This window comes from Alexandromys fortis, unplaced genomic scaffold (assembly GCF_014885135.2).
Source record: "Alexandromys fortis isolate MF-2015 unplaced genomic scaffold, M_Fortis_MF-2015_v1.1 scaffold_59, whole genome shotgun sequence".
NCBI lineage: Eukaryota > Metazoa > Chordata > Mammalia > Rodentia > Cricetidae > Alexandromys > Alexandromys fortis.
In genome coordinates this window covers 8,238,354-8,381,888 of record NW_026067943.1, presented here as the reverse complement: position 1 = coordinate 8,381,888, position 143,535 = coordinate 8,238,354, and the positions used below count along the sequence as shown (strand labels likewise).

Genomic DNA, 143,535 nt, shown 5'->3' with positions numbered 1-143,535 from the left:
CAGTGAGGGAAACAGATATCCTGTGTGGATAAAGGGCTTATTTGGCCCCTCAGGCTGCACGGCCCAGGCCTAGGAGACTCTCCTAACCTAGGGTGATGGACTAGAAACTTTGACCTGAAGTCAGAGAACTGTTAGAGAGGCCACAGGTGATGTATCGTCCCCAAAATACAGACTTTACCTACACAAGGTAAAGTTGTTCACCCGCTGTTTTTTATCAAATTCCTAAATGAATCTGTGATCCTGAACCGACTGGAACAAACATGTTGGGTGCTGATAAACAGCCTCTGACTGACCTGGAGAGGAGGGATCCTTATACCTGCTCTAGGTCCTGCCACGTGGCCCAGTAGCTGCTGAGAAGAGCTGGCTTTGGTCACCATCCCGCCTCCGTTCTCCCCATCCTGGGTTTCCAGTGAGAATTATGATGAGCTTGGAAAGAGCTGAGGAAAGCCATAGCAGAGAGCAGAGCCATAGAGAAGAAGAAACACAATGGCCAATAATTGGGCTCCTTGGATAACCCATCTGTGAGAAATGGAGTTTATTTATGCTCTGTGGTAATTCGATTCCCCTCATCAGAACCTCACTTTATTCCAGAAAGAACTCCAAGAGTCCTGAAAATGTGAGAAACAGGAGCATTCTGTCATTCTGTTTCCTGATGCTGTGACAAGTACCCGGTTGCTCAACCTGTGTTAAAAAAAAAAAAAAAAGTTGACTGACCGTTTTGGAGGCTTCAGTCTGTGATCATCAGGCCTGAGCTTTGGGTTTGTAGCAGCTTTGGAATGTTACAGTTGAGAAAGAAGCACACCTAAGGGCCTCAGAAGGAAACAAGTAGAAAAAAAGAAAGAAAGAAAGAAAGAAAGAAAGAAAGAAAGAAAGAAAGAAAGAAAGAAAGAAAGAAAGAAAGAAAGAAAGAAAGAAAGAAAGAAAGAAAGAAGGAAGGAAGGAAGGAAGGAAGGAAGGAAGGAAGGAAGGAAGGAAGGAAGAAAGAAAGAAAGAAAGAAAGAAAGAAAGAAAGAAAGAAAGAAGGAAGGAAGGAAGGAAGGAAGGAAGGAAGGAAGAAAGAAAGAAAGAAAGAAAGAAAGAAAGAAAGAAAGAAAGAAAGACCAAGATTCTAATACCCACCTCAAGGGCATGGTTTCCCATAACTTCTTCTCACTAGGCCCCACCTCCTGAAGGATCCACCACTTCCCAAGAGTACTGAGGCTGGGAACTGAGCTTTTATGCCATGGCCTTTGGATGACATTTAGGATTCAAGCTGTAGGAAGTACAGCTCAAATGTAAGATCAAACAGTCTAGAGGGAGCTGGAGTGTACAGGTCATGACTGCCACGTGGGTCTGTCAGGGCGAAAAGCCAAGACTCACGCTTTTTACCTTGGTGTCTACAAGATTCGCAATGATGCATTAACTTGGGAAAAATACAACCCTTGACAGGACATCCACAGGAAGGTGCCATGTGGTCTAAGGGATGACACCACTGCCATCTACAGTGGGCATCATACTGTTCTTTCTCCCGATGACTCCTGTGTGTGCTGCTGGCTCACCAAGGGAGGAGGAGGAGACCAAGGGAGCATGTTTGGGGATGAAGAACAACAGAATTCTGTTTGGGTGGTGAATTTGGGACCAGGACTGAAGTAGGGATATTGGGGGGGGGGGAGAAAGAGAGAGAGAGAGAGAGAGACTCTATCCCCACATAGCCATCTCCTATTCTTTTGCTTTGGAGTTGGATAATTCTGTTTGACAGGCAGATGGCCGTTCTTTCTGCTAGAAGATAGCATCGCTGTATCTGTAAACCCGAGCACAGAACAGGAAGGAACCCATTGTGGAACCAAGGGTCTAAGGAATGTAGAGGCACAAGAGTTCTTACGTTAAAGCCTAGTTTCTCCCTGGAAAAGCTTTGGAAACACTGTGGTGACCACATACGTAGCCCTCCCACTCCCAACAGCACCCATCCAAGTTTCCAGGGACCTCCCAGCCTCCCTGCCACAAGGCTTGTGCAGAGCCTTTAAGAACTGCCTGTCCTTGTCACTGATTGAGCCTCCTTCTCCCTCCAGCGCCTGGTGTCCATGAACATGCCTCTGAACAGCGATGGGACAGTCATGTTCAATGCTACCCTGTTTGCCCTGGTCAGGACAGCCCTGAGGATCAAAACAGAAGGTAACAGCTCTCGTGGACCACTGGGAGGAGGGTGCGTAGGAAGGTCTAGCATCTCCACCAGGAAGATGCTCCTGCCTACACAGCATCAGAGCAGAATAACATCAAGAGCCTGCACACTGACTCTCCAAGAGGTGCACCACCATGCTTACATCTTCTTTGGTTCCTAAATGTCCCCCTTGCCATAGCTTATTCATTTTGAACTTTTCTTTTCCACCAAACCCTAGAAATTGCCGTGGTAACCTCCTGAAGACTGAAGGTTTAATGCAAAACACTGAAGAGATGGTTGTTACGCAGAGCAGGACCAAGCCCCATACTGATGGAGTTGTATTAGCAACAGGCCTGTCTCCCAAACATTCAAATCTCTTCTGAAATTAAAAGAACCTATGTTAGAAAGGTGACAGTGACAAGCAGTGACTGTGGTAAATAGAGGTCATTGCCTGCAATTGCTAAAGGTTACAATCCTACATGAGCTAAGCTACTACTTAGATGGTAACCCCTCAGACGGCATACAACAGAGGGCCAAGAGCTGCCCTTTGGGTTAGAAGCAGTCCTGTTGAAGGCATCTCTTGTCATCTCACTGATAAGTACTTTGAACTGCTCTGGGATAGGCTGTGTGTACACACCTCCAAAGATGCTGCTGGGTACCTAAGACCCAGATTAGGTACCTCGTAAGAGTGAGCAAAGGCCTCAGAATCGTGAGATGCTCTGAAGGCTACATTGAAGCATTGAGTGCATCTATGACTCCACATGTCTGAGAGAGAGCATGAGAACCTGCATTTGGAGATAGCTGCATACACGTCTCATGTATGAACTAGAGATCGACACCACCAGTGCAACCTGAGGGCCCCAGGCTTCCGGCCAGGGTCCTGGGTACAGTGGAAGGGCACTGGGCATCTCATACAACAGGACACAGCATTGTGTAACTACTTACTGCCTCGATTCGGTTTCCATATTGTGAAATAATGAAAGGTGGTGACACCTGGCATTTATTTCACAGGGTCACTCAGAGAGGTGGCTTCTTTAGTTGTACTTTTCCAGAGAGTAACAGACATGAGGGAACCAAAAACCAATCCTGCAAGATACAAGTCAAGATAATGAGCCAAACTTTAATAAAGAAAAATAGATCAAATTTTCCTGGTAAATTAAAAAAAGCATAGGCAAAAAAAAATCCATTAGTGGTTAGTGCAAAACTTCATTCTGGGGGTAGATATAGATAGGCCTGTTGCTGATGAGAGAATCCAATACATGCTTAATGCACACATGTATATAACAGACAAAACTGGAAGTATGTCTGCTGATAAATTAATACTGAATATCACTGTGTAGTGGAACATTCTTCTTTAAGCTCTGATCTTTCCAGATTTTCTACAGTAAATATTACTTCCTTTCAATTCCCAGGGAAGGATTTCCTTTTCCAAGGAGAAAAGACCGAATGCCTGCTAGAAGGAGTATGTTGTGATACTTAAGACTTGAGAGAGACTAATACTGTGGGTTTTGGCTCCAGGAAGGAATAAAAAGGATATGTGCATAGCAGCCAAGATTTAGTGATGCTGAAGATGCGCTGCACAGGCAAACCAGATCTCGATGAAATAATGCCAGTACCTGAAGGGTTGCCAAACACTCAACCACAGATAACCACTGTTAGCAAATGGGGATGCCTGAGGGAGAAGCCAGCCAGTGGGACATACAGTTAATTAAGAATTAAAGAAAAGCACTTAAACATAAAGACTCTTGGGAATATCTGCCAAGGGCATGTAATACTCTAGTATTCAAGAATGAACCTTCATCCAAAACAGGCCCTTTATGAACTTGTTCCATAAGACCGGGAGTCAACACCACAGTCAGACAAGAGATGGGAGAAAACATCAGCATTTATAGAGATAAGACAGATCAGTCTTCACTCACCCATCAGGCAGTTATAAGAAGTGGAAGTAATTAAAAAAATTAACATGTACCCTGAGAACCAGAAACCTTATCCCAAGCCAGGTATCACTGAAGGAAGTAGGTATTAGAGTTTGGAATGTAGCTCAGTGGTAGAGCAGGTGCCTAACATGCACAAGGCCCAAGACTCAGACCCCAGCGCCAAAAACAGAACAATAAAAATAAAACATTTACAATATGAAACAATTATTGGTGAAATTCCAGTCACATTGAGTTGTTAAGAAAATGAAGGAAAGCCTAAAAATGTGTAGGATCCTTTGGAAGATATATTTGTTCCTTAGGTCTAACTAAATGATCACCAGCTTGATTCCCCTCACAATTTAAGAGAGGAACCACCCAAACTAAGGTGTTGACAGGCTGGTTCTTTCCAGAGGCCTTGAGGGAGAATGGGCTCCATGTCTCTCTGGCTTCAGGTGGTCTCAGGTACCTGGCTCCATCCCTTAGTCTCTGCCACCCTCTTCACAGTATGACCTAGTATGACCTAGTATGACCTAGTCCATTTCTTAATTTGTTGTTCCCTTGAACATAGATTAAGCTCCATTCTACTTCCTGGTGCTATTTTTCTCCTCAGATTGTACATTTTGCATTTTCACTTTCTGAGCTTGCTCCTTTTCATTATAAATCTTCATTAGAGCTAACACTAATAACCTTACAACAGAGTCTGTACTAGGCTGTTTTGAGATTTCTTCTCCCAAGGAAATTAATCCAAAATTCTTCAGTTTAGTTGCAGGCACTTTTTGGACAAGGGTGAAAAGCAGTCACATTATTCACCAAAATTCCACAAGAACAATCTCTAGCCAATACACTAAAATTCTCCTCGGAACCTCCTAAGCCCGGCCCCACAGTTCCTCGGACCTTATTCAGCGCCATGGTCTTTCATGCTCCTACTAGTATGGCCTATAAAGTGGCACTTTAAGCATTCAACTGCTTTTCTAGCCTGCAGTCCCAAGGTCTATGTTCCTTTAAACAAAAGTGTGGTCAGGTCTGTCACAACAACACCCTACTCCCCGTACCGACTTCCATCTTAGGGTTTCGGTTGCTGTGAAGAGATACCATGACCACAGCATCTCTTACAAAGAAAACATTTAATTGAGGTGATGGCTTACAGTTTCAGACGTTTAATCCATTAGCACCACGGCAGGGAGCATGGCAGCTAGGAGTATGACTACGTGCAGGCAGACGCGGTGCTGGAGAAGGAGCTGAGAGTCATCTTGATCTGAAGACAGCAGGAAGTGAACCAAGTGTCCACACAGAGGAGACCTCAAAATCCACCCCACACACTGACACACTTCCTCCAACAAGGCCACACCTACTAATAGTGCCAACTCCCTATGAGCTTACGAGGGCCAATTACATTCAAACTACCACACTAGATAAATTCACATTTTGAGTTTTCAGGTAGACGTGAGTTTCGGGGTGCTCCTTTCAACCCAATACAGAAGATAAGTTCACTTGCATATTGTTATAGTCAGGATTCTTTCACTGCGTGTGTCAGAAACCAAGTCCAGGATGGCATGGCAGGACATGCCTGTAATCCCAGCATTTGGAAGCCCAACACAGGAAGATTATGAGTTTGAGGCAAATTGCGGATCCATAATAAGCTCTTGTTTCAGAAAACAAACAAAAAAAGGAGCTATGAATGATCTTTAGTGAAGGGAACCAATGTTGGAATGGCCAGGAGGTGTTCTGGCTTCAGCTGCAGTCTGAATTTGGTGCTCAGCATGTTCAGGAGCCATCATTTAAGCAGAGGCAGTCCTCATGAGTGCCTCTGCTTGCTCACACACACCAGTCCATGGCTGGGTTTGAACTCAGGCAGTCTGACCCCATAGCTCACATTGTTCGCCATCAGCTCCTATATGATAGATGTTACTGCCAGCCATATCCTCTTCCCAGTGCTATGCAACAAACCCCATAAACTCCACAGCTCTGAAGAACACCCAGTTACTAATTCACAGTTCTGTCAGAAATCCAGATATGGAGAAGTAGGGTGCTCTACTCAGGGACTGTCAAAACCAAACTAGGTACACTAGTTAAACCAGGAGAAGGTATCACTGCTAAGCCCATTCAGACTGTGGCTGAAATCCTCCCACTTCTGTTGGTGTGCAGTCCCTCCACGGATTACACAGTGCGTGCACACTGGTAGCAAGGGGCAGGTATCATTGGGAGAACCCTGGAATCCTATCAAGCACATCTCCTCTTATGATTACTTTTTAACTTTGCATGTCCCAGGCAGCATGCATCAATCCAAACTGCCAGAGCATAGGTCTTCAGGTCTCTGCCTCCACTGTTAGTTTTTTCTACTTCCTCCCCTGGGAGATTCAGCAGAGATCCTCTGGACACATGGGTGCCCCTGTGTTGTGTATGTGTGGGGCAGGAGTGGATCATCCTTCCATCAAAACATCTCTGTTTCCTGCAACTGCACAAGGAGGTTGTCATAGTTAGGGTTTACTGTTGCTGTGAAGAGATGCCAGGACCACAGCAACTCTTAGAAAGGAAGCATTTAATTGAGGGTGGCTCACTTACAGTTTCAGAGGTTCAGTTCATTATGGTCATGAAGGGGAGCATGGTGGCGTGCAGATAGACTTGGCGCCGAAGCTGAGAGTGCTATATAGTGCAGGCAACAGGAAGTAGACTGACTGTCACACTGAGTGAAGCTTGAGAAAAAGACCTCAAAGCCCACCCCCTCACTGACACACTTCCTCCAACAAGACCACACCTACTCCAATAAGGCCATGCCTCCTATTCGTGCCACTGTCTCTGGGGCTATTTTCTTTCAAACCACCTTATTCCACTCCCTGTCCCCCAAAGGCTGATAGCTATATCATAATGCAAAAATGTATTCAGTCCAACTTCAAAATTCCCCATAGTCTATAACAGTCTCAAACTTATTTCAAAGTCCAAAGTCTCTTCTGGGAAGCATGACAATCTCTTAACTGTAATCACTTGTAAAATTCAAACTCAAATATCAGATCACATTCTTCCAACATATAATGCCACAGGATATGCATTACCATTTCAAAACACAGGGAAGGGAGCATAGCAGGAAATACTGGACCAAAGCAAGACCGAAAAACAGCTGTGAAAACTCCAACTCTGCATCTCCATGTGTGATGTCAGCACTCTTCAGATCTCCAACTCCATTCAGCTTTGTTGACTGCAACACACTTCTTTCTCTTGGGCTGGTTCCACTCCCTGTGATCAGCTCTCTTTGTCAGGTATCCCAAGACTCTGGTATCCCCAACATCTTGGGTTCTCCAAGGCAATCCAGGCTTCAACTTCACAGCTTCTGTCTATGGCCTCCCTACTAGGCCTCCATTCAGGGACACCCCTGACACATTCCTGGCCTCAGTGGCTTTCTTTGGGTGCAGAGGCAAATTCCATAACCCATTTCTTCTATCCTTAATGCTAAAGCCAGATCCATGTGGCCAAAGTTGCCAAGTTCTGCTGCTTACTGGAGCTAAAACATGGCCCCCATGTTAAACTACATCTTCACCAGCTTTCTGTTTTCCTTCACTGCCTAAGCTTGGCTGTCCTTGAACTTGCTGTTTAGACCAGGCTGGTCTCAAACTCAGAGATCCACCAGCCTCTGCCTTCTCAGTACTGGTATTAAAGGTTTACACCAACACCCATGGCTCTAAACTTTCATTTATTCCATTCCACAAGTTGGGAACTTATCTGGGTAGGATCTTGTCCTGAGTACACCACTCCCTTTATTTCATTTCTCAATCCATTTATCTCCTTGAACAAAGGATTTAGGTCCATTCCTCTTCCTGATGCTCTTTAGCTCCTCAGAATTTACATTTTGTAATTTACCCTGTTCAGCTTGCTCCTTTTCATTATAAATATTCTTTAGAGTTGCCACTAAAAACCACACAACAGAGTTTATACTAGGCTGTTTTAAGATTTCTCCTATTATGGTAATTAATCCAAAACTCTTCACTTTAATCTCAGGGAGATTATTTGGACAAGGGCAAAAGGGAGCTACTCTCTCCACCAAAATATCACAAGAACAATTTCCAGACAATATACTAAAAGTCTTCTCTGGAGCCTCTTGCGCCAGCTTTTGACATTTCAAACTATTGTCTTTCATGCTCTTACTAGTATGTCCAAGTAAACAGTGCTTACAGCATTCTGCTGCTTGCCTGACCCAGAGTTCCAAAGTCCTCATTCCTCCATACAAAAGCATGGTCAGGCTTAGCACAGCAATTCCCCACTTTTGGTACCAACTTCTGTCTTAGGGTTTACTATTGCTGTGAAGAGACACCATGACCATGACAACTCTTATAAAGGATACATTTAATCGAGAGTGGCTCATTTACAGTGTCAGAGGTTCAATCCATTAGGGTCATGAAAGGGAGCATGGTGGCATGCAGGCAGATGTGGTGCTGAAGCTGAGAATGCTACATCTTGCAGGCAACAGGAAGTCAACTGACTGACACACTGAGTGAAGCTTGAGAAAAAGATTTCAAAGCCCATCCCCAAAGTGACACACTTCCTCCAACAGGACCACACCTACTTCAATAAGGCCATACCTCCTAATAGTGCCACTCCCTTTGGGTCACCACAGAGGTCATTGAAAATGTCAGCCTCAGGGTCAGCCTTGATGCTGCCCTGCAGTGCAAACGGATCAGAGCTGAAACATGAGTGTCTGCAGGCACTGTCAGACTCTTCAGCACTAAGCAGGAGGGAACACAGCTGGGGACTGGGGATGGGCTCTGAGCTGTCTTACAGTGGAGTAGGAAATGAAAGAGAATAGCGTTGGACAAGACATAAGAGGAAGGTCACAGGAAAGGAAGTAAGTAAAGAGATCTGGGAAGGGAAAATGGAAGGAACTAGAAAATAGGAAGATTGGGGAGCAGAATGTGATGAGTCAAGGTGACTTGTGGGGCTTCCTAGTGCAGTCGGGAGCAAGGGTGTTTTCAGTCTACACTTCCTTCTATCAGGAAACCTAGAACAAGCCAATGAGGAGCTGCGGGCCATCATCAAGAAAATCTGGAAGAGGACCAGCATGAAGCTGTTGGACCAGGTGGTGCCCCCTGCAGGTGGTGAGTGTTCCCTGCATTTCCAGACCAGGGCTACTCTAGCCCAGCCTGTAGGGCTTCTCCACCTTCTCTAGCTATGCCAGCTTTGGCAGTGCAGACAGCCCTTGAGACTTCCATGCTTGAGTCCTCCGTGCTTCTGGATCCTTCTTTCTCTGGACCATTCCATGGACTCAGAGGCCCTACTTGGTTGTTATGTCCTACACAAGCTTGGATGTAAACTATCCCGTTAGAAACCTGCTGTAATGCCACATTCACCCTGGGAACAGGCAAGCCCTTCCATGCTTAGGAATTTGGCAGAACTTTCGTGGGAACTCTACCATATATGGGTATAGATTTATCCATAAACCACTGGGCTGACTGCTCTAGAGTTGCTCTAGAGTTCTGGAAGGAAAATTGCCTGAGACTCATCCCATCTTTTTAAAAGCTCTTTTTTTTCCCTAGAGTAGCATTTCTCATGCCTGTCAGGCCACAAGCCTCCTTCCATAGCAAGTACTTCACACCATCTCTCCTGCAATCCCAAGTCAAATTCATAGGTACCCTGCCTGCACTTGTAATTCCCACAGCACTAGTAGAATGCTTTAAAATGAGGTGGTTTAAAAGAAAATGCATTCACTGTAGAGATGCCTGGTACACCCATACAGAAAGCTATAATACTGATGAGACCCTCACACTGAACAGGAGTAACTGTTGAACGTGAGCAAGACAGCACTGAATACTGTCAACACTTTACATGTGTCGTTTACATCCTATTAACATGTTAGTTGAGCCTACAGATTCCGGAAACATCCTTTGGAGGTGAGACTTCCTGTTTGAGACTCCGTCCAAAGGGGAAGGCAGGGTGTGCTAGGAGTCAGCCTGTGTCACCTAATGCTTTGCTGCTTCATCTTTATGACGTTCACTCCAGGAAATGATGTTCGTAGAAGCTATGTGGGTTTCCCAGTGGGTACAGTGTAGACTCAGGCATCCGACTCAGGCCTGAGCAAACACAGGACTCCCAAGTTCATTCCCAAATCCCTCGTCAGGGATCTCCAGGGTTTTCCAGGTGTGGAAATGAGACCCTGCCCTGTGGTAAGCCCAGAGCTTCTGTAGAGTCGGCTACTCTAAAGGACAGTGAGGACAGGAAAGCCATTGCAGGTCCTAAGGCCCAGGCCAACCATCTGTTCTTCTCACACAGAGCAGGAAAGTAGATGAAGGGACCACTTGATTTCCATGAAATACTCCCCCTGAGGACTTTCCTAACATTTAGCTCATTCCTAAGATCAAGACCATGTCATGTGTAGTCTTGTGTGCCCAGCCCAGCATGGACACATGGTCTAAGCCAGCGAGTTGGCTGGAAGGGAAATTGCCAACCTTAAAGGAAGACTCCCCTGCCACTAGCCCATCTCACCCAATTAGAATTGTGTTGGCAATTAGGAGACTGGTCATTTGGTGGTAAGTGGGATCAAACAAGACTTAGTAATGTCCATTCAAGATGGTAGGAAAAGCAAAGTGGGAAGTAACCTTGATAATAACCTTCCTTTTCTGTGAGGGGGAAAATGAGACAAAAACAGCCAGGCATAGACATCAGCATACACTTCTGGTCTCAGCTACTCAGGAGGGAATAAGTCATTTGATCCCAGGAATTGAAGGCCACTTGGACAAGATGGGGAGATCTTGTCTTAATTAAAAAGGAAGAGGGGAAAGAAGGATTGTAGGAGCCAGAGGGGTAAGGGCACCACAAGAACACGGCCCACAGAATCAGCTAAGCAGGGCCACAGGGACTCACAGACTGAAGCCTGCATGGGTCTGAATCAGGTCCTCCACGTATATTTATGATTGTGTGGCTTGGTGTTCTTGCTGGACTCCTAACAGTGTAAGCAGGGCTGTCTCTGACTCTTTCGCCTGCTCCTGGGACCCTTTTACTCCTACTGGGTTGCCTCATCCAACTTTAATATGAGGGGATGTTCTTAGTCTTATTGTAACCTATTATGTTATGTTCAGTTGATATCCCTGGGAGGCCTTCCCTTTTCTGAAGGGAAATGGAGGCATGGATCTAGCAGACAGGGGATGAGGGCTAGGGCCTAGGAGGAGTAGAGGGAGGGGAAATTGAGGTTGAGATGTAATATATGAGAGAAGAAAATATTTTTGAAAAAAGAGGATATGAACATGCTTGCTTATTTCTGGAAAAGCACTCAAGAAACTGGTGGCGTGACAAGCTGTCAAGAGGTGGTAAGCAAGCAGGCAGGGATGTGGGGAGTTTTCAGCCATATGCCTCTTTACATGTTTGCTTTTGCACTAAGAAATTGAAGCAAATATGTTAGAGAAGCTTTCGGTGCTGCAAACAATCAAGGAGTTCTGGCAGAATCGCTCATCCTCTTCTCTCTGTGTGTCTTAGATGATGAGGTCACAGTCGGCAAGTTCTATGCCACCTTCCTGATCCAAGAGTACTTCCGAAAATTCAAGAAGCGAAAAGAGCAGGGGCTGGTGGGCAAGCCTTCTCAGAGGAACGCACTGTCCCTGCAGGTGAGGGGATGAAGGGAGGTACCCACACTCAGGGCTTGGTCACCTCCCTTTGACCCTAGCCAGAGTCCAAGTCTTGCCCAGCTACCTAGAGGCCAGGTCCCATCCCAAGAAAGCTTGTGAGCTCTCTAAACCTCCCTGAAAGTGGTGATGAAAAGGCAATCTTCCCCTTATGCATCCTTGCCCACATCCTTCCCTCAACCGTCCTGCCAGCCTTCCCAGCCCCCAGTCCTCTTAGCCCTCTGCTCCTGAGTCAGCAGATTCTTGGTAGTCTGTAATATGCCTTCATTCCTCCTAGGTAGAGGAATAGGTTCTTCTGCTCTAGCGTGGTTGGGTGAGGTGGGGATGGGGGTCCAGAGAAGCCCGTCTCCTAGTGTGGGTGCCCAGCTGCCTGGCAGAGAAACAGAGAGGCAGGGACTTGTGGAGGAGCAACAGGGTCCTGGCTGACTAAAGATTGGTGAAAAGGACCTGGGTCTTCACATGTCCCTCTGGATTCCAGGCTGGCTTGCGCACATTGCATGACATTGGGCCCGAGATCCGACGGGCCATCTCTGGGGATCTCACCGCTGAGGAAGAGTTGGACAAGGCTATGAAGGAGGCTGTGTCCGCTGCCTCCGAAGACGACATCTTCAGGGTAAGTGCCATGACTAGTGTCTTCACGAAGTTCAGTTATGGAGAAAAGGTGTGCTAACTTGGTGTTTGCCAGATCTTTCTGAGGGGTGCCACGTCCTTCCTAGTCAGCTGTCTCCCGATTCCCTGCCTTCTTTCCAAGCCAACTCCATGCCATGACTTCCTCCTAGGACACAGCAGCTCAAAATATGGCCAACTCTCAGAGAACAGAGGATGTCTGCTTCTGTAAAGACATTTTCTGGGAGAAGTTTCTCATCAGATGGTGTGGAGTAGGAACTCTGGGTTTCTTATAATCTGAAAATCTATTTTATTCACCACTATTTGAATATTTGGCCTGCCTAAATAAAAATACAAACTTTTGACTTTTCTTGGAGAGAAGAAATCAGATTAAGTGGCTGTGTTAGGTGTGGGTTCCTAGGCACAGCTGGACAGCTGTGGTTGCCTTGTTAAGATGGAGCATGTGATCTCCAAGCCACAGAGTCCCCTCCAGGCCTCGAGGCCTCTTGCTTTTTCCCTGCAGTAACATTAGGGCAGTGCAAAAATTCACACACTGCTGGGCCATGAACCCATGGTCTCCCATCCGACTCCCTCCCTTCTAGTTCCTGCCAATCTCAGTTCCCAGGTATGGCTCCCGAGGACCTTCAGATACCACATTAGACAAGCCTTGCCAACCACTATTCCCCAGACCCCTTGCTCCAGGACAAAGAAGGAATATTGGAGAAAAATACTTGTTGCTGATTTTGAATCTCAAAGAACCCTTACAGGAAAGGAAGCCGTGATATAATCAATACAGTAAAGTCTTCCCTCTTAGTTTCAACTTGCCCGATACAGCTTGTCACTCCACAAACCAGTTGTGTTTCCACTAAAACAATCTGGTTCACCTCTTCCGTTCCTTCTTCCCACCCCTCAGCACCCACAGCGAGCTCCACCAAGCTAAGCAGCTGGTTTCTGTGAAGGACACTCATCTTAGACCTGTCCTTGAAACCCAGCCTCAGTCTCTGGTGTTCCCTTAGGAACAGACTTCCAGGGAGGCTTCTAGACCAGCAACCTCTTGCCTGCCCAGGCCCATGAGGGAATTCATATCATGGTGTTACATGTAGAGGGAACTGTGGAACCTTGAGCATCTAAGTCCTCCCTCTCCCATGTGCCCAGAGTGTGTGCCTCTTTTGGAGGGCAAGATGACTTCCTGCAGTCTGTGCTTCTTAGAAGGGGTGAGGGAGGGAGGAGAGAGAGAATGCGGAGAAGCCTTCTCCACCTACTCCTCTCTCTTGTCTACAGAGGGCTGGAGGCCTGTTTGGCAACCACGTCAGCTACTATCAGAGCGACAGCAGAAGCAACTTTCCCCAGACCTTCACGACCCAGCGCCCGCTGCACATCAACAAGACGGGAAACAGCCAGGGCGACACGGAGTCGCCATCCCATGAGAAACTGGTGGACTCCACTTTCACCCCCAGCAGCTACTCATCCACAGGCTCCAATGCCAACATCAACAACGCCAACAACACTGCCCTGGGTCGCTTCCCCCACCCCACTGGCTACTCCAGCACGGTCAGCACTGTGGAGGGCCATGGGCCTCCCTTGTCCCCTGCTGTCCGGGTACAGGAGGCAGCTTGGAAGCTCAGCTCTAAGAGGTAAGCAGGGGGTTAGGCCTGGGCATGAGGCTTCACTCGCCCTAGCCAGATCACACCAGGAAAGACAGACTTAGATCCCTCTGCCTTCTGCGCAGCCACCAATCTCTGGTGGAGACTGCTGCTCTGAACTAGAGCTGGTTGGGGCCAGCTTGTCACCCCCCATCCGCTCCTGCTTACACACGGCAATGACAATGATGACGTTACTCTGTTTCCCAGATGTCTTCTGAGATGCCACACCTCTGACAGTCCTTTCCCCCTCATCCCTCCTCGGCATGTTGACCTGTGACCGCCCCCACAACGTGTGACTTGGGCCTGTGCAACAAACCAGCCCCTGCCCTTTCCCAGGTCCCTAAGCCTGGCTTTTCATCTAGATGAGATTGGGCAATATATCCACCTCTAAAGCTTAAGGAAGCAGGACATGGCTGCAGCAGGTCCACTCTTTACCTGCTCCATCGGCTGTAGGCTCCTGAGCCAGGATGGGAGAGGACACCCTCTGCACCTTCTTCATCACCCTTACCTAGCTGCCCTTCCAGCCTACCAGTTCACAGTATGACTGTCCTTTCCCTTGCCTTCTGGCTTAGAATATAATCAAGAATTTCGGGCATCTCTTCAAACCCCAAGTGTCCTGATCTGCTACCCACAGAGCAGCATACCTGCTCGCTGGTTTTCACACCATCCCATTTCTAGGTGGCTACATACAAGTCTCCATGGCCCATGCATTTGAATGGTTATTGCCATGACATCCATCCTACCTGGTATATACTCTGGGACACTAGCTGCTCTAGCCACCCAACAACATTGCAGGCTCACCCTTGGACCCAGGAGATCTCTACACACAGGGAGTGTGTGCTCCTCTGACGGTTGGCTCCACCTAGGGCATTATTAAGATGAAGCAGTTGTCCCATGCCTGTTCTTGTGGCCCCACCCTTTTCTGCAACGCCACTTCTGTCCCACCTTTGAGGATTCAGTCCTAGTACCAGCTCTTCCCTCCTATGCCTTGCAAAAACCTCTAACTTTTTTAAATTATTTTTAATTGAGCTATATATTTTTCTCTGCTCCTCTCCCTTCCTCCCCCCTCTTCTTCTACCCTCTCCCATGGTCCCTATGCCCCCCATTTACTCAGGAGGTCTTGTCTTTTTCTACTTCCCATTTACCTTAGATCCAAGTATGTCTCTCTTATGGTCCTCATTGTTGTCTAGGTTCTCTGAGATTGTGAATTGTAGGCTGGTTTTTCTTTGCTTTATGTCTAAAAGCCACGTATGAGTGAGTACATATGATATTTGTCTTTCTGGGTATGGGTTACCTCACTCAATATGATGTTTTCTAGATTTATCCATTTGCCCACAAATTTCAAGATGTCATTTTTTTTCTGCTGTGTAGTACTCCATTGTGTAAATGTACCACATTTTCCTTATCCATTCTTCAACTGAGGTGCATTTAGGTTGTTTCCAGGTTCTGAATATGACAAACAAAGTTGCTATGAACATAGTTGAGCACATGTCTTGTGGCATGACTGAACATACTTTGGGTATATACCCAAAAGTGGTATTACTTGGTCTTGAGGAAGGTTGTTTCCTAATTTTCTGAGAAATCATCATACTGAAATCCAAAGGGGCTGTACTAGCTTGCACTCCCACCAGCAATGCAGGAGTGTTCCCTTTACCCCACAACCTCTCCAGCATAAGTTGTCATCAGTGTTTTTGAACTTGGCCATTCTTACAGGTGTAAGATGGAATCTCAGAGTTGTTTTGATTTGCATTTCTCTGATGACTAAGGATGTTGAGCATTTTCTTAAGTGTATTTCAGCCATTTTAGATTCCTCTGTTGAGAGTTCTCTGTTTAGGTCTGTACTCCATTTTTTAGTGGATTATTTGTTCTTTTGATGACCAACTTCTTGAGTTCTTTGTATATTTTGGAGATCAGGCTTCTGTCTGATGTGGGGTTAGTGAAGATCTTTTCCCATTCTACAGACTGCCATTTTGTCTTGTTGACCATGTCTTTTGCTTTACAGAAACTTCTCAGTTTCAGGAAGTCCCATTCATTAATTGTTTCTCTCAGTGTCTGTGCTACTGGGGTTATATTTAGCAAGTATATATACTTGCTCTCCTGTGCCAATATGTTCAAGTGTACTTCCCACTTTCTCTTCTGTGAGATTCAGTGTGGTTGGTTTTATGTTGAAGTCTTTGATACGTTTGGACTTGAGTTTTGTACATAGCAATAGATACGGCTCTATTTTCATTCTTCTACATGTTGATATCCAGTTATGCCAGCATCATTTTTTGAATATGCTTTCTTTTTCCATTTTATATTTGACAATATTTTATATTGTCAAAAATCAAGAGTTCGTAGGTATTTGGGTTGATATCTGGGTCATCAATTTGGTTCTGTTGGTCCTTCTGTCTACTTTTCTGGCAATATCAGGCTATTTTGAGTACTATAGCTCTGAAGTAGAGTTTGAAGTTTGGGATTGTGATGCCTCTAGAAGTTCCTTTATAGGATTGTTTTGGCTATTCTGGGTTTTTTTTTTTTGCTTTTCTTTATGAAGTTGAGTACTGTTCTTTGGAACTTCTAACTTTTTTAAACTTTGATTTTATCTAGTTTTTTCTTTGACAGTTTCACACACATCTATAACATTTCCATCACACTCTCCCCTCCATCACTCTCTCTTATCTCTTTCCACTCCCACCGGTCTCCTTCCTGCTTTCCTGCCTTTCTTTTTTATGTAGCCCGCTGAGTTTACCTGGGCTTGCTTGGATAAGAGCGGGTGAAAGATCACATACTGAGGGTTACCCATTCTCCTCCCCCAGCCAATAGCTCCTCATGGAGGGGTCTGGCCTCCTGAGCCCTGACCCCTCGGCGATGGCATGTTGATAGACCCAGGCTTGTGCAAAGGCAGCAAACAGTGGAATCCTTCAGCTTCCTACCCATTCTCCCCTCAGAAGGAGTGATGCAGATGTCTTGTTTAGGACTGAGCTGTGAACAGTAAATGATTCTCAGCACTCACCTATGAGTCCCTGCTGCTCATGGGCTAAAAGAAGCGTCTCTGACCGAGACTGAACAGAGCACTAATATAAATACTTAGAAGGCATTTTGACAGCGTGTCTGTGTAGTAAACAACAGTAGGTTCCCATAGGCCTAGGGCCCTGACATGCCGGGTCCATGAGAAGAGAGCTACAGAAAAGTACTGAACCACACCCAGGGAGAGGAAGAGCACTTGACCAGAGTTGGAGAAGAAATGCCCGAATGGGCAGGAGGACCTGTCCTAAAAGCAACAGCATTCTATTCAAAGTCACATCCAAATGTGGCAGGTTCTTTAGCTCAGGAAATAGCCAGGCTCAGTACAGCCTCGGGCTTATTCTGCCTGCGTAGAGCAAGCCCTCTATGTGAAGTTTCTTCCCCATGCCTTCACTTCAGAGTCAGAACAAAGGCACACTGAATACGATCCAGGGACTTACCGGTTTCAAACAGTCACCTAAAGGCTCAGCTGTCCACAGCCCTGTGATAATTGCACAGTCCAGGACTCTGCTTCAAAACCAAGCCTTCCCCACTTCTGTCTTTGTGCATGTTCAGGGTTGTGTAGGGGTACATGCGCTCATGTGTGTGTGTGTGTGTGTTTAGAGGCCAGAGGTTGATGTCAGATTGACGTCCTCAATTACAGTCCACTGAGACAGGATCTCTCACTGAACTTGGAGCTCACCCGCTCAGCTAGTTGTGCCCTCTGCTTCTCCAGGCAGGAGCTAGGCTGGCATTCAGATCCTCGTGCTGTGTGACAATCAGTCCACTGACCAGGCCTCCGCTCAGGCAGGGCATGTGTTAGTCTAGTGTCATCAAGGAGTAAACTGAGGCACGGGGTGAGCTAAAGGTCTTGGGCCTAAGAGTAAGTGAGCTAAGGCAGAATTCAGACCTCCCTGACTCTCCCACACAGCCCCGACACAGCTTGTGGCATCTACGGCTCTGTGGCTTCATCAGAAGCCGTGGGACTGTATCTCTGCCTGTGCCCAGGGTCATCCTCCTTGACGAGGAAGAGGCAGGGGGACTGGAAGATGCTGATGCCTTTCTCCACTCTGGATGTTGCAGGTGCCACTCCCGAGAGAGCCAGGGGGCCTCGGTGAGTCAAGAGATGTTCCCCGATGAGACCTGCAGCGTGAGGATGAGTGAGGACACCGAGTACTGCAGCGAGCCCAGCCTGCTCACCACAGATATGTAAGCCTTCTGCCCGGGTGACCCAAAGTGTGGGAAAGGGTGGGGGCTCGGGAGCAGTGCTGAGACCCCTCCTCTGGGACAGACAGTGGCGTATCAGTAACACCTTCCCTCTGCAGTTTGAGTGGTCTCACTGCAGAACACTTCCAGGAAGCCTTCTCAATATTGTTCTTAAACTGTGAGATCAAGTTATAGGTGTATTTCTTAGTCTGAGTCAGTAGACATATATGATGCTTAAATAAACTTGTTCTGGAATAGCTTCTTTTAAGTCTGCCCAGAAAAGGCACAATTGGCATACCTCTTGGGAAAATTTTGCTTCCATCTAGATCTACTGGGTGACTGTAGTACCCATCTGGTGAGAAGGACCAGTGCTTTTTGTTTGTTTGTTTGTTTTGGTTTGGTTTTGGTTATTTTGAGACAGGGTTTTTCTGTGTAGCCCTGGCCATCCTGAAACTTGACTCTGTAGACCAGGCTGGCCTCTAACTCTCACAAAGATCCACCTGCCTCTGCCTCCCGAGTACTGGGATTAAAGGCGTGCACCACCACCGCCTGGCTAGGACCAGTGCTCTTAAGAATTGGATCAGCATATATTTTATGAATGCCTAGAAAAAAGGACCTCAAAGATGCCAAACACAAAGTAATGTAAAAAGATGGAGCGTTCATGCCGTACTGTCCATGTCTGCTGAACTGGCACAGTGCACCCCAGAAATACTGTCTATTACACAGCCGTCAGCAGACTACTGTGTAAGGAAGTGGGCATTAACTCCTAGACATAGTCATCCCACGTTCTCTACATATATCAGATGGTCACACCATGCCTCATAAATATGCAGTTAATCATAATTGATACAAATAAATAAAATAGAAGATCAGCAGAAGACAACAGAAAGGTACTGCAAGAGTAAATATTGTTCATGATGCATGTGCTTAAGTATGTGCCTCTCTAGGCTCCTTGTGAAACTTTTAGGTCTACTGCACACACCCTTCACATTCCTGAAAGTGCTTTGGTATGCACCAGCTTCTTGGGCCCTTAAAGTTAAGAAAGGCCTGGATGGAGAGATTCCTATTCTTACTGCATGCTTACCTAACTCTGAAAAGGCCAGCTTCAAATCCGGGAGATTTTACTGACTAGTTAGGAAGCTAAGAAAAGGAAGAAAATGTGGACCTTTCTAACCAACTGCCCACAGAGTAGTACCAATGCCAAGGGGCACAGACATCTGAACAAACCCAGAAGCAGTGTAGCTGGTGTTGTGTAGCAGACCAAGCAGAAGTCAGATCTGCAAGAATGGGGACAACTGAGTAAGAAGAAAATGTACTGGGGAGGGCTTATCTAGCTGGGAATGGACGCAAGGCTTGGGGCAGCATAAGAATATGAGATCCTCATGTCCCAAACTCCCCTGCACAGATATATGTTCTTGGAATCACTGTGCTTGGTTGCAGGGGTGGAGTCAGGAAGCAGGCTGCACAGTGTCAGCCTTCAAGCCTAGCTCAGTGGTAGGATGCTTTCATGGCATGCTTATGGTCCTGTGTTCCATCCTCAGCGTTACAAGAAAAGAAAAAAAGTAAACTTAAGAAAAGAGTATTAGCGGTGGCAGTCTATGATCTAATCTACACCACTGGGGGCTGGAATGTAACTGTGCTTCTCACACGGAAGACTGAGCGACTTCAGTGGGTGATGGCCAACAGTCACTGAAAAAAATAATACCGACTACAGTAACAGAGAAATTGAGTCAGAGAGTGGCTTGCAAAAAGTGCAGGGTCTCACATGGCTAGGGATGTCTGATACCGGGGATAGGTATGATATAGTTTTCATTATGAGGCACCATCAAAAAACTTGGAAGTCCTCAACTAGAGGCCCTGGGCAGTTGTTCTCAGAGACCCATGGGTAGCCATCCCTTTGAGATTCGCCTAGACTCTTGGAGAACATGAATATTGACATTATGATTCATAACAGTAGCAAAATTATAATCATGAAGTAGCAATGAGAATAATTTTGTGGTTGAGGGTCACCACAACCTGAGGAGCTGTATTAAAGAGTCACCGCATTAGGAAGGTTGAGAACCACTGTCTTAATTGCTGCTACTGTCCTGCTATCTGCAGACTGGATGATTACAGGATCACTACAGACTGTGACTTATGTGCTTTTGACAGTGAAGAGATAGTCACACAGAGAAGAACTGGAGAGGTGGGGGAATCTTGGGGCAGCATCAAGAGTTACCAAAGTGAACAGCATAGAACTACTATGTAAAGACAGGCAAGCATCTAAGGTACTTCTGAGAGAATGCGCTAGGCCTAGAATTCTTCTTCCTACCTACTTCTCTATAACCAAGAGATCCTCCACTGGCTGAAACTAGAAATGCAAAGCTCAGTGTGAGAGTACTTGTCTAGCATGCACGAGGCCTGCAATTCCAGCCCTCAGCCCACAGGAAAACAATAAACAAAAAATCAACCACAAGGCTCCTGCACAGCATATGTATCAAGAGCTGGGACATCCCCCCGCTCCCCCGCCGCAACATGCAGGCCTGTTAAACAACTACAGTGCCGAAGTGCAGACACAAGTCTCTTAGCACGCCTTGCTACCTGCTCCCCACACCTGTAGTATAGGCACACACATGGACATTGCCTTCACTAAGCAAAATGGAAACTTCTTCTGGGGAGAGCAGCTGTCCTGATGGGTGGCGCCCCTCAGCCTTCAGGAGCCAGCGCTAAGGGTTCTCTGTTCCAGTCTCTCCTACCAGGATGATGAAAACCGGCAGCTGACGTCCCCAGAGGAGGACAAGAGGGAGGTGCAGCAGTCTCCGAAGAGGAGTTTCCTCCGCTCTGCCTCTCTAGGTAAATTCACGGACTGCCCTGTAGATGCAGACAGCCGTCGCCTCCAGGGTGGCAATGGTCAGGCACCAGGGACAACTGAGAAACTGAGCCCACTGAGGCAGCCTCTAGAGATGGGCTGGTAAATGTACACGCTGACAAGATGGTATGGCAGGCTTTCTTGGACCACCAGCCCCCAAATCATGACACAGAAACTTATTAATTGTGAAAGCTCTGCCTTAGGTTAGGCTTATTTCTAACTAGCTCTTATAACTTTAATTAACTCATTTATATTAATCTACATTTTGCCTGTGAACTTTTTACCCCTCTTCCATCTTGTACCTCCTCTTTTCTCTTCATGTCCTCTGGTGTCTCTCGCGTACCTAGATTCATCTCCTCCTCTTTTTTCTCTCCGAGGAAGTCCTGCCTAACTTCTTCCTTCCTAGTTATTGGCCATTTAGCTCTTTATTAAACCAATCAGAAGGCACCTTGGCAAAGACACATCTTCACAGTGTACAAAAAGATTCCACAGAAAGATAGTTCTCCAAAGACATAGTTTGTTGGAATAGGACCTAGACGTTGACTACTCAGATGCCTCAGAGATAAACTGAGGCCAAAAAAAAAAAAAAAAAAAAAAAAAAAAAAAAAAAAAAAAAAAAAAAAAAAAAAAGCTTGAGACAGATAACACTAGCCCTCGCACCTCACCTGAGAATGAGTCTCTCTCGGTCAGCTTTCTATCACTGCAGGCAAACACCTGACATGATCAGCTTAAAAATAAGAAAGACAATTTTGAGCTCACGGTTTTGGAAGTTTGACTCATTACTTTTGGGCCTGTGGCAAGGTGGAGCATCATGATGGAAAATGTGCCTTTTGCTTCCTGGCCAGGAATATAATGGAGGGAAAGAGATCAGCGTCCCATGATCTCTCTCAAAGACACATCATCAAAGGTGGAAAACCTCCCATGAGGCTCCTCCTTTCAGTTGTACCAAACTGGGGACTAAGCCTTTAAGACATGACGCTTGCTAGATGTTGTAGATCTAAAGTGTGGCGGAGCTGTCATAGGCCGGTGCCATCACCCATGCCCTGATTCTAGTTCTTTATCCACTTTTGCAGGTCGAAGGGCCTCCTTCCATCTGGAATGTCTGAAGCGACAAAAGGATCAAGGGGGAGACATCTCTCAGAAGACAGCCTTGCCCTTGCATCTGGTTCACCATCAGGTATTAACACCTGTGGACAGGCCACACGCCTTACCCTCCCCTAGGATGATGGGGGGGTCCCAGAACCCCTGTCTCCCCTTCTCAGGTCTCTGTGAATCCGCTCCCCTGGGGAAGGCCATCCACTGCTCTGCAGATACCACAGTCTGTGACGTCTCTGTGAGATCTTGGCAAGGGTTCCTTTCATATTGTAACCACAAGCTCCAGGGCTCGCCAGCTTTCTCCTTACAGTGCGCAGATATCCCTCCCCGACACACTGCCTTTCGCTGCACACGCCGAAGCAGAGACAGTCAGACCTGGGGTTTGATGGGACCTGGGAGCTGAGCGCCACAGCCATCTGTCTACCCACCGTAGTGCAGAGATGATGGCAGCACCCGCCAGCAGCACAGTTAAGAGTAGGGGCAAGCTGGGCATGGTGGTCGCGCTAATCACAGCACTCCAAGAGACTAAGGCAAGAGGAGGTAGGGGATGGTCTCGAAGGAGGCTAATTAATGAAGTCTACGCTAGCGTGGCACAGCTGAGAAAGTGAAAACACAGTGTCACACTCGCTCTTGGTGACATAGAACAAGTAGGAACTTCAGGCTACAGTCAGTACATTACCTGCAGCAAATGGGGACCCAAACCTGAGCCCTCCCCCCATTGTAATTACAAACTCCCTTTGGGGCCTGTGCTGTCTGTGTGTGTGTGTGTGTACACGTGTGCATGTGCTTGTGTTTGTGTGTGTATGCTTGCACTTGTGTATACACGTGTGTACATGTGTATCTCTGTTAGTACATGTGTGCATGTGTATATGTGTGTGGTAACATGCTCACAAATGTATTTTATAAACTGCTCCAACTTCGTCTCAAAGCCAAAGCACTGTCTAAATAGGGATATTGTCATGAACTTCCCAACATCATGAACATAGCTTTATGCTTCCATTAGATTTCCAGGTCCCCAGAAGCTCGGAACCCTCGTAAGCTGGGGAGAGGGAAGAAAAGGAGGATGGAGGGACACTATGTGTTCTATTTAGAAAGATTTCTCCAAGTTGGTTTTGTCCATCTGTCCTTGTGCCCACGGGCAGGAAATGAGGTTTCTCTCTGTATCCCTGTGCCACCTCCAATCCGTTCTCTCTGTTCCCACCACAGAGCGTCATTCTTTTTAACAGACATATCACCTCTGAACAGTAGACACTGCTGGGAGTCACAGTGGCAGCGGGAAAGCAGGGTCACCCTCAGGATTCTCGGGAGCATTTGGGGAGAGAGAAAGCAGACACGGGAATCATTAATCGTGGTGCAGTCGGCTGTTAAGCAGGAGTGGAAACACTCCGCTTGAGATTGACGGGCGTTATCAATGGGCCTATCTCATTGTAAAAGTTAAAATAATGACTACCGGTTTTGTCTAGTCCTTTATGATGGCCTTATCACGCTTGGCTTCACACTGGCCATTAGGCCGATGCATAGAGGCGGGCCCTGGTAAACTCTGGCTCTATGGAGAACGCCTCATCATTGCCCTCTCTGCCCTAACGAGAAAGCCAGAGTGACTATATCCAGAGACTGTGGATGGCAGAGCCACGCTAAACAGCGGATGATACTGGTTATACTTAATTGCAAGGTCCTGAAGCTAGAGGGAAATGCCACTGTGTTAGAAAGAAATGCTCATTAAAATATCTCTGGATATTATTGAACCTCACACCAGGTCTCAGTGAGGTAGACAGGACTTGGACTTTGAGAATTCTAGGCAGGACCCACTGGAAAAAGATTCGCTTCAAAGTTACTCAGAAGGCAGAGGACTGAACCCTCCTGGTAACTCCTTGTCTTATGTCCACAGGCATTGGCAGTGGCAGGTTTGAGCCCGCTCCTGCAGAGAAGCCATCCTCCTACCAAGTTCCCCAGGCCATGTCCCACACCCCCTGTCACTCCAGGCAGCAGGGGCAGGCCTCTCCAGCCTATCCCCACCCTACGGCTGGAGGGGGCTGAGTCCAGCGAGAAACTCAACAGCAGCTTCCCGTCCATCCACTGCAGCTCCTGGTCTGATGAGACCACTGCCTGTAGTGGGGGCAGCAGCATGGCCCGGAGAGCCCGGCCGGTCTCCCTCACTGTGCCCAGCCCAGCTGGAGCTCCAGGGAGACAGTTCCATGGCAGCGCCAGCAGCCTGGTGGAAGCGGTATGTGAATTCAAGGTCCTGGGGAGGGAGAGGCCCCAGAAAACAAGAGACTTTTGTACAGGGAAGGAAGCCTGGCTCCTTCCCAAGTTGACTGGGTGTCAAATGGGTAAACTAGAAAAATGCTGAAGGAAGCCTGACCTGCAGAAAATTGCAACCATGACTATACAAGAGGATAGCGTTGGGCGTGGTGGACAGGGAGAAAGCCCTTAGTAAAGCATGGACCAGTGAACCCTAGGAGAGGTTCTACTGCCTCCCAGTGTTCACGTGTACTGGAGCATGTTCCTACAAAGAGGGCCAGACTTCTCTTTGCGCAACCCGGACTGCTCAGAACAACGTCCCAGCACTTTGGAAACTTGCCAAAGGAAGCTGGCCTTTTCAGGGCTTCCCGTGGCCAAGTTTAAGATGGCGCTTTCCCTCCTTGGCTTCTGTTCCTCCTTTAGAGAGATTTTACTGTCCCAATTTCTCTGCCTCTGAGGAGCATCTGTTCCAACCCTAGCACCACATTTATGGGCCTTTGACAAGCTGAAACAGACTTCAATGAGTGTGGCAAGGTCCTTAGAAACCATCTCCTAGGAGAACTGGTGGAGGGGAGACCTTGCCGACACGGCTTTCCCCACTAAGAGGGCTGTAAAGGAGCTAACCTCCATCACTGGACATGCCAAGCAGAGGCTGCATCTGTCCTGTGGTCACATGGACCTGGGAGTGGAGTGCAATCAAGTAACCTTGGTTCTTCCAATTCAGAAACACTAATTCTTGAACTTGATTGTCCTCGGTCCATCTCAAAAATCTCTGAGAGTTTTCCTAGGTGTGGAGCCTGTAGGTGTAGTGAAACATCTGGAGAAATGGGTTTCGGCTCTCATGATTTCCCACTGTGCTGGTGAAGACAAACAGGTTCAAAATTAGCACGGTGTGGCCGGAACAGGCAGGGTCGCAGTAGAAAACTCAGGCAAGGTGAGGAGAGAGTGACTCGGGCAGAGGAGGAGCAACAAGAGCCTGGGAGAAAAAGAGACGGCCCTCGCTGCCGCATTCTACCCCTTGGCTCAGAGATTTAGTGACCTTCCTTCTAGCTAGTCACTGAAGCAGCTGGCAGGAAGGGTGGACACATGTTGGTCACCTGCAGCCCTTGCAAACAAAAACTGAGCATGTGTCCTCTTCAAGGAGTCCTGGAGCATGCGTCCTACAAGGGCAGCCCTGGAGAGGCAGACAGGTGGGGGCAGTGGCTAGCACCAAATAAAAGTGAAGGCTTCTTGGAAGGGGCAACATGAAGGATGTCTTGGGGGGCAGAGAGGAGAAAAGAAAGGGCAGGCTAAGATCTGCCTGTGGGAAAACAGAGTCCACAGCCCCTCTGCCAGTTTCTCCGTTGGTGATAGGCTATCCTCCAACCTAAAGCTCTCTCCTCCGATCTATCTGTGCATGCCCGCTTCCTTCGGTCCATACTACATCTCTACTTTCCTGTGAGTGCTCCTCTTAGTACACAAATACAGACACACAAACATGCATGCACACCCCACACACATGCACGCTTATGTACACGTTCGCACCTGCATGCGTACATCCATCTATACGTACATACCCACATGCACATGTTATGTACACACAGATGCTCTTCCTCACAGCAGCCTGTGACTTCACCCTTCCGGAGCTTGGAACTCTAGTGACCACGCCCCTCTTCTGTCTTCTTCTTCTTTTTAGGTCTTGATTTCAGAAGGATTGGGACAGTTTGCTCAAGATCCCAAGTTCATCGAGGTCACCACCCAGGAGCTGGCTGACGCCTGTGACATGACAATAGAGGAGATGGAGAACGCCGCAGACAACATCCTCAGTGGGGGCGCCCAGCAGAGCCCCAACGGCACCCTCTTACCTTTTGTGAACTGCAGGGACCCAGGGCAGGACAGGGCTGTGGTCCCGGAGGACGAAAGCTGCGCATATGCCCTGGGGCGAGGCCGGAGCGAGGAGGCGCTCCCGGACAGCAGGGCCTACGTCAGCAACCTGTAGTCCGCAGGACTGACCAGACGCGGGTGTTTTTTTATTCGTTTCAATGTTCCTAATGGGTTCGTTTCAGAAGTGCCTCACTGTTCTCGTGACCTGGAGGTAACCGGAACAGCGTCTTCATTCACTGCTGTCGGGACAAGCCTCAGAGCTGGGCGGTGTGCGGAGTCGGCTTGTCAGGGGAGAAGGCCAAGGCCGTGGTGCAGGACTCCAGCACCTTCCCGCGGCAGCACCGCCCAAAGGACCCCACCCCCCTAACCAAAAGGGTGTTTTCCCTTGCTTGTATAAACAGTCATTTGCACATGTTCTGTCTGAGCCTGGCGGTCTCGATGGAGCAGGGACCCAGAGATCTAAGGCGGGAGTAGGCCAGTGCCCCAAGTAGGGGAGGTGGCTATAAGGTTCCAGTAATGCAGGTTTGGTCCCTTCAGGGACCCGTCCCCTGCAGGAGTAGACGCAGGTGACCGGAGCTGGTGCAGACCGCACCACCACCGCCCTCAGCTAGCCAGGCCAGGGGGCGCAGGCTGCTGCTCGGTGATCTTGGTTTCACGGTTTGACGGTTCTTGTTAGCATGTTTCGGTTTTCTGAGTTTGGGTTTCTTTATTATTTTGTATTTGTTGTGCTTTCCCACGGGGAAGGGAGGAAGAAGAGCGTTTACAGTTGCGCAGCCTCACTCACCGTTTCCACATTTGCGTTATTTAAGTCGGATTTGTTTTATTATATTCTTCAAATGGTGCGGTTTCCCCCACCCCTCTTTTTCCGAAACCATGGAGCGAGGGCTCAATAGCACCACAGGAAAGTTTACCTGCTCTGTGTATGCCCAATAATTTGTTATAATTTCCTTAAGTAACAGCACCTTCCTCCCCCTTTCTTTCCGGTTTAGTTGACAGTCACAATCTGCAGGTAACAGGGCTGTTAGATAAAGTGTTGCGTGCCTGAGCGGTTGAACTGGGCTCCTTTCTAAGCTGGGTGTATGGACAGGTTCAAGAGAGAGGATGTATGAGCATCTGTGTGTCACACGTGTGTCCATAGTGGGTCGTCTGTGTGTGTATGTGTGTGTGTGTGTGTGCACCCACACGGTGCGTGCGCACCCTCTCCACCCCGTCCTCTCCACCCCACACAAAAGTCCATAGATCCCCGTTCCGGTTTGACTGCAGGGAGTTCTGAATCTGGGGCTATTCGAAAGCAAAAACAAATCACTGTCTCCGCTTCTGCTTCTGAAACGAGAATCGGTAACTGCATTTCCTGTCCCACGAGATATGCAAAAGCAATGCAATAATATCCATTTTAAAATACGATTGTGAGTTGTGTCGGCATTAAAATTCTATTTTAAAAAACACAAAATTTAAGGGAAAAAACTCAAGAAGACATTTTGCTTCGATATATTCTGTGTAATGTTTTATTGCATTGATAATGTTTCTGTTGAAGAAACTGTTATACTTGAATTCAGGTCAGTTTCAGTATTTTTCAAATATTTTTTTAAAAACTGAATTGCAATTGTGCCAAGCAAATATAATGACTTAAGTTTGTTTTAAAATTCACTTCTTGTATATTTTGCTGCATGTAAAGTAAATCATTTTGTATTTGGAGTGTAACAAGCTTTCCCTTTGAACTCTTAAGTGCTTTTTCTACCTGCGGTTGGGGAGGAGATGGTTTTCTTTCATTTGCAAAGTGAACAAAGGTGTGCCCGGTGTCAGTCCTCACCCTGCTCTCCGTGGGAAGGTCTGGGAGGTACCTTTTTGCATATCTTGTGTCTTGTTCCCATTCCCCTCAATCTTTCCCAAAACCGTGTGGTAAGACAGTCCGTGCCACTTCTTGCTTTGCAAGATCAGGCATGTTTCATCCAGCTCTTCACTTGCTGCCTTCTCTGTGGATACTTGTTCAGGATGCTCCTCTGGAGAGGTGGCTGACTTTGTCAAGCACTCCCACAGCCCACATCTTAACTGAGAGGATGAGGTGACAATCAGGCTGGGGCAGAGGTAGGACAGATTCATCTTGGAGCCATGATCTGCCCAAACATGGATAGCCATAGCCGTGACTAGATTAAGGTGACTGGGTAGGCCTGTGATCCTTCTAGAAACTATCCTTTCCTTCCTCCAAAGCAGGAAGGCAGAAAAGCAAGGGATCTTGATGAAGGCGGGGACATCGGGATCTCATAGGGATGGAAGGAACAGATCGCTCTGGGGAAAATAAGACTCAACCATTCACGCAGAATTTACCTACGTACAGGATATCTTCTGGTCCCAGGGTCCTTCCAGCCTATTTGGGGAATTATGTGAGAATCTGCTAGAAATTCAGCAAGGTTGTTCCTCAGTGATAATGCTCTCGTGGGCTATTTCATGAAAATGTAGAGAGAGGCAGTGTTCACAGGTTAACCAGAGTCTAGAAACAGCATTTCTCCTTAAATTCCCGTGCACCGTCGACCCAGCATCCTCTTCAGTACCATAAGGGCTTCTAGATATAAGGATTAGACGGCATCCTTTGTCTTGTTTCTGAGACTGTTGATGTGCCTAGAGTGACGATGGAGAGGTGAGCCCTCTGATTGGCTGTCTGGTTCTGGCATGCATCTGCCCCCTGGGGAAAGGTGGTGTTTTGATTGTTCCTACCCATAGACATGCATAGGCTGCATACTCTCTCCTCAGGCTGCCTTGACTGCCTGTAGAAGCTTTGATCTGCATTGCCAGTCTTCTGACCAATGACACACAGTACAGGCCAAGCTTCTGCAGCCCCTTCCAGGACTCTGCCCAGTGTGGCTCCCCAACTCCCCAGCCCCTCACCAGTCATCCCCACAGGCTGCCTTCTCCTCTATGGCCAAGAAGACCAGAGTAGCCTTTCATGCATACACTGCGCCCTGCAAGAGTGGCACCATCAGGGACAATGGGCCCCTGCCCTTTATTGTTAGGAGGAAAGAAGGTTCAGTGCACAGTGGGGCTTTCATGCTTGGCGTCATGACCACCTACATAAGACTAATGCATGCTGCCTGTGGCCAGGACAGAGAGGACAGTGAGTAGGAGAGCCACTGAACAGTACGCCAGACTGTCTCCTCCCCGCCCACCATGGAGTTTTCCCAGTGACTCTTCTAAATGGAACTGCAGGCCTTCTGCAATCCCGGTAGCCCCTAGATGGCAGGGAATTGGCCCACAGCTGGGGACCAAAGGGACCAGAAGGAGCGAAGGGCTTGTACTTTCATCTCCATGATTAGCTGTCTCTTTTATTTACGCTCTGTTCCTATATGTGGCCATTTTATATAGACAGAGTCCTGTTGGTTCCTTTCTGCCTAGTCCTAGAAGGTTCTTCATATTTTCAGGTTAAAAGAGAGAGACTTTCCTAGTCCTTGTTTGATTTGTAAATGTCTTCCCTCTTAGCTGTGGTTTCCATCGTAACCTGACGAATCCAAGGCCCAACTCTGTCATTTACCTTCCCCTGGTACCAGACACCCTAACAGAAGGCAATAGGGAGCCCTTCCTTTGCCAACATCAGCACGTTTTTGAGAACAAAAAGGAAGTCAGTAGAAGGAAAGTGGCTGCTGTCCAGAGGCCAAGAGATACACTCCACTGCTCCTAAAGGCAGGCCAAGAGATCAAGGACCCAGATCAAGCATGGAGTCGAATCTGATAATCAGGGCTTTTAGCCTTCTTATCCCACATTTCAAATGTCACCAAGGGGAAGGACCTTCCATCCTGGGTCCTTGAGTGACTGAAATGTCCTCATTCAGGAGCTAGAAACAATTGACCTGAGGAAAGATCATCTAGCTTTCAGAAGAGCTACTCAGAGCCCAGGGAAGCCAAAACGGGCTGTAAGCATTCCTGGTTGATTCTGTCTTCAACAAAGCTCTGGCTCGGAAGCAGGCATCAGCACAGAGAGAGTTAGAGGGGAGTGAGGGCGAGGAAAGGGTGCATCCTGACCCCGTCCGTGTCACCTCGTCTTATGGAAAGCCCTAGAAAAGGCCGATGGCTCCATAATCTGCTTTGGAAGCTGTGAAAAATGAATTCCTACCCTGGGTGTTTTTCCAGCTAAATCAACCTAGCTAGAGATATATGGTCCCTACCTGACCATTTGAGGCCCCTCCGCCATACCTCGCCAAAGAGTTTGCCAATGGGAAAGTGGTTGGGGGAACTTGGGTCTCCCTCCCCAAAGCCCATGTTCTACAGCAGCTGCCATGGTAGAGGTGTCCTAGAAGGTTGTGGGCGGGGAGGGGGAAGCACCCTATCTATGACGTCAGTAACAGGGACCTTCCCTTCCTTTAGCATTTACTCCTCTTCCTCCTCCCCCTCCTCCTCCTCTGCAAGCCCAGTGAAGGGAACACAGAGGCAAAAGGAACCATTTGCAGATTCTTACAGTGTTTCTTAGGCCATAGCCTTTCACCTTGTTAGGGAGACAGTTGAAACACACCACACACACACACACACACACTCACACCCTAAAGCACAAGTGCTGAGGTGTTGGCCACGTAGTAATCTTTTGAGGACTGTGGTAAGCATGTCCAGCCTGTTCAGTCTGTAGCTCTATGTCCCAGAACAGCTATGGATGCACTCAGTGCATGTGTAGGTGATATCCTATTATAACAGAAAAGCACAGAACACCTTTGAAGGGGAACGTGTGGAAGAAACTAGAACAGTTTCCATGGGTGGAAATGGTGACCGTTTATTCATCTACAGTGAGGAAACGCTACCACTCTTTTCCTCCTTTTCCTCCAGCCATCTTAAGAGATTTGATCCGTACAGTACGTGATGAAGGCCTGGCCTTCCTGGTATGTGAGGAGGACCAGGTACCATCTCGGAGAGGGAGTTGGAGTATGTAGCTGGATATATCAAGCATTGCAAATCAGTTCGATACTGACAGTAAAGTCGGAATTGAGATTTTTCTGTTATGTTTCTTCTAGGTCTCTGCTAGCAATAAGGAAGGCAAGGCCAGAAAATGCAATGAAAATATGAAATGTCATATCACCAGAGTCAACCCGTCTCAGATGTGTAACCCCCTCTTCCCCACGGGAAATCGTATGCACCCCAGTTTCCCAGAATCTAAATGAATGAATGTATAAAGGTCACAGACCAGGTGACGTGCCCTCTACTCCAGCATAAATGAGTCCAGTTCATGCAAATTTGCCCCCTAAAGCTTCCCTGCTGCTTCCCTCAGCAGGGTCATTACACAGACGGTTTGGGAGAGACAGAGGCTATAGGGAACTGGAGGGTAGTTTCTTTTCTTCTTTTCCTTTTTTGGGGAGCAGTGTGGAGGTACAGGGGGTTGAGCCAAGGTCTTTCCTTGTGCATGCTGGGCAAGCACTTTAGCTTCTATGTTGCCTCCTAAGACTTCCCAGCATGGAGAACCACACCAAAGTTAAAAGCAGGGGAGAACCCTTGGGAATTGAGGACAGGTGATTTGTGAGCAAGCAGTCCCCGCAGAGGGCCCCTTAGAAGGCATCACCGGGACTGCGGGCTTTATGGGTCCCTTTCTGTGCCCCACCCACCCAGCACACATCCACACCTGCATCCCGTCCCCCAGACTTGAAACCCCCTCTCAGCCTTCCCGCCAGACCGTGCACCCATCTACCCTGCCCAGCTCGGGCGTGAGCTGTGTTCTTGCCACCCCAAACAGCCTGGGTGGCAGGAGAACCACTGGGTTTACACACATCTGTGACCATAGCAGTTAAGAGCAACCTGCGGGGAAAGAAGCCATTAGGAAACAGGGTGGCAGATCCCAGGGGTGAACGCTGCACTGCCTGCCTCTCCCATAATACTGCGATTCTACTTTGATCTGCCAGTGTTGCTAAGGAAGACCTTCCTCCATGTCAGGGGTCCACATCACGCCGCGCCCATCCCCCACGCGCCATGTGTCTACTCAGTCCACTTCATGTCCCTGAGAAAACCTGTGTCATGTGCCATGCCTGTTCCCAGAGAGGCACGGAAAGATGAACAGGCTTCTGTGTCGCTCATACACACCTGCACATCCCACGCCTGCCCCTCCAGACTCCACGACACCACAGTCCGACTGTTGTAAATATTGTACAGTTTGTGATCATCCAATAATCCTGTTGTCAAAGGCCCTGCCTGCTGCGCCTTCTCCCCCTCGAGCGAGGCCAGGGAATCTAGACGGGGAAACCTTCAAGGAGAGCTTCAGGGTCCATCTCTGTGTGAGACGTTACTGTATATTCCTGTAAGATTGCATTTTTATCTAAGGAATGATGTTATTTAAAAAACAAACAAAAACGCAAAAAAGAATTGCAAATAAATTTCTTAACAATGTCGCTCTTGGTTTAATCAGTATCTCCCCTGTTCCACACCTCTCCTTGTCTTGTCTCCTGTTCCTACAGGTCACAGAAATAGATTTAACCCTTAACAAGGTTGACCTTGGTTTAATTAGCATCACCCCTGTTCCACACCTCTCCTTGTCTTGTCTCCTGTTCCTACAGGTCACAGAAATAGATTTAACCCTCATTGTTTCACTTGCATCGGATCCTTCAAAGCAGGGGACAATAGGGGATGTGACTCCAGCATAATTCCCTAATTTCATGACCCCAGTGGATCTTACAAAGATGTTCTTTCATCTATACAAGGGTCAACAAAAATGGCCCAAGGCGAATAAGGAGGCAGAACAAGAGAAACAAATGGTTAGCTCAGGAAATAGTAGTACTGTCCCCTACGTAAATGATCATGGATAAAGTGGGGAGGGGGACATACTGGGGAAGGGGACAGAAAGTAGGATGTGTTTTGCAGCCACCAAATGCAAGGTTCTGCAGTTACCATGACGATGTAAACTGGCTCAAGCAAAGTACCCAGAATAAGCCCATGAAAAACAGAATGGTTGCAGGGATTCCGGGAGGTGGGGTAAGCGGCTCCAGAACCTGCCTCCTGCCTAGGGAACCACTGGTCTGCTGAACTCTGGCTTCTTGTAACTCCCCTGGAGCTTGGAGGCTGTTAATGCTTTGGAATCCCCGAAGAGGAATGCCTGAACAGCCAACTTAACTTTGGCAAGTTCAGCTTGCAGCCCAGCAGCAGCGTCGTGCCCCACCCAGCCTGGCACAGCAACTGGACCCTCATCCAGGGCACCTGGCATGGAGCCTGTGGGGACCACAGCAGATGGAAAAGCGAATCTTCCTGAACATCAAAGATCTGTGCTCAGCAGAGATTGATGCTTCTAATCACTGGTGTGTAAACACAGAAGCAGGAAGTCATTACTGTACCCCCATCCAACTGAAATAATTTCTTAGATTTAAAGGGCCTGTACCCATTCCTCCTTTTTCCTCCTTTTGGAAACTAGACAGAACATTGGAAAGTGATTGCTCATATCCAGGGAAAGTTTGGCCTCAGAAAAGACTCAAGAAATCCTAAGTTCATATAGTATGCTTATCCAAACTGATCCTGGGTATGGAACTTAACCCTTCTTCATTATAGCCCACCACTCAGAGAGGCTGAGGCAGTAGGTGACTATGAATTTGAGGCTAGTCTGGCCTACGTCATGAGTTCCAGGCCAGTCTGAGCTAAAGGGAGACCTTGAACAAACAGCAGGAGGCTGGGGAACCCACCAAGCAAACTAGCACCCACCAAGAAAGAACAACCATAAGAAAATGTGGAGGAAGGGGCATCTGATTTCCAGAGTCACCATATTCAGTGTTTGTTGTGCAACAAGAAACCACAAAGAAGCAGGCAACTGTGGCCCATTCAAAAGGCAACAAATCAACGGACCATCTCTGAACAAGACCTGGAGAAAGTACTAACAAAGATTAAATTAACTAAACGAAGATTACTCTTTTATAATTACAGTTATTTGTTTGGGGAGGCAGGGTATACGGTGCCAAGGTACACATGTGGATATCAAAGGGTAACTTTCAGGAACCAGTTCCCTCCGTCCAGGATCAACCTTTCTGGATGATCTCAAAACTAAAGAGAAACAGAGGAAGTCAAGAAAATGGTATGCAAATAGAACAGCAAGTTTGTAATCCTAGTATAGGAACTAGAGATGAGGGCTCCAGGAGCTTGCTGATCAACTAGTCTAGCCAGTAGGTCAGCTCCAGGGTCAGTGGCACATGCACACACACGTGCGCACGTGCACACACACGCACAGAGTGCTCTATGGCAAGGCAAACGTACAGCAGATTAACAGTGGTCCATCCTACCAAACAATTATTTTAAAATTAAATGAATTAAAATTTCCAGTTCAAAGACAGGGATTGGCAAAATAGTTTGGTTTTTTTGTTTCAGAAACAAGCCAACTGTATACTATCTCACTGAAGTCTCTAAAAACTTACATCTTAAAGATCCAGTCTTAAGGACAGAACTCACAGGATTCTCCCAGTAGATGCAGAGTAAGTTTTTGACAGAGCTTGCCATGTAGACATGATGAAGGGCTTGGGGAAATTAGGACCAGGCAGAACATACCTGGAAACAATAAAGGCTGTGTATGACAAGTCTACCAACATTATAATGAGATGGGAGAACGGAGAGCATTTCCCCTAAAATGTGGAGGGAGACAAGGGTGCCCACTCTCTCTTCACACACAGTTAGTATAGTTCATGAAGGGCTAGGCCAAGCAAGAAGATGAAAGATATAAAAGGGATAAAATTGGGAAAAGAAGGAGATGAGTTATATTTATCTGCAAATGGTGTGATTTTAAACCTAAAAGACCCTACAGACTCCACCAGAGATCTTCTAGATTTAATAAATAGTTCTAGTATATTTGCAGAATATAAAACACACAAAACCCAGTAGCATTCACATATACTAAAAATGAGTTGAAAAACATTCCAACCGTGAGGCATGGAGGTGCATGCCTTTGATCCCAGCACTCAAGGCAGAGACCAGCATGATCGACAAAGCAAGTTCCAGAACAGGCAGGGCTACTTAGAGACCTCCACCCCACACACACACACACACACACACACACAGTCATTCACAATAGCCCCCTGCAAAATAAAGTATCATGGAATAATCCTTGTGGCTGACATGTAAATCCTTTTAAAAAGGAAACTTGAAGACAATAAAAAGAGAAATTAAAGAAAATACCTGATAATAAAAAGAAACCTTGTGTGCTCCCAAATTGGCATACTTTATACTGTGCAAATGGCTCTGTTGCCAAAAGTGATCTGTAGATTCAGAGACGTTGCTATCAAAATTACAATGACACTCTTCAGAGAACTTGGAAAAATAATCCAAAACTCCAAATGGAAACACAAAAGACCACAAATAGTCAAAACAATCCTTAGAAGAAAGAGCACAGCCAGGTGTGGTGGCGCACTCCTTTAATCCCAGTACTTGGGAGGCAGAGGCAGGCAGATCTCTGTGAGTTCGAAGTCAGCCTGGTCTACTTAATGAGTTTCAGGACAACCAGGACTCCATAGAGAGACTGTCTCAAAACAAAAAAAAATCCACTCAAAAAATGATGTTGGCAAAACTGGTGCCCATTTGCAGAAAAATGAAGTTGGATCCCTTCACAAAAAAAAGTTTAATTTAATTTTAATTGAAAATCTGAAACTGCTACAGGATAACATAGATCATACACTCCAAAAATAGATATACGCAAGAATTTTCTGAAAAAGGTTTTGCATAGGAAAATAGCCCCAAGAACTGACAATTGGAATCACATGAAATAAAAAGTTTCTGCGTAGCTAAGGAAAATTCCAGCAGACTGGTAGTTTCTCTCACAGAGTAAGAGGAAATCTTTTTCAGACAGGCAGTTAATATTTAGAATATGCAAAAAAAATCAAAAATTAAACACCCACAAAATCCAAAGCTGTCCATCAATAAATACACTGATGGAGTGAGCAGTCAGTTCTCTAATGCAGAAATGCAAATGACAGATAAGATTTTGCTTGGAAAAAAATATTTTGGTTGGTTTTTTATTTTGGTTTTGGGACTGGATCTATATAGTTGTGGCTGGCATGAAACTTACAGTGCTCAGTCTGCCTTTGCCTCCTGTTCAAAACAGTACCACAAATTCTAAACATAGCAAGTGGACAAAAAAACAAAGCATCTAGTAGGAAAGCATGATGTAAAACCATCTCTTTTCACTCATGGAATATGTAGGAACCCTTAACAATCTCACATACAAAGAAAGCTGGACTAATAAATGAGTCTAGCAAAATAGCAGAAAACAAAACATACAAAACTCAGTTGCACTTCTTTGTGTTGGGAGGAGAAGATCCACAGTTTTATACATACCAGGCAAGTGCTGGACCACGGAAACACATTCCCACATTTGCTATATTCCATACACTAACAATGAACAATATGGAAATAAAATTATGAAAATAGTTCTATCTATGACAGTATCAAAAAGATAGAAATAGTTAGGAATTAATTTGACCAAGGAGGTAAAAAATAAACTTACACAAGAAAATTACAAAGTATTTCCAAATGAAAAGGCATACTAAGAAGAAATGTTTCGTATTCCTAGATGTCAAAACGACTCAAAGCAGTCGTATAACTCCATGCAGTTCCTATCAAACTCTCAATCATACTGTCTACCAAAATAGAACATCCACTCTAAAATTCATAGGAATCTACAAAGGAATCCAAATATTTAAAGCAATCCTGAAAAATAAGAGCAAAGCTGTAGCTATGCTTTCTTATTTCAAAACCTAGAGAACAGTAAGGTTGTAGAATACTAGGTTAAACACAGACATAAAAATTGTACGGCCTGGTTTTGTGTGTCGGCTTGACACAAGCGACAGTCGTTAGAGGAAGGAGCTACAGCTGAGGAAATGTCTCCATGGGATCCAGCTGTAAGACACTTTCTCAGTGAACAATGGAGGAGGGCCCGGTCCATGGTGGGTAGTGTCATCCCTGGGCTGCTGGCCCTGGGTTCTATAAGAAGAGAAAGCCATGGGATATAAGCCAGTAAACAGCTCTCCTCCGTGGCCTCTGCATTTGTTCCTGCCTCCAGGACCCAGCCCTGCTTGAGTTCCTGTCCTGACTTCCTTCAGTGACAAACAGCAATATGGGCAAGTAAGCCAAATAAACTCTTTCCTCCCCGACTTGCGTTTTGGTCAGGGTGTTTTGTTGTCGCAATAGAAACCCTAAAACATGGGCCAATTGGGATGATATAGAGATCACAGAAATAACCCCTCATACACATGATAAGTCATCTTTTTAAAAAAGATTTATTTATTATGTATACAACATTCTGCCTCCATGTATGCCCACATGCCAGAAGAGAGCGCCAGATCTCATTACAGATGGTTGTGAGCCACCACGTGGTTGCTGGGAATTGAACTCAGGACCTCTGGAAGAGCAGCTAGTGCTCTTAACCACTGAGCCATCTCTCCAGTCCCAATAAGTCATCTTTGAGGAGGACTGAAGGCCATTTGTTGTAGGGAAGGTCAGTCTTTTCTGTTGGAGAATATTTTCAGGTGTGTGACTTTTGTTTATGCTGCATTTGTTTAACTCTGTGAAGCTGTGTTACTGTGCCTGTGTCAAATCCATGATGGTCCTAATAAAGGGATGAACTGCCAATAGTTAAGCAGGAGCAAGGAAAGACGGGACTGGCTAGCAGAGAGTATAACTAGAAGGAGAAATCTGGGAGGAGCAAGAACAAGCAGAGAAGGATATCAGGGGCCAGCCACCCGACCACCCAACCAGTCACGGAGTAAGAAGGAAAGAAAAGTATACTGAAATAGAAAAAGATAAAGCCGGGCCTGGAGAGATGACTCAGTGGTTAAGAGCATTGCCTGCTCTTCCAAAGGCCCTGAGTTCAATTCCCAGCAACCACATGGTGGCTCACAACCATCTGTGAAGAGGTCTGGCGCCCTCTTCTGGCCTTCAGGCACACAGACAGAATATTGTATACATAATAAATAAATATTAAAAAAAAGAAAAAGATAAAGCCAAGAGGTAAAAGGTAGTCGGGATAATTTAAGAAAAGCTGGCAAGAAATAAGCCAAGCTAAGGCCAGGCATTCATAATTAAGAATAAGCCTCTGTGTGTGATTTATTTGGGAGCTGGGTGGTGGGCCCCCAAAAAAGCCAAAAGAGTAAAAAATCATACAATATGATAGCATAACAAGTTGGGGCTCAAATATCCATCAAGAATCTGAGAACTCTTTAAAAAAAAAACATATGGCTCCTTTAAGGGTTTCAGCAAGGGCAGTTTCTGCTGGTTAGTAAGATCTTGACACCTAGTATGTTAAGTAGGAACAACAAACAAAATAAAAATGCCTACCACAGTGCAAGCATCAGCATTCTAGAGCTCTAGTTCCTGGTCAGGTACCTCTGACTTGGCTGTAAGTTTTGGGCTTGACTTTCATGACCCAAAAGTGGGCGGAGTCAGGAAACACACTGGGAGTCTGGATCCTGTAATTGTGTTGATTTTGGATTTTTTTGATTGCTGGAAAGCAAAGGAGACCTGGAATTGAAAGAGGGGCTGTTAAAAAAAAAAAAAACAGCCTAGATATTTTAATAATGCCTTAACTTTAAAAATGCCACAAAAAAAAGTGTTTGTCAAATGGAAATCATAAATGCTTTGGAGAAAAGGTTTTGCTTTTGTTTTCACAGGAAACAAGAGGCTGTGGATTCATTCCAGGTTGATTTGGATCTGGTTTGATCAAGGGAGACCTTCTGAAATTTGACAGGTGAATCTGTCAAGGGTTATAACTGGTCTTCCCAGGACTTGGTCATTATCTCAAATTTTCTCTCTGGGACCCTAAAAATACTTCACCCACATTCAAGAGGAAGCAGTCTAGAGAATAAAATGTCCACATTCCCAAGAGAAAAGGGGGTGTTAGTNGGGTGTTTGAGGCTTAGGTTTTCAAAGACATGTTCGACTTCCCAGAGCAGAGCAGATTTCCTAGCTGTAACTAATTAAACTTTGACAAGCAGAGAGAACAGAGGGATTCAGATTGTTGATGTTATTTCATGAATTTTGTCTGATTGAGAGTTTAACTATCTTTAGTAAGTAATATGGGAAAATTCAACAACCTGTGGTCATTTGTCTTCACATAACTTAGGGACAGGGCTATAACTCTTCCCTATGATAACCCTTCCCCCAAGTTCTTTAATAGCTGAAATGAATCTTTGGCCAATTAGAGATTTATTTAAGTGCTGAGCCACAACAAATTTCTGTCCCCACACCATCAACTGTCTATATTCACGCTACACTATTCCACTTCATCTTTTTTTAAAAACACATGGGCCCTCTTTCCTTTCTGCCACCACCATGCCATCCAGACTGAGGAAGACCCGGAAACTCCGGGGCCACGTGAGCCACGGCCATGGCCGCATCGGTAAACACCGCAAGCATCCAGGAGGACGCGGGAATGCTGGAGGCATGCATCATCACAGGATAAACTTCGACAAATATCATCCAGGTTACTTCGGGAAAGTTGGGATGAGGCATTACCACTTAAAGAGGAACCAGAGCTTCTGCCCGACTGTCAACCTGGATAAACTGTGGACGCTGGTCAGTGAGCAGACCCGAGTCAACGCTGCCAAGAACAAGACCGGAGTTGCTCCCATCATTGATGTCGTGCGATCGGGCTACTACAAAGTTCTGGGGAAGGGAAAGCTCCCTAAGCAGCCTGTCATCGTGAAAGCCAAATTTTTCAGCAGAAGAGCTGAAGAGAAGATAAAGGGTGTTGGAGGTGCCTGTGTTCTGGTGGCTTGAAGCCACTCAGGGAGGCCAATTAAATGCTAACACTTTCAAAAAAAAAAAAAAGAAAGAAAAGAAAAGAAAAGAAAAGAAATACAGGTCAGTAGTTAGTCATCTATAACAATCAAATTTGTAGATATGCTAGGTATGTTTTTCCAGATCATATAGAGACATATTTTAGATAGATAGATGATCTTCAAATACTTCAAAGACCTATAGAATATGACATTTTAAATGTTTTGCTAAAGTTTTTTATGACAATAAGATACATCTGCTCCTGGCAGCACCAGTATACATCAGAGAAGATTTGGGCATTGAAGAAACTCCTTATGGAGTTTGCTTCCATTATTGCAAGGTTAATCATTGAACAGAGAAGCTGCTCTTGCTTGGACTGCTTGACTATATGTTTGAACTGGGCATGCAGGATCCACAGGAAAGGGACCAGTGAACTTTGCAAGACTGAAAAAGGTGGGATGGTCCTTCAGGGTTCCTGCTTCACAGAAGAAACTGCCAGGCATTCTGCAGGACACAGAGAAAAGTGACTGACAAACTGTGAATATAGGCGAAACAGTTTTTCAAATTTCCTACTTCAATGAAAAGTCTTCCAGATAATCTGGGCTTGTAGGCTGAATGAACATGGATGACCCAACATTGCAAAGGAACTTTGGGTGACTGTCCAGGCAGTCAGACGTCTTGTAATTTCTAGAGATTTTGTTTGTTTGTTTGTTTGTTTGTTTGTTTGTTCGAGACAGGGTTTCTCTCTAGCTTTGGAGCCTGTCCTGGAACTAGCTCTTGTAGACCAGGTTGGCCTCGAACTCACAGAGATCCACATGCCTCTGCCTCCCAAGTGCTGGGATTAAAGGCATGCGCCATCATCGCCTGGCATTTCTAGAGATTTTAAAGTCATTTGTAATGCACTTTTTGTTTATTTAAATAATATTATCCTTCTGGTGCCTTTGATGGAGTTGAAGACTAGATATTTATTGTTACAGTTTTCCTTAGATATGATAGAAAGTAAGTTAGGTATAAAATTTTTGGATTTACTGTGGAGGCCCAAAGATGTGAGTGAGCCTGCTTCCACCTTGTCTGAAGATCACAGAGTTTTAACTTGTTCAAAGTTGTTGACAAGATGTGTGGCTACATTTCCCGATTGTTGGTGTGATTACTTTGTGGTTTTGACATTAAGATGGCCCATATAGGTAAATCCACTCCACCCCGACCAATGGTCAGGATATTCAAGAGTACTTCTACTCCTTCTTTTGAAATAGGAGGTTTGACCTTAGGAGTAGCTGCCTTCACAATACTTAGTCTAAGATAGGTTTTTTGTCTTAAACAACAAAATGCTAATGATTTGATATCTCAAAGTATTGAAGCAAATAACTATTCTAGTTGTCCTTTGTATTATGTTAAAGCAGTATTTTGTCTTCTTTCCCCTGTGGTATTGGGGTATAAAAATGTGTGGAAAATTAAATGCAGCAAAATTTCAGCATTCATTGGAACTCCCTCTCATTACTGATCTATGTTTCTGTTTTATTATTTTACTATCCGATGTTTCTGTTTTACTATTTTCACTCATGTCTTCATACTCTTTACTTATTTTTCTAATCCTCATGCCCCACCCTGGTAAGTGATATCTTTGTGGAAGCATGGTCCCCGACAATTTACTAAGATAATATAGATTATGGAGTATTGTTTTTAAATTTACCAGGCATGAAGTGGAATTCAGACACTGTGAATGTAATCTTTACTTGATAATTGTTCTTATTGTATGCAGTCTTAACTATGTTTAAGTTAAAACTTTTCATTTTTGTTTAGAAAGAAAAAAAGGGGAAATATTGGGGAATATTATTTTCAGGTGTGTAACTTTGTTTATGCTACATTTGTTTAACTCCGTGAAGCTGTTACTATGACTGTCTAAAACGCATGACGGTCCTAAGAGATGAATGGCCAATACATCTCTTAGACGCAAGAGCAAGGATAGGCAGGGCTGACAGGCAGAGAGTATAAATAGAAGGAGAACTGAAGAGAATGAGGAGCAAGAGAACAAGGAGAGGAGGACATCAGGGGCCAGTCACCCAGCTACACAGAAAGCCACAGAGAAAGAAGAAAAAAAAAAGGTATACAGAAATAAAGAAAGATAAAAGCCCAGAGGCAAAATGTAGCTGGGATAATTTAGGTTAAGAAAAACTGGCAAGAAAAAAGTCAAGCTAAGGCTGGGTATTCATAACTAAGAATAAATCTACATGTGTGATTTATTTAGAAGCTGGGTGAGGGACCACCCCCCAAAAGCCAAAAGACTTAAATATCACACAACAGTTTTCAGCTGATAGATCGTAGAAAGTCAGATGTCCATGTGGAAAAGAATGAAGTTATATCCTTATCTAATACAACATACAAAAACTAAATCAAGGGCATAAATGTGAGAGATAAAATGATAAAATTGTATAATCAAATATATATATATAAACTTTTTGTCATGATATTAATGGTCATATATTTTTCTTTTCAGGATCTCTTAAAGATGTCATTGCCCCCAGACAGCAGGAAGTAAGTTTAAGAAAATGACACCCACATTCCCAAGAGGTGGGATGGGTAGTTTTTGGTCATTCAATGGGTATGGATATTTGTCATTATTCAGAGGGATTGGTTATAAGTTGTTATGGTCAGGAGGAAAGTTGAATGAAGGAGATCAGATACAGAGTTCTTGTTTTGGGGGAAAAAAAGGAGGATACAGATATGATAGGATAAAAGGATGATTATTAAATCTACTCTGAAAAGAAAAAAGGCAAGATATAAATATGATAAGATAAAAAGTTAGGTTATGAAATCTACTTTTAAAAAGCAACTACTAGTTTTAAATGTTTTACATTGAATCAGACTTTTGTATATTGTATACAAATTTTGTGTATTATAACAAATTTGAGATTAATTTTGTTAGAACATACTGCACATACATTTCTACTCTTGTTCAAGGTTTTATGCCTATACAACTCAATCAACAATGTGGTGCGAATTTCTAGTCCACCAGCTATTTAGGATAATAAGGAAATGCAGTATAGCAGCTAGTCACCTGTTACATTCGAACTTGCATTCACATTAGGTTTTTTTTTTCAAGGCCAAACAGAGATATATTTAAGATACGCATGTCATCTTCAAACACCTCAGAGATCTACAGAATATGACATTTAAGATGTCTTAATAACATAGGCTCCTTTTTAAGACATTGAATTATATCGTCTTAGTAGCATCAATCTACTTCAGAGAAGATAAATGAGCGTCAGAGTAACTCCACATGGAGTTTACTTTCTTTGTGGCAAAAGTAAGACACTGGGCAAGAAATTGCCCTTGCCTCAATTGCTGACAGTACACTGGACAGGCAGAGCACAAAAGAGAGTGACTGCCAAGCATTGTCAAGGTATGGTGGAAGAGCCTTTCAGACTATCCTGCTTCACGGAAAAGTCTGTTGAATAAGCTTGGCCTGTAGGCTGGAGATGGATGCCCCAACATTGCTGAAAAATTTTGGGTGAATGTCCAGGTAGCCACCTGTTTCTTTCATTTCTCACATTTTTTGGAAGTCACTTGCTTTACCTTCTGCTTACTCAGAGTAGTATATTATTTCCTTCTTGTGTCTCTGGGGGAGTTGAAGACTAGATAGTTATAGTTTTCCTTGTTTACCAGATGCAGAAAGCAAGTTATGATAGAAAGTAAATTAGGTACAAGATTTTGAACTCACCAAGATAGGATAGATATGGAGTATTTTCTCTGTATTTGTCAAATGCAGATGAACTAGACAGTGTTGATGTATTTATTGCCTGGATATATTGTATATAGTTATTGTACTTATTGTATATAGTTTTTCTTACATTAGTTATAGCCTTTTTATTTTAGAAAGAAGGGGAAATGTAGTGATATTTTATTTGTATTTTAATAAATAAATCTTGCCTGAAGACTAGAATGCAAAACAACTACACTAGTCAGCCGTACGGGCCAGGCAGGGTGGCACACACCTTTAATCCCAGCAGCCACACTAGTTAGCCATAGAGGCCTGGCATTGGTGGTACACCTTTAATCCCAGTACTAGAAAGGAATATAAGGCAGGATGAGACAGGAACTCTTCTCTTTCAGTCTGAAGATTTCATAGAGGTAAGAGCTCTCTAGTGGCTTGGCTGCTTTGTTTGTTTGATCTTCAGGCTAAATGCCAATATTTGTCTCTGCTACATAACCTTGGCAAGTCCATTCCTGTCTGAACAAGGACATAGAATTGAAGTTCCCTTTGTCCTTTCACTGGGTCTCTATGAAAGCATTGGGTTGTTCTGGTTCTCCACAGTGTCAGGGTCACAGTTATACTCAGTTCAGTCACTCCAATTGATCAGTTCCAGCAAGTAGTGTTTTAGCATTCCTCTTCCACCTAGCACTGGGGTATGCTCCCAGGCAGGATCCCCCCCCAACCCCTGCAGACTGTGTGAAGTGTCCTTCACAACTCCAGTTTCTGCCTGAAGTTACTCTGGCCCAAAGACAATAGCTGAATTTTGCATTTACTACTTCTGATTGGATAGTTAAGACTTTCCATGTTACAATTCTTTACACTAAAAAACTTCCTATTCAAATTTCTAGCATATTTTTTGTCTGTTTCCAGATTAGTCCCTGATATAGAATTGGCAATAGGAGTGGTCTATGGAGAGGGACGTTCATCACTGGGATTTAGGAGTACTCAACCATGTGTTCAGGTTTAAGGGCACTGCTAAAGTTGTTACCAGTGGAACCACATGTTGGCAGGACACACATTCCACTCTAAGTAATTAAATCACCACCTGTGCCTGGTTTTGATAAAGAGCTAACTGAAGCAACTTCCTGGGGAGCCCAAGGACTGCTTGGTTGCCATGGTAATAGTGCTGCAACAAGCCTGCAGCATGTAATTGAATGTGCTGAGTGCAGTGTAGCCCTTCAAGAAATAAAAAGAAACACTCGGTTTATAGTATGAGAATCAGAGGGCTCCGTGGCAGCCCTTATAGAATTTCATTTCTAGTAACCACAAGGCCACTGGTGTTGAAAATCAAACACAAAAGCAACTGTGCAATTGGCTGGATTAGGTAGCAATTGAATTCATGACCTTTGCAAGTTTTTCATACAGATTCAAGATGGGGTCTTGATTGGGAAACAATGAGACCCTGATACTTGGGATTGGGAAAGCTGCTCTGATAATGTCAAGGTCTGAAGCCTAGGAAAAGAGGCTCCCCTAATTACATTCTGTTGCCCTAACCTGCAGCTTAAATCAAACCTCAGTGTACTTCAAAACCTCAGGAGCACCTGTTGGCCCAGGAGGGAAATTTTAATCAGAATTATCGTAAGACTTTTTATTTACTTATTGAAGATTTCTGTCTCTTCCCCGCCACTGCCTCCCATTTCCCTCCCCCTCCCCCAAAAAAGTCCCTCTCCCTCGTCAGCCCAAAGATCAATCAGGGTCCCTGCTTTAAAATCTGTATTGGCAGAAACATAAGGAATGTGGGCATGATTCTTAAGGAGTGAGACCAATGACAGTGGGAGGTAGCCCTATATCACAGCCAACTCGTTTATATGGAGCACTAACTAGAGATTCCAGGTCATAAAATATGCAGCTGGGTCTGCCTGACACTTGGCTTCAGTAGCCTTTTACTCTGCGGGGATAAGATGCCAGAGTTTCCAAGGCGTGTGAGGTAGGACTCTGGATGTTTAGAAAGGGGAACATGGCGTCCAGGCTCCATTCCCAGGAAGGCTAGCAGGCTCTCTCAAGCCAAGGTGTTAAAAGGCACACAGAAAAAGGAGCATCCACAGCTTTTAGGAGTCTGTGGTTGCTTTCTTAGTATGAACACTTGTGAAAATATGAAGCAGGAAAAGAATCCTGCAGATTAAAATTGAACTCTGATGTAGGCTCAGGAACTGCTGGGTTAAGGTGTTTTGTGTGTTTGTGTGTGTGAGTGTGTGTGTGTAAAACCAATTTTTATAGATAGATAGATAGATAGATAGATAGATAGATAGATAGATAGATATAGATATATAGAACCAATTTCCTCACTGAGCATACAATGTTTTTCCTTTCCTTGTAAGAAATAAATGCAGGTGACTACTAATCAAAAGATTAAAAAATAATGGAGCAAGTGTGAAAGCCAAAGTTACATTTTAAGTTTTAATTACTGTGCCTAAGAGATCCTTGCCCAAGGACAGAGAGTTCCTGAAACGTTGGAGGCTTTTGTTTATGGGAGATAGCAAGCTTGTATTTTTCATTTCCCCCAAACAAGTTTGTTTGACCCATACACACCAGTTGTGCTTGATCACACGTGGGCAGGAGGTTCACAGGCTGGAGGTAGTTCCTGACGTCTCCTTGTTCCTGTTTGGACCAGACGGGAAATGCAGTGAATTTCCTTCTTAAGCCCTTGCCGTACTTGATCCTGGGCCATTTCCCAGACACCAGGGTATGAACCCTGCCAGAACTCGTCCACTTGGCCAGTGTTTAATGAAAGCTTGTTTTAAATTTGACTTTCAACTGTGGTAGTGGTCTTATTCTCGATCAATGGGATTAACTCAAGAATTTTATGATATGATGGCTGCTCACAACTGTTTATAACTCCAGTTCCAGAGGACCTGACACCCTCACACAGACACACACATAGACACAAACACACATATACAAATATATGTATGTTGTATGTATATATAGTCAAAACATCAGTGCTCATAAACAAAGAATTTTATGATATACATGTACATAGCTGTTTTTAAAGTCCTCCATAAAAGTCATTCATAAAATTGGATAGAAGCAGTTTGACCATACCTTGAAGGAAATTCTCTCTAACCTTGCCATCATGATCTATGCCCTCTTTCACAAATGGAAGTTCTTACCTTATTCTCATAGCTTTATTTAAAATTTGATAAATTAAAGAGAAAGTTGTGGTTTTTAAAGAAAATCAAATATTTCCTCATTTTCTCATGAGAGTATACAGATCAAGGATAGAGATAGGTCTTTTATCTGTGTGAGTTCTGAGAGCCATGCAATACCGGTAGTAGCTGATCAGGTGGAAGCACCAACTCCCCCTCTCTCTCCCCAGACCCTGTGCCCCGCAGAAAGCCCACTAAATAGTGGCCCCTCCCCCTCAGAAAGCCTGCCAAGTGTTAACCCCACCCCAGTATAACATGAACTGGGCACAGTAATGCATGCCTATGAATCTGGCACTAGGAAAGTACAGGCAGGGGGATCAACATCTTTTTCAGTTACAGAGCTAGATAAAAGGCCAGACTGGGGGTAGAAAACTTTATCTAACAACAACAAAAAGTGAAAACTGTACTTCAATATAAATTTAATGAATAGCAAACTAGTCTAATTTCTTAAATCATTTTTTAAGAACTCCATCATTTCTACCTCATCACCCTCCCTCCAATTTCTCCCATGTCCCCCTCACTCTCCTTCAAATTCATGGAATCTCATATATCCTGCTGAGTTCTTTTGGTGCTGCTTGTATTTAGGGTTAACCACTTGAGATTACATAAATTACCAGGGCTAGTCCCTGAGAGAGACCAATTCTTCTTGTCTCAGCAGCCATTAACTGCCTATAGCAATTCATCTAGGGGTGGGGCCTTGTGGGATTTCCCCTACCCCATTGGCATACCAATTGGTGGGGTCATTATGCAGTTCTTGTCTAGCCTTGATGAGATTTTGTGGGTGCAGCTTCCCTCTCACGGACAGAGGACACTAGCAGCAGGGGTGCTGCTCCTCTTGTCCTGACAATCATTCCACACCCTCTTCCGAGCTGTTCCCTGAGACCTAGGTATAGACTTTATTCTAGATGCCTCAGTTGGGGGTTGGGCACCCTATGGTCTTCTACTGCCATTTTCCTTATCTAGTATTATTTCTAACATAATTTCATTGTATAATTGAGATTTATTTTTATTATGTGTATGAATGGTTTTTTAAACTGTTTTTATTGAGCTATACATTTTTCTCTGCTCCCCTACTTCCTCTTCCTCCCCTTCTGCCCTCTCCCATGGTCCCCATGCTCCCAATTTACTTAGGAGATCTTGTCTTTTTCTACTTCCCATGTAGATTAGATCCATGTATGTCTCTCTTAGGGTCATCTTTGTTGTCTAGGTTCTCTGGGATTGTGAGTTGTAGGCTGGTTTTTCTTTGCTTTATTTCTAAAAGCCACTTATGAGTGAGTACATATATTTCTGGCTTTGGGTTACCTCACCCAATATGATGTTTATTATATCCATCCATTTGACTGCAAATTTCAAGATGCCATTATTTTTTTCTGTGTAGTACTCCATTATGTAAATGGACCACATTTTCCTTGTCCATTCTTTAGTAGAGGGGCATTTAGGTTGTTTCCAGGTTCTGGCTATGACAAATAATGCTGCTATGAACATAGTTGAGTAATGTCCTTGTGGTATGTTTGAGCATCCTTTGGGTATATACCCAAAGTGGTACTTCTTGTTCTTGAGGAAGGTTGTTTCCTAATTTTCTGAGAAATCGCCATATTGAAATCCAAAGTGGCTGTACCAGTTTGCACTCCCACCAGCAATGCAGTAGTGTTCCCTTTACCCCACATCCTCTCCAGCATAAGTTGTCATCAGTGTTTTTGATCTTGGCCATCTTACAGGTGTTGAGATGGAATCTCAGAGTTGGTTTGATTTGCGTTTCTCTGATGGCTAAGGATGTTGAGCATTTTCTTAACTGTATTTCAACCACTTTAGATTCCTCTGATAAGAGTTCCCTGTTTAGGTCTGCACCCCATTTTTTATTGAATTATTTGTTTTTTTGATGACCAATTCCTTGAGTTCTTTGTATATTTTGAAGATCAGCCATCTGTCTGATGTGGGGTTAGTGAAGATCTTTTCCCATTTTGCAGGCTACCATTTTAGCTTGTGGAACAAGTCCTTTGCTTTACAGAAGCTTCTCGGTTTCAGAAAGTCCCATTTATTAATTGATTCTCTCAGTGTCTGTGCTACTGGGGTTATATTTAGGAAGTGATCTCCTGTGCCAATATGTTCAAGTGTACTTCCCACTTTCTCTGCTATGAGGTTCAGTGTAGTTTTTTTTTTTTTTTTGAAAAAAGGGGAAAAAAAGTTTCCGCCTCCTCCCAGCCTCCCATTTCCCTCCCCCTCCTCCCACCCTTCTCCCCCTCCCCCCACTCCTCTCTCCCTCCCTCTCCAGTCCAAATAGCAAACAGGGTTCCCTGCCCTGTGGAAAGTCCAAGGTCCTCCCCCCTCCGTCCATGTCTAGGAAGGTGAACATCCAAACTGGCTAGGCTCCCACAAAGCCAGAACATGAAGTAGGATCAAAACCCCGTGCCATTGTCCTTAGCTTCTCATCAGCCCTCATTGTTCGCCATGTTCAGAGAGTCCGGTTTTATCCCATTCTTTTTCAGTCACAGTCCAGCTGGCCTTGGTGAGCTCCCAATAGATCAGCCCCACTGACTCAGTGGGAGGGTGCACCCCTCGTGGTCCTGACATCCTTGCTCATGTTCTCCCTCCTTCCGCTCCTCATTTGGACCTTGGGAGCTCAGTCCAATGCTCCAGTGTGGGTCTCTGTCTCTATCTTCATCCATCACCAGATGAAGGTTCTATGGTGATATGCAAGATATTCGTCAGTATTGCTATAGGATAGGGTCATTTCAGGTTCCCTATCCTCATCTGCCCAAGGAACTAACTGGGGACATAGCCTTGGGCTCCTGGGAGCCACTCTAGGTTCAAGTCTCTTGCCAACACTAAGGTGGCTCCCTTAACTAAGATATGTGCTTCCGTGCTCCCCATCCAACCTTGCTTTATCCCAACCTGGAAACAACCTAAATGCCCTTCAATGGAAGAATGGATGAAGAAAGTGTGGAATATATACACATTAGAGTACTACGCCGCGGTAAAAAACAATGACTTCTCGAATTTTGCATGCAAATGGATAGAAATAGAAAACACTATCCTGAGTGAAGTAACCCAGACCCAAAAAGAGGAACATGGGATGTACTCACTCATAATTGGTTTCTAGCCATAAATAAAGGTTACGGAGTCTAAAATTGGTGAACCTAAAGAAGCTAAATAAGAAGGTGAACCCAAGGAAGAACATATAATTATCCTCTTGGCTATGGGAAGTAGACAAAATTGCCAGAGAGAAAATTGGGATTTTGGGGGTGGGGTGGGATGGGGGTAAGGGGGGTTGGGGAGAGAAAAGTGAGAAGGGGAGGATGGGGGGAACTTGGGGAAACAATGTGGTTGGTTTTATGTTGAGGTCTTTGACCCACTTGGATTTGAGTTTTGTACATGGCAATAGATATGGATCTATTTTCATTCTTCTACATGTTGATATCCAGTTAAACCAACACTATTTGTTGAATATGCTTTTTTTCCATCTTATATTTTTTTGCTTCTTTGTCAAAAATCAGGTGTTTGTAGGTGTGTGGATTGATATCCAGGTCTTCAATTTGGTTCCATTGGTTCTTCTGTCTGTTTTTATGCCAAAACCAGGCTGTTTTCAGTACTGTAGCTCTGTAGTAGCGCTTAAAGTCAGGGATTGTGATGCCTCCGGAAGTTCCTTTATTGTACAGGACTGTTTTGGCTATACTGGGTTTTTTGTTTTTCCATAGATTTTGAGTACTGTTCTTTCGACATCTGTGAAGAATTTTGCTGGGATTTTTTATGGGCATTGCATTGAATCTATAGATTGCTTTTGGTAAGATTGTCATTTTTACTATGTTAATTCTACCTACCCAAGAGCATGGGAGAGAGTCTTCCATTTTGTGGTGTCTTCTTCAAGTTCTTTCTTCAGAGATTTAAAGTTTTTGTCATACATGTCTTCCACTTGTTTGGTTAGAGTTACTCCAAGGCATTTCATGTTATTTATGGCTATTGTGAAGAGTGATGTCTAATGGATTAATTAAAATTGCTGCAGGATCCCCAGGGTCTGCAGTGGCAGAAACGCTGCAGGTCACCAAGGAGTGGCAGCAGGCAGTGAGGCCCAAGAGCAGCAGCAATGGGCCAGGTGGCAGCAGGCAGCAGGTCCCAAGAACAGCCAGACCTAAGTAGAGACTGTGCAGTTCCCCAAGTGGCTGCAGCAGGCCACAAGAGAGACAGACAGATGGGCACACCAGGAGACCACACTGGTCTCTGAAGGTAGCTGATCCTGGCCAGGGAGACAAGCAGATGGGGGATGGAGAGGTTTGGGGGGACATTGGAGAAGTGGCTTGTCTCTTAAAGAGACAGGACAGACCATTGCAGTAATGTTTCTCTTATTTCTTTCTCAGCCCGATTATTATCTGTGTACAGGAGGGCTACTGATTTTTTTTTTTTAGTTAATCTTGTATCCAGCTGTATTACTGAAGGTGTTTATGAGTTGTAGAAGTTTCTTGGTAGAATTTTTGGGGTCACTTATATAAACTATCATATCAGCAAATAGTGAGAGTTTGACTTCTTTTTCGATTTATATCCCCTTAATCTCTTTTTGTTCTCTTATTGCTCTAACTAGAATCTCAAGTACTATATTGAGTAGATATGGAGAGAGTGAACAACCTTGTCTTGTTCCTGATTTCAGTGGTATTGTTTTGAGTTTCTCTCCATTTAGTTTGATGTTGGCTGTTGGCTTGCTTTATATTGCCTTTATTACGGTTAGGTATGTTCCTTGTATCCCTGCTCCCTCCAAGACCTTTATCATGAGGGTATTGTGTTTTGTCAAAGGCTTTTTCAGCATCTAATAAGATCATGTGGTTTCTTTTTCAGTTTGTTTATATGGCAGAAGACATTGACAGATTTTCATATGTTGAACTATCCCTGTATCTCTGAAATAAATTCACCTTGATCATGGTGGATGATGTTTCTGATGTGTTCTTGAATTCGATTTGCTAGTATTTTATTGAGCTTTTTTGCATCGTTGTTCATGAGTGAGATTGGCCTGTAATTCTCTTTCTTGGTTGAGTCTTTGTGTGGTTTGGGTATCAGATTTATTGTAACTCAATAAAAGGAGCTTGGCAATGTTCCTTCTGTTTCTATTGTGTGGAACAGTTTGAGGAGTATTGGTATTAGTTCTTTGAAAATCTTGTAGAATTTTGTGCTGAAACCATTTGACCCTAGGCTTTTTTTGGGGGGGGAGGGGGGGCTGGGAGACTTTTGATGACCGTTTCTATATCATTAGCAGTTATAGATCTATTTAATTTCTTATATGGTCTTGATTTAACTTATATAAGTGATATTTATCCAGAAAATTGTCCCATTTCCTTTAAGTTTTTCAATTTTGTGGAGTACAGGTTTTTGAAATGGGATCTAATGATTCTCAGGATTTCCTCCATGTCTGTTATGTCCCCCTTTTCATTTCTGATTTTGATAATCTCTCTCTGCCTTTTGATTAGTTTGGATAAGGTTTGTCTGTTTTGTTGATTTTCTCAAGGAACCAACTTTGTCTCATTGATTCTTTGTTTCTATTTTGTTGATTTCAGCTCTCAATTTGATTATTTCCTGCCATCTAGTCCTCCTGGGTGAGTTTGCTTCTTTTTGTTCTAGAGTTTTCAGGTGTTCTGTTAACTCACTAGTGTGGGATTTTTCTAGTTTCTGTATGTAGGCGTTTAGTGCTATGAACATTCCTCTTAACACTGCTTTCATTGTGTCCCATAAATTTGGGTATGTTGTGTGGTCATTTTCATTAAATTTTAGGAAGTCTTTAATTTCTTCCTTTATTTCTTCTTTGACCCATTGATGATTCAGGTGAGCGTTGTTTAATTTTCATGTGTTTTTGGACTTTCTGAAATTAGTGTTGCTGTTGAATTCTAATTTTAAGCCATGGTGATCCAATAAGATACATGGAGTTATTTCAATTTTTTTGTTATCTGTTGAGGTTTACTTTATTACATAGTATGTGGTCAATTATAGAAATGGTTCCATGATGTTCAGAGAAGGTATATTCTTTTCTGTTTGGAATGTTCTTTATGTCTGCCAAGTCCAATTGATTCATAACATGTTAGTTCCCTTATTTTTCTGTTAATTTTCTGTCTGAGACCTGTCCAGTGCTGAGAGTGGGGTGTTGAAGCCTCCCACTATTAGTGTGTGGGGTTTAATGTGATTTAAGCTTTAGTAGTGTTTCTTTTACAAATGAGGGTGCCCTTGTATCTGGGGCATAGATGTTCAGTATTGAGATTTCCTCTTGATGGATTGTGTATGAATGTTTTGTTTGCATGTATGTCTGCGCAGTACCCATAGAAAACAGAAGAGGGCACCACATCCCTTGGAAATGATATTACAGAGCACTGCTAGCCACCATCATGTGGGTGCTGAGAAGTGAAGGCAGGTTCTCTTGCTGGCAGAGTCCTTTGTCTAGCCCTCCCCCACCTTCATTCTAAATACTTTCTTAGACCCACAGGTGAGTGTAAGTCTCACTTCTCCTGCGCCGCACATCACGCCCCCGTCTGCACTCTATGCGCTATATCAGTTCGCAAGCTTCGGGCAAGGGACTGGAGGTTGAGGAAACACACAGAGAAGCAGACAGACACACGGACCTCCATTCACTGGTACAAAAGCCCCTCTTTAATAGCACCATGGAGGCTTAAATACCCAGCAGTCAATGGTCAACAGGTGAAAATCCCATCCTCTGATCCTCTAGGCAAGGCACAGCTTTTAGTAACTTCAATTAGAAGATTCTAGCAGGGGAAGAGCAGCTGAAGGCCAGGACTTCAATTGGTCCCAACATCTCCCCCCTAAATTTATAAAACAGAAGACCCTCCTGTCTTAGGTCATCTCAGAAGAGTAAACCCTTACCCGTCTTTGGGAGGCCCCTTCCCTGTCTTAGACGGACCCTCTTCTGTAGAAGTTGCCCTTCTATGGAGGAGTCTTCATTGTTGGTGCAGTATTTGCAATCAAACCTGAAATACGTTTGAGTTACTGGCCAACAGGCTCAGAAGGACTTGCTAAGTGACCATATGCTGCATTCTCATGGGTCGTCTGATCTTACACAGAATTCAGAGATGAATGCCAATGGCAACAGGTGTTAAGATTGCCAGCAATAGGGTTCCCAGTCACCACTGGACCCAGCCTTCCATTTGGGCTATGGTATTCTACCAGCCCTTTGGCTAACACAGGGCACACAGGTAACAATCTGGTGTGCTAATTGTAACATTTCAAGAGCTATTCAAGTAACCATTTAGTTGTTTCACCACATAAGAGGCATGAGCAATATTACAGATGTCATACAAATGGAATGATAAAAGTGTGAACAAAACATTTGTTGTACTAGGCATAAGTCCACCTGCTCCTACAATAGGGCAGTCTCTTGATTTAAATTTGAAAGTCCAAATTTAAATTTGAAAGTCCAAATTTAATGTGGACATCCAGCGCATTCTGAGTCTGGAGAGCATCGTTGACTTGTCTTGCCAGTTTATCCACAGTGTCCGACACCAACGATGTTTGTACTAGTCCAGCGACCATGGCTGCAGCAGCAGACACCGCGATCACAGCAACCACTGCAGCCATCTCTCCAGAATCTCGTTTGTCTCTCCAGAATCTCGTTTCTCTCGATACAGGGTCATCTCAGTCTGCTTAGCCTTTTTGGTAATTGGCAGTGGTATGGGGGCTGGTACCCGAACCAACAAGGCAGCACTGGAGTGGTCATCCCAGCAGTTGCTCAGGCCACAGTTTCTGAAAGAACAACCAAGAATCTTTTCCCCCAAAGGTGCTATTCCATACTACAAAAGTGGACAGGGTCGTTCCTGGCCAGTGGGGACGTATTGAGGAATTAAGATGGGAATTGTTAGCAGTATCTTCTCTTCCTTGTTCAGAAAACAGTCAGTCACTGGGAGGAGTTTGATTTAGAGTTTGTAGAGGATAGTGAGGATTCATCAGAAGATGAGGAGGAAATATACGCAGGCAAATAAGAAATCTCTGTAGAAAACTGAGAAAATGTAAAGTAAAAAAAAGATTCGCACTCAACTCCCTCGGCCCCACTGGCTTATAATGATGAAGGCTGGTGGTCGCAGTTGAGTAGGAGCTCTAACATTGAACAAAACAAAGGAGTTTGCTTCCGTCCTACACACATGGTTGTACCAGTAATGGAGGTGCCGGACACAAACAACCCAGGGCAAATAATTTTTAAAGACCTTGGGTATCCCTTTGCGCTGTCCAAGAGCTCCATGTATGCAGTGGGAGCCCCTCACACCTGGCCTCACATCGCGGCAGCTTTGGTATGGCCGATAGACTGCATCAAGAGTCATAGAGCCATGAAAGAAAGCACACCTTTATTTGATTATGGGAAGCCTTGGGGAGAAGAAACACAAGATGGAATTAAGCATAATAAGTTGTTTCTGGACTACACCATCAAATGCTGTTGAGAGTTTCATGACCGGTGCTGACACCTTTGAAGAGATGAATGCAGAGCTGCGGTCGAAGCTGAAGGATTTATATGAGGTAGATGCGTCCAAGCTGGAGTCATCAGCAGAAAACAGAGCACTCAGTGAACAGATTGCAAGGTTGGAGCAAGGAAGAGAAAAAGAACCAAATTGTCTAGTATCATTGAAGCAGCTGAAAACTTCCTTGCAAACAGATGTTCAAAAGTATAAAGCAAACATGAGCAGTTTGGAGTCAAATTCGTCCATCCTGGACCAGAAAACTGAGTGGTCTTGAAGAAATTGGTAGACTAGAATTAGACTGTGAAACAATGAGACAGGAGGATGCTCGGCTACAGAATATTGTTGATAACCAAAAGTCCTCGGTTGCAGACATCGAGAGAATAAACCATGAAAAAAATGAATTGCAGCAGACACCGCGATCACAGCAACCACTGCAGCTGTCTCTCCAGAACCTCGTTTCTCTCCATACAGGGTCATCTCAGTCTGCTTAGTCTTTTTGGTAATTGGCAGTGGTATGGGGGCTGGTACCCGAACCAACAAGGCAGCACTGGAGTGCTCATCCCAGCAGTCGCTCAGGCCACAGTTTCTGATAGAACCACCGAGAATCTTTTCCCCCAAAGGTGCTATTCCATACTACAAAAAGGAAAAGAAAAAAGAAAGAAAACTAAAACACGGGATTTAATAGTGCCTGGGCTCTCAGAGAAATATTCCAAAAGCGAAAGATAGGAACTATATTCACTTGTATAGGATTCCTTTAAAGTAATATTCATAGCCCCCCAAAAATGTAACAAAGCACAAAGCATTCACAAAGGAAAAGCTTTGATTAATAGAAGCCTGTTCTCTTGCTATATTGCTCAAAGCAGTTCCAGCTGTATAGTTTGAGGAATAAAAAGATAAATACAAAGAACTAGCTTGGCTCACTGATCAATACAAGGGGGTTCCTTACCAGGCTTCACACAGTGCTTTCCGCTTGATTGGGACTCACCAGGAGGCTCATCAAGAGAATGACAGGTGTCATTCTCAGGCTCATCACAGGATTCTTTCTCATTATTTTCCACAGCTGGAACATATAGCTCTGTTACCCAAATGGGTTTGTCCGTTCCTGGAGGAAAAACACAAAACAGTTCCTCTCACCCGTGTATTGCTCCATATACTGAGGTTTTGGGGCCCTAGAGCAGGGCCCTCGGCCAGTTTCCCAGCTGTTGGCTAAAATGGTAGGTGGCAGGGGTTTCCATCTATCTCTGTTTTGGAGAGGCAATCATTAGCCCAATGTGCTCCCCTTCTGCATCTAGGGCACATGCCAGGTTTCCTCCTTCCCTTCATTGTCAGCTGTGGGCATTCCTTTCGAAAATGACCAGAAGTTCCACAGTTAAAACAATTACAGCCTCCGGCCCTCTCTCCCTGTCCTCGTACGTTTCTCTGAGGTTGAATAGCTGCCGCTATAACCTGGCCTTGAATGAAATTCCCATCTATATCTCTGCATATCCTGATATATTTAAACTCTTCGCTTTGTGAGGGCGTAAGGCTTCCTTACAATATTTTTGGCATTTTCAAATACAAGTTGCTTTATTATAGGCGTGGCTGTTGTCACATCTCCAAACAATCTACCTGCTATTTGTAACAGTCTATCTACATAATCTTGGAATGGTTCATGCCGGGCGATGGTGGCACACGCCTTTAATCCCAGCACTCGGGAGGCAGAGGCATGATGGGGGAAGGTCATTGGTTAATTATAATAAACCAACTGCTTGGCCTCATAGCTTAGAACATAGGTGGGTGGAATAAACAGAATAGGATGCTGGGCGGAAGAGGAAGTGAGGTCAGACTCTGCTCTGCTTCCTGAGAGACGCCATGCTCCGATCTCCCGGGCAGATGCATGCAATGAAGCTCCTCTCAGCTCCGAACCCAGAATGGACATAGGCTAGAATCTTCCCGGTAAGCGCACCTTGGGGTGCTTACACACATCATTAGAAATGGGCTAGTCCAGGTGCGAGATTTAGCCTGTAAGGGCTAGAGTTCAGGGGCCAAGCAGTTCTTAAGTGAACACAGTTTGTGTGTTGTTATTTCGGGCATAAGCTAGCCAAGCGGTCGGGGTGTTGGGGACGCAGCCCCGCCGCTCTTGTTTCAACAGAGGCAGGCGGATCTCTCTAAGTTCGAGACCAGCCTGGTCTACAGAGCTAGTGCCAGGACAGGCTCCAAAGCCACAGAGAAACCCTGTCTCGAAAAACAAAACAAAACAAAAAAAAACAACAAAAAAAAACAACAAAAAAATCTTGGAATGGTTCAGACGGTCCTTGTAGAACTTTTGATAATTGATCCCCAGCTGCTTTGTTAGGTGGGGCCTTCCACGTTTTAGTGGCAGCTGCAGCTATTTGGGTGAATGCTCCTGGATCATACAGAATCTGTTGCTGCAAATCAGCATAAGCCCCAGCCCCAGTTAACATATCTATAAATTACGTTGAGCTTGACCCACTAGAGCATTTAATTGGGCTGTTTGTATACAATTTTCCTGATATTCCCTTCGCCATGAGATAATCTCCCCCAGATAAGACAGCATGACATAATTGCTACCAATCACTTGATGTTAAGTTCAGAGCGGAGAAAGATTCTACCATGGCCAGTGTGAAGGGTGCTTGAGCCCCATATGCAGCAACAGCTTCCTTCAATTGCTTCATTTCTTTAAATTGTATTCCAAAATATTGGCGAATTATTTGCCCTGGGTTGTTTGTATCTGGCACCTCCATTACTGGTGCAATCTGTGTGTAGGACGAAAGCAAACCCCTTTGTTTTGTTCAATGTTAGAGTCCCTACTTAACTGCGACCACCAGTGGGGCCGAGGGAGTTGGGTGTGAATCTTTTTTTACTTTACATTTTCTCAGTTTTCTACAGAGATTTCTTATTTGCCTGCGTATAATTTCCTCATCTTCCGATGAATCCTCACTATCCTCTATGAACTCTAAATCAAACTCCTCCCTGGTGACTGACTGTTTTCTGAACAAGGAAGAGAAGATACTGCTAACAATTCCCATCTTAATTTCTCAATACGTCCCCGCTGGCCGGGAACGACCCTGTCCCCCCTGGGGCCGAAACCTAGCAAAGGACGTCAGGATTAACACATACCTCAATCCACCCTCTCCTTCTGAGGGCGACCTCTCAGCGTCTCAGTGTTCCCTAGTTCCCGATGTCTCGATACCACCTCCAATTGCCACACACCGCGCCCCCGGTTGCGCTCTATGCGCTACAGTCAGTTTGGGAGCTTCAGGCAAGGGGCTGGAGGTTGAGGAAACACACACAGAGGCAGACAGGCAGACCGACACACGGACCTCCAACCACTGGTACAAAAGCCCCTCTTTAATAGCATCACGGAGACTTAAATACCCTGCAGTCAATGGCCAACAGGTGAAAATCCCATCCTCTGATCCTCTAGGCAAGGCACAGCTTTTAGTAACTTCAATTAGAAGGTTCTAGCAGGGAAGAACAGCTAAAGGCCAGGACTCCAATTGGTCCCAACACTCCTGAAAGAAGCTCCTTTTTGCAGCAGATGGAGGATATTACAGAGAACCACTAGTGGATAGAAAAAGATTCAGAGCAGGATCCAAAGAAGTGTGACTGAGTAATAGAAGGCAGGAGCAGCGGTTGAAACCCATACCACCAACATTCCAGGGCAGAGGCAGGAGAATAACTGTAGGTTCAAGGTCAGCTCCCGCTAGAGTGAGACACCCCCTCCTCTATACACATATAAGTTCAGTAGCAGTAGAGATTATTTCAATTTTTATTACAAAAACTAAATTCGCAAGTCAAATCATTATGAACAGAGTTCAGCATGTAAAATAGGCCCACACTGTGTAGCAGGATTCCCAGAAAGAAGCAGTGAGCACAAGACCGACTGACCAGAACTACAGCAGCAAAGAGCTCTGAATGTTGCAAATCCGGAGCCAAATTACATCGAGACATCTTGTTCTGCTATGTGAGGGACCTAACCTCTTTGTTACCATTAGGTAAAATCTTTGGAATGTTCAATCAGTCTGTTTCCATCAATCAGAAGGGCTAAGAAATCCATCAAAAGGCATCGGAGGAGAATAACACAGTCACCATCATCTCCAGGGTTGCTAAAAACCTACCTACCTGATGTCCCCACCAATGCATTTGAAAAGTGTGTTGATTTATTCTCTTTTTATACAACTTCTTAAAATTAGAACACAGAACGGAATTTGGGGTAAACTGAACCTGTGTTCCTGAAACTTGGGCAGTAAGATTTGGCTCCAAAATTAATGGTATTTTACTCCCTTTGTCTTAGTGTTTTTATTGCTGCGATGAAACACCATGGACAAAAAGCAAGTTGGGGACGGAAGGGTTTATTTAGCTTATCCTTCCATATTGCTGTTCATCATCAAAGAACCTCAGGACGACATGTCAAACAGCCCAGGAACATGAAGGCTGGAGCCGATGATGCAGAGGCCATGAAAGGCTGCTGCTTACTTACTGGCTTGCTCAACCTGCTTTCTTATAGAACCCAGGACCATCAGCCAGGGATGGCACCATTCACAATGGGCTGGGCCCCCCTCCATCAATCACTAATTAAGAAAATGCCTTACATTCGCTCTTATGGAGGCATTTTGTTCAATTGACGTTCCCTCCTCTTCGATAATGCTAGTTTGTATGCCAACTTGATCTAACACTAGCTACCACACCCTTTGAAGTGAGCTGTTTCTAGATTTAGATTGACAAAATTATTAGGATTTTAAAACGTCAAAGCAGATGTTTCCACTGTTTACTATGAATTACTTTTCCCAAGTCCAAAACCAAAAACTAAGGTCACATTATTTCATTCAGGCCCCATATGCAGACATCTTCACTTGCTATCAGCTTGTGTAATTCATACATTGACTCTCTGGGCTATGAAAAACAACCATATTTCACTAATTCCCAAATATTTAATGGATTAGCTTGACAAAAAAAAAATCTCTTCCCTTAGTCTCTCATGCTATAATTCCATCCATGCTGCCTGTAGTTTGGTCCACCTTTGGATTATGGCCCAGGTTAAAAGAGTCGCCTGCCTGCCCCCAAGGACCTTATAACTGCCACTGAAACACAAGGCCAAAGCTAAGCAGGGAAGCAGGCCTTCAGCGGGTCAAGAAGGTTCTGGGCTCTTCTGCAGATGCCCAGGAAGCCTGGAGTGCTGGGTCCTCGCTCGGATCCCTGTTGGAACAGGAGCCCTGCGGGGATCCCGAAGCCGAGGCTGGCCCGCAGGCCACACTAGCTGAGGATAGATCTGCGCGGCTAGGGAAGACACAGCAAACCTTGGGCGAAAGCCCAAGGCTAGAGAACCAACTTGGCTGCTGCTTGACCTCCGCGAAGAGCAGAGGGTGGAGCCTGGCTCTGCGCATGCGTGCGGGGCACCGGCTGGGCCGGGCCAGTACGCGCGTGCGCGGGGACTAGCCGGCGCGGGTTGCTAGTTTGCAGCTTTGCTCGGCGATTATCGTACTTTAAAATCCTGCCGAGCCATGCAGCGACTTTCCTGCTGGGACTCCGTGAAACTTGGCTGGCTCTTCAGTAGACGCTAGGGCTGCGTTGTGGAGGCAGCCGAAGCCACGCGCGGAGAAGGTGCCTGTGAGGGGCGTACCCCCTTGCCATGAAGAAGATTTTTGGCTTCAGAAGTAAGGGCCCGTCGCCGTTAGGCCCCTCTGCTCGCCCGCGGAACAACTGCGTGGGCTTTGGGCATGAGAATGCTAGTGGCGCCCACATGCCCAGGTACCACATTCACGACAAGGATATGGGCAAGATCCACAAGGCTGCAAGCGTGGGTGACGTAGCCAAAGTACAGCATATCCTTATCCTTGGGAAAAGTGGCGTGAACGATAGAGACAAGAAGGACAGGTAATAATTAGGGCCCCGAGCTAGAGGGGCGGGACGTGGCTGGTGGCGGAGCAAGCACCTTGTCTGGAACAGAGGCTGCTGGCTGTCACTAAGGAAGCTTGACTCTTCCTATCTTGCTTTTGGATGCCAGAGCCTCTGTGGGATCTGGGACCCGCTCCTGTATGAGCAGTAAAGACTACAATAGAAAACACTCTAGCTGACTTCTGATCCACTTAAAGTTCCCTTTATTGGCTGTGTAAAGTGCATTAACTAAACAATTTAATTTTTTGCACACATTTAAAATTGTTTTACATTGTAAAAATACATAATGGGAGAAATGTTTCTGTTGAGGGTTAACGATTCTTCCAGTAATATCCAATAACATATCAACACATACCTGTGTGACTATGTTTTTTGCTGTATTTTGAAGTGGGAAAATAGTTCCATGTTCTCAAATAGAGGATGGATAATTCCCAGAATGTGAACTCCGTATCCTTATCAATTTTACAGAAGCCAAATAAGAATATCATCGTTTTAACAATTTTGAGTTTCTCAAGCTGCTTTTGATTTTGTTATGAGACTAGGAAAAAAAACTTTCTAAAGTATCACAACCTAACATTAGTTCTCACACATCGGTCATTTACTGGCAGGCAAGAGACACATCAGTGAATAGAGCAGAATAGGAAACCTAAAAGTACCCAATCGAATATCTGTGAGAATTTAGAAATTGATTCTGGTAGCACCCCTATTAGTAGGAAACATCATTCGTGAATAAAATGCTTGTTAACTTGTTTGGAGAAAACTAACTGCAGGTTTATGTCACTAAAATAAATTCCTGATAGATTATAATTTAAACGTTAATAAAACATAATGAGAAAAGTACCAAAACAAGACTAAGAATGACTACAAAACCACTCTGTCATGTATGTGTGTCTGTGTGCCTGTGTACGTGTCTGTGTATTGGGGACTGAATGCAGGTGGTGATGTATGCTCAGGATACAGTCCTACCTTTGAGCTTTGTAAAAGCCTGAAATGGAGCATTCTCAAGAACTGACCAAACACAGCGAGGGAGGATAAGGCAACTGTAAACTTGCAAAGCATTCACAGTGTGTGTGTGTGTATGAGAATATCACATGAAAACCATCTTCATCTTATAATTTTTTTAACTCAATGAGGAAAAACTTGAACTCTTAATTTTTTTTTTTTGAAATTTAGTCATTTGTGTATTTTTACTGGTGATCAAACACATGGCCTTGCAAATATCAGGCAAGTTCTCTGGAGCTGAGCTGGATTCCTAGCCCCTGAACTCTTAATTTATATAAAGTTGTTGGGCTTCTCTCTCTCTCTCTCTCTCTCTCTCTCTCTTCCCTCCTTCCTTTTTTTTTCTTTTTGTAGATCCATAAGTAATCTGTGGACATTAGAAAAATATTCTGTGTCTGTGGTAAGAGCAGGAGAGTAAGTCTAGAGAGAAATGAGATGTCACTTTTCAGGGACTCACTATGAGGGTGAAGGACAGTACAACTTCTGCCTAAGACTTTTCAAACAGGCAAACTGGTAGTAAGTAGTCTACTCTACTTTAAACATGTTTATGCCCTAAGGTATATTTGGGGAATAAAGAGGCAATTTCTCTTTCTTGGCACTGCTTGAAATAGCAGTGTATTAAGAAGAAGCTGGAAAATGTATTTTATCAGTAAATTGCAGTGCATCCATTAGATGGAATATATGAGCCCTGAAGGTAGTGTAGATGTAGACACAGATTAACATGGGAAGATGGTACATCAAGTAAGAAGACATCAGTCTGATTAGACATATACACACGTAAGGTATGCTCTGTCTTAACCATAATATATTTAAAATGTGATCGAGAATAAAAGCTACTGACTTTCTTCAATTATCATTTCCCGCTTCCCTTTCCTCCGTCCAAATGCTCCCATATAACCTCACTTGCTCTACTTCAAATTCGTGGCCTTGTCTTTTCATTAATTGTTGTTACATGCATATCTGTATGTGTGTGAACATGTGTGTGCGTGTGTGCTGTGCATGTGGGGGCCAGGTGACAACTTTCAGGCATCAGTTCTCCTTTTAACGTGGGATTTAGGGTGTGAACTTGGGTCATGAAGCTTGTGTCAAATGCCTTTGTCCATTCACGGGTGGGAAAATTGAGGCAAAAAAGGCTAAGTGATGGGCTGACAAATAGCAGACCTTAAAGAGTATTGGTACCCAAGTCAAGCTCAATCCAAAGGCTGTCTATACTTCTTTGCACATTGGCTGCTCTGGGCTAGGAACCTCGCCCGGTAATTGTTTACTTAGCACGAGTCTCAGGGCTCCCTGCAGCCACACACACAAATGCAGTAGGCTGTCTATGAGCGGACGGCTGCCAGAAGAGAATTGTTCGCTCGGAAAGAGGAGACATACCGTACTGGTTCGTGTTTACATTACAGCAGATACGCTTTTAGGTGATGCTCTGTGATTTACTAAAAAGTGCTCTCCTTTTCACAGAACGGCGCTCCATCTTGCCTGTGCTTACGGCCACCCAGAAGTGGTGACTCTCTTAGTAGAGAGAAAGTGTGAGATCGATGCCCGTGACGGCGAGAGCAGCACTGCGCTCATTAAGGTAACCTAGCAGCCAGCAGGTCACACGGAGACGGGTTTGATTTAAGTGCTTCGGACAAAAAGCAATCAGTTTCATTTGAATACGGCAATAGGTAAAACCTAGAATGTGCTTCTTTTGAACTCCTAAACTATCTGTTTCTTGATGCAATAACAACAGGCCGTACAGTGCCAAGAAGAAGAATGTGCCACTATACTGCTGGAGCACGGTGCCAATCCGGATGTGATGGACAGCCGTGGCAACACTGCCCTCCACTACGCCGTCCTCAGTGAGAACACGTCCATAGTGGCCAAACTGCTTGCACACAATGCAAATATGGAAGCCAAAAACAAGGTATGATACTGATTTTATTTCCTAGTAATCAAAGTACATTTACCAGTGACAGATTGTGATGTCACCATGATCGGATCCACACTTCTGTGGATTTTTGTGGGGGTATTTGTAGAAATGATTAGATCCTGAGGACTCTAGATCTAATCAGTGTTTTAAACCTTTGGTGGAATCTAAGTTTGAATATAGTTGCCCCCTTAAGGGTACTTTCATTGTAATGAAAAGAGCCCTCGATCAGTATCAGAAACTCACTGATTAAACCATTTCCTCGTCTTCTTCTTATTTTGTTTATTTATTTGTGGGCGTAGGGTGTGTGTGTGTGTGTGCATGCGCGCCTGTGTGCCACAGGAGGCTGGTGGAGATCAGATCAACTTTAGGGAGTTGCTTTCCCCCTTCTACTTTGTAGGTCTCAGGGTTGAACTTGGATTGACAGACTTGGCAATAAGAGCCTTTACCTGCTGACCCATCCCCCCACCCCCACTCAGACAACTGCATTTTTAAAAGATTTCCTTTTTAACCTTTCGAAAAACCAGATGTTTTAGGGGCTGGAGAGATGGCTCAGAGATGAAGTGCAGTCATTGCCTTACAAAGGACCCGAGCTCTGTTCCCACAGCACATGGTGGCTCACATCCATAACGCCTGTTCCAGGGACCCAACACCTCTTATCCTTGTCTAGATTGTTCTTGCTTTTCTGAGACTGTGACTTGCATCACTGGGCTATTTGTTTGAGAGCGCTCTGATTTTCAACGTGAGCCCTTATAGCTGTAAGCGCTCCTCTTGGAGCCTCCTTCAGTGTCCCAAAGGGTCAGTGAATTTGGTTTCCTTTTTCATTTGATTCTAGGAACTTAAATCCCACTCCCCCCCCCCACCAGTTTCTCCAGTCTCCAGATATTTGTGTAGTTTCCTTGCTTTTGATTTCTGTTTTATTTCACTGTGATCATACAAGAAATTGTCTTTTTTATTGTTAGAGTTGATTTGGTCAAGAATGAGGTCTGTTTTAGAGAAGTTTGCGTAGGCTGCGTGAAGAATGTGTATTCCATATCAGTTGTGGGAAATCGTCTGCGGAAATGCGTTAAGTGCATTTGAGCCGTGGTGTACTTTAACTCTGAAGTTTCCTTCGTGATCTTTAGTGAAAGTGAGCTATCTGAAGATTAGAGCAGGGTGTTGAAATCACCCACTGTTATTGTTATCAAAATCTGACATTTTATGTCGTTGTAATTCTGTTAGTTTTTCTGTGATCAGATTGCCGCTTGTTCTTTCATCTGTCGCCTGGTAATCTTACGAGTCTTCTGTTCTGCTGTTTCGGGTGTGATAGTTCTCCTGTTCATCTGTTCCTCTCGAGGAATTTGGGAGTCCATTTTCTCTTCCCACTGTGGGATCAGGTCTCCAGGCGTGCATGGCAAGTACTTTTACCCACTGAGCCACCTTGCCAGCCTCCTGTAAGGAAGTTTTACAGTGGTGGCTTGCTTGTTGTGGATTGCCTAGTGTGTGCTTGTCGTGAAGTGTTCTCTGTCTACTATAAATGATAGCCTTGCTGGATAGAGCAGTCTAGTTAGCAGTTTCTCCTTCCAGAGCTTGAAATAATTGTTCCTGATATGCATACAGCTCACCTGGCTTGAAGGTTATTGAAGAGAGATCTGACATGTTTCCTTTTGGAAGTCAGTTGGTGTTTTTCCCATACGACTTTTCATATTGTTTGTTTTCTTTGTGTTTTGATATCTTGACTGTTATAGGTCATGGGGCAGGTCTTCTCTTGTCATGTCATTGATGCCTCTTTGTTGAAATAAGAGAGCGGCGGTGGGGCTGCGTCCCCAACACCCCGGCCGCTTGCTAGCTCATGCCCGAAATAACAACACACAAACTGTATTCATTTAAGAACTGCTTGGCCCATGAACTCTAGCCCTTACAGGCTAATTCTCGCACCTGGACTAGCCCATTTCTAATAATGCGTGTAAGCACCCCAAGGTGCGCTTACCGGGAAGATTCTAGCCTTTGTCCATCCTGGGAGAGTGGAGCATGGCAAGCATGGCGTCTCTGCTCCAGAGCAGAGCTGTCGAGTCTCTCCGGGAGCAGAGCAGAGTCTGACCTCACTTCCTCTTCCGCCCAGAATTCTATTCTGTTTACTCCTCCCATCTATGTTCCAAGCCATGAGGCCAAGCAGCTGGTTTATTATAACTTAACCAATGAAATCAACAGATTGATATATGACACTCCCACATCACCTCTTGTTTTTGAATGCTTCTTTTTTTAGACTTAGAATTTTTGTTGTTATAATTTCATTAAACAGATTACTCTTGCCGTTAGTGTTCATTTCAGCACCTTTGTCTACTCCACTGGTTCATAAACATTACATTTCTACCGTTGATTTATATTTTGCATAAGATTAAAAGCAGAAACAAAAACATGAGTCTCAATTAAAATGATACCAGAGTGAAAGCAAATGAAAGCCAGTAGATGTGAACAGGTATCCAGGATCTTCCAAAGCAAGACCCACCCTCCTGCGCTGTCTAATGGGAATAGCATTCCTTCAGATGATAAGAGAAAACCCACAGATCGTGTCCGTCCATCTGCGCCTCTGTCTTCTTATTCAGTGCCATTTCCTTTGTGACTCCCTGGAGCAGGAATAGCAGACATTGGATTCTGGGATCCTGGATGGTAAACAGAAGAGAAGCAGCAAGTTTGCATAGCCCAGGGCAGTGGCTCCCAACCTGTAATACAGTTCCTCATGTTGTGGTGACCCAACCATAAATTATTTCATTGCTACTTTATAACTATAAATTTGCCACTGTGATGAATCATTATACAAATATCTCTCTGATATGCAACCCCAAAGGGGTCACAACCCACAGGTTGAGCACCGCTGGCCTAGTGGGAACTTCACAGTCTTACAAAGCTTTGGATCCCACTTCCCTGACTTACTCCTTCAGTGTTAATGTTTGCCACAAAGAAAATATTTTCGAATAAAGATTGAATAAAATTGGAGATTTCCCTCACTACCAGCATGCCACACACTGTTGTGCAGTTTATTAAATAGTAATTTTTGCTCTGTAATTCGGTGACATTTAAAAGTTGTAGTTCTTTTAGAGCTGCGGAAACAGAAGAGACAGGATCACTTGCCCTCAAGAGATGCGGGGTTGGCTGGATTGCACTCACGTGATTCCTAAGCACAGTGAAGTTGAGAAGTCAGCAATTTGCGAATTACTTGTTGCTCTTAATGTCTTACAGGATGACCTCACACCTCTGTTACTTGCTGTAAAGGAAAATAAACAGCATGTTGTGGAATTTTTAGTAAAGAAAAAAACCAGTTGTCATGCAGCTGATCAGCTGGGAAGGTACAGTAGTTTGTTCTTTCAAGAAGCAGTTGGGGCTGGGGAATGACTCCTTTGAGAGTGCTTGCTCTGTGCCTGATTAAATCCCTAACACTCAAGGAAAACCAGGCATGGCCATGCATGCTTAGAACCCAAATGATGGGGAGTGGAGAGAAGCGTGCCAGCCGAGGTGGACTGGGGGAGTTCAGATTCAGTGTGGAGCATGATAGAGGAAGAAATCTAATATCCTCCTCTGATCTTTGCGTGTGTGCACACCTGCACATGTACATATGCACCACATACCACATACACATGTACGTATATACTATAACCACATCTACTCATTCACCACATACACACATGTGCATACACCACATATGTGTACACATACACCATATACCACACACACATGTACTCATACACCACACACACATGCATACACTAAATACACATAAACATATACCATACATCACACACAATACACATGTACTCATACACCATCACCACACACAACACACACTACACACACATATTTTCATATACCACATGCACATACACATACTCCACATACACACACGTGCATATACCACACACATGTACTCATACACCACATACACATGCATACACCAAATACACGTACACATACACTATATCACACACAATACACATGTACTCATACACCATGCACCACACACATATACAGACAACATACACTACACACACGTTTGCATATACCACACACGTGTATACACAACCATATACCGTCACCCACACATGTACTCATACACCGCACACCACACACACGTGTGCATACACCACACACAGGCGCACATACACCATATACCACACACAACACACATGTACTCATACACCATGCACCCCACACACGTATGCACACAACATACAACATACGCATGTATGCATATACCACACACACTAAACAAACAAGCAAAAATTGATGTTGTGGCATGTTAACAACCACCCAAATACAAATTAAGAAGATTAACTTAAGTACAAAGATGTTGAAAAACATCAATACCCACATTAGTTCGGTAGACAAGCAGTTGTTCAGACTGGGCAGCACAGCCTGGAGTGGGATCCGCGTTCTCTTTTAATGAGTGATGATGTAGCCTGATCTGATATTAGCTATACCAATTTCATGTTAGTTCTACAAACCTTTAGTTTGCTTTCAGTCAGCACTAAATTCTTAATTACTTATGTATTCCTTTTAAATAGAAGTTGAGCCTAAGTAGAAGTTGCAAATTATTCCTTCTTTGCATTTTTTTGTCTTCAGTTACTTTTTTCTTTTTTTCAGGCCAAGTCAGTTTCTTTATTCATTAACCAATGAAAACATTCAATTACTTTTGTGGAGAATGCTGACGTTAGGTTGCCAAGGATCTGATCGTCATTACACGCTGTTCATTTTTTCCTGTCTTGTTTCTAATAGGCTAACTTTTTTTTTAAAGATTTTATTTATATATTATGTATACAACATTCTGCCTCCATGTAAGCCTGCAGGCCAGAGGAGGGCGCCAGATCTCAGTACAGATGGTTGTGAGCCACCATGTGGTTGCTGGGAATTGAACTCAGGACCTCTGGAATTGCAGCCAGGGCTCTTAACCACTGAGCCATCTCTCCAGCCCCCAAGGCTAACATTTTTAAAATTAGCTCGAGCAGAGGGAAAGGGATAACCTGAAATGGTTAATCTTGTTCTTTAGTGAAAATAAGTCATTGGTGGATAGTAATGGGAATAATATATACATGTGCAGATAGCTTTAGAGTCACATATTCCCAAGCTCAACTCCTAGCTTCGTCATATGGAAAGGAGGATAATTCGCCCTTTGGATTATTCCAGGGCCGAGGAGATGGCCCAGTGGGTAAGAGTGCTTGCTGGGCCAGCAGGAGCATCATAGTTAGGATCTCCAGCCCCTGTGTAAATGGCCAGGCGAGGCTGTGTGTGTCTGTAACCCTAGCTTAGACGGGGCAGAGGCAGGGAGATCCTGGGGGCCTCCTGGCCAGCCTGCCTGGCTCTGGCTAACCCTCCAAAAGCACTTCTGTTTTAAAGGGGTAGGGTGGAGAGCGATGAATCAGAAGCTCACCCTTTGGGCCAGGCCGGCTGGCCAGAAAACTCCTGGATCTGACTTAGCTTTTCAAAGCGTTTAAAATATGGATAAAAAGGAATCTTTTCAGCAGATATCTCTAAATCAAGGAAGATTACACTCCTCCAGGACCCAGGTCCTCCTCACGCCCAACCACTTATAACAATTTGTCTTCCACACCTGTTAGAGATAAATGTCGAAATTAAGCATTGTTTAAGAGAGAACTACCGGTTCAGAGTTGGAGTAGATAGACAAGGAATAGTGTCCAAACCAAGTCTTAATCTTTATGTTTTCTGTCCTTGGTGTGATTTATTAGTTCAGTCGTAGGAAGCATTTACCTAATTTAATGAGATGTTTGCCAGTACATTTAGTTCAGTTTACTGTGTAGCTGACTTGGCACAAACAGCCACAAAGAACTGAAGTGCTAACAATCAAGGTTAACCTTAGTATTCTGTATTAGAACCTGTGAACACACACACACACACACACACACACACACACACACACACACTCATTTAGATTCTGCTTAGAACTCCAGAATAGCTTAGCATGTATTTATATTTTCTCTATGGATCTTCAGAGGAACTGAGTAACCAAAAGTACTACATTCCACAATATTTGAAAAGGGGGCATTGAGCCTAAGAGAATGTGCTGCCTAGGAGTTAGCTGTCGCCTCCAGGGCTGGGGCTCTGTGCTGAGGGTACCTTCCATCCTTGTAGCGCGAATAATAAAATCCCAGAGACAGATACTGGGTTTCAACCTGAAAACTAGAAAAGCAAGGCAGCCAAGCCACTAGAGAAGTCTTACCTCTACCAAGACTGGGCGACCGCAGACTGAGTAGACTAAGCCTCTCTCCTCCCACTTCATTTTCCCTCTAGTGCTGGGATTAAAGGCGGGTGACTCCTTCAGAGCTGGGAGTAAAGATGTGAGGCACCGCCACCTGGATTTGTTTCTGCGTTGATCTTGTGTAGCCCGGGTAGTCTTGAACTCAGAGATCCTTCTGCCTCTGTCTCCCAAATCCTGGGATTAAATGTGTGTGCCACCACTGCCTGGCCCCTAGTGGTTTAGCTTTGCCCTTCTGATCTCTAGGCAAGCTTCAGTTATTAAAACATAAATAAAACCTCACTGTAAATTCTGCCCAGCCATTCTGGTTTAGCCGTCCTTCTTCAGTTCTTCACCATTTCACCTGTGGGTTTGGTGTTTGTTTGTTTGTTTTGTTTTGTTTTTTTTTTTTTTGAAAGCACACTCAAAAGCTTAAAGAACTTCTACATTTGAATCACATGGGATATGGTTCTGACATTAGCTCTGATTTTGATTGTAATATCATTATGAATTTAATATATTTAGTAATTGTGCTTTTCAGGATTAAAATAGTAATTTTTGTCATTTTTTTAACATAGCAACAGACAGTTATTTGAATATGATGGGAAGAGACAAAAAAATTCTGAAAATAGCAATCCAGGTAAGATTCCTCACGCTGAGTCTCTCTTTGTGGCCTCCCTGGGTGAATTTGTGCAGTTCAGAAAGTTTAGACCCCAGCAGAGGAGTATAAACAAAAGTCAGGTAAGTGACCTTGGTACTTTTTCCTTTGTTCTCAGTCTAGAAGTGAGGATTATATAAGAAATTAGTTAAAGGAAATTTGCAGACTAAACTGTTCCTGAAAAATTAGATCATTTAGTGTTGGTTCCTGAAATCCACTGGGAAAATGATTTTCAGCTATTATGCCCACATTGCGGCAGGTTGCACTTAGCATCAGAATGGACTTTACAGCAAGTAGCTCGCATTTATTAAGAGAATGTTATCTAGTTGTTGGGGTCACTAATAAAGTATAGAAGTAGGTACAGTATGTTTTCACTGATTTTTACCAATTTCTCCGCTCGGCGTGGAATTAAAATTGTTCTGTGTGTTTTCAGAGTCTCCATCATTGTACTCCAACATGTCTAGTGTAAACGAGGCTTCACTCTTGTACATCCTATGGCTGTAGGCCAGTGTATGACGTGTAGTTACCACTACAATCAGAATAATTCCATTGTCCTAAATATTCCCCAGACTGCTACTGTTTCTCTCTCCCAGACCCCACCCCCTGGCAGCCACTGCTCTTATTACTGTCTTCATAATTATACTTTTTCTTGCATAGTTGCGTGGTTGGATAATACAGTGAATGAGTTTCCTGGTGTTTGAAACATTAAATTCAGTACCAGGGTGATTGAATATAGCTGTTTAAGGTACCCTTGCTTCCACCACACCACCAGGCCCATCTTGTTCTGTTCTGTTTCGTAGGGCAGGTGCTCTACAAAGCCTCAGACTTGGCGTGTGTAGCATCATGGGAAATGCCAAGTTTGTTTAATTTAGTTAGTTTGCATGGAATGAGATGTATTTTTCTTTTGCCAGGGAAAGCCAATTGTCACATTCTGAAAGCTTGAGTTAATAGCCTTATTTTTATACATTAAAAAAGATCAGATGCTTACTGGAAATTGCACAGTGCTTATTTGTACCAGGGTTTTTGATCCTCAACTGCAGTATTGACTAAAAACCTGGGAAAGCCGTACTGCATCACAACAACATAACTGCTCCTGCAATTGTTCCCAGTGCTGTTAGACCAGAGAAGCCCTGCATGTGATGCTAATTGTCCCATCTGCTGTCGCTTTGGTAGTGTTCAGTTAGGACTTGGGCATATCCTGGCAGTTTTCCTTTCGGTATCGGATTTGTATACATTCTGTTCTTTCTTGGATTTGATGAATACAAAGAAGAAGGGACAAGCATTCTTAATGAATTAATTCCCTAATCAGTAGTATTAGTATTCATTGTAGGATAGCCTCTAGGTGTGGTACCAAAGAGAAAGCTTAATAATGATAACAACATATTAATTTACATTTTTCTATTGTTAATTTAAAATGTACTTTATATTTTTCTTTAACAGTGGATGATGGTTCTGAAGATGAATCTTTAAGCAGGTGGGTAGGAATATATAACATTGTTAAAATCAAATGTTAAGCTGGGCGGTGGTGGCGCACACCTCTAATCCCAGCACTTGGGAGGCAGAGGCAGGCGGACCTCTTGAGAGTTCAAGGCCAGCCTGGTCTACAAGAGCTAGTTCCGGGATGGGCACCAGAAACCCTGTCTCGGGGGAAAAAAAACAAAAACAAAAACAAAAACAAATGTTAACTGATTAGAGAATGCAGGGGATAGAAACTAAGATTTGTTAAGTGTTCTGCTGTGAGCAGATAAGTATACTGTGTGGTGTGATTAACACTTATTTCTTACAGTAGTCGCAAGAGTTTTGCAAAGTAGCTGCTGTTGTTAACCCCACATTCTGCTTTCCTTCCGACTCATTAGGCAGCAGTCACTCAGAAAGGTTACTTAGCCTATGATCTCATGGTTTATTGGTACCTTACTGTCAGTCTCTCTCTCTCTCTCTCTCTCTCTTTTTTTTTTTAGAAAAAGGGTTTATTTATGCTGTTTTTTAAATTATTACTTTATGTTTATGGGTGTTTTACCTGCATGTAGGTCTGTGCCCCATGTGTGTGCTTGGTGTCAATGGAGACCAGAAGAGGGGATCAGGTTCCCTGGAGCTGGAGTTACAGGTGGTTGTGAGCTGCCTCGTGGGTGCTGTAAACCAAACTTGGGTCCTTTGGAGGAACTTCCAGTGCTCTTAATTGCTGAGCCATCTCTTCAGCTCCCAAATCCAGTCTGCTGCCCCTCTGCATAGATCGACAGGGGGCCTGTGCAACACTGGACAGGACAGCTTAGAAAGTCAAATTCGGTTATGTTAACTTTGGTCAAAAGTCTTCCTTAGAAGTAGTTATATTCATAGAGATTGCCCTAATCATTTTGACAGTTGCAGTGGCAGGCTATGCCTTGTTTTCAGTCATCAGAGATTTTAGGATAGCTTTTACCCAGCTATGACTGTAGGACCACAGACATTCCAAATCAGGCAAGCTCTCGAGAGGAACTCAGACTGGAAGGAAGAATAGTATGCAGACTATGTTGTATTAATTACATTTGGATCTGTTTACAGGATTATAAAAATACTGTTTTATTTATTTGAAATGAGTCACATATAGTCCAGGTTGGCCTCAAACTTGCTATATAGTCAAGGATGTCTTTCAATTTCTGATCTTCCTGCCTCCATCTCCCGGGTGTTGGGATTATAGGTATGCACCACCATGGCCAGTTTTATATCATACTGGAGTCTGAACGCAGGCCTCTGTGCATCCCAGATGAGCCCTCTCTAAATCTCAGTCCTAGATGATGCTTTAAATTGATTTTCAACTTACAGATTTCCAAGAGAGAAAGAGAGAGAGAGACATGATTTAAGGGTGGGATACATTGAGAAGGCTTGAGGTTGATAATGGGAACTGTCCTTGATTGCTCTTCAACTGTATTCATTGAAGCGGGGTATCAGATTTAAACCTGGACTTGCCATTATGTCTGGTCCTGCAAGCCGAGTTGCTTTGGGGATCCTGTTTCTACCTTCTGAGGCTGTAGTTAGAGATGGGCCGCCATGCCCCTCTGGCATTTATGTGGATTTCTGGGGACCCCGGTTCTGGTTGTTACACTTGCATAATTGAACGCTTTTAACTACTGCATCATCTCCTAGTTCATCTCTTATTTCTTTAACTGTTTTTAACTTGTATTTAATTTTCATAGCTAATTTTTCTCAAATAAAATAAGTTATTCTTTCCCATTTTCTTTTTGTCAGCTAAGTATTCCTGACACTCTTAGACAAAGTGAAAACCTCTAGAATTTCAGAATCTTAAGGAAACTTAGGTTTCTGTTGAAAACTTTTAGATATAGTTTGAGCTCCTGGGTAGTCCATCCTTCAGCAGGCAGGAATGTGGCTCCACATCTGCCTTCACCCCCACTCACAGAAGGTAGTACAGGGCCCCTCAGTACCAGCAGACTGGAAGTGCATGTGTCCCCGCCTCTGTGCCTCTTCCTGGCTCACTGATGTCCTTATGGGTGGGCCACCGCAGAATTAACCAGAAGCACAGTCAGTCATGAGCTCTTTCCGGGTTGGTGGCAGGTGACGGAGATGTTATTCGTAGGAAGACAGAGTTGCTGCTTGCTGCATTTGAGCCCTTCCTTGTCTCAGGATCTGTGCCTTCGCAGGGCGAAGGTTTAAAGGTTGAAATTGCCACTGAGCCTTGCAGAAAAGGGACCTGGGAGAGGACACCTGTAGGAATAAAGATATGTAGGTTCTTCGTAAGGAAGTAAAAGGTACAATATGTCAGTACCTATGATGGTTTTCAAGGGATTGATTGTTTCTGTGTACTTAATCAAGTAAGACGTGACCTATTTGGGAAAAACAATTAGATTTTTATAGTTTTTAGTGTTTTAATCTCTAGAATATATATTGCCAACAATATTAGTTTGTACTTAAGTAACTTAAATTAATTTTCAAACCCTTTAAGTATTTCTTGGGATTCCCTATACTGTTTTAAGGTCCTGGAAGCTCTCGGGTCCTAGGTCTTACTGCATAGCCCTCCTCAGCCTGCAGCTCTCCATGTAAACCACACTGGCCTTCAGCTTGTGGCAGTCTGACGCGCTTTGTGATTGTAGGCGTGTGCCATCAGACCTGGTGTGAAGATTTCCAGGCTGAGTACAAGGCCGCCATTCCTTATTCCCGCTGAGTATTTGAGCAGGGAGGGCAGGGTTTGTCCATGCTTTGGGTTGTCATATTCTCTTCTGTTCTGGAGTCAAAAGTGACGTCAGATATCGATGATGCCACTGATTTGTTCCTAGATTTCTTTTAAGAACTTGACTTAGAATTTTTGTGGGTATTGTCCTAAGGTCTTCTCACATACCTGATCCTGCTGATTCCTGGCCTTCATCAGATGAGGATGACTACAGTTTTGATACCAAGGTAAAATGAAGTTTTGTGAAAATAATGGTTTGGTTTTGTTGAGTGTTTGCTCTTAAATTTAGTGGTAATCTATAACTGTCTTATCAATGTCTATCAATGACTAATTGAATTGCTTTTTTTTAAAATTGTGATGCATATCAAAGACTGTTTCTTGAGGAGGTAGAGACTGGAAAAGTGAGTGAGCTGGAAAATCCACAGTGACAGGAAAATTCCATCATGGAAGACTTCCTGCAGTACAGAAAATATGAGATTTACTAAAAATTACTTTCATAAATGTACCTTAATATAATTTGTAAATTAATATAACTGTGACTTTTATAAGATACACAAATTAATCTCTGATGGGCCCAGATAGTATAGTAAATCATGGACCCTCCGTGGTACCTTTACATTCAAAACTGTAAATACACAACATGAAGTTTCTGTTTCTCTTTTACCTTGGACACCTCTTAGTATGATAGAGTTTTTGTTTTTTGTTGGTTTGTTTATTTTTCAAGACAGGGTTTCTTTGTGTAGCCTTGGATATGCTGAAACTCTCTCTGGAGACCAGACTGGCCTCGAACTCACAGAGATCCTCCTGTCTTTGCTTCCCGAGTGCTGTGATTAGTGGCGTGCACAGTCACTGCCTAGCTGTATAATATAGATTTTAGGTGATCTTTTTCTCTTTTTCTATTCTTAATCTGCATATAAATGACCTAATATCAGAAATTATAAAAATACACTAATTTAAATCTGTTTATTACAGTCTATGTCGAAAGGGTTGTCTCACTTTTTTCACTCCGGTTTTTATCTGTATACTTAAGGAGTAGATGTTCTACCCCAAATAAAGTCTATTAAATTTCTAGAAATATGGCTTACCTTTATTTTCCCTTTTAATATAAATTCAGGTGCATTGTATTGAGGAAATGTCATATATAAAAACAAAGTCTATTGAATTTCTAAAAACATGCTCACCTTCATGTTCCCTTTTGATGTTTAGATATAAATTCTTACAAGCTACAATGAGGAAATGTGTCATGTAAAAAAAAAAAAAAAACAGATTAAAGAAGTATCATGGAAAGGAAGAAGGCATCAGTGTGTGTCTGCCGTCCTGAAACTGTGGATTTCGATCATGAATGAGATGATTAAGATATCCTAAGCTTATTTTGAGGCCTACCCATATTGGATTAAATAATATATTTTTGAAGCTATATATTACCCATTGAACTTTGATTAGCAAATCTTTCTCCAAGTAGGACATTAATGGGGCATTGTTTTTTGCGGTATTTACTTCATCTTGTAATGATGTTACATCTCTCAGGTGATGTTAGACAACCATGATTGACTAATAAAGCATTATTTTATCACACAATTAATCTTTTCATTATAGTAATGTCTACAAACTAATTACAAGTCACTAGTGGGGAATGAATCAAGGCTCCATACTTCTTTACAGTTCTTAGGCTTACGTTGTGCTGGGCAGTCTCATGTCAGCTTGATACAGGCCAGTGTTGTCTGAAAGGAGGAAACCTGCAGCCGTTCAGAGAAACACACAGAGGTCTACACTAACTATAAACTGGTTGGCCTAGTAGCTCATGCTTCTTATTAATTAATTCTTATAACTTATATTTGCCCATAATTCTTGTCTGTGTTAGTCACATTTTGCTTGCTCTGTGTCTGGCTTCCTCTCTGTCCGGGTGACGACTGCAGACTGAAACTTCCTTCTTCCCAGAATTCTTGTTGCCCCACCTCTTCTTCCTGCCTGGTCACCCCACCTATACTTCCTGCCTGGCTACTGGCCAATCAGCATTTTATTAAAATACAATTGACAGGGTACACACCATTGTCCCACAGCAAACCTCAGTTGAGAAAATGCCTCCATAAGGTCAGGATATAAGGCATTTTTTAAATTAGTGATTGATGGGGCAGGGTTCTATAAGAAAGCAGTCTGAGCAAGCCATGAGGGAGGAGCAAGCCAGTAAGCAGTACCTCTCCACGGCCAGTGCATTAGCTTCTGCCTTCTGGTCTCCGCCCTATTTGTGTTTCTTTCCTGACTTCCTTCATAATGAACAGATATGGAAGGGAAAACCAAGTAAACCATTTCCTCCCCAGCTGGCTTTGGTCATGGTGTTCCATCACAGCAACAGTAACCCTAATTAACACAAGTTTTTCTCTTTTCTTCTTCACGTAAACTCATTCTATATTTTTCCTCCCTCATCTACTCTTTCTGTCTCTCCCTCTCCTTGTTGTTGTTGGTGGTGTGTTTTGTTTTATTTCCTTTTGGGACGGGGTTTCTCTGTTGTACCTTTGAAGCCTGCCCTGGAACTTGCTCTGTGCTCTGTAGACCAGGCTGGCCTTGAACTCACATAGAGCTACTGCCCTGAGTGCTGAGATGAAAGGTGTGCGCCACCACCGCCCAGCCTCCCTTACTCTTTTAATATGACTTATTCCCAGCATAAACTCTTCCTTCAGAACACATGTCACATGTCTTCAGTGTCTTTTTTTCTTCATTGTTGGCATATTTAGTCACATCTGTCTCTTTAGTTGCTATGTGTGGCTCTGTCAGTCTTTGCCTCTCAATAAAAAATATTTATTCTTTTTTCCCTTCTCTCTTAGAAAGAGCTAAGTATATATAATAATTTGCATTTTGCTTCTTGGCCCACAGGGTAGAATAACTTTACACGGTTTGCCCATGAACTCCGGAAAAATAAGCCTTCATAGTTTCTCCTCTAGGAGTAATTCATGCAAATATAAGTCATGGTGGTATATTCAAAGTATTTTAATTTTTTTTAAATGATAATGTTTTCAGAAGTACTCTAAATTGTGAATAAATTTTTGTTCTAGGTTATTTTCATATAAGTAATACACTAAAGATTATCAAAAAATATGTAATAATCAGGTTTAAGAAAATTAAAATTTTGGTGATATTCCTATCCCATGATCTTTATGCAGTAGAAGTTTCTAGGTTAGTAAATGGAAGAATTAATATTTAAATTAACTGAAGGATTCAGAAATATATTCTTCATCATAAACCAGATAATAAGAGTGAATATTATAATTGTTTTATTTTTATTATATGTTATTTTTGAAATTATTTTTGTTTTTCTAGAATGTCCCCAAAATTAACTTAACAGAGTTATGGACAGCTGCTCAACAGTCCAAGAAAAACCGTAAGTCATTTGAAGATGGCCTATTTTTGTGCTATTCATTGATTTAAAGGTAAATATTTCTTTCTTTTTTTTTTTTTTTTTTTGGTAATAGAAACAAAATGTGGCATTGAGAACCTAGAAAAGAGTAGCCTGTTTGACAATAGTGATTCCAACAGTGACAATGAAGATGCAGTTGAAATTGGTCCTGGGGCATCAGCCAGAGTCCTGGCGTCTTCTCCGTCCTGTACGTCACCTGACCCAGTGGTATGTGGATTCTTTTATCTTTAAAGCTCAAGAATCCCTTTTGATTAGATGGGATTGGAGGGGGAGGGATCCTTTCTCTTTTCCTTTTCCTTTCTTTATAATTATTGGTTCATATTTTTTCTAAGATTTATTTATATGAGCATTTTGCCACATGTATGGATGGATGCAGGCCAGAAGCATCAGGTGTCCTGGACCTGGACTTACATAGATGGTTCTGAGCTCCCATGTGGTGTTGGGAGTTATAGCTGTGCCCTTGGAAACACAGCAGGTGCTCTCACCTGCGCAGCCCTCTCTCCAGCCCCATATGCTGGTCTTCGGGTCTGCCGGCCATGTCCTCTACACTTCATTTGTACAGCTCAGACTGAGTCACCGACCTTCATCTTACTGTGATCTGCCGTTTTCACTAAACAGTAAATAGCCCCTGTAAATTGCACTGAAATACTGATGTTGGATGTTTTCCCCACAGGAAGGAGCAACTGAGCCTGCAATTGGAAGAGAAGAAAATGGTACTGATATTGTTGAAAGTGCTTCACAAGAAAATGATACTGATATTGTCGAAAGTGCTTCACAAGAAAACGGTGCCGAGATTGTCGAAAGTGCTTCACAAGAAAACGGTGCTGATGTTGTTGAAAGGGCTTCACAAGAACAACCAAACCATAGCAATTTAGCCTATGCCAGTGGTTGGCACAAAAGTAATAAAAGTGGTGAGTTGGTGAATACTTAAAACACTTTCCATGTTTTAACACTGCTATAAGAAGCTGAAGTTCTACATCCAGAAATAGTATCTGTTTCTTCTTAATAGTTTTTCTCTTGCTCTTTTTTCTTTCTTTTTTTTTTTTTGCTGCTACCAGTTCTTTCTGAAACTGCTTCAACCCACTAAAATTCCTTTTTGCTATTATTTTTACTGTAATTTTATGAATGTAGGTAAATATGCATCTGTTTAGAATTCAGTGATAAGGTAGGCAGTGGTGGCATACACCTTTAGTCCCAGCACTCAGGAGGCAGAGGCAGGTGGATCTCTGTGAGTTCAAGACCAGCCTGGTCTACAAAGTGAATTCCAGGATGGACAGCCCGAGCTACACAGAGAAACCCTGTCTTGAAAAACCGAAAAAAAAAAGAAAAGAAAAGAAAGAAAGAAATTAGTGATAAATATTCTCATTAATGTATGTATGACCACATTTTACAGAAATGATGACTGCGTTAGGACTGGGAGAAGATGAAGAATCACCTTGGGATTCTGAGGTACTGACAAGGAAACATAAGATGCTTGCTTTCTCATCTACATGATGCCTTTGAGGCTGTTTCCTAACAGTTAGCTACCGCGTGCGGCTCATAGTACAATTCTGCTAGTTTGTGTGACTTGTTTAATAATGTGGAAGTCAGAAGGAACAACTTTGCATTAAGTTTAAGTTAAAAATTAAAAAATCATTTCAACCTGTGACCTGCAAGGTGCTGTGATAGATGTGGGGTGTGCAAGGGCCATGGGATCCTTCTGAACCCTGAAAGGACAGCAAATGAGACTGGAAACTGTAAGTCAGGAGAAGGGAGAGAATGAACGTAACTGTGGGGTTGCAGCGATTCCGTTTAAATTGGTCTTAATTTAACTTCTTTAATATAGTTAAATCATTTTCAGAAGTGAAGTGCATGGAGTTCAGTGTAGGATCCATGCTTGAGGTAACATAAATATCACTAATGATTGCCAGTTTGAATGGCAGCACCACAGAACGAGTTGGGGCCGGCTTGGATGTGTAGTGACTGCATAGTGGAATCACCACAGCCAAGACGTGTTCATACATAGTCCTGGCATTTAATATTTATAGAATTGGGGGGGTGGGGAAATTAACCTGTCTGAACATCAGTGACTTTGTCGTGCCATAAAGACGTGAGGTGCACAGGTGTGGTGAGGAGACAAACATCTTGTGAGGTGTAACAGGTGTCTGCAAATACGTACCAGCAAGATCCGAGTGCTCTTCAAATCGAGATGGACTCTGAGGGCCGGTTTCCTGTTAGAGAGCAGTGGAGAAGTAGTGTCGAGAAAAGAAAGGGAAGGGAGAAGGGGCAGACACATTTCCAGTCTGGAGATAACCGAGAAGAATCTAGTGATTCTGTGCATGCGGTCTTTCTAATGAGAGCTTGAATGCTTTGCCCCTGAATACATTTCTGTGGCTGAGTTACTGTTACGTCTGAGGCAGTTAGATGTTGAATATTGCAAATGAAGGCTCAGTGCTCAAGTAATAATAGAACAGAGAGAGGACCAAACGACATATTGTAAGTCAGTCTAACTGCTTCGTATAAAGAAAGTAGGAGGGAGGAGTGGAGGTGGCCTTACTAGGGTGCTTTCTGAGAATGGCATTTAGACTCCCACCTAGGGGATGGAAGCAGCAGCCAGCCCATGAGAGTCCAGAACGTTCCAAAGAACAGTGAATCACATTTGTTCATCATTTGCTCTAAATGTCCTGAGATGATTCAGAAGCATGAAGTCTGATATTCACACACACACGCACACACACACACACACACACACTATATATATATATATATATATATACAAAACAATTCCCTAGCACATTTTAAACACTTAAGTATTTTATATCCTTTCTTATCAAAGTTTACTGCATATTTTAGAAGTTCCTTTTTGATTGAGAAGGGGTCATATTCTACATCTGATCTTTTTTGGTTTTTATTTATACAAACAAAAGGTTTTTATTGTTTTTATTCAGTCATTTTTGCTGGCAGTAAAAATTTTACACAAAAATTCTTAGATTTTTCTAAGCTTTCATTTACCTAAATATAGGAGCTTCTACCATGCTCTGTGTGTAACCAGCGTGGCACACTCTGAAGTCTCTTACTATGTGTGTCAGGTTTCTTATTTTAACTTTAAACTTCTACCATTAGGTACATTTTAAGTGTTTCATGCTGTCTTAAAATGTCTGTTTTCTTAAATCATCCCCTTATATTACATGGAGAATAAGAAGTAATGTTAAGTATTCTGAGCTTAGTTGCTCATTGAAACATGAAAATAAATTAATATTTTTATGAATATGTTCTTCTGATCTTTCATGCTTTCCTTCATAGATGCAGAGCAAAGTTAGGTTTGATCTAGAGAGCAAATTTAGAGAGTTTCTTTTACTGGCATGTTTCTTAGCATGTCTTATTTTTCTGTTTAAACAGGAAATTGAACTATTTTAGAAAACGATTAAGAAACTCGTATGTAACTCATTTTGATGTCTGACCCACAGAGTATCTCCGACAGTGTTTCACTGAGAGGTGTAGATCGTTTCTATGGTGCTGCAGATCCGACAGGAGAGGCAAGAGTACACGAACAGGTAGAAGGTAAGAACTGCTTTATTTAGAGCCATTTGACAGGTCTCTATTTAGAGTATCGTGTGTTGTCAGCTGAGTCCGTAGGAGGAAGCAGTGGTAAGTTGTGTATGAATTCCCAAGGTCCAGCAGCAGAGTTCTGGGAGTGTAGCTAAGAGCAGCCCCACACTGCATGTTTAGTTCACTGGAAACTGTGCCCAAGCTTGAGGGGAAGGGCACTGAAGACAAGGACAGCAGCTAGTGTGAGGACAGATGATGCAAGAAGGGTGTGCTTCATGGTGGGTGGGGGAAGTTCAGTGAGCCTGTGGGTGAAAATGGCATTTGCAGGTGGTGGCACACGCCTTTAATCCCGGCAGAGGCAGGCAGATCTCTGTGAGTTCAAGGCCTGCCTGGTCTACAAGAACTAGCTCCAGGACAGCCAGGGCTGTCCTGACAGAGAAACCCTGTCTCAAAACAAACAAACAAAACTACTTGATGGAAGCTGCCTCTGCTTCTGTGTTTGCTGTGCAAGCTTGAGGACCTGCATTTAAACCTCACAACACATTAATAAAATAATCCCCCCCCCAAAAAAAAAAGGTGGCATTTGCTTGTAATTCAGGACTGGGAAGGCAAAGACAGGCAGATCTGTAGGGTTCGCTGACTAGCCAGCCTCACCTGCTCAGAAAGTACCAAGTCAATTCTTGAGACCAAGAGATTCTGTCTCAAAAACACCAAGAACCACTTCCACCAAAAAAAAAAAAAAAAAAAAAAAAAAAAAAAAAACAAACAAACAAAAAAAAAAAGCCCACAGTGGACAGCATCTGAACAGCCATGGCCTCTATGGGTTCCTGCAGACACATGCACTCAGTCCTTTCTTCCCTCCCTCTCCACCACCCACCCACCCACCATACACACATACACACACACACACATCCACCCACCATAGTACATGGGTAGAGATATGTAAGACTTTCTTTAAGTAATTTAGTATGTCTGAGTAAGTAGACAGACACTGCAAAATCTTGATTAAAGGAAGGATATCATGTCTTCAGTGTGACCTTACTAAAGCCAAAACTAACATTTTTGCCATTTATGAATATATCAATAAAATTAATACCTAAATGGCACAAGTTGGAGGGGAGATAAGAGTTTGTCTCATGGTTTGAGTGCAGGAGGTAGGTCCCAGTACCTTGTGGAGTTCTCCCTTTCTAGACTGGATGACGTCTTTCCCTATTGATGGAGCTGCCTTTTTTAGCTCTCGTTCTACAAATTTCTTCTCCCCTGGAAGCTCACTTTGGAAAGATGATAAACAATTCTGAGTTTTAAATTACCACGTTTAAAAGTCTCTTAATAATTGTGTCTATTTCTTTTATTTTTATTTTTAAATACTTTTTAATTCTTTGAGAGTTTCTTTTTATGCATATGATATCTCCTAGTGTAATTTAAGAATATTCGTCTTATTTAGTGGCTGAAATTTTTTTCATATGCTATATTTTTTGGTCATATCCTTTCCTACCCTTTTTACCCACTCAACTTCATGTTCTTCAAAAATAAAACAAAACAAAAACCAGCCAACGAACAAAAGTACAAAAACCATGGAATCTGTTTTGTGTTGGCCGACTATTCCTGAGCATGGAGCCTGCCCTGGAGTGTGGTTAATGTACCGGTGACACTCCATTGAAGAAAACTGATTTCTCTCTCCCAGTAGGCATCGATTGCAAACAGCTTCTTGGTTAGGGGTGGGACTTTGTGTCCCCTTCCCCTTCTTCTTTGTTCTGGGATCTTGTCTTACTTGAACATTGCGTGTCTTGTGCATGTTCTCAAAGTTCTGTGGGTTCATATGTCTGCCAGCCCTATTGTGTCTGGAAGGCTTTGTTTCCCTTGGAGTCATCCACCACCTCTGGCTTTTAGAATCTTTCCAGCTCCTCTTCTGCACAGGTCTCTGAGCCTTGAGAGTAAGGACTTGATAAAGACAAGATCTCTCACTCTGCACATCATTCAATTCTATGTCTCTGTGCTAATTCCCGTCTTCTGCACAAAGAAGCTTCTTGCTGAGGGTTCAGCGGTGCACTCATCCTCTCTGATTCCCCTCCCTCCCTCCCTCCCTCCCTCCCTCCTTTCTTTCTTTCTTTCTTTCTTTCTTTCTTTCTTTCTTTCTATCTTTCCTGTCCTGGAACTAGCTCTTGTAGACCAGGCTGGTCTCAAACTCACAGAGATCCGCCTGCCTCTGCCTCCCAAGTGCTGGGATTAAAGGTGTGCACCATCACTGCCCGGCTTCTCCCAATTTCTTGATGGCAGTCATGCTGATTGGGATGAAGTGGAATCTCAGAGTAGCTTAATTTGTATTTCCCTGAAGACTAGGGATATTCAAATCTTTTAACGGGTTATTAGCTGTTTGTATTTCTTTTGAAAGCTATCCATTTTATTAGCCCATTTGTTGGTTGGCAGTTTTGTTTCTTTGGTATTTAACTTCTGCAGTTCTTTGTAAATTCTATATATTGGCCCTTTTTTTGAAGTGGTTGGTAAAGTAACCTTCATATACACCAGCAGTATACTCTCAGAAAAAGAAATTAAGAAAAATATCCCATTTATAATAGCTTAGAAGAATTAAGTATACATCAGATAAACCTAACCGAAGATGTGAAAGGTCTTTCCAATGAGAATGTCAAGACTTTGACAAACGAAACCCAAGGAGATGCCAGATGATGGAAAGAACGTCCATGCTCCTGGACTGGCAGTATTAACATCGTGAAAATGACAGCATTACCAAAATTAACCTACAGATTTAGTGCAGTAACCATCAAAACCCCATGTCATATTTCACTAACATAGAAAAAAAATCTAAGAACTTATAAAGAACCATAAAATGCCACAAATAACCAAAACAGCCCTAAGGAATTGTAATGCAGCTGAGGTATCACAATACCTGATCTCAACTATACTATAGAGCTAGGATGCTCAAGGCAGACTGGCATAAAAACGTACATGTGAGCAGTTGAGCAGACTAGAAGACCCAGGTAGACCAGCAGACTACGGCCACCTAATCTTGAACAAAGTCTAAAACATGCCGTGGGAAAAGAGGCCTTTTAACAAACACTGTTGACAGAACTGGATGTCTGCCTGCAGAAGAGTGAGATAAGATTCGTGCCTCTCCCTGTACAGAGTCGGTTTGAGATGAGCATCAAAGGCCTTAAAACAAACCCTGAAATTCTAAGGTTTTTAGAAGGAAACACAAGGGAAACCAGGTATGGCGGCCAATGCCTTTAGCCCCAGTACTCAGAGGCAGAGGCAGACAGATCTCTTGAGAGTTCAAGGCCAGCCTGATGTACGTGGTGAGTTCCAGGACAGGACTACTCAGTGAGGCCCTCTTTTGAAAAAGCAAAAACAAAAGCTGTCCAAGCAAAGACAGAAAACCTTTGAATACTTTTGAATTGAGTAAGAAGTTTGAATAGGACGTCAGCAGCACAAGGGAAGCCCCAGATACCACTAGAGGGGCTACATGGAGTCAAGTTTCTGCATAGCAAAAGAACCTATTAACAGAGCAAGCAGATAGCCCACAGAATGAGGGAATCATTCTTAATGGGAATTTTCCTGCTTTTATGTTTGTCACCTTATCCAGTGAGAAAGCAGCCAGATTTAACATTGGGATCAAATTGAGTCACCGAGTCCCAAATGACTCATTCAGTAAAAGTAGGCCAGTTTTCTGTGAATGTTACGAAGAGTAGATTAGTGTTTTTAGAATGCCATATTGTTAATGCCAGAGAGCCAGGTTCCATGTTTTATCAACGTACTGAATTTTGACCTTAGGAATTTTTATTTTATGGTCACTGGTGTTTTGCCTGCATGTGTGTCTCTGTGAGGGTGTGGGATCCCCTGGAGGTGGAGGAAGGAGCACATCTATGTTGGAGCTGATGAAGAGGGAATACTAGGGAACTCGTGGTGGCGTCAGTACGTTGGCAGTCACCTTAGGTTATTGTGCTTCGGATGTTGCTGGAGTTAGAAAATGTTAGCATTTGATTTACCGCAGCCACCCAGCTGTCCTCTGAATACCTAGCAAGCATCGGGCCTCACTAATACATTGGTTAGATTAGAGTAATTAATTATGGAAGCCTTTGCTGTCTTTCCAAATAGCTAATTTCTGATGAAGTAGATGTTTCATGAAAATCTGTTAAAGACTAATATAGTTAACAGCCAAAGCAAATGGGTTTTAAAGCACAGAATTATGGTTCAATTCTTTTTTTTTTATTTTTTGAGACAGGGTTTCTCTGTGTAGCCTATACTGGAACTCGCTCTGTCAACCAGGCTGGCCTTGAACTTACAGAGCTCTGCTTGTTTCTGCCTCCTGAGTGCTGGGATTAAAGGTGTGCGCCAATATGGTTCATCTCTTAATTGCTAATTCAAATATTAAACCAATTTTGAAGTAAAAGTTTATTAATATCTATGATGCTAATATCTGACAACTCAGTTTACTTTTTCCTTTTGATAATCATTTAATATTAAAAACACGTACATTATTTCTTAGATGTGACTTATATACCTTCTTGCATGACTGGATCAAGAAACTTTAAGATGGCTAAACTAGAGGAATCAAGAAATGTAGGCATTCCAGTAGCCCACAAGGGTATGGAAAAAAACTGGTATTTTTATTAACTATTATTCTACAAGTATATATCCTACCTAGTCAATTTAGAAAATTTTCCCTGTTGAGAAGTGAATTGTACTTTCAACTGAACTATTATCCCATCTTTGTACTTTCTAAATTACAGGGTGAGTTGAAGCACGTGATAAATGCTTGTAGAATAATCTCACGAGCCATCCTGGTGTGCTGCATTAAGACACGCTTTTGCCATCGTCTCTAAAATAATCGTCACAGTTGTAACTTGATCCTCTAACTAACGGTCACATTTCTGTCTGCTCATCAGCATGCTGACATTGGCAAATACCCGGTTCTGTTTTACTTACAGTCGTTGGAAACTCCTCACTTTGAGTCCTTCCTGCATGTTTTGTCAAACTTACCCTCTTGTTCCTTATTGAATATATTTCTGACATGTTGCTGGTCTAAGCAGAGGAGGGTGGCAGGGTTGATCATTTTCAAATGTAGCATGAGGGTTCGGCTCCATAGTAACTGCATAAATAGACGGTTGCTGTACCAGATTTTTAATTACATATAATTTCCCTTTTGCTTTTTAGAGACCCTCAGGAAGTATCCAGTCATGGAGGTATAATAATATTTTCATCATAAATTTTAACTACATGTTATGGAATATATATTTCTTAAATGTGTATTTAACAATCTAACAAATTACTTTTAACAAGTTAACTGTTTCCAAACCCATCCAGCCTAGCATCAAAAAGCCGGATCCTGTTCTGAACAAAACATCAGGAATGAAGGATGTACAGACGTTCAAATCAGGTAAGTTGTGTGATACTCTAGGGGAAGGTACACTCCATATTGGAAATGTTCAGTCTTCTGATTCCTAAACATTTTTTACTCCCAGTTTTGCTCAAGGATTTGAAATAAATAATGGAACATTATTATTATTGGTATTCGTCAGTAGTAAGGAGATAGGAACACAGTTCCTCACTCTCACCCTTGAGGTCGGAGGAGTTCCCAGAATCGCTTAGGGACTTCAACTCAGTCAAACCCTGAGTTTGTGGCTTTGACACACACATACAAACAAAGTTTTAGGGCTAGCCAGGATGAAGCAGAATTGAGGTTTTTACTAAACGTAGAAGACATTCAGATGTCCTGTAATATTTCAGAAACTTGTTTACGGTTCGGAATCCTGACACTTTCTAGGGATTCATAAAGGTTAATTATGAGATTGTAAGGTTTTTTTTAGCCTCCCAAACTTTGAAAATGCTTGCTGGAGAGTTGGACACAGTGCTGCATTCCTGTGGACCTGACATCTCAGGAAGCTGTAGTGAGGATCACTTGAACCCTGGAGGTTGGGACTGACCTCGGCAGCCTCGCGAGTTGCTGTCTTCTGAAAAATATGCTTATGAGGATGCTGATGCTTGCTGAGAATCAAGCTTTGTTTCTTAACGTCAGCAGTGTTTGTACTTTAAATCATTTTACCTTGGCGCTATTATATTGATGATCTTAAATCAGTCAGATTGTAGACGGGCACATTGTGCCTCTTATGTATGTATGTGTGTGTGTGTATGTATGTATGTGTGTGTATGTATGTATGTATGTATGTGTGTGTGCATGTATGTATGTATGTGTGTATGTATGTATGTGTGTGCGTGCGTGCGTGCGTGTGTGCGTGCAGACACTCGGAGCTTCACAGAGTGGACTCGAGTCCTGGAATAACAGCACTCCATCAGCACAGTGCTGGAAACGTTTCATTTGTAGCAGTGTTCAGCGGTAGAGGTGTGAGAAGTGGCAGTGATTGCAGAAGGCAGAGATGGGATGGTGTGCACTGTGAGGTTATGGTTCTCTGGTATTTTTAGCGCCTCTCCCCAGGATGTATTTATGTTGAGGGAGTTTGTGCATGAGTCCTTGAGATTTTTATATGCAGTGAACTTGGTTCCAGGTGGTGTCTCTGAATGGTTTGTTGAAGTTTTGAGTAACTGAAAGTATTTCCTAAGGTAGTAAATATTTAGCTTTGTAGCTAATGATTAAACTTAAATTCCTAGATGAAAAAACAAATTTTTATTTATTTTCCTATGTATATAAAGACTTTATCTAGCTAAGTTTATTTTATCCGAATATGCATTTGCTTGCAGAACCAGACTTAGAAGAGCAGAAAGGTCTCAGTGGCAGTGAAGACAGCCAGAGAAAGGTAAGTGAAAGTTAGTCCTGGATTTCAGTGCTCATGACTCTGTGGTACAGCATGTTAGATGAGTATCATTCACACTAGCCTTTTAGGATCAGCATATCATAATTTAATATTTAATTTTAAAAAATTTATTATGTGGCGCGTAGGGGCAAGTGTATATGTGTGCAGGTGCCTGCAGAGGGCAGAAGAGGGTATAGGATCCCTTGGAGCTGGAATTATGCGCAGATATTAGCTTAACAGTGTTCTGAGACCCAAACTCAGCCTTCTGCAAGAGTATGTGCTATTAACCACTGAGCCATTTCTCTAGTCCCTAATACTTCATTTTAAAAACATTATAACTAGCTATCAAATTTAAATTAAGGGCTAGGGAGATTCTTCTTGGATAGGAGTGCTCACTGTATAAGAATCTGTAGACATGAGTTCAAATCCCCAGCACTCATGTACAAAAAACCTAACGTGGACATGTGTGTTGGTAACCCCAGCACTGGGGTCAGTGAGAGCTGATTCTGGGAGCTCAGTAGCCAGCACCAAAATGAAAAGCTCCCGCCTAAGTAAAAGGCTGTGTGTCAGTAGACTAAGGCAGAGTGTTAGAGCAGACACCAACATTTCCGTCTGGCCTCAGGACCCATACATATGTCCACACTCATGCACACACAGATGTGTTCACATGCATGCATCCTTCACTCCGCCCTCAGTGCCCTCAAAATAGCCAAACTATTCTCCAGCCAGCACATAAAGCAACCTCAGTCACCTGTTAAGAGAGTTCATACTCGAGTGAGGCCTGCGGTATTGGGGTAAATGCATTAACTTTCAAACTTTATTTCATTGTTAGAAAGGGGTAGATATTCTAAATGGTTTTGTCCACCATGTTTGTTGAACAGAGACTATTAGAACTGGACTTAATAACAATGAATACACCATCGTAGTTTATAGTGGAAATTGGTGTGGCTCTTCTGTCTCATTGCTATTTATTGACTTTGGCACTTAGTAGTGTGCCTCCTCCCCACTTAGTGGTATTCAGAAAAAGGGCCAACATACTCTTTAATGGATGATGAGGTAAGCCTTGGGACACTGAAACAAAACCCCTCTAACTTGTTTCTCGTAAGGGTAGCACGTAAGTATTGTGCAGACAAACAAAGACACGTTCAGTCTGTTGCTACAGAGCATCCTGCTTTAGAGTGAGGTAAGTCGGCTTGTTCTTCCTAGTTACAACCTAGTGATTTAGAGATAGCTAAAAACATTTTTACCAGTGAAAGTCTCAATTGTTTTCTAGTTTTTCTTTGTACATACTCAGTATTTAAAAATAAGGTTCTTTTTTTTAAAAAATCTACATCCTTAAAGAAGAACTCCTGAGAATTAAATTTTGCATATCATCCCTCTTTCTCAATATACAAAACACAGGTCTCCAGTGTCAAATCTAAGTCATGTCTAAACTGTCAAGTGGTAAAAATCAGTGAAAACTAGGGGCTTTTAAAAAGAATAATTCCTCTTCCATTGAATAATGGCTTTTATTTTATTTTGCATGTGGGTGTGTCTGACCATATGTGTGTGTGTGTGTGTGTGTGTGTGTGTGTGTACATGCGCCCACTAGCTGTGGGTATGCTCGGTGCCTGTAGAGGGCAGAAGAGGACACTGGATCCCTGGGGATAGTTGTCAGCTGCCATGTGAGTGCTGGGAACAAATCAGCACTCTTAACCATGGAGCTATTTCTTCAGTGCCCTCACAAAAAAAAAAAGTCTTTTGAAAAGTAAGTTATGCTTCCTGTCAACTTTTCTTTAAAGGTTGAAGAAAGAAGAAAATACAAAAATAACGAAGCCAAATTATCAGGAAGTCTGTACAATGGTGCTGCTGACAGTGTTGAGAATGGAGTAGATCAGCAGAGTGGAAAAACTGATGACCAGCAGTTTGCTACGAAGGGAAGTAAAGAACACGATAGGTAAGATTGTGCAGCATTTAGTGGTGGATGCGTAGTTGTTACTGTTCTACAAAACCAGTTCTGATTTGGACTACTGTTCACTATTAAATAATGTTATGGATATATTATACATAGTCACTCTTACATGATTATCAAGAAAACATAAAATGTTTTTTCTACTTACATTAATTAATATTATATTAAAAAATAGCTAGAATTGGCAAAAGTGGAGGCATTCTCGTGACTGCTAACAAGTGGAATGATAAGTTCTTTGCAGTTGGTTCAACAGTGTGTATCATAGTTTGACATGACCCTTCTAGTGCCTGAAGCTTCATTCTGGGGTGAAATCCTCTGAAATAGGAGAATATGACTTATAAACCCACATGCATTCATATACAATATTCATATATTGTGTTACACATGATAGGTAACTAACATAATGTACATTAAGGCTATGTTATATATGTTTTGCATATTTACCTAAATATATTACATGTATATATATTCTAAGAACATGTATTTTAATATCTCTTAAAGTTGGAGATAATCTAAATGCTTCTCAAAAAGAAAAGTATTAAGTGTTCTGTCAATCATCAGGTTATTCTGATTGACCAGCCTTTATATGTGACTTGACCTTTTTTCTCAGATTTCTTTATTGTGTTTTTAATGTTTTAACTATAGTGTGTTTTAGAGAGTTTCTTTTCTAATCCTGTCTGTTTCAAGTTCTGTAGGCTTCTTGTATTTGGATGGACATCTCTTTCTCTAGATTTGGGGAGTTTTCTTTTACACCTTCACTGTAGTATTATTCTCCTTCTTCTGTAGATGCCAATAATTTGAAGACTAGTTCTTTTCATGGTGTCCCAAAGTGTACACATGCTCTATTCCTTTTTTTAAAAAAAATTTCTGATTGACCTTTTCTGAGTGATCTGCTCTCCTCTTTGTGACCCAGTCTTGACTCCTCCACTGAGCCTTTCCGCTGAGGAGTGTGCTTGATTTACTGAGTGTTTTGTTTCCAGCACCACCTCAGTCTGGCTTTTCTCTAGCAATTCTGCCTCTATACTTAATTCCATTTTCATATCTTTGGTTAGCATCTGTATTTCCTCCAGGTCTTTGCTTTTGTTTTCTTGGGGTATATTCAGATCCTTGGAGTTGTTTCAGCACAGTTATAATCTTTTTTTTTTTTTTTTGTCTCTATGATCTGGGTCGCTCTCATTGGTATTTGTTGCTGTGGAACTAGTAGATTGGGGGGCACATATCTGCGTTTTTTATGTTTATTTCTGTATTGGAACTTTTGTTCAACTCCTCTTCTTTCAGTGTAAGCATGTACAATGTTCAGGAGAGGATTAAGTTGTAAGAGAGTTGAGACTTGGTTTGTTTTGTAGAACTTTTATTGATGGTTTGCAGGTTTGAAAACAGCTTACTATTTTCATGAACAGACTTTATCCAACATCACCCCCTTGCTGGTTTTCTTCTTTTTCCTTCTAGTGTGGCTCACCAAGTGTGGTTGCTCTGCCTTGAGTAAACTTTGGGCGGTGAGCATTGTGGGAGGAGATCTTGGGAAGCTGGCTGTGTAGTCAGGTGGCCTGTGGAGTTGGGAGGGGCAAGGCCCTATCAGGAAACACTTCCAGGGTGGGAACAGGCTCCCTTTGACCTCTTCAGAAAAGCTTTTCTTATCCTCAGATAAAACTTCTCATATAGCAACTCGATACATCACATGCACCATTATTGTATATTTATACATTTGCTGTTAGCTAGTGTTTAATTGCCTATTTTTGCTTTTTTAGTAAATTGAGGTGGAAAAGAATCAGAGTTTCCCCAAAATTACTTTTCTTGAATCTTTGTCAGTAGAATTATTTGTAAGACACCAGCTTTTTTAATGGATTGTTTTAGAGGTCCTCCCTTGCTTATGAAGGAAATGAAGAAACAGGAAAATGAAAAGTGGGTATCCAGAGAATCCGTCACGATGCCAGTGACTGAGAAGCCTGGCTCACCACCCGGTGGTTCGCTACACCTGCAGGATGGCTCCAGTCTAAGTGACACAGACCAAAGTGAAACGAGGTAAGGTCTGAGCTCTTTATTCCCTGTGAAAGAACATTAGCTGTGATTAGTCAGTTGTGGAAATAAAACATAACGCGGAAGTCTCCAGACAAACAGCTAACCTGTATCAGTGTCGCTGTAAGGGAAGGCAGGGCAAGTGCGGTTTCAGTAAAGGGTCACCACGGCCGTCTGACTGCGGTAGGGAAGTGTAGACAACGCCTCAGGTCTTTATGCTGGGAATGATAATAGGAAAGCAGGCAATAGCTGGAGGAAGATGTGGTTTACGAATCATCTTTAAAGGAGGCGTTTGGAATATATTTGCATGATGTCGGGACCAGCAGAGAAGTGTATGCCTACTCAGTGCGATTCGGGTGTTTGTCTAAGGTATTAAACGACATTTTCCCTGAAGAGTTATTATTAATTGTCCTCAGAATTTCTAGTCAATTTTTTTTAAAGATTCATTCTGGTGTTAAGATTTCTCTAAATAAGTTGGGAAATGGAATATACTGATATGGATTAAACATGAAAATGATGTCCTGAAAGTTAAACTAGCGTAGAAATTCAGTAAAATAAAAAAGCAAATGTCTTTATGTATCGTGTGCTGAGTATTTCCTGAATGTAAAGCAAATTACATTTTCATACAAGGCAATTTCCTAAAATTATTGAGGTTTAAGTCTTTTTATTTAGAAAATACTGGATTCAGAAATAGGATTCAGAAATTATTAATAATTACAACTAAAAGTAGAATGATAATATGGATTCATTTACTACTGTATTACTGAAAAACACTTGAAGATAGGCAGGATTCTTCTTCACACTGTATAGCTTGCTCCTGGGTTATGCTGGTAATTCAACACTAGGAAGACTGAGGCAATTAGCTCATCATGAGTTCAAGGCCAGCCTGGACCACTCACTGAATGCCAGACTTGCCTAGGCTACAGAGTTAGACCTTATCTTTGGAACAAAACGAAACCAAAGAAGGTTTCCTAATGTGAGGACTGGAGAAGCACTCCCACATAGGCGGTAAACACAGAGCTATTTTCCTGCAGGTACAGGAACAGCAGACAGGAGCATCAGTGTAGCTTAGATGAGAGTGTTTGCCACCAAGCCCGACGACCTGAATTGATGGAGAGAGCCAACTCATACATGTTGTTCTCTGACCTATAACACATATGTGTACACACACACATATGCATACATGTACACTAAAAAGCTTTTCTCCCCCTTATTCTAACTGTAAAAACAATCATCATATAATTAATTTATATATAAGCAAAGAAATTTGTATGTATTAATGACTCAGTAACCCCTAACAAGCTTTTCTAGTTTCTTCTTTTTTCTCCTCTAAGGGTTTCTTTCTTTTGTTTGTTTATTTATATTTTATTTATCTTACATTCCAACCAGAGTTCTCCCTCCCATTCTTCCTCCCACCTCCTCTTCCCCCCAGCCCATGTCCCATCTACTCCTCCCATCCACTCATGAGGAGTAAGGCCTCCCATGGGGAGTCAACAAAGCCTGGCACATTAACTTGTATGAACCAACCCCTCCCCCCTGCATCAAGGCTGAACAGGGCATCCTACCAGAGGGAATGGGCTCCCAAAAGCCAGTTCACGCTCTATAGATCCTGGCCCCGCTACTATGGACCCCTCAGGTAGACCAAGCTGCACAACTGTCTCCCACATGCAGAGGACCCAGTTCCGTCCCATGCAGACTCCACAGCTGTCAGTCTCCATTTTGTGAGTTCCCACAAGCTTGGTTCAGCTGTCTCTATATTTCTATCAAAAAAGTAAATAGTATTTTTTTCCTTTACTTTTAGAACCAGAACTTTGTTCTAAGCTTAATTCTTGCTGCCCTGAGTATATGGCTCAGTTGGTAGATTGCTTGCCTAGATATACAAACCCTTATTTGATTGCCAGCAGCCCACTCTGGGCATTGGTGGCACACACTTGAATCCCCAGCACTGATGGTCAGGGGAGGAGGCTCAAGGTCATCTCAGCTAAATAAAAAATATGTGTGTATTTGTTTTAATTTCTTCTTACGATATTAATAATTATTTTATTTTTACTCTCCGTTTGTAATCAAATTCCCTTTTGGAAAAATATTTTATTTTAAATAGCCTATAAATGTTATTAGTGGGAGAAATAAATTTCAAATGTAGAGGCTTTGTATAAAAGTCGGTAATCTTAGATATTCTTTGTATTTCACATACTATTAGTCTTAAAGGATTTTTATGGGTTTGTTTTTTATTTTAGGCCCACAAAGAAAACATCTAATAAAAATAACAAGGTAACGTAAAAATAATAAAATCTGGTATTTTGTTTTAAAATAAATTATGAAAGATAGTGATATATAAGTTAAAAGATAAGAAGATAAAGTGGAAAAAATCAAGGATCTTGTTATGGAAAGACGTTGGCTTTCAAAAGGAAGAAATAGTGGCCATAAATGCATCCTTCTGCCAACTGTCAGCTCTTTTAAGAAGTGTCTGTTTCTTGTATAAAGCATTATTTCATATATAATGTAAATATTAGGGAAACAGTTTAAAATAGTGTTTATTTTGTAGGTCAGAAACCAAGTCGCCTCTGTGGACGACCTCGATGACTTGAATGAGTCGTCTGAAACAGCCTCCGAGGACTGTGAGCTCCAGTGCCCCGATTACGAGAGCGTTTTGTGTGAGATCGAGCATCTTAGGATGGAGTGTAGAGGTATGACGCTTGTGTGAATGAATGGGCAGCCTTCCTGCACATGGTAATACATGCACTTTGCTTCGCATTAACCTTGAGCACCTATGCGCGTGTAGAAATAGACTTCATGTTACAGTAGTATGTGAGCTGTTCATTTATACCATCAGCCAAAGCACTGTGGTCATGCTCACTGGGCTTTCCTCCGTAGGACTGACACATCCAGTCTTTCCGTTGATCTTGCTCTTCTGTGCCGTACTGTCACTGGGTGAGGTTACCTGGTGTGCTGGCTAGATATATGTCAGCTTGACACAAGCTGGAGTCATGGGAGAGGAGAGAGCCTCAATTGAGAAGTTACCGCTATAAGATTCGGCCATAGGCAAACCTATAGGACATTTTTCTTAATTAGTGATTGATGCAGGAGGGTCCAAATTACTATGGGTAGTTCCACCCTGGGCCCGTATTCTGTGCTGAGCAAGTCATGAGGAGCAAGCCATTAAGCAGCACCCCTCCATGGACTCTGTATCAGTTCTTCCCTCAAGGATTCTACCCTGCTTGTGTTCCTGTCCTGACTCCTTTGATGATGAACGGTGATGTGGAAGCATAGACCAAATAAACCTTTTCCCTCCCCCGCTCTCTCTGTCTGTCTCTAACTGTGATTGCGTAGTTGTAAAGATTCTGACCTGATCGCATCAACCCTTTGCTACAAGGTTAGGTTTCTCAATCCTTTAGTTTTCTCCTGCCTTTTCTGTGTCCTAGTTGCTGTCTTAGAAGTTTGCTCTTGCAGCAGACTATTTTGTTTTACACAGCGTCAGCAAGGCATATTGATACATAAAGGGCTATTTGGTTAGTGTCAACATGTGTATTAAACACATAGTTAATAAACACCATAATCAAGATAGCCAATCTGTCACAAAAGTCTCTGCTCTTCTCCCATGCTCCTGTTTTCCAGTCCACAGGATAGGAGGGATCCAGGGCTCTGTCTTCACACACACTGCTTGTCCGTATTTTAAGTCTTAGTTATTCTTATAGGTGTATGATATGTATATCCTCATGGTCTTAAAGTGCCTTACACTGCTGATAAATATTGAACATTTTCTATGTGCTTATTTTCCTTTGCTATGATGAACTCCTTTCTGATCTGTATCCATCGTCTTGTGTTTGTCCAGTCTGACTAAGCAGAGTAGATATTCTTCTTGGTCCTGTGGGAGCAACAGTGAGAGTTCATGAACCTTTTCAGGTGCTTTATCCTTGGTTCATTAGTTTCTTCCTATACGCCCCTTGTTCAGTGCTTGGCGAAGTATTCCAGGGCCCTCCACAGACCTGCAGGGTGGTCCTCTGGGTTGCTCTCTCCTCTCTGTTCTGTCCTGTGCTCTTATCAGACTCTGACGTCTAGGGAGCTCTGCCTCAGTTCTTTCTCCTAGTGCGATGAGAGCCAGACACCTGGGACATTCGTAGTGTCCATTTACTCCCTGTCTGCTAAGGACCATTGTCCTGAGAATTATTATCTGAGATACTTTAACTGTGTTCATCTGGGTTGTTTCAAGTGGAAACATGGCTCCATAGCTGTTACCTCAACTTGGCTAAAAGTAGACTGAATAAGAGGCTCATTAAATGCTTTGTGCTTTCTGTTTTAAATCTAATATGGAACATTTGACTGAGTTTAGCTTAATTTGCTTAACATGAAGATCTCCAGTTTTATCCAGTTTCATATAAAAAAAACACTAGATGTATAATTCCATATTTTCTCTGTGTTATCTGCAGAGCTTATGTAATGTGTTTCGCACTCTCGGCACCTACTGCATATTCCATCGGTGTATAAGCGAAGGAAGATAGAAATGCAGTCTTTTAATATGCTCACTCATTTTATTTGTCTCTTCTTTTCCCCCGCTTCAGATATTGTTAGTCTCCTGAAAATCCGGGATGCAGTTTATTCCTATAAAAGATTAATAGAATTTAAAAGAAGCCATTGTGAACTACTTACAGGAAAACTTAAAAGAATGGAAAATAAATTTAAGGAACTGCAGAAGGAAGTATCAGAAACAAAAGAAGTCAGATCCCTGCTAGAGCATGAGAAGGCGGAATGGGAGCAGGAGCTCTCCAGTCTGAGGTGTGCCGTCCTGGTTTATTTCATTCATCAGTGTTTAATGTCCTGTGACGTTCACTCTATGCGAGTGTGCTCATATTGAGCACATGCCTTGGCATGTGTGTTGAAGTTGGGTGCTGACTGGGGAAAGTCAGTCTCCTTCTGCCATGTGGGTCCCCAAGATCCAGCTCAAGTAGTTGGACTTAGAGCAGGCTCCGTTACCCACTGAGCCATTGAGCCATTTACCCAGCCATGATAGCCTAGCTTTAAATAAATGTTTTCACTGTTTATGATACAGAGAAATACTTGAATTTTGGCCTTTGTTGCATGTCATGGAGTTTACAAGAGAGAAATTTTCTTAGTCTTCTGAAATGTGAAATTCTTGCAAATTATAATATAGTGAACATAACTATGAATTATTCTAAGAATTAAACAGATACCATAGAGTCCACTAAAATTATATTTTAGTGGCTACATAAAAACAGCCATAAATAAAATCTTTATTTATTGATCAGATAAACTTTTTTTTTTTTTTTTTCAAAAACAGGGTTTCTCTGTATTGCCCTGTCTGTCCTGGAACTCACTGTGTAGACCAGGCTGATCTCAAACTCTCAGAGATCCGCCCGTCTCTGCCTCCCAGCTGCTGGTGTGCACCACCACCGCCCAGCTGATAAAATAAGTTTTAAAATCTGTTTTATATTAGAATACTGATGTTAGTTTTTTCTGTGTAATTGTCTACTTTAAAGACTCTTCAGTATCTAATGTGAACTCACGTGCTCATCACACAAGCACGTGATTTCTGTGTAATACTTCACAGAAAGTACAGGGAGAGGGAGGGAAGGAGGACGAATGTGTTGTTAGATGTCATGAAGATTGTGTTTGATCTGTAGATAGCTCTTGATAGTTTTTGCTGGATTAATTCTGTCAGTCCCTGAGCATGAGGTGTGTGCCTTCTAGTACCTCCCTCTGGCACCATGTTTGCTAGAGATGCCTTTCATCTGTTGACGACTTTTGTTCTAAGTTTTATCTGCTTTTAAGCTATTGTGAATGGCATTTTCCCCAAATTTCTTTCTCAAGAAGTCCTTTCTGGTTTTTATATGTTGCTTGTTATATATAGCTACTTTGTTGCAATGTGTATCAGGAATATAGGGTTGTCCCATACATCACTATTGATGGTTCTCCTTTTACCATCCCTTGGTCACCTCAGACTCCTCCCCCTTCCAGGACTTCCTCCATACATGCTGCTAATAAAGGCCACCTTCCTTCCTCCCTCCCTCCCCGAGGCCCCCAGACTGGACCTGTGCCTGAATCACTACCAGTAGGCCTGTTCTGCTCTTTGGGACATCACAGCCCCACCTCCCAGGACTCCGCTCACCCGCAGTGCAGACAGAGTTCTAATCTGCTTTCAGTTTTCATCTTCTCCTTACTTTTGTGCTATAAACCCACCATTCTGGGGCTCCCACCCCTTGCTTTGCAGGACTTTACCTCTTGCTTGGTAAGTTGATCCCAAGCCCTCCATCCCTGGTTATTCCACCTCCCTCATCTGAAGATCTCCGTACTTCCTGCTTGCTCTGCGGGAAGGTTGCCCACTGTGCCCCTGGCTCTCAGAGCTGGTCATCCAGGATCCCTTTGCAGCTCTTGCTTGCAAGTAGAGTCCGCACTTATCCTGGTCTTCAGCACCCCGTCTCTGCCGCCTGAGGCTGAGTGCCTGCTTTCTCCCCCTTTGTCCAGTGTTCTCATCTGAAGACCTGTGGGGAGCATCTGTTTGCGCCACAGACATTTCCCCCAGTGTCTTGTTTAGGGTCCCTCATACTTTACTTAAGCCTGTCATATCATGACATGTGCTAATCACCCCCCCCAGATTAGAGGGTCAGCCCCACCCACTGGAATCAAATCACCGCATATTAGGACTCTCCCAACTTCCCAAGGCCACATCTCTGCTACCCCAGTCAGCATAACTGCTGTCTCGCTCAGCACCTATGTGAACACCCTCCTGCTGGACAAGAGCCCACAGCCATGGACCTTCAAGGCCCAGTTCTCATGAAGTCTCCATCTAGTACAGAATGTACACTTGCTCCCCAAATAGTTCCGTTTTTTTTTAATTTACTTAACTTTATTTTATGTATATGGGGGTTTTGTCCACATGTATGTGTGTGCCCGCTGAGGGCAAAGAAGGGCATCAGAACCCCTAGAACTGTTGCTATAAATGGTTGTGAGCCACCATGTGGGTGCTGGAAACTGAACCTGGGTTCTCTGGAGGAGCAGCCAGTGCTCTAACTACTGAGCCATCTCTCTATCCCTACAAAAGATAATTATTAACCTGTAACTTTACTGAATACATTCAAAATTTCTTTTCAATAATATTTACCAGACTTCTAGAAATTTGCCAGTTGAAGTTTTTATTCATCCTTGTTATCATCAAGAGTATATGGCCATTAGAAGAGGCTGAAGCGAGGAATTAAACTCAGGAGTCAAAAAGAGAAACAACTATTTAACAACAGAGAGATTTTATTAGGACACCACGTCACCATCGTGAGGTCCAGGTCACAAAGTGAACTTCATTTTCTATTAACAGGTTAGTTTCATGATAAACACATTTAATTTCAGATTTGCACTGAAACAAGAGGAAGAGAAGCGGAGAAGTGCAGATCTGCTTTCTGAGAAAACTATGGAGCAGCTTAGGAGAAAAGATGAGCAATATCAGAGCGAGGTCGAGGGGAAGCAGCAGCTTGAAGTCTCTCTCAGAACACTGGATATGGAGCTGAAGACAGTAAGAAATCATTTGAACCAGGTACGCTAATATTCTAGAAAAATTTTTTTTTTTTTGTTGTTGTTGTTTGGTTAGGTTTGTGGGGTTTTTTGGTTTTTTTTGAAGGGGGTCAGGGTTGAAACGGGGTTTCTCTGCATAACCTCAGCTGTCCTGGCCTTACTCTGTAGACCAGGCTGTCCTTGAGTTCAGAAATCCGCCTGCCTCCGTCTCCCAAGTGCTAGGAGTAAGGTGTTCCTGACTGGTAAAAATTTCTTAATCCTACCTTTATTTGTTGTACTTTTAATGTCACTTTAATTACATATTATTATATTTATATATGCACATACCACATATATCTCTCCATGTCTCATTAATGAAAATATCTATTGGTTTCATTATTATAGTGCAAACTTCATGATCATGTCAGAGATCAACCTCATCCCTAGTTGATGTAATTGTGTGGGGTCGCCAGGATATATTCAATCCATTGTTGTCCAGTGGTGCCTCATGCTAAGAATAAATTTTAATACAGATAGTGGCAATTATTTATTATGACTCTTGGAAACTAATAGGTACTACAGACATCCTTTCTAAGTGAGGTAATGGAAGATAAGTTTACCATGGAAAATAAGTGCTAGTCTAGCCCTCTTAAAATGCAGGCTATCTTTGAAACTGTGTTAAAGCTGGCTAAATGTTTGTAACAAACTAGTTTGCAATACTCTTTCTGCCTGTAGAACTGTTTCTGTTTTTTAAGCAATTTAACTATAATATGCGGTACATATTATACTGTGTTTTATATGGAATAGAATCACTTGTTTCCATAGGCTGCTTCCAGTTTGTTTTCATTGTTCTACTCTTAACTGAGCTCTTAGATGCCCTGTCCACAGCAGCACAACAGTATGAGACTGAAAACTTCGTGAATGTGTCTCTAGGTTCTAGAGGAGCGGAATGAGATTCAGAGGCAGCTTTCCCAAGAGCAGAATGCCAGAATGTTACAAGATGGGATTCTTGCAAATCACCTTTGCAAGCAAAAGGAGATCGAAATGGCACAGAAGAGAATGACTTCCGAGGTGCTTCCTTTAGTTTTCTAAATATGTGTGCATTTATATATTTACATATTTTCAGAGCTAACCTTACACACGTGGGAAATATAGAGGATTTTGAACCATATGAATGTATACATAATATTTGTTTTAGGGGTAGATGGCAGAAGCTTTCCCCCACTGTCTAACATACGGAGCAAGTGCTTTGGTGAAGGAGCACCAGCAGCCGGCTAAGGGGACCCGGGAATTCTGCAGCTTGTTACGTTTTCAGTCTTACCTTTTCAGAATGGTGGTGACTAGTTCACCCTTGTGCAAGCATACTTATTTGTATAATGCTTATTTTAAGCATTTATCAACAAATGTAGTTGCTACAACAGACTAAAAAGGGGTTACAAAAACTTTCTGGAAAAAAGGAATTAAAAGAACTTTGGGAGATTTTTTTCTGTCCAAATGAAAGAACTAAGGTTCTTATTTTTGACCAGTTGTATATGTTAGATATTAAAGCGTAAACCTAATGTGTGTGTGTGTGTGTGTGTGTGTGTGTGTGGTGTAACTGTGTGTTCATATCTGTTTGGGAGCACATGTATGTGCATGCATGTTGAGGCCGGAGGTTGATGCTAGGTGGCTTTTTGATCACTCTGCACTTCAAGTGTTGATGCAGGCCCTCTCACAGAACCGCCTTGGCTAGTCCAGCTTGCCCCCGGGATCTCCCCTCTCTGCTTCCCAGGTGCTGTGGGTTGCCACACACCCTGGCATTGACACAGGTGCTGGGGACCCATATTCTGATCCTCACGCTGGCATTAAGCCATCTCCTAATGTGAAATGTGAGCCAATTTAATAATCTTTGCTTTGCGCCCTAAGCCTGTTGTCCTCCAGAGAACAGCTTTCCCAGTGCTGAGTTTCTCAGAAAGTATTGTTCTCATTGTCTTCAGTTACATTTATGAACTTTTGGGAACTTAGGCTTCTCTAAGCTCAGAAATGAGATGTTTTTAGTTGCATGTGTGTCTTTCAGTTCTTAGATTGTAGAGTTCATGTGCTGTTCCTGAATTCCGTAAGGAATTGTGAGAGCTAAATGTTTGTTTCCTTTCCTAGGTTTCTGTCAGTCATGAAAAAGAAAAAGATCTGTTGCATAAGAACCAGAGGTTGCAGGATGAAATTGCCTTGCTAAGACTGGAGATGGACACAGTAAAAAGCCATAACCAGGAAAAGGAAAAGAAGTATCTTGAGGATATTAAGACTGCAAATGAAAAGAGTGATAAGCTTCAAAGAACGATAAAGCTAAATGAAGAAACATTTACAAAAACGATATTCCAGTATAACGGGCAGCTTAATAATCTTACGACTGAGAATACAATGCTGAGTTCTAAGCTGGAGAATGAAAAACAAAATAAAGAAAGACTGGAAACAGACGTCGAATCATTCCGCTCTCGACTGGCTTCTGCTATGCACGACCATGCTGAAATTCAGGCCTCGAAAAGAGACCTAGAAATTGCTTTCCAGAGGGCAAGAGATGAATGGCTTCGTTTGCAAGACAAGATGAACTTTGATCTGTCTAACCTCAGAGATAACAATGAGATTCTCTCCCAACAGCTTTCCAAAACTGAGAAAAAACTGAATAGCCTAGAAATTGAGTTTCATCATACAAAAGATGCGCTTAGAGAAAAGACTTTGGCTTTGAAGCATGTACAAAGAGACCTCAACCAGACACAGTGCCAGATGAAGGAGGTTGAGCATCTGTACCAAGATGAGCAAGGGAAGGTGAACAAATACATGGGAAAGCAAGAATCCATAGAGGAGCGGCTGTCTCAGCTGCAGAGCGAGAACATGCTGCTCCGACAGCAGCTGGATGATGCTTCCAACAAAGCCGACAGCAAAGACAAGACGATAGTTAATATCCAAGACCAGTTCCATGATATGCTAGGCAGACTCCAAGCCGAGGGCCAGAAGCACAGGCTGATGCTGGAAGACAGAAACAAGGAGTTAGTCAGCGAGTGCAGTCACTTCAAAGAGAGACTGTGCCAGTATGAAAATGAGAAAGCGGAAAGAGAAGTGAGTACCAGTAAAGAGGAGATTTTCAACTTCTGTTTCTATCTTACGTGTATGGTGTGTGCCTGCATGTATGTCTGCACACCATGTGCGTGCCTAGTGCATACAGAGGCCAGATGAGGGCATCAGATCCCCTGGAATGGGAGTTATACATCCTTGTGAGCTACCATGTGAGTTCTAGGAATTCCAGGTTCTCTGGAAGAGCAGTCATTGCTTTTAACTGCTGAGCTATCTCTCTAACCCCAATAAAGATTAACATTTTTAAAACATCCCATGAGGATTGTCAAAATACTATTCATTAATACTAAGTGTTGAATCTAGCTGGTTATAAAAATCTATTGATCATATTTGTTATATTACTTTAGAAACAAATCTGTGTCGGCAAATATAATTTAGATCTTATTCCCAAAACAAAGATAATCCACATTTGATGTGGTAAATTGTGTCAATTACTCAGAATTGACTGTTACATGTTGTATTTGTGCTTTGAAATATCACATTGTACTTAAAAACATGCACCATAGTTGTGCTTAAATTTTTGAAAGAATCATAATTACATAAATAGAACTGAATTTGAAATCCAGAAAGAAGGGGCGATTCTTTGGTCTTTCGAGACAGGGTTTTTCTGTAGCTTTGGGGCCTGTTATGGAACTAGTTCTTGTAGACCAGGCTGGCCTTGAGCTCACATCTGCCTGCCTCTGCCTCTCGAGTGCTGGGATTAAAGGTGTACACCACCACCGCTCAGCAAGAGGGGACAGTTAGACCTAACAGATGTGTTATTTTGAGTAGATACATTGTATAACCTTTGGAATTGTAGAAGATTAACTTAAAAATGTTGCTAGTTATATACTGGTATTAATAATGTGGTTTTATGCTGCTGAAATAATAATTAGGAGGGCATGAGCTTTTAAATTGTGATTTTTGGTGCTGGGAACTGAACCCTAGGCTTTGGCATGCTGCACATACACTACCTACACACCCCAGTCCTGAAATAATTTTAATGCTTTTTTTTCTTGCCAAGTTTTTGGACCATGATGAGGCAGGTTAAGTGGGAACTTTCATGACTAAAATGCGGAGTTTGCAGTTATGATTCCACAGACCAGGTGGCTTTGTATTTCATCAGGGAACTAAAATAGAGATGCTGTATTTTGTAGTGTTTCTTTTCCTTTCAGTAGCTTTGTATATCTTCCTGTTAGTATAATATTGTCTGATGTTACTTGAATTTGATGCTTGTCCCAAATTATATATTCTTATGACCATAACTCCAAAAACATCTGCTTTCCATTAAATCCTAAGTTTGGACAGATGTGTGAACTTTAACAGAGTCAAAAATATGTTAATCTCTCATGTCAACATTTGTAATTTTCCACATTTTAATGAGTAACAGGCTCCTGTTTCTATCTTAGGGCTCAGTTGTGATCTTAGAGGATGCAGCTTTGTTCAGCACAGAAATAAATGTAATTACCGGTGGTTTATTAATTATCATTAAATCTGCACGTCCAAACTAATGAAAAGTAAAGAGTGTGAGGATTCATGTACAGCAGAGATGCAGTGGGCAGGGGAGAGAGCTGTGGGAGCTGGCGTCAGCTTACCGAGGGCCTTGCTTTTATTCTGAAGGAAGACTGTTGGAAGGATTTGAGAAGGAAGTTGAATTAGGAGAAAGTTGGCCTTCTTGAAATTCTGTGTGCATGCATGGCGATGCACAACTGTAAGTCCTACAGTCAGGAGGCAGGAGCAGGACACTTCAAATTTGAGATTGTTCTAAGCTACATAGACTTACAGTCTCACCTTGATACCTAGCAAGGCAGGGCTTGGATATTGCCCTGGCAACAGGCAGAGACTTGTATGTAGGGATGGATGCCTGTTTGATCCTGGGTCACCCTGGGACATAGGTCTTAGTGGCTGTGAGTATCACACACAACCCAACTTAGCGTCAGCCCAAGTGGCTAAGGGTCTAGCTTCATGAACACTATCTCACACTGTGGTTACTGTTGAGCTTTGAATTAGCAACAGCACATATCTGTGTGGGCCTCAGGACTTTGGTGGCCTCGGGTGCTACAGGGGAGTGGAGTAGTCCATCCACATTAGCTCTGCCCACAACTGGACAGAATCCTCTAGTGCTTCACCAAAGGCTGATAACTGAAGACCAGCGCAGGAACACGGGGAGCTCATGATCCTACTTACAATATAGAACCTTAAAAACTGGTTTCTTCAAAGCTCCAGTATACAATAGTGGTTCTCAGAGATTGGCTTGAGAACAAGAGGGAGGAGTGATGGAGGCCATGGTCAGTGGGTGCTCGGTTACAGTGATGGAGGTCGTGGTCAGTGGGTGCTCGGTTACAGTGATGGAGGCCGTGGTCAGTGGGTGCTCGGTTACAGTGATGGAGGCCGTGGTCAGTGGGTGCTCGGTTACAGTGATGGAGGCCGTGGTCACTGGGTGCTCGGTTACAGTGATGGAGGCCGTGGTCACTGGGTGCTCGGTTACAGTGATGGAGGCCATGGGTGCTCGGTTACAGTGATGGAGGCCATGGGTGCTCGGTTACAGTGATGGAGGCTGTGGTCACTGGGTGGGTGCTCTGTTACAGTGATGGAGGCCGTGGTCACTGGGTGGGTGCTCTGTTACAGTTAAGAACAGGAAGCGTGGAGCTACTGAACAATAATATGCTGTATATTTCAGACTACTAGAAGAAAGGATTTCAGCCTAAAGAAATGATCAATGTTAGTAGCCATAATTGTGTCTAACCTTTTAAGGACACATGTATCAAAATATCATGTGATACCTTGCTGACATGTACAGTTTTATGTTTTTACATATCAGTTAAAAATGAAAATTTAAGATATGAGTAAATTAAAATAAGATATGTATAACAGTTCCACAATGTGGAATTCATCCCTGCCAGGCTTACTGACACACACACCACCAAATGCGCAGATCTTCTTCAGCATGGAGAAGGACTCAGTGGTGTTACTCAGTGTTGGGATATGACTTATAAAATCTGTAACGAATACCTCACCAGGTGGTGGTGAGGCAGCTCCAGCAGGAACTGGCTGATACCCTCAAGAAGCAGTCCATGTCAGAGGCTTCCCTCGAGGTCTCCTCACGCTACCGCAGTAATTTAGAAGACGAGGCACGAGATTTAAAGAAGAAATTAGGTCAGCTCAGAAGTCAGGTACGTATGAAATTTAATGTGTCTACTGTTCATGTACAGCCTGTAAAATGATAGAGTTTTAGGATAATTCCAGGAGACAGCTTTCTTTCATGTTTTCATTGTAATTTGCCATCACCTTTATAATGAACTTACTTCTTAAACTCCAGTTTTATTCTATTTGTTTTTTCTTTGACTTAAAAAAATACTTATTTCGTGTGGGGGAACAGGCCAAACATGCTGCCTCATCCCAGTGGAGGTCAGAGGTCAACTTGCCTGTGGGTAGGGAGGGTATTTGCCCTCCTTCCTCCACGTGGCCCCTGAGACCCAGCTGAGATCCTCAGATTGGCCGCCAGTGCCTCCAGACTGGCCCCATTTTTTCTTACAATTTTTGTAAACCTTTTTTATCCTTGGGAAAAATTGAGAACTATATATCTTTCCTCAGAGATATTTCTATTGCAGATGAGGCAAAGTAGGTTAAACCAGAGATGGTGTTTATAGAAAGTTCCAGAAAATTGGCTTCCTTCTTATCCTCATTTTTGTGAGTGGATACAGCATCTTTGATACTCATTTAATAGATATCAGGATAATTTGGACAGAAAAGCCATTTATGTTGCTCAAAATGCAGATGTTAGCCAGGTATGATAACACACCTGTAATCTAAGCCTCTTGGGAGACCAACGCAAGAATTTGAGGCCAGCCTGGAAAACTTTTAAAGGGCTGAGGAGTATGCTCAGAGGCGGAGTGTTTGTTTCGAATATGCGAGTCCTTATGCTCTATCCGCTGTGCCGGAAACAAGAAAGCAAGTGTTTGAGGGTGTTCTAAAACCTGTCTCCAAAGCTAGGCATTTCTTTCATTTAGAAATATAACCACATGGAAGTACTCAGATCATATATAGTACTCTTTTCCAAACAGAATGAAAACCAGCGTCTAGATTCTGCCATCTGTTTCTCTGTGTGTTTGTTTGTTTTAGAATCTTCCTACAGCTCCAGCTGGTCTAGGAGTAGCTGCTTAGAGCAGGCTCTCCTCAGTTTACAGCCTTCCCCTGCCTCCTCCCTTCGAGTGCTGAGGTTATAAGCAGGCCCAGTACACCTGGCACGCCATTGGAGTTTTTCAAACAGAAGAGCATTATTGAGCTATAATGAACATATAATGCATATCTCACTACTTAAAGTAAAAAAAAAATATTGGCATCTCTTAGGGTATTGACAGATTTACATAGTCATCACAATCAATTAGAACGTTTTCATCATCTTAAAATAAACCATGAGCTTCTTGTCACCCTAATCCTTCCGTCTTCCCCAGACCTACCAGTCCATCTCTCTGTCTAGATATAATTTCTTTTTTTCTGAGCATTTTATTTCATGTGGTGTTTAGTCCTTCTGAATGGCTCTTTCTCAGCATGAAGTTGTCAGCCCTTCCTATTTTCCCACTATCAGGTAATGAGCGGTCACTAGCAGGGCACTTCCCGTTTATAGGCTGCTGTGGGGTTTAGCATCTTAGTTAAGGAAGCTGGCCGCACCAGCTGTACAGCTTCCCTCGTGCTGCCTTTTTTTTTTTTTTTTAAATATTTATTTATTTTGTATACAATATTCTGTCTGTGTGTATACCTGCAGGCCAGAAGAGGGCACCAGCCCCATTACAGACGGTTGTGAGCCACCATGTGGTTGCTGGGAATTGAACTCAGGACCTTTGGAAGAGCAGGCAATGCTCTTAACCACTGAGCCATCTCTCCAGCCCCCTCGTGCTGCCTTTTTGTCTTCCCAGTTTTTATTCTTTTCACCTCATTCCATTTAGAACTGACTCAGAATTACCATCTTCATGAGGCATTTCCTGACTCTGACTCCATTTACCTCAGTCTGACATCCTGATTTTCCATTACTCTTAAGAGGCTTTTGCTTCTTTGGTTGGTTTCTTTTATTTTTGTTATTTGTATGAGCTGTCATCTTATTGGGATATAAATTAACTTTAAGGGTTGAGAGCTGATATGTGTATATCAAATAAATTGAAAATATTTTTGCTTAGTAGTCACTAAGTATTTCATACCAGTCCAGATATTACTTCTTTTGAGGTGTTAAGGTGATGACTTNTTTTTTTTTTTTTTTTTTTTGGTTTTTCAAGACAGGCTTTCCTTGTGGAACAGTCCTAGCAACTAGCTCTTGTAGACCAGGCTGGCCTCGAACTCACAGGGATTCACCTGCCTCTGCCTCCCAAGTGCTGGGATTAAAGGCGTGAGCCACCTCCACCCAGTCTTTTTTCTTTTTCTTTCTTTTTTTAGACGTGGCCTGGTGTCCTAGCATGGCTTCAAACTGTTACATAGCTGAGGATAGCTTTGAACTTCGGATCCTCCTACCTCCACCTCTCAAGTGCTACATAGACAAATGCCACCATGCCTGGTTTATGTATTGCTGAGGCTCTAACCCAGGGCTTCATGCATACCAGGCAAGCACTTTACCAACTGAGTTATATACCTAGCCTCTATAATAAGGCTCTTATTGTAAATATACTTTAAGGAATTGCATATGAAGTAGAAAGCACATAATTTAATAGAGGAGAAATGTTCTATCAAACATTTTTTTCTTATTCTGAGGAAAAAAAATAACTGCATTTGTCTTGTTTCATTATATAGACAGGGTCAGGATCTATAAGTCTGTAGAAGCTGACCAACTGCAAAGCTCTGTCCACACTTTTCTGGTATCCTGTACTGCAAAACCTGCATGTATCATTAGAGTACCGGATAAAGCAACCCAACGTACTCGGGAGGAGTGAATTTAGGACCCTCAGTTTATCAACAGAGCCCCATATTTCAGCCAACTGTCAGGCCATTACTGCCTACACCAGGAAACACTGTCTGCACCGCACTGTATGATCCTTGCCAGCTGAGCAGTATGGAATAAAAAGAAGCTAAAAAGTATCCCACATGCGCGGTTGCTGGTGGCTCATATTTCTGGAAGTTGCAGGAAGTACTAGAGATGTAGTATGGGTCTCACTCTCCACTTCCTGCCACAATCGGTTACACAAGGAATGAGCCAATACAGTGTGCCTAAATGACCTCTTCTTTGGTTGCCATGGCACCCGCCTAACATCTGACTTGCTGCCATGTTCAGTTCAAGTGCTTTATTCATATTCCCTAACTAATCTTTGCAGTAGTCCATTGATACGGATAGGATTATTTCCTTTTCACAGAGGAAGAAACTAAGATACAGGAAGTTCATTTGCTCAGAATCTATATATCTAACAGCTGGTGAGGAGGAGCTGTGGACCCAAGCATTCTGTTGTTTTTAATCAAACTCTCAGTCAATTTTATTAATAAAGTAAAGCCAGATGCTGGGGTGAAAGTTCAAAGACAGAAAGCATCCAGTAGGCCTTGCTCCTCAGCCAGCATCCCCAAAGAAGACCCCATTTCTCTTCTGATGTCAGTGTCCCTCCCTCACACTTTCTATGTGTGTCTCTCTCTCTGTCCTCCTGGTCCCTCTTCCTCTCTATTGGTTTTTTCTTCATAATCCTATCTTCACTTCCTTTGCTTGCTCTGCCTCTTGACCTATGGTTGACTTGATTTAATCCTGTTTACAATATTCAAGCAGAAAACTCTTGGATTAAAGGTGTGTGCTAGGACTGAGCCACACCACAACTAGAAACAGGTTTTCCAGTAAATCATGCCCTGTAACAGTGTTCTGGCTTCTGTGTAGATATACCTCCACTGAAACTTTCATAAGACTGTCAGCTGCCATTAAACACCATGTAATCACAACTGGCAGAGCTGTAGCAGTTTATAGATATGTGGATCCATAGCATCTGTGCATAAGAACTTTTAAAATGGCAATTCTATCAGAAATTCCCTCTTTTCTTGGTTTCACCCATGTGGTCAGTTTGCATATTCAGTAGGATACAGTTGAAGACTTTGCTGGCTGATCTAGCAGGCATAGGAGATTATGATTTACAAATGGACTGTCTGTCACAGAGCAGAAGTTGGTAAACTTTTCTGTAAAAAAAAGGGGGGGGCAGGTAATACTTTAGTTTTTGAGAGCATTAAGATCCCTGTTGCAGCAACTCAGTTAAATTTGCTTTCACTGCAAAGAAGTGCACATGAACACTGTAGATCAGGGAATAAGGGGTGCAGATTTAGAATATCGTATTAGTAAAGGTTTGTTTTATTCTTTATTCCAGTTGCAAGAAGCACAGGATCAACACAGAGAGGCTGTACAACATGCTGAGAAGATGCAAGACCACCTACAAAAGTACAGTTTAAACAGCATGACTCCGGTGTTTATAAAGCAGATTATCAGTGCAGTGTGGTAGCTGTGACTCCAGTGTTTATACAGCAAATAAGCGGTGCAGTGTGGCAGCTGTGACTCCAGTGTTTGTACAGCAAATAGCAGTGCAGTGTGGCAGCTGTGACTCCAGTGTTTATACAGCAAATAAGCGGTGTAGTGTGGCAGCTGTGACTCAGTGTTTATACAGCAAATAAGCGGTGCAGTGTGGCAGCTGTGACTCCAGTGTTTTGTGGCAGCTGTGCCAGTTCTGACAGCAGCCTCTGACCAGGCCCGTCTCACCTCTAGGTTCCCTGGAGTGCACACCTTTGAGTAGGGATTCAGTTAGGGGTGTAGCCTGTGCATGAGGATCTGGGTTTGACTCCTGATCCACACCTAGAGAAGTTATAGTTACCCAATCATTTCAGACCCTTAAGAATTTATATAGTGACTCAATTGATTTTCAGAAAATATGTGATTTTTTTAAAAATTGCTTCATAAATATAATTATTTTAAAATACAATTTTAGGCTTGAACTTGAAAACTCCAACTTTAAAATTACAATAAAAAACCAGTCAGAGAAAATTGAGCAACTTCAGGAAAACCTGTCAAGTGTGAATTTGGTAAGTGATCCTCTTCCTGGATTCTCTGATGTTAAGAGGGGATGGTCTCTCTGCCCTGTAGTTGCCCCGTGGGGACATAGAGGGTGGTCCTGTGTAGTAACTGAACACGATAGGCAGTGTGCAAAGTCTCGGTGTTGTGTTCTATGCACACTGTTTGCCCCTCACATACAAGTCCTTCTCTCTATAGGGAAGTCGGCTGAGTTCGTGAATTAATGATTTCAGGGCTGATGCTTTATACATACCACACCTTGTTTACACGTCCGTCCATTGATGGGCCTTTGGTTAATGGATGTAATGTTACTGTGGACATTGACAGTGTTGCCCCACTCGTACTTTACAGTAATTTTTAAATTCTAAGAAATTTAAGTGATTTGATCTAGGCTTCTGATTTTTTTTAGTAATCAAAGACTTTCCCTGAGATTTTGAAAATGAATCACTTATAATTTGATTAATCAAAAATGGGTACTAAATCATGATACAAGTGTCCCGTCCCCCCACCCCCACTGAACTCTTTTCCACTTTGAATTAAAACCAAAAACAAAGCAAAGTTAATGCTAGGAAAGATCACAAGGTAGATGCATTGGACACCAAATCCAAGTCACTCTCACTACTGACTTCAACACTGAGCAGTCCATCCCAAGGGCCATGGACCAGGTAGTCTAGATTATTTATGTTGATTCTTCTTTCTGGGGCCAAAGAAACATCAAAGAGTAGTTTCATATAAACTATCCAATTTTATTTCCTAATTTAATATTTCCTAACATGATAAGATGTTGATGGGGAATCTACAAAAATAAAACTGTTGAAAGAAATCCTGCTATATAGGAGCTGTAAAGAAATGTATTAAGAATACAAATTTAAATTTGTTTTATGGAGTTCTTTTTGTTTTTTGATTGATTGATTGATTTGAGGCAGGGTTTCTCTGTGTAACAGTCCTGGCTTTCCTGGAACCGATTACTTCTGTAGACCAGGCTGGCTTCTAACTCAGAGCTCTACCTGTCTCTGTCTCTCAAGTGCTGGAATTAAAGGCCTGTGCCACCACTGCCTGACTTGTTTTGTTTTTTGAAACAGGGCCTCACTTTGTAGCCCTGGGTGTCCTAAACTTCCTCTGTAGACTAAGCTAGTCTTGAACTCACAGAGATCTGCCTGCCTCTGCCTCTCAGGTGCAGGGATTAAAGGTGTGTGCCATTATGCCTAGTTTATGTTTTCTTTATTTTCTTTGATGGAGGGAAAGACATGTAATCCCAGCATTTTGGAGACTGAAGTTGGAGGATTGCCAAAAGTTTAAAGCCAGCTTGGGCTGCTTAGTCAGTTTCAAGCTAGCCTGGGATAACCATTGGTCTCTCTGAAAAACTTTAAAACAAGCAAAATAAAGCAAACTGACAACAAACAAACCTAAGAACTGCGTGATGAACTCGGCAGGTAAAAGCCTGGGCTCCAAGCCTTGCCTGAGTTTGCTCCCTGGAATCTCTGTATGGTAAAAAGAGAGAACTAACTCCTGAACGCTGTCCTCACACACACACACACACACACACACACACACACACACACACACACACCAAATAAATATAAACAAAAATTGCTGAGAGACAACTTTTAGCCAATTCAATCAGTAGCCTCTAACTTCTCTAGTTATTCATGGTACACTTATGTGTAAAAACTTATCTAAAATAATTGGCAGCTGAAATTCCAGAGAGGATAACGATGAAAGCACAACTTGGTTTGAGCTGTTTCAAATATCTGTCCTCGTGTTCCTTTTATGCCTTCTGTGACCAGATGCGTGGCATGCACAAGCAGCTTGAAAGAGTGGAATGACTCTTGACTCTGTTTCAGAGAGTGCAGCCTGTGGTCACTTGACTCCGTGTTTCTGGGCCAGTTGTAAGCAGAACATCATGGTAGTCAGAGCACGTAAACACAGAGCAAAGGGCAGACAAGAAGTCATGGCGAGATAGGACCTCAAGACATACCTGTCCTGACCCTCTTCTTCCTTCTTATCACCGCCTGATGTAGCCATCATAGTTTGAGTGGATTGTCTCTGGCAGGTCATCACGGATACACTCAGATTCACTAATCCCTGGTTAGTTCTTTATGCAGTCAAGTTGACAGTCAAAATTAACCAATGTAGTACACATTGGTATCCGGTTTATAGATCTGTATAAACACAGTAGGCATGAACTCCTGCAGGATAATATACTTTTTTTTTAAAGAATTGGGCTTTAGATTTTAAAATTTTTTTCTTGGGACCATGAGATGGCTCATCAGAAAAAGGCACTTGTCCAGGTAGCCAGACAACCCGAGGGGTTCCCTGGGACCCACATGGTGGGACACACACACACACCACCCCTAACAGACACACAATAGAAATAATCCTTTACTAATTATTTTCTTTCAAAATTATTTTCAAAGTCTGAAGAGGACAAAGAAAAACTGAAGAAACTTGCTGAGGTGAAGGAATCTCTGGAGTGTACTTTGGAGCAGGAACAGAAGAGAAACGATGCGTTAGAGGAAGAACTGAGGGAGTAAGGTTTAATATTTCAGTCTCCTCGGCCATTCTCTATGGTTTAACTGAAGCCTAAATACAAATGCATTTCCTATCTGCATTCTCATTATTACTTTAAAATTTACCTGAGAAACATATTGGTAAAGACTAAAGTTTTTTGATTGCTAAAATATTGCAATTACTCTTTAATTTTTTTAAGACAATGGTAAATGCCTTTGGCATATAATGTCAACTGAACTCTTCAACTTTGAAGTTTCTTTTTTTTTTTATTTTTATTTTTGGTATTCTGAGGCAGAGTTTTGTGTGTGTGTGTGTGTGTGTGTGTGTGTGTGTGTGTGTGTGTGTGTGTAGCTCTGGCTGACCTGAAACTCACTCTGTAGAGCAGGCTAGCCTTGAACTCACAAGATCCACCTGCTTCTGCCTCCTGAATGCTGGGATTAAAGGTGTACCACCACCACCTAGCTGAAGTTTCATTTTTGAACACGCTTTTGATCTTTTTCCTGCCCGAGTAGTGTCCTTCCCTTCACCATTAGGCATTTTGATACCTTAAAAACCTATTTGTGTTTTTCTTTAACTATATCAGAAACTATCTTTATATAACATTTTCTTTCTCTTTTTAATTACGTAAGTTTATCATGGAGATAAATTATTGTTCCATGGGCATCTCTAACATGTATATAAGGTTAACATGATATTGAGCTTCTGTTTAAAAAATTTTAAATGCATGTGCACACATAAATACATGATATAGTTATCCCTTGGTACTGCTACCAGAATCTAGACAGAGGCCTGACGCTGAGGGTCCCCAAGAGGCCATCTTAGCTCCTCTTTCCAGTTGACTGAAAGGTTAAAAAAACAACAGTGACCACAGGGCAGGAGTTTGTTTGGAATACTAATACTGGGGAAAATTGGGGTACCCTGCAGTCAGGGCACAGGGAAGAGTACCAGCCCGGATTATTTTAGAGAAGGGCTGGGGTGAGAGGAATGTGCACGTGTCAGAGTGGAACCCAGTTGCTCATTTCCTGATGGGTCCCTTGGGGATTCTTATCAGTAAAATGGCTGCTGTCTAGAAATAACTTTAATTGTTGCCGTGGTGTTTCTAGATAATGTCTGCTATCCTAGAATCCAGGGTCACTGCGGTGAATCAGAGAAGAGGTCAAGTCTGCAAGGGAAGATGGGTTCAGGGGTTCAGAGTAGTGACGAGATTTCAGGTGTCACGCCAGGGGCCTGGAATGTGACACTGTAAAAGTTGATATTTGAGAGTCTGCTGGTATCTTGTCCCTGAACACCTTAAAAATACCTTATTACTCATATCTTTGTGTCTTTAGTCTTAAAGAAGGAGGATTACCAGCTAGCTGTAGGTAAACTCCCCTTAAATGACTAGCATGTCCTCAGATTTGAGCAAGAATGTGATTCACATTTCAGGGTCGAAAAAGGATTAAGAACAAAGGCCAAGCTTGTGTGTACTTTAAGTTTCCCATTGGACATCCACTGGCCTAAATGAGGAGGCAGGGCTTTCCGTACACCAATAAGTCTCTGCTATGGTACATGTAGGAGATTGAATCTAGGACTCCCTCAGATGGCAGAACCCATGGATTCACACACCCTTAAATAGTGTACTATTTGCATTTAACCTATTCTCAACCTTCAATATACTGTTTTCTTCTCTAAATTACTTCAAATTCCAAATAAAGTGTAAATGTTAATTAAGCAATTGTTATACTATGTTGTTTGGGGAATAAGGAAAAGGATTTGCATGTGTTTGGTGTAAGTGCAGTTTTTCCTTTTTCGGAATTTTCCAGGCAGTTTTTTAGATGTGGAACCCACAAGTACAGAGAGCTGACTGTATGTCTCCTGCTTACAGCCGTAGACAAGTGACTTAAATACAGTGAAGTGAGCATTTGTGTTTCTGTTACCAGCCCCCTTTATTGAAAACAGAGTCTTTTCTCATATCCTATATCCTGATTACAGTTTCCCCTCCCTCTACTCCTCCCAGTTCTTTCCCACCTTCCCCTCCCAATCCGATCCACTCCCTTTTGTCTGTTGTTAGAAAAGAACAGACTTCTAAGAAATAACAACAATGCGTAACAAAATAAAATATAGTAAGATAAAACAAACACCATCACATCAAAGTTGGCAAGAGCCCAAGAGAAGGCACAAGAATCAGAGACCCACTCTTTCACACACTCAGGAGCCCCATGAAAATATTAAACTGAAAGCCGTGGTATTGCGCAGAGGGCCTGGTGCAGACCACGCAAGCCCAGTGCTTGCTGCTTCGGTCCCCATGTCACCAGTCTTTTGCAGTGGCATAGTTTCCAGTCTTTGCAGCCACCAGCATGGCTGCTTTTCTGTTCGTTGCTCAGATTTTGAGTTTTCTCTCTGATTCTAATCAATGCTTTTATCTTACTCAACTGTCTTGTGTGCATCAGTTATATGGAAGGATGGGGCGCTAGAGAGGGGTCCCAGGGCCTTGCATACACTGCACTAGAGTTCCATCACTGAGTGTCGTGTGCAGCTCTGTGCTCTCTCTGTATGTAGTTTTGCATTTCTTGGATTTTGTTGATATTCCTGTCCAAGACTTCTAGATTTCTTCTCATCTCTCTGAGCCTTCATATGCTATTTTCCTCTTTCATTTCTTTTGACATTCTATTTTGTTTTCCCTCTACTCACACTGCACAAACTGGTTTTTCCATCTCCTTTTTTCTGCCTTGGATAATCTCCTTGATACTTGTTGGGATTGGATGCTAAGCGTTCACTCTCTGCTACGTCCTCAGTGCTGACTTGTGTGTGCTTTGCCTTGGAGAAGACTGCCGACAGGCAACAAAGAGTATTCATGTCTTCTCCTGGGTTACTGATGCCTGGGTTACAACTCATATGTAAGAGTGCTCTATACTAATATACTAAAGTGGTTATAAATAATTACAGGTATTCTGTAGTTATATTCGCTCTGTCTCCTATACATAGCATAAACTTTTGTACACATGAGAGGGTCACAGTTTACAAATGTACCTCTGTTGTATGCTAGAACTTAGTGTGTGTTTAATAAATATTGAACGTACTCTTAAAGATTTCACTTATTCTATATACTTTTGCAGATTTAAGGAACTCTTAAAAAAGACCAAAAAAGAATTAAGTGAACATGAAAACAGAGAACTTAATCTCCATCAAGATATAAAAAATAGTCAATTTGAAATGGATATCCCAGTTAATATGCTAATAAAAAAGGTAATTTTGAATCAGTTTTGGGGCCCAAAAATAATTTTAAGTAATATAAATCTCTGGATACATTGAAGTTTTATATTGTTTTGTTTTATGAACATGATGTTAATGAAAATTGTATTATTTTTTATTAAAAAGTCGTACTGTTGATCTTAAATCTTGAACCCAGGCTGCAATCCATCATTATGTGATCCTAAATCATGAGTCCCAAGTATTTCTTTATTGATTGATTGACTGGTAGCAGCTTTATTGGGATATAGTAAACATATCCCACCTATATTATATCCATAGAATTGTGCAATTTCTACCACTTAAGAATATTTCTTGCTTTGTCCCTATAGCTCCCTGTTCTGGCGTTCTGTGTCAGTGTGTGCTGGCTCCTTTGACTTAACACAGTGTTAAGTCCACCTGTGTGGTAGCAGGCATCTGCACCTAATGTCTTCTTGTTGCTGAGTCACGCCCTATCATATGAGAGAACACACATTAGATTTAACTCTTCATCCCTTATTGCTTCCACTTTGGTCAGGTACTATTAACATCACTATGGCAAGTATAGCCTGCATCTGTTTTCACTTTTCCTTGAGTTCTCAGGAACTGAGGCGTCGTGTGGAAACTGCTAATCGGGCAGCTGCCCCTGCCAGTGTACTTCCCGAGTGGCCGCACTGTGTCACCTGCACTGTTGGGTGAGCAGTTTCTCCGTGGCCTTAGTAGCACGTGTTTCCCGCTGTTTTACATGCCTTTCCTAGGCCAGTACCAAGTCAAGTGGGTTCTCAAGGGAGAACTTCCCAGGCAGGTTGCATATCGCTCCATGCCTTAGGTAATAGCAAACAGTACTCCCGTGGAAACTTTGCTTCACGTCTAGAAGAAGCCTGTGCCCATTTTCTGCCTTGCCGATGCCATGACACAATGAAGGTAGACTTGTAAAGATGGGGTTTGTTTATTTTCTTTCTTAATTGAAGCTTTTGACTTCTTTCCCAGTGCGCCTCCCTGCCCTCCATCTGCCTCTAATCTCGGGCACGGGACCTGCCAGCTCAGCACATTGACACTCACTGCTCTGGCTTTCATTACTGCAGTTCTAAGATCACCTGAGGACCTTTACCAACGAGAAAGAAGCGTGAGCTTCTGGCTTTTCTCATTGGGAATGGGGCTGATTTTGGAGTTTAGATTCAAATTCTTTCTGTTTCTTTCCTTTCATCTTTCCTTTTAGGAGCTTGCCATGTAGCCCAGACTAGCCTTGAACTCAAAGTCCTCCCTCCTCAGTCTCCTGAGCCCTGGGACTGCAATCCACCAGTCCCAGCTAATCCTCTCTCAACCTAGTATCTGGTTCTTAGGATTCATTTTCTTGGCACAGAAAACAAACTAAAACTTCATGGCTCAGTAGAGAATGCAGGAGCCTGGCCTGGCACTGTGACATCACTTCTGGTCCCAGCACTTACGTAAGCTGAGGCAGGAGAATTGCAGTTTGAAGCCACACTGGACCACCATGCAGATTTTCCAAAAGGAGCTAGAGTCATTTTGAGAAGGAAAGATGGGAGACAGTCCCATGAAAATCAGGTCTACACAGAAAAACCCTGTCTTGAGAGACCAAAAAGAAAGAAGAAACTTCATTATAAGAGTCATTGCAGGTTAATTACAACTGAGCTTAGGTAAAATCTGTGACTGGTTTTATGCTGCCATGCTCTCTCTCAGCCTTCTCATTCCCAAACGGTATCACTTTATTCCTGCAGATTGATGATCTTACATCAAGACTGGAAACCACATCTTCAAAATGTCTACATTTGGGTAGAAAAAATCAGGTTCTTCAGCAGGAGTTACTCTTGATGAAAACTATACAGAAGAAGTGTGTGAAACTAGAGAAGAACAAAAGGAAACTGGAGCAAGAAGTCGAAAGCCTCAGAAGTCACATGGAGAAGAATATGGTGGAACACAGTCAGGTGCAGCAGTATAGGCGGGAGGTCGAAGAGCAAGCGAGGCAGGACTTGGTGGAGAAGTTAAAACAGGTCAACCTCTTCCTGCAGGTTTGTTTCTGTGATGCGCGCAGTTCATCTCACTGCAGATGTGCTCTGGCTGTGTGCATAGTGTGTGTTTGCTCTGCTTTGTTCCCCAGGGTTCTAGAGAGACGAGGACTTGTGTGTCCTGTGTTCGAGTGTTCCTCATTACTATAACTCGTGATCTCTCATTAGAGAATCATTTGACTTTTAAAGCTATTTCGTATAAAACAGATTGCTAGAAGGAAAACAAATTGATGCGCAAAGTGTACCAAACTCTTGAGTTGTTAAGTTATCTAATTCCAGCTTTAAACTTGGGAGCTGATTCTACTGTTCCTTGAATTCTCAGATTACTTGTGTACTAACATATAGAACGGGGGGATATGTCACATTGGTACCATGCTCAGTTAGTACGCACCAGGCCCTGGACTGGACTCCCAGCACTAAAACAAACGAGAGAAGATGAAGATTGAGTAACACATCGAATGCAGTTGTTGGGTGTCAGCTCTCGTTTTCACGTGAATGATGACTGGCTTGTAATTACTCCTAAATCATATTCTTCCGGTTTGCTGCAGGCACAGGCAGCCTCTCAGGAAAACCTGGAGCAGTTGAGGGAGAGCAGTAACGCTTCAGTGCGGAGTCAGATGGAGCTCCGGATTAAAGACCTGGAGTCCCAGCTCTCCAGAATGAAAAGTCAGGAAGACTTCGATAAAATAGAACTAGAAAAATACAAGCAACTCTACCAAGAAGAACTCCGAGTTAGAAAATCGTTGTCAAGTAAACTGAACAAGTAAGTCATGACGTCGGCGCTCAGGAAATCAGCTCACTGCTCTGTCTCGGCAGCAACATTTTCAGTAAGACTGGGAGACTGAGAAGGCTAACTAGCAACACGTGTCTAGAAGGAATGTTGGGAGTGGCCCTCAAATGTTACTTGGGCATAGTTTATATTCTTCTTTGTCATTTTAGTCTTAGTTGATACGGTCTGTTGGGCTTCCGGAAAGATATTTTTGAAGCTTTATAGTTAAGACAGTTATATTGTTATACAATTATATCTCCATATCCTTTAAATAGGACTGTTCACAGACTTGGTTATGTTTTGTTTTGGGAAGAAGACAACGTAGTCCCAAGGGTACTGCTGATATTCCTCCTTTGGGCACTTTCAACATTTGATATTTTAGTTTTCTTTGATTGTCATCTTTAGTGTTTCCATTGGAGGTTCCTGTCAACAAACTAAGGGACAGATTTTCTAGTCTGTGTCGAGTTTACAGTGATGCAGGGAAGTGTTAACGCAGAACAGAAGCAGCAGCCCAGCGCCGCATTCCTGGTGCTGCTCCGAGTTAGTCCTTGGTGTCAGGTTCTCAGTTTATTCTGAGTAATGGGAGCAAATGCATAAACATCTCATGAGGGAAGTTTCCCCTTCATCTCTTCAGGGAGTGAAAGGTTTCAGTTATACACAGGGAAGCCAATCCTCCAGTCATCTCCCAGTGAACACTTAACAGGGTGTTTCTGATGACACCCTCAGGATGCCAGGAAACAGAGCCCTTCCAGAAGGCAACTGTTATCGGTTACATCTCAACAGCCGTGTCTCTCCCTCCTCTCCCTCCTACTTCGTTAGAATTACACTGTTACTGGTTATATCTCAACAACCATGTCTCTCCCTCAATTACAAAGTAATTGTCAGAATTACTTGTTAGTTAAATATTCCTCTAGATACAGGGGGGAGGGTCTTGGTCCTGCCTCAAATGATGTGGGAGACTTTATTGACTCCCCATGGGAGGCCTCACCCTCTCTGAAAAGTGGATGGGAAAAGGTGGTGAAGGAGGAAATGGGGGGGGGAGGAACTGGGATTGGTATGTAAAATAAAAAAATATTTGCCTGGTGGTAGTGATAGTGGCACACGCCTTTAATCTCAGCACTCGGGAGGCAGAGGCCAGCCTGGGGTCTATAGAGCAGGCTCCAAAACTACAGAGAAAATCTGTCTCCAAAAAAGAGAGTCCCTCTAGAAATACCTGTACTTTTTAGAATAATTTAAAACCTGTAATATTCAGCATTTACGTCCTGACAGGTTTTTCATGCTAAGTCCCTGTTGAGGTGCAAATTGCGTGTATTCCCATGACAGCTTTTTAAACAGCCCTTACTCAGGACTCATCTGGGACCGTGAGACACTAAGCATTGGCCTTTTGTGGACTTCACAGGACTAATGAGAGGCTGGAGGAGGCCAGCACAAAGCTGCTCCTAGAGGAACAGCAGAACAGATCGCTGCTAAGCTCTCTCAGTACAAGGCCTATTGTAGAGTGTCCTTGCGTTGGAGGGCTTCATAATAGTTTGGTATTCAACAGAACTCTCATTCCAAGAGAAAACATAGTGATTCCTTCCTCAAGCCTACAGCCGTCAAATAAAAGAATGGAAATCTACCTGACCAAGGTTAGTATATTTCGTTTTTCCTTTTGGTTTCAAGTTTCTGATAAAATTCTCACTTTTAATTTAATGCATGATCCTGAGTTGTTTTGTTGGCCTAGTAAGTTTGCTAAAGGAGAAAAGTCACTGAAGTTCCTAGAGCTTTCATTTCAACAGTTGCTCACTGTTACCTGGTTCAGGGAACGCAGCTAATGTTGGGCCCACGGGGGTCACGCGAAGATGGGGACAGACCACCAAATCTAATAAATCTGAAGCAAACTTTATTCCAGGAAAAAAATAAAAAAATTAAAAACATAAATCGCCATGGGGCACAAAAAGCTTATCAGCTGGCTGAGACCACAGCCAGAGATGGACTTGTAAGGCTGCGGCAAAGGCCAGCTTTCAAACCCTCCCTTTTTATTTTAAGAAATAACAAGCATTAGGCAATAACAAAGGAATTTTTACAATCTTGAGGTGAAACTTAGACACAGATTGCCCTTCTTTGCAACTTCCGTTAACAGAGTTTTTCAGTTAAACTAGTGTTCATATCTAGTCCATTGTTTTCCCCTGGCAGGGAAGGGAACGGGAAGATGCACAACCAAAAAGTCAAACGTCACGTACATCCCATTGCTTAAAAGTTACCTCAGCTCACATCAGTTGCTGGTCATGAGTGGCCCGGGGTGTCTAAAGGCTGATCCTCAGTTTGCAGAGGCCGCTTCAGCCTTGCAGACAGAGCTCTGGGCTGTAAAGTGGAGTAACCCACTGTGCATAGTTGATCCTTAAGCTCTTGAGACAGCTGCTGACAACCTGCTCTCATTCTCCTAGGCTTACAGCTTTATATTTTTTTATTTTTACGTTCTTATTTCTGGAATCTACATTTTTATATTCTTACTCTTGGACTCTTCAGCTAAGGCAGTCCATTTCCTTAAAAGGAATGCTTACATTAGGTTTTGGAAATTAGATATGGTTGTGACTACAGGTATAGCTTAAAATGTGACCATACACCTTCTAATGACAATTTCTCTGCAGTGTCCTGAACTTTCCATTCGAATGACAAGAGAATGGGTAACATCCAAATACCTACATGTGGATATTTATGATTTAAAGAAATCTGATGCAAATACTACTTATTAATTAAATAAATGTAACATTCCATAAGATTAATTTCTAAGTTAAAAATGTTTTATTTTATTAAACATTATAAATATTCAACTCATTTCAGATGCACCAGGAGTTGGAAAAAAGTATAAATAGAGAACTTAAAGAAGGTATGTACCAAAATTGATGAATTAAGTTTAAATTGACTAATTTCTGAAATAAATTATAAGTATTAAATGACATCATTTTTCTTGTTTATTGGATAGATTTTTTAATTAATCATTATCTTACACAAAATTAAAGATGTGGAGATATTCCTTGGTTTAATGCAGCAAATGTTTGTTTCTTTTATTTTTGAGAATTTGATATTTAAGTACACTGTATTAGCATCATTCCCACCTCCCCCTGCACTCTGACTCCACCCATGCTCCCCACCGCCTCTCAAGGTCATGACCTCTTCCTCTGATATATGCAACCTAGAGGCCCAATTAGTGTTGCCTGTATTTGCCTGTGTTTAGAACTAACCACTTAAGAATGAGCTCTCGTCCTTGAAAAAGACTGGTTCCTAGCTCTTCATCTTAGGTAGGGTTTCTCCTGCTGTGTAAAGACCATGACCAAAGGCAACGTGGGGAGGAAAGGGTTTTTTCATCTTTCACTTCTATCACTGAGGCAAGTCAGGAACCTGGAGTCAGAAACTGAAGCAGAAGCCATGGAGGAAGGCTGCTTACTGACCGTCCTTCTTTCTTACACAGTTCAGAGCCACTTGCCCACGGTAGCACCACGCACAGCAAGTCATTAATCAAGAAAATGCCCCATAGATTTGCATAGGGCAGTATGATGGGGGCATTTTCTCAGTTGTAGTTCCCTCTTCCCAGATTAATTGTGTCAATTTGACCAGAAAAAAAAATAAAATAAAACAAGGACAGGGCCTTTGTGGATTTTTCTTCATCCTTGTAGGCATGCCAGCTGATGGAGTCTTTGCAGATATTGTGGAGGTTACCGTGTTGTTGGGAGTGTATGGATGCAGAGGACATGTCACAGCGGGTGTCAGGACCCTAGGCTTTACCTTCTTCCCCCCTTCTCTTCCAGGTTCCCTGAGCCTGGGGGTAGAAGTTGTGATAGATATTCTGTCTGGGGCTAAGGTACCACACAGTCACTTACTGTTTGCGTTTTGACCAGGGGTGGGTCTGTGATAGCCTCCTTGTGCTGCACAGAGACATCTTTGATGACAGATGAGGGCTACATGTATCTGTGGACATAAGGAATTAGACGTTTACAAGGCCCTTGGAGACTGTATCTCTTTAATGATGTGGTAGTAAAAGGTTCTCCTCCAAGGTCTATGGCCTGTCCAGCTGTGCAACTGTTATGGTTCTCGGGTTTTCCTGCCAAGTAGAGATGTTGACAACTTTCCTCCCTTGGCAGCTTACATAGAACCTTCTGATACTAAGAGCTGGCCTCAGGTAGGAAGCTTTCCGGTCAGATCCGGTTTAATTCATCTAGTCCTTTGTCCTAAGTTTTCAGTGTCTTTAGCAATGTGGCCTTACTTCAACCTCCAAGAGGTAACCAAGGACTACATCAATGGTCTGTGTTGTTTTGAGAGTCACCTGGACGAACCAACCATTGGCTGACCATTCCAAAGGAGGTTTCTCATGACTGTTAACTAGAGTTCTCATGGGAAGCACTGTCAGCCTTAGTGACATGACTTCCTTTAAGATTTTACACACACACAACACACACACACACACACACACACACTGGTAAGTATAAGATAAGATGCTACCTTGAGGTTTTATCAATCAACCTTGGCGTTTGTCCCTCTCCTTCTGTATTGACCTTCTTCCTCCTCCCCAGTTGGCGCCCTTTCCTGAGATTCTATTTCCCACTTTCTATCCCCTGTATCCTGCTGTTCTTTCAACCTTCCCCACACCAACATGTGCTCCCTTTATACTTTCCTGGGTTTAGTTCCTTTTTTGAGATTGGTTTTCTTGACTCTCCAGTATTTGTATATTCTGTATAGTAATCCAGCTACACACTAAGATTCTCTCCTGTTATGCGGGTTTCCTCCTTACTTAATTGTTTCCAGTGCTGTATGGAAAAGGCCCAGTTTGTCAGTTGTTCCTAAGCAAATTGAATCCTATTCAGAAAGTCCTTTCTGCGAGTGTGTACCTTGTCCAGTACTACCTCTGTTTTCTTCTAGCTGTCAGGTTTTACGTTGAAGTCCTTTACCCATTTGGAGTTGTTGTTGTGCAGGGTGATAGAGACAGGTCTAGTTTCGTTCTTCCATTTGTGAACATCAGTTTCCCATCACCTTTTGTTAAAGATGGTTTTCTCCTCCAGTGTATATTTTTGTAATCTTGTCAACTATCAGGCAGCTATAAATATGTGGCCTTCTGCTGCACTGGTCTACCTTGCCTGTTTGTGTGCTGCGCCGTGCTGTTTTCAGTACTATGGCTCTGTGATGTAATCTGTACGTGATTGTTAGGAGTGGACTGTATCATTTCATCTTGTCATTCCTGTGCTTGTTACAGTAGATTTGCACGTGATTGTTGAGTAAATGAGTCAGCCCAGACACTTAGATATTCACAGTGATAGTAAGTGTGCACGTGTGAGCAGTCAAATTCAGTTATGATTGTGCACTCTAGTCACGCATTCACACTGCCAGTTCAGTTTCAACTCTTATATGCTGGCATGGGTTTGACTAACTGGGAAGTCTCTGACAGGCATAAAAATATATAACTCTTTCTTTCCAGCTGCTGCCGAGCTTGAATCTGAGTTCTGCAGAGTTTCTCCCCTTGGATCTGCTACTAAACCAGGTCAAGATCTACTCTCAGAAGCATCACAAGAATATATAGACATTTTAAAGAAAAAATACACAATCTGCTGAATTTAAAGAAAGAAAAGGTATATAACAATAGAAGCGGGGCTGTTTGGAAGAAGGCCCAGAGGAAGAGAGGACCAGAGAAGATAAAGGGTGCACTGTGTGGGTGTGAGGGCACACAGCTTCAGCCCCGGCACTTGAGAAGCAGAGGACAAGAGGACCAGAGAAGATAAATGGGCATGCACTGTGTGTGTGTTAAATGTGAAGTGGGTGTGAGGGCACACAGCTTCAACCCCAGCACTTGAGAAGCAGAGACAGGCAGGTCTCCCGAGTTCAAGGGCAACCAGGGCTACAAGTCTCACACAGAGAAAGAAAGTCCTAATGAAACCTACAATTTTGTACAAATAATATATATTATTACATATGGTCTAAAATATAATATATTTATTAGACTTTATATATTTTAATTGTCCTATTAAATGTATGACTTGAAAACAGAAGTGAAGAAAACTTTTTTGTCATGTGTATTAGAAAATTAATATGTTTACATGGGGTTTTTTGGTGGTTTAAGCAGATTTTGCAAGTATTATTAAATCAGTATTACCATGTTTTACATACAAAAACCCCTAAAAGCCTGTTTGTCATTGAGTACTTTGGTGGGATGAAATCCCGTCTTTGTGTTGATACTTTTCTGGTTTTGTCACTTCGGTCTGCCGCCGCTGTCAGCATTGTGAACATTTTAATGTATTACAGCCGCCTCATCACCATCAAACCTGGCTTCAATTTTAAGCCCTGATTTGTAGTTCTTGATCCTTCTCGCCTGTTCTGTTCATTCATTGCTTGTTCATCCTTGATGGTCTCCTAAGCAGCCTTAAAATTAGGCAAAATGTCAAAGAATTGTGCCCACCCACCCCACTCGACCATTTGAAAGAGGCTTGCTGCCATCTCCCACTGTCCTTGACTATTTTAGTATTTTTGTAATTAACTGTGGTGTCACCTTTGTAATGAGCCGGCTGACACTAATACACCCTTGCCATTTAATCCTCAGATTCTTTTCCAGTTTGACGTCTTGACTATAGTGTCCTTTAACAAAAACTGCCCCCTTCAGACTCCTGGATTCCAGTTACTCACATTTCCTAGACTCCTTCAGCCTGGAACATTGCCCAGTCTTTCCTTGCTTTTCATGACTGTAAATCTTCATGGTAGAATTCATGTAATGCCCTTGAATTGAATTTTCTGCTTCATTATGATTCAATCATGCATTTCGTGGCAAGAGTATTACAGATGAAATTTTTCTCATTTTATCCTATTAGGTAATCTCTAATCTAGACTTTCCCTATAATTATGATGTTGATTTTGATCACTAAAGCAATTATCTGCTGTGTTTTTCCCTATATTTACTTTTGTAATAATTGTTTTGTGGGGAGGTAATTTGTGACTGTAAATATCTCTCATCAAACTTAAAATATATTCAGTTACTAGTATCCTTGTGGATTAATGGTTCTTCATTTTACTTAATGAGTTGTAAATGGTTGATAACATTTTTAATTATTTTTATATTTTGATAAATAAAAATTTTGAGAATTTCATACGTGAGTGCTATATTTCTATCATTTCCACCCTCTCCTCTCCCTCCAGCTCCCCCTGTGTCCCTCCCAACTCCCTCTCAAATTCATGGCCTCTTTGTTGTTTTTATATACACATACACCTGTGGGAATGCACCACACACACGCACCCTATTGAGTCCAGTTAGTATTCCTTTCTACGTGTGTTCGGGGGCTTGTAAATGTTCTGTTTCGGTAATTGGAGCACCATAGAATTTTTTTAAAGAATAGTACAAAGAAATCTTGGTTAATGCCATTCGTTTCCCAAATGTAAGCATTGGGTTTTGTCCTTCCCCTTCTTGTCCTCTTTCAAAATAAATGCAAGTTAAGGGGTGTGAAAGAGCATGTTTCCCTTGCGAGTGGCAAACATGACACATTTATTCCCAAGTACGTGTCTTTTAGAAACGAGGAACTCTTACATACCTGTAGTGGAATAATCAGAGTCAGGAAGTTCAGCATTCATTTCAATTTTAACAATTATCTCGATAACTTTTTATACGCAGAAAATTCAAAATGGAATTTTGTGCCCACATTCTTTCTGTGCTGGGATTTTTGTCTGGCTTGAACTCGCAAAGGTCTTGTAGTGCACTCGAGCAATGGCTGGGAATTCACATGTTCAACTGCCCTGTTGTGCCCAGAAAACACTTCTTTTGGTGTCCACCATCTTTGCCTCTTAGAGTCTTTCTGCTCCCTCTTCCATGAAAATTCCTGCCCCACTCCACCTCCAGTATTGTCTGCACCTTGACCAGCTGAGGGCTTCTCTGCTAATTGCTGTCTACTGCAGAGAAGCTTCTCTAGTGAGGGCTGAAAGGTTGGGCTCTCCCCTAGGCTCTATGACTTTATGTAGTTGTCAGTTTTTTGCCCCTCTAGCAGTGCCATGTAGGGGTTCTGTCCCATGAAGTCAGCCTTGGATCCCATCAGAAAGTGGTTGGTTACTCACATAACATTTGTGCCAGTATTGCACCAGTGAGCATGTCTTGCCAGGCCAGTCTTTGTAGTTATTCTTCTCTAGTAGAATATGAGCAGCTTCTAGTCATCAAGGATGAAGCTTGCAGGTAAGCATCAACTTGATTTCCTCACTTCCAGCGCTTCAAATATGTGCTGTCTTCAGCAACAGGATCATAAAGGTCTTTTTTTGGGGCGGGGGGAGAGTTGAGACAGGGTTGCATTATAGTTTTAGAGCATGCCCTGGAACTAGCTCCGGTAGACCAGGCTGGCCTCGAACTCACAGAGATCCACCTGCCTCTGCCTCCCGAGTGCTGGGATTAAAAGTGTGTGCCACCACTGCCCAGATTGGTACTGGAGCTCTTATTTACTAGCATAATTTTAGGTAGCTCCGACACAGTAGGCTTCTTTTTCAAAAGACCTTGAAATTAGCTCCCCCTCCCATATTCCATCCTCTACCCTGTTCTACACTCTACCCTCCCCTAATTTAACACTTCCTATTCCATTATTCCCATTTCTACTGCATCTCTTTTTTTTTTTTTTTTTCGAGACAGGGTTTCTCTGTAGCTTTTTGGTTCCTCTCCTGGAACTAGCTCTTTTATACCAGGCTGGCCTCAAACTCACAGAGATCCGCCTGCCTCTGCCTCCCGAGTGCTGGGATTAAAGGCGTGCACCACCACTGCATTCCCATTTCTAACACTGTTTTAGCTCTTATTCCTTGAAGGCCCCTCCCTATCACTGACTGCTTACTGAATTCTTAACCTCTGTGGGTATTCCAAAGGGGACACACATATCAGAAGATTCAAAACAAACATCTACTAATGAGATAAGACATGGAATTTTGTCTTCCTGTGTCTGTTACCTCTTTCAAAATGATTTCTAATGTCATTCTTTAACTTGCAAACTTCATAATTCCATTTTGGCAGCTGTGTAATATTCTGTTGTACAAATTACCACATTTTCATTATCCATTGATGGACAGCTAGCTGTGCCGCTTCCATTTCCTGGCTGTTGTGTGTAACAGACTGGCATCAGATTCCTGGTATAGTCAAGGATCTACTTGAACTCTTGACCCTTCTGAGTGCCACCGTGTGCAGCTGGAGTCTTTAATAATCTTCCATTGTGGTGCTCCTGATCACATAAATGCCATTCTTGAATTTTGCCCTTTTTGCAACAGATTTATTGAGAAACCCTATCTTGAAAACAAAACAAAACAAAAAAGCTGTACTCTTCTACCTGGCCTCTTTCACTTTGTGTGTTTTCTAGAATGTTCCATGCGTAACACATAGTTGTACTTCATTCCTTTTTATGGCACAATGATGCTTTATTGTATAGGTAGGTATACTACACTTCACCTATTTATCTCTTTTGTAGCTATTTGGGCTGTTTCCTTTGAACTTTCTATGAATGATGTCATAGGGTTTCTATTGCTGCTGCAATGAAACACCATGACTGAAAGGTGAGTTGGGAAGGAAAGGGTTTATTTTGCTTATACTTGAGTGTTGCTGTTCATTACTGAAGGAAATCAGGACAGGAACTCAAACACAGCAAGATCATGGAGGCAGGAGCTGATGGAGAGGCCATGGAGAAGAGCTGCTTACCGACTTCACTTGGCTTGTTCAGCCCACCTACTAATAGAACCCAGGACCAATAGCCCAGAGATGGCACCATCCACCACAGGCTCTCCCCCACTGATCACTAATTGAGAGAATGCCTTATACCTGGAGCTCACCGAGGCCATTTCCCCAACTGAGCTCCTTCCTCTGACTCTAGCTTGTGTCAAGTTGTCCCACAAATCCAGCCAGTACAGACAATACTAGGAATACTTCTGTGCAGATGTTTATGTTTGGATATTACATTTGTTGAGAATATTGCTGGAGAATTGCTGGGCTAAATGGCAAATCAACATTCAACTGCCAGATTGTTCTATAAACTAACTCCCATTTTACATTCTCACAAACAATTTAGGAGGGTTACAAATTCTTTTCGTGTTGAATGGGCATTTGATGAACATTGCTTGTAGCCTTATTTTTAAAACTTCACTTTTCTCTCTAGTAAGAGTTTTCTCACATTTAATGTTGAGGAATAATTTTCCCACAGGCGTTAGATTCATTAGGATTTTGTGTTTTGATGTTCTTTCCTCCCCCACCCCCAAATCAGGGCTTTTCTGTGTAGCCTTGGCTGTTTTGGCTGTCCTGGAACTCACTCTGTAGACCTGGCTGGCCTCAAACTCAAAGATTCACCTACCCCTGCCTCCTAAATTCTGGGATTAAAGGCATAGGCCACCACTGCCCAGGTTCATTAGGATTTTTTCTTGAGAAATTTTTCCTACTAACAAATTCTGAAACGCTGCTAGAATTTTGCTCTGAGTCACACTCACAGCGTTTTTGTGGAGAACTTGGCATGCTGAAGTCCAAAGCCAAGTTATTACAGACCACCTTTAGTGACTGCACACACATAGCCCTGACAGACAGGATCTCGCTGTGCAGCCCCAGCAGGCCTGGCACTTGCTATGTAGAACTTGCTCTGTAAGTTTGAGGCTAGCCTGCCTCAAATGTGCATGCATTAAAGGTGCAGGCATAAACAGCACGTGCTATCTTGCCCCTGCGACTTTTGCCCTCTTAATATCCATTGTTTGCCCTCTTCTGTGTGTAAGCTAACGTCTCTGCGGCCATTGGGTACATTGTATGGAGTTTACAGACATCCAGTCCCCATCAACCAAAGGGCTATGTGTGTCATCAGATAGAATCTGAGGCTTACAGCCAAGATTTTCCCACTTGGTGCTAATCTACCTGATGCTTTCACCAATGTATTTAAGTATCCTGACTTAGACTCCTTTTGTTCCATTATAAAGGCTTTGAGATGGACTAGAGAGATGGATCAGAGGTTAAGAGCACTGGGTCCTCTTCCAGAGGACCAGGGTTCAGTTCTCAGCACCACTTTATGGCTCACAACTGATCATAATTCTCTCTCGGTCGGGGGATCAGATGTCCCCCTTCTAGCCTCATCATACATGGCACGCACGGTACACAAACATACATGCAGGCAAAACACCCATATACATAAAATAAAATAGCTCCATGAAGCTGCTTCCACGTTAGAACATGAAGTTTGGAGTACCCTAAATCTGTGCTCCAGGACCAGTATCACTAAATTTGGTTCCAAAGTCATCTTTTTCTTATCCCCTTTGAGGCAAGAGCTGTGTTTCTGTGTCAATTACCCCGAATCTTGCAGGCTGTTTGTTCTCACAGTACCATTGTCTCCTTTTGATTGTTTTATTGAGACAGGGTTTCTCTGTGTAGCCCTGGCTGTCCTAGAACCCGCTCTGGAGACCAGGCTGGCCTCAAACTCAGACATACACCTTTCTACGCTGGGAGTAAGGGCCCATTGCCACCTGGCAGTACCATCTTCTCTTAAGTTAGCCCTTTGAGGACTAGTGGGTGAGCCTGGCTTCTTAGGGCTGCTAGGGCTCAGCCTTTGCTCCTAAAAGCTCTGACACCATACAAACGTATAATACATACATTTTTATGAGTAGCAATTGTAATTTTCTTATGAAAGATTTAATATTTCTAAAGTTAAGTACATTGCAAACTGAAGTTATCAGTTATCAACAAGTTGTTTTACATATTCAGTATGTCCGTAGTGAGATGGTAACAATGACATCTGTATCAGTTGGATAAGGCTTTAAAATTCTTAGGGAAGTAACGTGTAAGACACTTTACGTGGTGTCTGGTTTTTGGTTTATATATACTATACACACACACACACACACACACACACACACGCACACACACACACATTTAGTTTCTCACGTTTTGTGTTCTCATTTACATTTGAAAGCTAGCAACCCTAGGACAAAACGGTGAGATCTCTGGGTGTACAATCGCACTTGGTTTCAACTACATACGCTACCCCCCAATACACGCTGCACGGCCCCAGACAGCATCTGTCTTCCCTCCCAGGGTGTCAATTGCATGCTCAATCATTCCCTTAAAGACCAGGCCTGAGGGGAAGCGGCGCAGCATTCCTCAGTGAGGCACTCGGCGCCAAACTTCATAATGTGATCCAATATGGAGTCGTCGCGGAGGCTGCTGGAAAGCGTAGTTCCCCGCGAAGGGTCGTTCGGCGCATGGGCGGAGCCCTCGTCTGTCACCCGCGGAAATTTTGTCTTCCGCCTAGGGGGTTCTGGGGACCTGGGGCGGGGTGGTGGTGGTGGTGGTAACAGCGCTGCGGCACCCCCGACCTGGGGACCTCGGTGTGCGGCGGGTGCTGCGGGCGAGCACAGAGGGGAAGGAGCCGCGGAGGCGGCGGGCGCGGCGGGCGGGGCGCGGGGAGGGGCGGGCGCGGGAGCGGAGGGGAGGGGAAGGGAGGGCAGGGCAGCGGCGGGAGGCCGGCCTGAGCCGCAGCCCAAGTGACGTGGCGCCCACTCGCGGCTTTCTCGTCTGCCCGCCACGTCAGCGTCCGCCCGCTTCTAAGCCACCCCCGAACGTCTGCAGCGGAGACCGCGGGACTCCCTGACACCGCTGTCACCGAGGTGAGACTCGCCCGGGGCGCGCGGAGCAGGGCAGCCGTGCAGAGTGCCGAGGAGCAGCTGGACGGGATGCTTCCCGATTGCCCGCGCTGGGTCCTTTCATCTCGGCCTCCGGTGGCGGTCACAGAGGAGGCTATTCCGTTTACCCAGGACCTGCGGGTGCCTTACTCCTCTATTGTTTCACTCTGTGGTTGCCGCCTGTTCCTGGCAGGCAGTCACGTCTGCAGTCGCTTTCTGCTCAGCGACTGAGAACGTAGCGATGAAGCATACTTGATCATATCTGGAGTCTTCTATTTCTCTTTGAACCTCCTCTCGATCCCTTAGTGTGAACGATTAATTGAGGCTCTCCCTACATCCCTCAACCAGCCTTTGTTAGACTGTTGAGCAGTTATTTGGAAGAACAGTCTTACTTTTAGAAACACCTTTCAATATTAAATTGCACTGAGAAGCTGAATGTCGTATTCGCCCTCAAAGAGAATAGAAATGAGATTGGGCGGACGGGGGTGGGGGGTGGGAGGGGGGTGAGCAATCTGCTCCTGAAGCTCCAGACTAGTTTGGAGCTGTTGAGCCTCACGCATCAGCCTTGGGAATGTGTGTGCCACCGTGTCTAGCAGAGACAATTTTTTTTTCCTTAAAAGATGAAAATTGTAGTTCATTTATATTCTCAGTTATGAAGGCGATTTCCTAATGCGGATGATTGGCCTATTTGTATCTGATCTTATTACCTTACACTTACATATTAGGCATTTTGTAAGCACCCTGTTGGCTGGATTTGAGCACTTCGTTTCTTTAACTGTATCCACAATATGTATGCCTGTTTAGGGACTATGGTGCTAAAATTGTTGTCCAGTTAATAACTTTTTTTGAAACAAGGTCTCACTATATATTCCAAGCTGGTCTAGCTCTCAGTGTGTAGCTTAAACTGGCCTTGTTCTTGTCAGCCCTCTGCCTCCACCTTTCCATGATGGGTTAAAGTGTGCATCACCACATCTGGCTTCAAATTGATATTTTGAGGGTTGATTTGTTTCTAAACTAGATTTGGGAGCCATGTCAAAGTTCATTGAGACTTGATTAAAATTTTCCCCAGATTTAGGCTATCTGGGGGATAATCAATTACAGGGGTCTAGACGTGTGTTCCTGTGTCAAGACTGACTCAAGGTTGCTGGAAGGGTTGTTCACAATTACCTAATTCCTCTCATTTTAAAGATAACAACTTTGAGCTGGGCGGTGGTGGTACACACCTTTAATCCCAGCACTTGGGGTGCAGAGGCAGGTGGATCTCTGTGAGTTCAAGGCCAGCCTGGTCTACAAAGCGAGTTCCAGGACAGCTAGGACTGTTGCACAGTGAAACCCTGTCTGGGGATGGGGGTGGAGAGAGATAATAGCATTGAAACTGGCTCCCTATATTAGCAGCTGACCCTGCAACAGAACAAAAGACAAAATGTATCCTATGTAACTGAGAATGTATCATTTGTAAGATTCTTGAAGAAGTGTTTTATTTTCTTTTGTGCTCAGAGAAAATGTAATTTAGGCAGAAGAAATGTCTCATGTTTGAAAGTTTTGAAATGACTTTCTAACCTGGGAGAGGTTGTAATATTAACAGAAAAAATGTTGTCTCCAACATAAACACTTACAGTTCTCAGTGTGCCCCTTTGAAATTAATCTGTTATTCAGTGTTTAAGTATTCATCAAACAGACAGTTGAAATGTTTAGATTTAGTAAAAGAAAAAAATGTCTCAGACTCATCAAGATTGTGTTAGAATATGAGTAGAGAGGTGAGTGTTACTTCATGGTCGTCCTTCTGAACTGATCAAAAGGACAGCCTCTCTGTAGACAGTACTAAAACGTTGTGTGTAAACTTCTCACAGGAGTCCTGGAGCTGTGGCATACCGTTTCTTATGACTTCACTCTCCCAACTTTAAAGGGTAGAAACACAACCGAAAATGAACAAGTTCAAGGTGAGTAACTTAATTTGTTTAACTCTATGTGTGCACACACACGTTCAGGGAGGTTTTTCCAAAGAGATTCTGTGGGGTTGGAGAATGGACTCAGTGGTTAAAAGCAGCTGTTGCTCTTGTGGAGGACCCTGGTTTGATCCCCAGCACCCATGTGCTGTCTCAAAATCATTCGTGACTCCAGTCCTAGAGGATTCAGTGCCCTCTTCTGACCTCCACAGGCATTTGCATGATGCACAGTCATACATATATGCACGCAAAACACTCATACACATAAAATAATAAAATAAATCTTTACAAAGTGAATCTCTGTATTAAACTAGGAAAGTATGACTGGTTTAAAATCTCCTTCAGGGTTGAATAAAACAGTAGCTATCAAAGTATGGTCTGCAGAGCCCAAGCGCCCTCAGCCTCTTTCAAGGGATCTGGTAATGTCAAAGGTCATATTATGAATGCTCAAATTGCATGTGTTCTACTAGTGTGAAGGCAATAAGAGATTGATGACTGTCCTGCATGCTTGGAAAGAATGAGGGTGATGGAAGGGGACAGTTGAGGAAAGAGTGCATCCGTCGAGAAGCAGAAGATGTGAGTTATGCTGACAAATGAAAAGTAGTGTACCTTTTTGGTACATATTATTATACAGTGTTTACATATTAAATGTATTGTGGTGGGAGCAAAGTTCTTTCCTATTTCCTTGCTGAAATTTCATCCCAGATACACTTTCCCTACAATACTTGTGCCACAGGAAGTCGGCATTCTGCTTTGAACGTAGAGTTCTTTAGAGCAGTGGTTCCTCACCTTCCTAAGCCCCCCTTTAATCCAGCTCCTGGGGTTGTGCAGTCCCCCACCCTGAACTTACTTTCCTTACTACTCTATAGCTGCAATTCTGCTACTGTTATGAATCGTAATGTAAATATCTGTGTTTTCCAATGGTCTTAGGTGACCCCCATGAAAGGATTGTTTGCCCCCCCCGAAGGATCATGACCCACAGGTTGAAAACCACTTTATTTAACTTTCAACGTAGCATGGAAGTTTAGACCTTGCAAAAATAGGACAGTAACACAGATTTATTATCATTGGATTTTTGCAAAGAGCCAAGTAAAAGATTTCTACTTTCTGTAAGAATATCTTCAGTGGAACAGTAAAAAGTTACTTTTTGATATTAAAAGATAATGAGAACACACTTTCCTGATTCCTTTTCATACTTTACATTCACATACATCCTTAATGCTACTGTAAAAGTTGCTGATTTTGTTAGCCCTTGACCATTAAGTGCACATCTTTGTAACACTGTGTGATGGAATGGGAGGTTCACATAACGCCCTTCTGCTAATCCTGAACTGTAGCGATTGGTGCCCTAGGGCAAGCACTTATTTGATTTTTATGCAAATATCTTGACAGTTTTCCATGGAATATCTTTTATATTTGAAAGAATTTGCAGAAAACTATAGTTATTGAGAATTAACAGAGTCTCACTGTGTAGCTCTGGCTTGACAGGAACTCACAGAGATCTTCCTGTTTCTGCCCTGGTAGTGCTAGGATTGAGGTGTGTGCCACCACAAGACCAGCAACAAACTGTTTCTTAATCTTATGAAAGTCTGTCACTTCCAGGAAAACAACCGCTAGTATTTTTGTTTCTTTTTGCTGATTTTAAAATTTGATTAATGTGTAAATTAGAATATTGGAAAATGTATGACCTCCATAATGAACTGAACGTAACAACTTCCTAAAGAATTTTCTGACTAGGTCACTTATGTTGTTAACAAATATGATTTTAAAAATAAATGTAAAATTTGTCAGTATTTGACTAACATTTCTGAAATACGTTCAGTGGTGGAGTCAAGCAGTTTGAAAGCAAAGTAAAAAAACAGATCTTGTGTTTATTAGGGAATGCTGTTCTCAAATGTAATAATTGAGGAGACGCCTGAATTTAATAAGAGGGAGCTAATTGGAAATCAAGAATACCATTACAAAACCACAGCACTCAAGTCAGAAGGAATGAGAGACAGCTTATTCTGGAGCAAAATATGATTGGCTGTGGCTCAGGAACGTAGACTCCAGTTATCTCAAATACCATGTCCCAGGTTGATGACAATTTAATGAAGTTTTTGTAATGACAGAAGAAAGTTATAAAACAAGGTGTCTTAAAATAATAAGTGAAAGCCTCAGAGTGTCAGGTTACAGTGAAGCCCCCAATACTGTCTCATGACATCCTTGCATGGATGGAAGCTGGGGGTCTGTTTGTATGTTCCAAAGGGAGTTTTAACAAGGAGGGATGTCGGGTCAAACACAAAGGATAGAGACGGATGGCTGTTAAGAAGGCTGAAGATAGTCCAAGGTAGTTTGGCTTTGGACTAGTAATGTCCTAGGGCTTCATATATGAGAGGATGCAGTCACTCAGTCAGTAGACTCTTTAGCGCAGGTGCAGCCCCTTTCCTGGGCACTTTAGTTGATAGTTCTCCTTTGGTTAAGTAAGCATCACATTCTGTGCGTGCAGAGGACAAATGCTGTTTGATGTCCTTGATGGCAGAGAGACTGATTCCTAAGATCTGGTACAGGCAAGACTGAGTAGGCAGGGATGCCATCTTCAGGAGAGAGATCTGGTTGGTAAAGTCATTACGGAAGCAGTTTCTGAATCAAATCTACTGGCCACCATGAGCTGGATCCGACCCCTCCCCCGTCTCTTACATAACACATGCTTTGACATAAAATAGGAATGTTATAGCTAAACTTAAAATGACCAAGGACACAGTGTGGCCTTGTTACATTATACACCCTTTAGCTGCACTCCCAACGATCAGGCCATGCCCTCTTTTTGCTCCCTCTCTGGGACAGAGTTGACACATGAATTCACAGAAACCCTGATTGCACTATGTGTAAGTTCAAACCAGAAAAAAAAAATCCCAGCACAAAGACAGGAAAATGGACTCAAAGTCCCACCCCTAACCAAGATCTATTTGCAACTGAAGCCTGCTGGGAGAGGGAAATCCCTTTTCTCCAGTGGAGTGTTGCTGAGTTGCTGTCCACACTCCGGGCAGGTCCCATGACCTGGCATAGTTGGCCAGCACAAAGCTGATTCCATGGCAGGGTTTTTGTATGATTTTTTTGTTTTGTTTTGATTTTTTTGTCAGACTGGTTTTGTTTTTGTTTTGTTTTAATTTTCATTCGAGGAGAGAGACAATTACAGTGTAATTTGGCTAAGAAGAGTAAACCTGAATCTCTGGATATCCTTACAAGGATGAACTGTGTTAAAGTTACTTTGAGATAGAAGTCTGCATCTGTCAGAGAGCTTGTCAGAGCCTTTAACTTGCATCGTAACATTTCAAGAATATTTTTTAAAGAACTCTTTGATAATTTGATGCAACATCTTTTGATCAGGTTCACTCCTGTCCCCAACTCCTCCCAGATCCACTTCCACTTCCATACCCACCCAACTTTGTGTCCTCATTAAAAAGAATACCATTTGAGTGAGTACATCCCATGGTCCTCTTTTTGGGTCTGGCTTACCTCACTCAGGATAGTGTTTTCTATTTCTGTCCATTTGTATGCAAAATTCAAGAAGTCCTTGTTTTTACTGCTGAGTAGTACTCTAATATGTATATATTCCATACTTTCTTCATCCATTCTTCCATTGTAGGGCATCTCGGTTGTTTCCAGGTTCTGGCTATTACAAACAATGCTGCTATGAACATAGTTGAGCATATACTTTTGTTGTATGATAGGGTATCTCTTGGGTATATTCCCAAGAGTGGTATTGCTGGGTCCAGGGGTAGGTTGATCCCAAATTTCCTGAGAAAACGCCACACTGCTTTCCAAAGTGGTTGCACAAGTTTGCATTCCATTCCCACCAGCAATGGATGAGTGTACCCCTTTCTCCACAACCTCTCCAGCAAAGGCTATCATTGGTGTTTTTGATTTTAGCCATTCTGACCGGTGTAAGATGGTATCTTAAAGTTGTCTTGATTTGCATTTCCTGATCGCTAAGGAAGTTGAGCATGATCTTAAGTGTCTTTTGGCCATTTGAACTTCTTCTGTTGAGAATTCTCTGTTCAGCTCAGTGCCCCGTTTTATAATTTGGTTTCTAGCCATAAATAAAGGACATTGAGCCTATAATTAGTGATCCTAGAGAAGCTAAATAAGAAGGTGAATCCAAAGAAAAACATATAGGCATCCTCCTGAATATTAACCTTCATCAGGCGATGAAAGGAGACAGAGACAGAGACCCACATTGGAGCACCAGACTGAAATCTCAAGGTCCAAATCAGGAGCAGAAGGAGAGAGAGCACGATCAAGGAACTCAGGACCACGAGGGGTGCACCCACACACTGAGACAATGGGGATATTCTATTGGGAACTCACCAAGGCCAGCTGGCCTGGGTCTGAAAAAACATGGGATAAAAGCGGACTTGCTGAACATAGCGGACAATGAGGACTACTGAGAACTCAAGAACAATGGCAAATGGGTTTTTGATCCTACTGCACGTATTGGCTTTGTGGGAGCCTAGGCAGTTTGGATGCTCACCTTACTAGACCTGGATGGAGGTGGGTGGTCCTTGGACTTCCCACAGGGCAGGGAACCCTGATTGCTCTTTGGGCTGATGAGGAAGGGGGACTCGATGGGGGAGGGGGAGGGAAATGGGAGGCGGCGGGGAGGAGGCAGAAATCTTTAATAAATAAATAAATTTTAAAAAAAAGAATACCATTAAGTCCAATATACGTTGATATATGTCGCCTTCCACTGGAGCCAGACTACCTATAAGGAACCATATCTTTTTTGTTTGTTTGTTTGTTTGTTTTTCGAGACAGGGTTTCTCTGTGGTTTTGGAGCCTGTCCTGGAACTAGCTCTTGTAGACCAGGCTGGTCTTGTAGACCACCACCCGGCCTGGAACCATATCTTTTTAAAAATGTTCTTCGGTGGTAGCACACGCCTTTTAACCCCAGTGCTCAGGAGGCAGAGGCAGATGGATCTCTGTGAGTCTGAAGCCAGCCTGGTCTACAGAGCTAGTTCCAGGACAGCCAGGAATACACAGAGAAACTGTCTTAAAACACCCTTCCCACCCCTCCCCAAAACAAAACAAAACTGTCTTCCTCCATCCAGGTCTAGTAAGGTGAGCATCCAAACTACCTAGGTTCCCACAAAGCCAGTACGTGCAGTAGGATCAAAAACCCATTGTCATTGTTCTTGAGTTCTCAGTAGTCCTCATTGTCCGCTATGTTCAGCAAGTCCGGTTTTATCCCAGGCATTTTCAGACCCAGGCCAGCTGGCCTTGGTGAGTTTCGAATAGAACATCCCCATTGTCTCAGTGTGTGGGTGTACCCCTCGTGGTCCTGAGTTCCTTGCTCGTGCTCTCTCTCCATCTGCTCCTGATTTGGACCTTGAGATTTCTGTCTGGTGCTCCAATGTGGGTCTCTGTCTCTGTCTCCTTTCATCGCCTGATGAAGGTTAATATTTAGGAGGATGCCTATATGTTTTTCTTTGGGTTTTCCTTCTTATTTAGCTTCTATAGAATCACTAATTATAGACTCAATGTCCTTTATTTATGGTTAGGGTGGTCCTTGGACTTCCCACAGGGCAGGGAACCCTGATTGCTCTTTGGGCTGACGAGAGAGGGGGGCTTGATTGCGAGAGGGGGAGGGAAATGGGAGGCGGTGGTGGGGAAGAGACAGAAATCTTAAATAAATAAATTTAAAATAAAACTGTTCTTCCTTCCCCCAGCAGCTATCAGTTGACAATAACTTCTCAGCTAGGGGTGGGGCTTCACACCCATCCCCTCCCTAGGCTGGCATTTCATCTGGCGGTAGTTTGCACAGGTCTTGCACGTACTGTCACAACCACTGTAGATTCATCTGTGTCCCTACGTGTCTGGAGAACACCATTGAATTGTAGTTTTTATCCACTGCCTCTGGCACTGCAGTCTCTCCATTGGTCCCTGAGACTTGGGAGAAAGGGGTGCAATGACCTGTCCAGTTAGGTCGGAGCATGCTGTAGTCTCTTATTGTGGGTCTGTGTTAATCACCAGAAGAAGCTTCTCTGCTGGTGGACTGAGAGATTCCTTAATCTATGGGTGTAGTGAAAAAACCTAGTGGGTAGTTTATTGCTATGTCCATTAGCAGAGTAATAGTGATAGGTTCTTCTCTAGTGCCTATAACCTAGCCGGCAACTGTTTTCCAATTCTGTTAATGGTACCAGGTATGAGTTCTGCGTTGTGAAGCAGGCCTTAAAACTAGTTGGTTCTCCCATAGCATTTGTGATGCTATTGTACCAGTCAGCATATCTGCCAGGACAATCATTACTGGGGCTCAGTAAGATGACTGGTGATCTTTCATTGTACATAGAAACTTCCAGGACTATGACAGCTAGCCAGCAGGGATGCAGCTTTCCGGGTTGGTAGCAGCTTGATTCATCCATGTCTTAGGACTCAAGTATATGCTACCTTCAGTAATAGAGTCCTACCATCAAGTTCTGTGGGTAACCAAGAGTCGTGGCAATAGCCTGTAATATTTGGGTTGTCTGTGAGACCCCACTGACCAAAAGCTAAAAAATCCTGGTTCTAGGATTTTTATTTGATAGCCTATTGTATCTGGAAAAGGGATTGTACTTATTACAGAATGACTCCACTTAAACTCCTTGCATATATGATTTATATGCTTATTATTTAGAAAGCTTCTGTCGAGTTTTACATATTGCTTTTCAAATGCATTTAGTGTAGGCTATCCCTCTCCATATGCACCCCCCTATGCTGCCCTCCTCTTCCCCACCCAACTTAACTCTTCCTGTTCCATTATTCCTCTTTCTCCCCTCATTCCACTTGTGTTCTGTTCCCCTTCTCTCGAACCACCCACCGCATGGCATCTTACTAGTTTCCTGCCTTCTGTAGGAATTTTGAGCACACATCTAAGGACTCCGAGCTCACCTGCACATCACGAGAGAAAACGTGTGACATTGGTCTTTTTTGGTGTAGGTTACTTCAGTCAGAATGATTATGTCCAGCTCTGTTTATTTATCTTCAAATTTCGTTCTTTCCGGCTGAATAACATTCCATTGTGTGTATGTACCACATTTGCATTTTCTGCTCATCATATGATGGACATTGGACTGTTTCCATCACTGGCTGTGGTGAACACGGCAGCAGTGGGCGCGAATGAGTGCACCTCTGTAGTAAGACAGAGCATCCTTTAATTGTGTGCCCAAGAATGGCACAGCTGGAGCACATGGCAGATACTCTTCTAGCTCTTCGATGCGCCTCTGCACTGATTTCCATAATGGACGCACCCTTTTCACTCCCGCCGGCAGTGAGCAAGTGGCTCCCTTTCTACTTTATTGTCCTTTGCTCCTTGATCTTATCTATTCTGATGGGAGAAGATGAAATCTCAAAGTAATTTTAATTTGTGTTTCCCTGTACTAAGGATGATGAATTTTTTTTTAAAGAAACTATTTCTCCACCATTTGTATTTCATCTTTTGAGAATTCTTTTTAGTTCCGTACCCCATTTTTAAAACCAGATTGTTTTCTTGGTATTTATCTATTTATTAGTTCTTTGTATACGCTAATCGTCTGTCAGATGCATAGCTGGTAAGGACTTTTGCTCATTCCATAGGCTGTCTCTTTACTTGGATGGTGTTGTCCTTTGCCTAAAAAAGTTTTAGTTTCTCGTGGCCCCATTTGTCATTTGTTAGTATTAATGCTTGTGCTGTCGGAGTCCGGGGAGAAAGTGTTTTCCTGTGCCTGTAAGGTGAAGCATATTCCATACTTTTATCTTTAATAAGATGCAGGTCTCCCATTGGGGTCCTTGGTCCGTTTGGAGTTGAGTTTTATACAGAGTGAGAAATAAGAATATGGTTTTATTCTTCTCCATGGAGCTATCTGTTAAACCAGCACCATTTGTTGAAGATGCTGTCCTTTCTCGGGTGTATATTTTGGGCTTCTTTGTAAAGAAAAAAAATCACGAAATAAGTATATGAGGCCATTTTTTAAAAAAATATTTATTTATTTATTTATTTATTTATTTATTTATTTATACAATATTCTGTCTGTGTGTATGTCTGCAGGCCAGAAGAGGGCACCAGACCTCATTACAGATGGTTATGAGCCACCATGTTGTTGCTGGGAATTGAACTCAGGACCTTTGGTAGAGCAGGCAATGCTCTTAACCTCTGAGACATCTCTCCAGCCCCCAGAAAAGCTCATTCTTCTTCATAAAACAGTTAAAATAATATGTATGGATACTATCCCTTCCAGGAGATGGAACATATTCTCTTCCTTCTTGTCAAGACTAGAGTAGACTTTTGGTTTGTTTTCAAGTGATAGCATATAATAAAGAAAAATAGCTATAAAGGAAAAACTGGCATATATTCTCAAATGAGTGCCCATCCCCAGTGCACCATGTGTCCCCTGTAATAGTGAATGAGTGCATGTCCCCAGTGCACCACGTGTCCCCTGTAATAGTGAATGAGTGCCCATCCCCAGTGCACCACGTGTCCCCTGTAATAGTGAGTGAGTGCACGTCCCCATTGCACCATGTGATGAAAGGACATTCTTCTCTGAACCCGTGAAGCTATGAAGATGATTCCCAAGTTGTAATGCAGACCCAAGATGTTGGGGATGCTAGAGCTGTGAAATGCCTACTGAGGAAAAGGGTAAGTCTATATTGGAGCCAACTCAAAAGAGAGTTTATATGTGCAGCAGGCAGCAGAGCTGAAGGGCAGGGCTTTGGGAACCCGTGCGAGTCCATCGTGCATCCTAGATCCTGGACATGGAGCCGAAGCATTCGGTGTTTTTCCTGCTAGGTTTCTGTCTTGCTTCCATCAGCTTTCCTTGATACATTTCCTCCCTACATTATGGAATAGGAATGTTCACCCTGTACCATTGTATGTTGGAAGTATGACCTTGTTTTTAGTGTTGTAAGGACCCATAGCTTGAGTCTCGGGGGAGACTTTGAACTTAAATATTGTTGGGACTGTTAAAGACTATGAGGACTTTTGAAGGTGGACTGGGTGCATTTTGCATTCTAAGATCATGATGGTTTATATCACTTAAAATGATATGTTTGACTCTCAAGTTCACAAGCGGTGAAGTTGTGGTGTTTAATATCGTCCACTTGGTGGGATTTATAACTACAATGGAAATGTGCCCCCACTCACGTTTGTGAAGGACTTTAAGATCAGGCTAATGACAGAGCAGAGAGGTGTGAG

The 143,535-nt window shown here is 43.0% G+C and overlaps 4 protein-coding genes and 1 long non-coding RNA gene across 40 annotated transcripts in view; 4 read left to right on the top strand and 1 right to left on the bottom strand.

Annotated features, from left to right (window-relative positions):
* The window catches only part of Cacna1c (calcium voltage-gated channel subunit alpha1 C), a 662,482-nt gene extending 629,992 nt beyond the window's left edge, over window positions 1-32,490 (top strand). For all 35 annotated transcript variants that reach the window (XM_050148320.1, XM_050148321.1, XM_050148333.1 and 32 more), the window contains 10 exons: window positions 2,049-2,151; window positions 9,036-9,137; window positions 11,509-11,636; window positions 12,133-12,267; window positions 13,542-13,894; window positions 17,972-18,097; window positions 20,820-20,926; window positions 22,016-22,119; window positions 23,926-24,261; window positions 25,954-32,490. In XM_050148320.1, coding sequence (XP_050004277.1) covers window positions 2,049-2,151; window positions 9,036-9,137; window positions 11,509-11,636; window positions 12,133-12,267; window positions 13,542-13,894; window positions 17,972-18,097; window positions 20,820-20,926; window positions 22,016-22,119; window positions 23,926-24,261; window positions 25,954-26,256 — 1,797 coding nt within the window. In that variant the 3' untranslated portion in view covers window positions 26,257-32,490. The remainder of the gene's footprint in view (window positions 1-2,048; window positions 2,152-9,035; window positions 9,138-11,508; window positions 11,637-12,132; window positions 12,268-13,541; window positions 13,895-17,971; window positions 18,098-20,819; window positions 20,927-22,015; window positions 22,120-23,925; window positions 24,262-25,953) is intronic.
* A 6,886-nt stretch (window positions 32,491-39,376) lies between these two features.
* Window positions 39,377-39,882, top strand: LOC126505501 (60S ribosomal protein L27a). The gene has a single exon (XM_050148481.1). The coding sequence runs from the start codon at window positions 39,392-39,394 to the stop codon at window positions 39,836-39,838; it is 447 nt and encodes a 148-aa protein (XP_050004438.1). The 5' UTR covers window positions 39,377-39,391; the 3' UTR covers window positions 39,839-39,882.
* A 14,242-nt stretch (window positions 39,883-54,124) lies between these two features.
* On the bottom strand, window positions 54,125-58,488 carry LOC126505533 (uncharacterized). The gene is made up of 3 exons (XR_007592927.1): window positions 58,288-58,488; window positions 56,114-56,269; window positions 54,125-55,800 (listed from the first exon to the last, which is right to left on the bottom strand). It is a non-coding gene; the product is annotated as an uncharacterized lncRNA (long non-coding RNA).
* A 2,113-nt stretch (window positions 58,489-60,601) lies between these two features.
* Window positions 60,602-126,896, top strand: Ankrd30a (ankyrin repeat domain 30A). 2 transcript variants are annotated; one of them, XM_050148482.1, is made up of 34 exons: window positions 60,602-61,044; window positions 63,523-63,637; window positions 63,794-63,967; window positions 67,190-67,296; window positions 70,772-70,833; window positions 72,292-72,325; window positions 75,165-75,237; window positions 78,326-78,386; window positions 78,478-78,629; window positions 79,096-79,333; window positions 79,816-79,871; window positions 81,869-81,962; window positions 86,452-86,550; window positions 87,120-87,148; window positions 87,270-87,342; window positions 88,662-88,717; window positions 90,496-90,650; window positions 92,520-92,687; window positions 94,919-94,952; window positions 95,227-95,368; window positions 97,241-97,454; window positions 100,038-100,221; window positions 101,112-101,249; window positions 102,315-103,271; window positions 106,286-106,438; window positions 110,582-110,652; window positions 111,194-111,287; window positions 113,694-113,806; window positions 116,883-117,012; window positions 118,734-119,024; window positions 119,570-119,784; window positions 121,190-121,418; window positions 122,614-122,659; window positions 125,240-126,896. In XM_050148482.1, exons 1-34 carry the CDS (start codon window positions 60,800-60,802, stop codon window positions 125,371-125,373), a joined length of 5,136 nt encoding a protein of 1,711 aa, XP_050004439.1. In that variant the 5' UTR covers window positions 60,602-60,799; the 3' UTR covers window positions 125,374-126,896. The 2 variants fall into 2 exon arrangements, with proteins under 2 accessions (XP_050004439.1, XP_050004440.1); XM_050148483.1 differs by lacking the exon at window positions 86,452-86,550.
* A 5,344-nt stretch (window positions 126,897-132,240) lies between these two features.
* Znf25 (zinc finger protein 25) overlaps window positions 132,241-143,535 on the top strand; it is a 22,350-nt gene continuing 11,055 nt past the window's right edge. Inside the window, exons 1-2 of the mRNA XM_050148581.1 lie at window positions 132,241-132,390; window positions 134,256-134,345. Coding sequence (XP_050004538.1) covers window positions 134,331-134,345 — 15 coding nt within the window. The 5' untranslated portion in view covers window positions 132,241-132,390; window positions 134,256-134,330. The remainder of the gene's footprint in view (window positions 132,391-134,255; window positions 134,346-143,535) is intronic.

Excerpts from the sequence above, each read along its gene's own strand:
- LOC126505501 (XM_050148481.1), top strand. The coding sequence starts at position 39,392 with ATGCCATCCAGACTGAGGAAGACCCGGAAACTCCGGGGCCACGTGAGC.
- Ankrd30a (XM_050148482.1), top strand. The coding sequence starts at position 60,800 with ATGAAGAAGATTTTTGGCTTCAGAAGTAAGGGCCCGTCGCCGTTAGGC. Across the intron at positions 72,326-75,164 it reads GAAGATGAATCTTTAAGCAG|GTCTTCTCACATACCTGATC; the intron begins GTGGGTAGGAAT and ends TATTGTCCTAAG. Across the intron at positions 106,439-110,581 it reads TAGGTCAGCTCAGAAGTCAG|TTGCAAGAAGCACAGGATCA; the intron begins GTACGTATGAAA and ends TCTTTATTCCAG.